The sequence below is a fragment of the Lygodium microphyllum genome, chromosome 12, assembly GCF_053477565.2.
Source record: "Lygodium microphyllum isolate KBCC chromosome 12, Lygodium_microphyllum_v1.1.10, whole genome shotgun sequence".
In the NCBI taxonomy this organism is placed as follows: Eukaryota; Viridiplantae; Streptophyta; class Polypodiopsida; order Schizaeales; family Lygodiaceae; genus Lygodium; species Lygodium microphyllum.
In genome coordinates this window covers 17,210,224-17,354,402 of record NC_141146.1, presented here as the reverse complement: position 1 = coordinate 17,354,402, position 144,179 = coordinate 17,210,224, and the positions used below count along the sequence as shown (strand labels likewise).

Genomic DNA, 144,179 nt, shown 5'->3' with positions numbered 1-144,179 from the left:
TACTTATGTACTACATTTGGATTCTACGAGTGCCATTCAATTGACCCATAATTTGTTCTTCCATGCAAAGTCTAAGCACATTGAGGTGCACTATCACTTCCTCAAAGAGGTGGTAGAGGACAAGTTTGTTGAGCTTTTCAAGATCTCAAATAAGAATAATCTTGCAAATCTACTCACTAAAAGTCTCTTAATGAAATGTTTTTCCTTCCTTAGGAGGTTGATTTGGGTGTAGGATGAGATGACGTCTTTCCTCATCCTATTGTGCCCAATGTACATGTTATACTTTTCTCTCTTTTAAAAAAAAAAACTTCTCACTAAGGCACATTCCCCTTTAAGTAGGAGGTTATTGGGGGTAAAGGCACATGTGCCTAACCGCCCACATCTACTCATTGCACACTGTACCCACATACCTATGGGTGAGTTCCCATCGTTGTCACTTTATTATTTATTCTTTTAGTGACTATTGAAAGAGAAGGCTAGTCACACATTGTGTCTAATGGAGTTTCCACATATGGTGTGTCTCTCTCTCTTGCTCTCTTGCTCTATTTGCCATAGCTCTTGCTTCCGCTTGTGTGCTTCCACTCGAGCTATAGCTTTTAACTCACCTTATAACACTAAATCCAATGCATCCACTATTAAGAAAACTCATGGAAAACTCTGCAAATATCAATTGTTCAACCTTGCGACATAGTGCACAATTCATGCTATACAAGTCAACCTTCTATGTAGAGAGAAACTTTTTTATGCTACAACGTTAAACCATGCCATTGTTACACACACTTTGGACATTGTAAGAAAACACTATGGTTAAGTAATGGAAAACAAAATAGACATATCTAGTGTGAACCTATTTATGCATGTGATATCCATGAGTAACACATCAACAATAGTAGTGTATTGAAAGCCTCCACATTCACAAAGACGGTTAACACATCAACAATAGTAGTGTATTGAAAGCCTCCACATTCACAAAGATGGTTAACACCATAAATCTCATGTTTCAAAGAGCACATACAACACACAACCAATATAACATGTTTAACCAATACTCAATGATGACACTACACATAATGGGCCATCTTTCCTAATCAAGATGCCCAATTGATGACTCAACTATGAAGAATAAGGTCGAAGAACTCTTTGTTTCTTTGATTACTCAATCAGATGTGTCCATGTGCACTGAGACACCTCACTACATGGATCCATTGGCTTTTTACCTTCGTAAATAATGATTAAAAAATGTTCTACTAGCACAATAGACATATAACCAAAAATAACAACAATACAAAGGAGAGTGGGAGATCAAGAATGGAGTAAGACACAAAGATCCATACATTTATTATATTTTATATCTTGGTTGATTTGTGTAGCAAGTGTAGCATATGGTTGAGTGATTTCAAGGTCAAATGGGTCTAGAGCATTGTCTGACTATGTCTCTATAATGAAAGCCTTGCCATACTTGGACATGACTCCTAAAAAACAACACCATGACTATATTAATTATGACTATCAACCTTAGGGGCTATTGATCTCTGCTCATTAGGTGCTAGCAAGGCCAATGGACCTCCTTTCCCAAAATTGAATTGCATGTTCCCAAGATAAAATGGCAATGGGTGGAGCTATTGATAAGGCAACCTCCTTGGAAAGTGACAATGTATTGCTTTGTGCCCATAATTGCCAAAGTTCGTGCAAGTACGGATCCTAGCGTCAAGGCATTTCAGCTAGAAGGTGGTTTCTCTTGCAATGGATACATTGCACAAGGTCGCGCAAGTCTTCAAATTAACTCTTGGAGCTTGGCTAGTTCTAGTTTTAGGTGTGCTATTTTCTATGATTGGTCAATACTCTTTCATTTACCCTAAGCATCAAGGATAGATCATTCACTACAAACATTGGTTCTCTCACCATTGCCAAAAGTAGCATTTGTTGGTTGAACAACTTTTGAGCTTCTTTCCTTCAGCAAGTCATCCACACATATTGCTTCCTCAAAGACCCTTGCTAGCATGTTCCTTTGTAGGCTTGAGTTACTCACTAGGGCTCTATAGAGCACCTCATTTTATATTCCATTGATAAACACAATGGAGGCTACCTTCTCATTCAGAGGCTCAGTCACATCATGATTCTCTTATAGAGGCTCTTAACATGGGTGACATAATTGCATCTCTCTTATTTTTTCTTTTGATTGACATTCATCAGTTTGAAAGTCAAGTTATCTGTGTACCTTGCTTCAAAAAACCTCTTGATGAAAACATCTTTCAATGATGTCAAAGTTGTTGTGCTCAACATTGTCTAGGCTAGTGAATCAAGTTTAGCCTTTTTTTCCTAGACACAATCCAAAAGCATATGTGCATTGACCAAGGTCTTGGAGGTTGTTGGCCTCGCAACCTACTCAAATTGTTTTACAAAAGTACATGGGTCATCTCCTATCGTATATTTCTCAACTTATTTTGTGACTATGAGGATTTTAGTATGGTTTTTGGTATTGGGCGCAATCCCTAGTTTGAGGTAGCTACTAGTACATCACTATTCCGCTTATTGACTAAAGTATTTAGCAATTTCTTGGTTAGAACTTCGTCTAGAGTGAGGTATGCTTCAAGTGTTCATTCTATGTCGTCATTAACCCCTAGTCCATAACCCCTAGTCCGGTGTGCCCTACAAATGCCAATATGTGTTGCATTTGGTTAAGTTTGGCCACTTTCATTTGCCTATCGACTCATTGTGATTGTGTGAATTTGCAACCTGTTGCAATAGGTCCTTCCTAAGCATGTTCTCCTCTTCAATATTCTCAGTGATGATCTCGTGCGCTAGTCTACCCACATGCTTCTCCAAGCTCGTCCCTCGCTCTGTGGACATCTCCACATTGGCCCACTTTCGTTGCTCATATCCAAGATGCTCTCTTTGTTTGTAATTCTAAACTTTTGAAACATATAAACTTTATGGCCAATGTTTGGGGTAACATGGACTCTTGTAATTCTGCATTAGAGTGAGGGCATTGTTTTAAAAACCAAATAACAAATATCTTGCACAACAAATTAAGAGACAACAAGAGCACTAATGCATTAGTCATACCAAAGGCTAGAAGGAACTTTGCCTCCTTTGATTTGTCTACCTTGATGAACTGACTATGCACAGAGACAATGTGCTCACAAGAATCAACATATATTAGACATCATTGGAAAGCATGAAGGTTATATACCTATCTTAAATAAGAAAAAATTTACATTAAATATAATAACTATGAGATAAGAGCTTACCATCCTTGATTTGCTTCATCTGTGTCTTCAAATGGTGGTTACCATCCCATATTTAAAATCCATTGCCTTTCAGGTCTTGCTAGTCCTTGACCAATAACTTTTCAAACTCTAGGCATCTTTGTCTCCATATTGGGCCCCATTCTTCCAAGTTTTGAGATGTGATAGGCATCGTATTCCCACTAGGACCTGCCACCATTGAGACCAAGAAATATCTCATGATCTCAAGGTATGCCATCATATCAAAAGTGGAAATCAACTAGGAGGTTCAAAGGAAAATCTAATGGCCTCATGAGTGACCAAGCGATACAAAGGGACTCAAGGTGGGACAATTCTCCTCTTTACATAAAACTAACTAAGTACATCTCGCATCAACTCTAAATGCGCATTCCTTTCTTGTTATTTGGATGGTACTAGAAGGATACTAGTAGGTTCACAACCTAAGGAAAGTGGTAACCAAGAATCCAAATGCCAAAGAGCTAGCGGATCAATGTAGGCTAAATACCTACATGGAAAAGTTCAAAGGAGAGTTGAATTATGAGTAGTGCACTAAATTTCCCATGACCTACGACCCTGATAAACATAGTGGGGTGGTCACAACGAATGATGACGATAGTCAACAATAGGTGGAAATCTTGCTCACACCAAAGGTGGTCCATAAATCCTCGGGCCTACCAAACAAAAAGGAGAAGAGACCAAAGAGGGACACATATGCAATGCTAGGGACTGACAAACAAAAGGCGTTCACCAATGATATTGTAAGCTTGGTGGATAGCTCAAATTCAACTATGAGGATCCAAGAAAAATTAATATACATCTTTTTTACAATATGTATAACTTTTGGATGAGTAGGTTCTAATTAGTAATGCCAGAAAGTGCATGGAGCCCCAAGAGGAACACCAAGGAAAAGGGGATTCTAATTAGTAATGCCAGAAAGTGCACGAAGCCCCAAGAGGAACATGTATAACTTTTGGATGAGTAGGTTCTAATTAGTAATGCCAAAAAGTGCATGGAGCCCCAAGAGGAACACCAAAGAAAAGGGGATTCTACTACAAGAAAATCTATCTTGTAACATCAACAAGCTTTTATTTTATTCTTTTGATGATCAAAACAAAGGAAACAGCAAATCCTCACGCAGCATCATAGTAGATATCTCCCACGGATTTGATAGAATCAACCACAATCTTCAACATCTTCGTATAATCCATAAATATAACAAGGAACACAAAAGAATACACCATTTTTGAATGGAAATCAATCACATAGTATTCATCTTCAATGTCTTCATAGTTCTGTCTCTCAATCTCTCATATACAGTTACACTGTTTTGATAGAATTGACTATCTCTGGCTCTCTCTCTCTCTCTCTCTCTATCAATAGTACATCATATCCTCACTACAATACTCTCATAATAACTTTCAATAATCCTTCTTAGGTCGTGGATGCACCTCCCAAGAGGTATGTCTGATATGAAGAGTCACCAGAGCCACTACAGTGTCTCTTCATAGCTCGCTACTGTCACTGTCACTTCAGTCTTCTCTTCAGTCTTCAACAACTACTTCTTCCATTTGTTTTAGCTCTTTTGAACTTAGATTCATCCTTTCCAAAAGTTAGAAAACTTTTCCAAAGTCACACATACATTCTACAGAACACTTACAGAAGGTCTACAGAACAGTACAGTACGGTACCAGAGCAGCTACAATACAGTTACAGTACAGAGACAGAGCAAAGACAGAGGCTCTACAGAAGGTTTACAGAGGGTTACAGAAGGTCATCAAAACCTCATAACTCGTACTCAAACCATTCCGGACTATCAAAAACTATTCAATAAGCTTTCAAAAGATCTCAATCTTCATCAATCATTAATCCATGCTTCATACAAAAGATAATCAAAACAAAATAGAAGGTATACAGAAGGTATATAGAACCAATCAAAACCTCAACAAAACCTATCAGAACATCACAGAGCTTCATATATCCACTAAGAATCATCATGAACTTTGAAAAAATAATCAATATCATCCAAAACACTCTCAAATACTTCCATTAACAACCATACATCACTGTAAATCCATCAAAAATCAATCATTCAAACCTCAAAAACAACAAAAATCAGTCAAAATTTTAGTATTTTTCCACTCTCAGCATATCCCCACACTTAGAAAGGAAGTGTCCTCGTGACCTAAGGAAAAGAAGAATATAAGTTCACTAAAGAGCTCAATTTTATCTTCCGTAGGATCTTCAACAATCTCGCCAAACCACGATCCCAACTTATCACCTGTATTTCTAGAAAAACTACTAAAGGAAAACTTCGTTATTCATTAACTCATCTGATAATCATTTGAAAATCATAACAAATTCGTAAATGATATGAGAGGTTCTCTTCAACTTTCCACCATAGGCGTTCCATCCACCATCAATAGTTTGAAAAGAGCTCTCAAACAAATTATTCTCAATCAGCACGAACTCATCACATACAATTATTACAACACACACAAACACTAACACAACCATCTGAATGACACCTCCAAAAAGAGAGGTATATATATCATTAAGAATCATCCAAAATACATTGCAAAGGTATCAATGAAGGTGATCCCTTTTGAAGGCTTGGTGGTTTCAAAAACGATCCATGGAAAAGGACTCATCTACAAATGTCTTTGGAGGATTTTGAAAGAACTGCAGGCAGCACATCCTTTCTAGCAAAACAAGGTATCTGCTAGGTAGACATAGGGTATGAAAATAGAGGACATCCAACTGGTGGGAGTCAATGTTCACATTGACATTCATACAAAGCTTTGGAATGGCCTTTTGATCATTATGGGAATGCCTATGCATGTATGCTAGATACCAAGCAAAATGAGCTGTCAATCTCACTGAAAGATCTAGATATTGTAAATATTGGTGAGAAAAATGAATGTAGTTCTGGTATGCTTGACTCCAATCCCCTGGAATTATTGGCTAGTTAATCTAGGGTCTTGTAAGAGAATCAGTCGAGCTCCATCCTCTTCTTATTGGAATCTACTGATCAAATCCTTCGTATTCACTAACCAACTGAGGGGGTTGTGAAATAAAAGTGGCAGGAGATGGAAGTGAAATAAATAAAAGAGGATGAAGATATGGGTAGGCAAAATCATAAAAGGAGGAATAAGATAAAGAAGGAGAGGCTGAAAATTTAAGGGAATCAGTTAAGAAAGGTGTCAATTGATAAACAGGAAAACTAGAAGGTATATGAATAGATGGAGAAGGGCATGGTGGAGAAGGGGAAAATACTCTATCTTCGATAAAAGAACAATAAATAAATATGGGAATTTGAGGAAAAGATTGAGGTTGGAAAAGAAGAGGTAAGATTGCTGCTGAATTGGTTTGATAAAGGGAAAGATAGGTATCATAGCGATGAGCCATTTATTGATAGTATAATAGGGTAGGAACAGAGGGACCTAAGACAGATCTTCTTTGGTAGAGGCATAAAAAAAGGTTGAATCAAATGGATGGTTTTTGGAAAGATGAGCTAGGAGATCCACCCTCAGTTGGTTAGTGCTCTGCACATAGGTAGAAGCTGTATTCTGATGTTGATTCAGGACCACAGAATCAATCATTGAGTGCCATGAATTGTCAGGGCAAGTAGCCACTTTTGAGGAATAACACTAGAACATGTCATCTATCCGCAACTCCAAATAGTTGACATACAAAACAGCTTGCAAAACCATGTCCCCTACATACCAGACCATATCTACTTCATCTAGGATCAACAGATCACCTCGTAGATACATATAAGACAGCAACATGGTATCCGTCGTCACAGAATCTTCAAACACCATACGGACCACTTCTGTCAGCAACTCAGGAGACCAAGCCCCACTCCAACCATCCTCTGGAAGAGGAAGATCCATCGTTGAAAGCTTCATATAAAAGGCCAACTTTTGCAATTGATAGTAGACAAAGAAAGAATGGTCCGGAGGAACATACTCTTGGAAGTGCTCAAATGTAGACCATAACAAATCCATCCTAGACTGCAATCTTTTCACTTTATCTTGGAACAATGGACACAATGTGGCATGTCTCTGGAGAAGTGCCAAGTCCTGTTTAGAGATAGAAGGAATCATAGAAACATTGGGGCTTGGAGGAACGGACCGTGACTGCGTTAGTTGGTCTTGCAATTGCTTGATTTGGGAAGCTTGTGATTCCACTGTGTCATGAGCAATCTGTAAGGCTGACAGTTTTACATCTAAAAGAGTCTGAAACTCTTGAGCTTCTTTGGACATCATCTCTTTCTCCTCTAAGACTCTAGTGACCTCTGACTGAGCTTCTGTTAAACTGAATCTTCAAAGAAGATATTTCTTCTCTCTGGGTCTCAATCATTTGGGTCTATTGCTCCATCTGCTTAAACAGATCTGCAAGTGTGTCTTTAACAGAGGCTAACTCTGAGGTTGCCTTATGCAACTGGTCTTTGGACTGCATCAGTTCTTCATAAAAAGAAGCATACAACTGTTGAGCACAAGCTGTCACTAAAAGTTCAATCGAACTCTGGATGTCTTTACAGAGGAATGGAATAACATCTCCTGATACTAAACTGTTCAGGGAAGGGACTGATATGTCCAAGGAACCCTCTCTATGTGCCCTTTGTAAGCAGGTAAGTACTCCAATCAATAGCCACCCCTTTTAACACCATCCTGGAAGCTGTGAAGAGCTCTTTGGACAAGTAATGGGATGGTGTTTTGGCAGGCATAAACCTGTCTTGGAGGAACTAGCAGACTAACTTCCAAAGAGGATCAGTGATTATGAAAAAAGAGACTCCTGAAGTGTTGATCACTTTCTTGACATCCAGAATCTCCTTGGTCTGCTTCTGTAACAGCTTGAAAATCTCATCATTGGAGAATAGTTGTCTAGTTGTAACAAAGGGCTCTTCTTTGTAGGGAAGAGACAAAGCCTTCTCTAACCCTCGGGGTGTCAACACCATGGAAGCACCATGAACCAAGCCCGACTTCTTGCTGTATGAGGCAAGGAACTCATCACACAGGGATGGATCATTTGGAATCAATGGGAATGAAGCAGCCACGAAAGTCACAAGTCTGGCTTTCGCTATAGGTTCAAAAACCAGTAGGGAAGAATAATCCCTACTAATCAACAGGACATATTGGATAGGAGGAGGAGCGTGAGGAGCCATTCGGATGGAAAACACACACACCACAACACAAACAATCACAAAGAATACCTGTAAAACAACCAAAGGGCTATCAAAAAGAATGACACACACATAGACGTAACTAACTAATTTACCACCCCAAACAACCCACATCCTAGAAAAAGTTCGGAATGACCTCTACACATATGCGATTGAAAACTTCATGCGATGCAACAAACAAGCACCCAAACCCCCGTATCAGGCAAGAAAGAAAGAAAAAACTACAAACCGTATTCGTAATCGTAACACATAAACAAACCATAATACCATAAAAATGTAAATGAGGACCTAACCATAACCTTGACCAACAATTTCAACTAAGAGGACTTTACGTGTGTTTATTAAAAAGGGAAAAAAAAGTGCAGTGAGGGAAAATTATTTTAATGAAGGGTTCATTTTAAGAAATTATTAACAATGGGCGACATTTTATTAGGTTATAAACCTTAATAAGAAAACGGTGGTTCCTTTTTAAAATTTTAATTACAATTTATTAGGGTGAACCAGTGCTTTATCGAAACCCAGACTATGATTCCCAAACTGGGTCTCTAAATGAAAATTCATTAATTAAAAATTAATAGTGATGTGGAGCGTTTTTTTGCCAGCGCGTGTTTTTTGTGATGACTGGTTTATTTTTATTAAAAATTAAGGTGCCTCTTAAGCGCACATAGCGCATGCAAAGTGAACGGCTGGTTGATTTTTATTTATTAAAAACTGTGTGTTTAGCGCGAATGCGCGTGGAAAAGGTGGGTGAATATAGTTCATTTTAGCAATTAAATGTGGTTAAGGGGTAATGAAAATACATGAAGCTCAAAAAATAAATACCTGGTAGAGGTGTGTATGCAATAAACTGAAGGCGCACGGAGTAGTCCCCCGAATGCAAGGAATCCAGTCAAACAAAAACAAACACCACTGATGTGACTGAAAAAAATAAAGCACCTTAGTGTTTGTGTTGATTTTTATTTTATTATTATTATTTTAATGTTATTTTTAATGGTTTTTTTTTCAATTGTATTTTAGGTGTGTTTGTTTTGTCTATATTGTTTAGTTTGGTTTATTTGTTTTGTTATTTTGTTCTTTTCTTATTTTTTTAAAATAATAATTAAATCGAGATATAGGACACATGAATATGTTATGAAGTGTAAGAGTGAAATTTCAGCCATCTCGCAAGTGTCAACAATGTGTGTTAATTCATCCATCATTTTTCAACAGAATTTTAGAATTTAAAATAAATTTTTATAAAGTGAAGTATTAAAATTAGGATTTTTGGCTTTAAATAATATTTTGGAATTTTATGGAAATGTTTTTAATTGAGAAATTATTGGCAAAAGGGGAAAGGGGGTTTGTGGAAATTTTTTGGATTTATTTTCGAATTTTAATGAATTTTACTCATTTTACATGTAATTTTGAATGAATTTTTAAATTTTAATTTTTTGCATTTTTTAAAATTTCCACTTTAAAAAATATTTTAAATAATTTTAGTAATGTTGATAAAATTTTTTTAAAAAATCTATAATTTTTCTAAATTTTAAATGATTTTTTGAAAATTTTATGTGTTTTATGTTTATTTTTATGTATTTGCGGGTTGAAAAATAAAATACGGTACCCGGGCTACGTGTGAACAACGAAGGATGACTGCATGTGAACGGCTGACTGCAATACGCCACGGCACGGACAAGTCGGAAGCACGTCCTCGCGCGTGAACACCCACTAGTACACCTATACACAGTGGGAAAACACTGGAGGAAAAAAGGCAGGAACGGGGGCTAACTGAGTAGGGTAAGTTAATTAGGTTAGCTTAGTCTGAGAAAGTCAAGTAAGTTAGTTTAGTGAGGTAAATCAATTGGGTTAGTTAGGTAAGTTTAGTTTGTTAAGTTAGGTTATGGTAAGTCATGTGAGTTTGTTTAATCTATGTAAGTCATGTTAGTGAGGGGAGTCTGGTAAGTAAGGTTAGGTAAGCTAAGCTGTGGTTAGTCTGTGTAAGTAAGGTTAGGTTAGTCTAACTAGGGTTACTTGGGTAACTAGGGCTAGTCAATCTAACTATGGTTAGGATAATGTAACTAGGGTAGGGTCATCTAACTAGGGTAGATGAGGTTAACTATGGTTAGATTAATGAACTGGGGGTAAGTTAAGTTAACTGGGGGTGAGGGTAGGCTAACTAGAGGTGAGTTAGTCTAACTAGGGGTTAGTGTAGGTAACTATGGTTAGTCAATCTAACTATGGTTAGTTACTTTCACCAAGGGTGAGTTAGTTGAATTAGGGGTTAGTTTAGACTAACTAGGGGTTAGTTAGTCTAATTAGGGTTAGGGTCATCTAACTAAGGTTAAGTTAATGGAATTGTGGTTAAGTTAAGCTAACTGTGGTTAATTAAATTAACAATGGGTTAGTCAAACTAACTAAGGTTAATTAATTGAACTAGGGTTAGTAAGGTTAACTATGGTTAGGTTAATCAACTACGGGTTAATGAAATTAACTGAGGTTAATTTAAGGTAACTAAGGTTAGTAGTAATTAGCTAACCAGTGGGGGTGGGGGAAAGGGGAGGTGGCTTGCCGCCCGGCGGAGGAGGAGGAGGATAATTTTCCTCATCCTTCTCCCTCCTCCTCCCCCGCCTTCTTCTCCCTCACCACCTCCTCCCCTCCTCGCCCTTCGGTCGCCTCCTGTTGCCCTAACGTCGCCTGCAACACCGGATCCGGGGAGGAGGAGGAGGAGGAGGAGGAGGCGGAGGAGGGGGGAGGGAGGAGGAAAAATGTGTCGGGAGAGGAGGGGAAAATGATGGAAACATGCAACATCGGATCCGGGGAAAAATCAGGGTGTTCAGATGGGAAAAACGCAAAAACAAACCCGAAAACACATACAAGTATTAATATTGGAAAATCCGTGCATTGGAACGAAGTGCAGAAAGAAGGAAAAGTGTGCAAAACAAGGCGTTCTACAACGTTATCACGACAAGACACAGTTCCAATCAAGATAGGACGCGTTCACATGGGAAAAACCCCAAAAATAGGCCTGAAAATAGACTCGAAAATTAATACGAGAAAAACTGTGCACCGGAATAGAGGACAGTAAAAAGGAAAAATGTTCGAAAGAAAGGAATTCATAGGGTTGTCAGATCAAAACTTAGTTTGGGGGAAATTAGGAGGGGTTCACATAGAAAAAACACGAAAAACACACACGAAAACACTCGAAAAAATTAAAAACTAAAAATCCGGTAGTTAGAAGAGGGGGGAGAAAAAAGGAAAAAGTGGGGGAAAGAGGACATGGCTGTCAAATTAAAATGGAATTCCGATGAAAACAGGGCAGGTTCACATGGAAAAATGTGAAAAATAGGCATGAAAATGGCCCAAAAATCTGCGAAAATTAATAACGGACGAATCATGCATCGAAAGGACATGGAATAAAAATGAAAAATGTCAAGAGGAATGGGTAGGACAGGGCTAGCACATTAGATCAGGGTTCCAAAGCAATAAAGATGCGTTCATATGGAAAATCGTCTACTTTACGGGAATTGCTTCAAAAATTAATAACTTGAGAACTGTTTATTGGAACAAGGTTTGGTAAAAAGAAAAAATAGGCAGTTCAAAGGGATAAACAGGGCTATAAGGTTGGATGTGAGTTTCAGTTAACGTAGGGCACGTTCGCATGGAAAAATCACAAAACAAAGAATAAAGGAAAATGGTCAAGCAACAGCTCCGAGGACAAGGTGAAATTGAACAAAAGAGTGGGTAAGGGACCCCATCAGGGTAAAATGAAGTCACGAAATGGATACATGATCAGAACAGGGTATATGCATGGGGGTATACAACATAGACGCGCAGGGACACGTCCCCACACTTAAGACCTTAGCAGGAAGGGTAAACCGAACATCAAGGACTGAGTACCACACATCAGACCAACCACGAACATCCCCACACTTAAGACAGAAGGTGTAGGGTTAGAAAAACTTTGTCCATATTGTCGAGGAGGAATGTCGACTATCGAGGTTGCATCTTGTATCGTTGTCGGCTACAGGAGGTACCCATGAGTCTTCACAATACACGTCCATCATCCTCCATGGTAGCAACCAAGCGACAGCATCCAGGGAGGTAGCTAGTTGAAGGAATCACAGGAAATTCGTCGATGACGAGGGATATTGCACTCAACTCGCGAGCACTCAAATGGAATGAAAGAGGAGTCACTCGCCCCATTACTAACATCACTCAAGGAAATAATGATGAAGCCCATAGCTCACACCCAGTTTAGGAATCAACAAGGGGGTGATGTAGAAAGAGTATGTCAAGGTGCACAATGAATGGTGCATTAGTGCATCCAACCCCGTCTAGGCGGCATCCACTTTGCTTTCTGCCAAGATTTTTTCTTTCTCCACCAAGACGAGGCGCCATGCCAGTGCCTTCACCCGTTTCTCGTTCTATGTGGCCCATTTCTCAACCCTTTTGCTTATTCCTTCCATGCTCTCCCCCTGCTTTTGTGCTAGGTTTAGAGCTTCTGCTCTTGAGCTCTGAGTTCTTTGCTCATATTCTCGTGTTCTTTCCTTCCGAGGTGTAGTTGATCGGTCATGGACTCGATCTCTTTTCGTTGTTGCTCCCTCTCTTGTCTTCTCTCCTCTTCTTTGGCGCTTAGTTCCTCCATCATTTGCTCAATGGTGGCGGTTTTTGCCTCCAGTTCCCCATGTTGCATCAGGAGGAGCTTGTATTCCCGCTGCATTTGCACAAGTTCTTGATTTTCGTCCTCAAGCCGTTGTTTGTAGCTTTCTTCCATGTCTTCTTTTGCTTTCAATTCTTGCTTGAGTTCAAATATTTGACGTTGTTGCATGGCTATGATGTGGGTTTTCTCCAGTTGGAAGGCCACCAATGACTCTTTCTCTGCCACCAACTCAGCCACCGCCACTCTCTTTTCCTCCTTCGCCCTCTCCAATTGGGAGAGCAGCTCGGTGATGTATTCATCGTAGCCGGCTAGTGGCGTCATTGTTGCATGGATGGGGGTGGTTGAGGCCCCCACACGTGGACGCTTCTAGTCCTGCCTCGATTCTGCATCCGTGGTTGGCCTTTTTGGCTCCATGGTCATGGTTTCCGTGCTCTTCCCTTGGGCCATTTCTTTACTGATGAAGTATTGCATCCAGGCCACAAGGTTGGAAACTTCCATGCTGGTGGAGATGCTAGGGGCGAGCATAGTGGGTTCAATGGAGGGTGCCATGAGGGCGGGGATAGGATGGAGGGGTGCTTTGCCTTTGCCTTCCAGGACTGCGGGCGGCATGGCTTTTGGTGTCTGCGCGCTAGAGCTAGACCCTTCTTCCCTCAGCTGGTTCCAAGCTTCTAGATCATCCGCCCTGCATTGTTGCTCAATGGACCGATGTGTGGCCTCGGCCAAGTCCTCCTCTTCCTTTTTTCTTAATTCCTCTTGTTCCTCCGCAACTCTTCTTTTTCTTTCCTTTTCGGCCTTTTTGTATTCTTCCTCTAGTTTCTCTTTTTCTTCCTGCTCTTCTCTTCTTCTCCTTTTAGCCTCTTGCTATGACGCCTTTTTAGCCCGCTTGACTTGCTCTGTTGTTTCTTCTTCTTCCTGCTTCCTCTTCCTTTCTCTCTTCTCGGCCTCCCTGAGGGATTGTCTTTTTGCTTTTTCCAAATCTTCCTTCTCCTTCCTATGGCGTTCATCCGGTTTCTTTTTCTTCTGCGATGCCTTCTTCTTGGTTTCCTTGACCTGCTTTTTGCTTTTCTATTCTTCCCCTTCTTCCTTGGTCTTAGTCCTGCATTGGACCTCTCCTGGTGTTGATGAGGGGGTGACCTGTCAAGCGTTTCCCCTTCCCCCTCTTCTACATCCTATGTCTCTTTCACGGCCTCCTGGATGAGCGCTGTTAAGATGCTTCCATAGGCGATGAACGAGGCTTTGGAGGAGGCCTTCTTTCTTTCTATGGCCTTAGACGCTGGGGATTCTCCTCCTGTGGGCATGCTTCCTAAAGCCAACGGTTTAGCTGCTTGGTCGATGGTTTTGCGCACATAGCCGTTCCAATGGACTTCATGCAGGGTGTGAGCCGCCACATTCTCTAGTACACCGGCACACTAATTCGGTGCATCAATGCGTTGTAGCGTTGGCTGGAAAAGAGCGCGTGTATCAGTTTTGCATGCAGCCTGGTTTCTGCGTCGGAGATATCTTGGATACTGATGCCGTCGTTTATCAACACTCCTCCTTTCTCATCCCCAGCATGGCGTACACATCTCTCTTCTGCTTCTTTTCCATTTTTGGTTCTAGTCCCAACGCCTTTTCCACCAAGGCGGGGGTTAAGCGAACCAATACTTGCTTGGCATTCTATCCCCTTCCTATTGTGATAGTGCCGCATTCGTTGTTGGGGTGGTAAGACCTGAGAAATTCCACACAGCTTGTGTGGTCGGGTTCTTGTGCGAATCTTTCCAGGTACTTGGTCAAGTTGCAGCTTTCAACAACTCTCCTGGCCCCCTCTTCCTTGGCCACTAATCCTTCTATATTATGGATAGTTCGGAATTTTAGTTGCTTGTATGCGCGACTCTCCAGGGTGATGCTGTACTGTGCTCTCTCCTCTTCCGTGAATGGAAGCCGGTGGGCACGGTCTTGTTGCAACATTTTTCGTTCCTGTCATAAACCGAAATTTTCATTAGTGCTTTCCACACGGTAATTTGCTGATTGCTGAAAAAAGAGAACCTCTATGCTTTTTGAATGAATTCATTAAGAACCACTGTAGATTTTCCTTTTCTGCCTTTGACTCTTTGCCCGTTTTTCATAATATATGTTTGTGTGTTTCACTAATTTTGATTTGGTTGGCCTGATTTGATTCACCTCACCCCCTCCCCTTCCAGCTTGAGAAGAATCCTTCCTAGGATTTAGGGTCAGAAGGACAAGGGCATTTGGCATGGTGGTGTAGGAGTTACTTGTGAAGGAGCCAATCATAGAACTGGGGGTTGTATTCTAAGTCAGCTTCGCGATCCAGATCAGAGGGTTGAATCCCCACTTGCATGATGTATGTGAGAACATTTGTTAGGAAGTCACCAAAGTTGACATAGCTAGCAATGTGTAACTCTTCCTCAGTCAATAAGCTATCGAGGTAGGGGTGTCCTTTGATGTGTTTTTCCATGGGGCAGCCCCAAAGAGTGGTTAACACTCGATATGAGGTTGGCGCGACATATGTGGGGTCGTATTCCGCTGTTTTCATAGTGTGGCACTGCTCAGCGTTGGTCATTGTGCGGCACCCTTCGACTTCCCATTGTAGCCTGATAGTGTACCAGTGCCTCAAGAACGAGGATTCAGTATCAGCGAGCTTTGATAATGTTGTGATTTCTTGATCAGTGATAGCAGAAGTGGTTCGCTGATCGTATGATGTGATGAGGATCTTGCTATTGAGCAATTCAGCAGCGGAGCGAGAAGCATTTGTGAATGTGAATTCAAAGGTCTCCCAGGAGCATGGCATGGTTTGAACTTCAATTGCAAAGGGTTCCTCCAACAGTTCTAAGTCCAAGCGGTCGTAGCTTAGTGCTAGCGACATGAAGTGGTGTCTAGTCATTTAATGCATTCCACCACGTCATCTCCGGTGCCCTCAGCGAGGTTGGCAGCCAGCGCTAAAAAGGATTTGCATTCATAGGAGGATGTAAGGCCAACGGGTGGTCGAGGTTTACTAGAATTAGAGCCGGTGACAACCAAGAGTTGCGGTTGGGTGTGTGCTTGAGTCTGTGGTTGGGTTGCTTGGATTATGGGTGGATTAGGAGCAGCACGACGAACGGGCTGCTGCATTCAGGGTGGATTTGGGGAGTCCAGTTGACTTGGTCGGGTGATGACTCATGTGACGGAGTCTGTTGTTTGGGCCGATAGGCTTGTGTGACTTTCTTGGGTTTAGGCATGGATGAGTCGAATGGCTGTGGTTTTGGAGGGCGCTACGGCGAATGGTTTGGAGGGTTTATGGGACTTTCGTTGATCAAGCTTGAGGGCAGCGTATGAGTAGTGCCTTTGGCCGTGTAGACCTTAGGGATCCACAGCTAGGTGTTGCCCATGAAGTAGCCTTGCGCATGCAAGAGGGTTTTAGGGGCCCATCTTTGCTTGATCATGCGGCGCTTGTTGTGACTACGTCGTGCCTCCTAGATTTAGCGTTTTTGGTTTTATGAGGATAGGAGCGTCAATTTCTAGGCGGCGGTTGCAGCTGCTTAGACTACCATTAAAATCTAGGCTGTTGGGCTTTAGGTTTTGCTGTTGTGGGCTGTGATTCATGAAATCTGTGAGGTGGCAATCGCACACTACCCCCCTCCTTGGAGTTGGTTACGGATATTTCTACCAGTGGCGTTGTAGACAGTGGTGAGGTTGCGCAGCCCTTGCTGAAGGCTGTGACAATGCGAACGTTGCCTATTGCGAGATGGATGCGTTGCGACTCATAATCAACATTGCAATGAGTCTGCTTTTTGAAAGTTCGCCCCAGTAGCGACTCCATGCCTGCGTGTTTAGCATTTGGCAACACGTAAAAAACCATTGGGACAGTCTCAGACTAGATAGAAACCGCGGCTTTGCACTTGCCAAGAAGTGCGTAGGAATGGGCCCCATATGGGCTTAATTTCGCATTAGTGGGTTGAAGTAGTGGTCTGCCAAGTTGAGTCCGATGATCGTGAGTTAAGACATTGAAGTCTGCTCCCTCGTCGATCAAGGCGTTGAAAGCGCATGTTTGTTTTGCAGTGACCGTGATATGGAGGTATGCGGGCTCTACGGCTTCCTCATCCTCATCGTCAATCTCTGTGATTGTGGCCACTCGTATCTTGATAGGCGGTTCTAACATCGGGGGCTCGTGCAAAGGATGGGTGGGAGGGTAGTACTTCTTGACACAACTACCATTGAAGAAGCCTATGCCTTCACCGTCTAAGGTCTCGAGCTTGGCATTGCCTGTGCGGCTGATCGCACAAACCTTGAAAGGCCCAAGACCTCTAAATTTCATTTTCTACTTATGCCCCTTAACTGAGTAGAGGAGCACCAAGTCACCCTGTTCAAAGTTGCGCTGCTTGACATGCTTGTCAAACCAACTTTTGCGTTGGGCCTTCTCACATATAAGTGCATGGGTGGCTAGAAGGCGAGTATCTAAGAGGCACTCAAGTTCGACCAGGCATTGCGTCCATGCCTCCTTCCCTTCCCATTGTTCTTGAAGTGCTATTCTCAGACTAGGAACGAAGAATTCTAATGGTAGAACCGCTTCAGTTCCATAGGTCAACCTGAAGGTGGTAGGAAAAGGAAAACAACACTACATGGCTGACCATATGTAGTGTTGTTTTCCTTTTCGTACAACCATGGAGAAGTCGAATTCCACGAGTAGAAGGAGCCAGCGAGCTATGCATCCTGTAGCGCAAGGTTTGTTTACTAGATAGAGCAGGGCTTGATGGTCCACAAAAAAGGTAAAAGGTGTGGCCAATAGATAGTGCTGAAATTTCTTCACAGCAAATACCATGGCTAACCCTTCTCTTTCTGTCGTCGAGTAGTTCATTTCCATCTCAGTGTCCGAACCGCGCCCACCAGGGGAGACCACCTCTTCTAGCGACGGCGGGGAGTACAACTCTGAGTCGGAGATTAGTTCGGATAGTGATCCAGAAATCCCTGGGCCGCCCACGGCCAGATGCACCAAGGGAGACCTACCCGTCCACCTGAGGCACAGACGATTAGGGCAGAAAAAGGCAAAACAACCCAGGGATGCACAAACGGAAGAACATCCAAAACCGCAGGACCTCCCTAAACGATTTACAAAATTCAAAAAAGGGGATAGGGTAGTAGTTCTGTTAGGTGCCAAGCATCAAGGGCAAACGAGCGAACCAATCGAGGGACCAGCCAAGGTCAAGGAGATGAACCTAGCCCAGGTAGGGGAAACACCCCAACAAGTCTTCATTGCCAATGACTTGACTGAGGAAGAAGAAATGAGTCTCGTCGCTCTCTTGCGAGAGTACATAGACATGCTCGCCTGGTCCTTAGAAGAGCTTAAGGGGATAGATCCGAATGTCATGACTCACAACATACCCATGACGCCAGACGCAATGTCAGTCAAGCAATGGCCATACCCTATGAATCCAAAACACACTCATGTTGTCAAAGAGGAGATTGATAAGCTGATGAGAGCGGGATTCATTTACGAAATTGAACACACAGACTGGGTATCACCCATAGTCATCGTGATGAAGAAGAATGGAAAAATCCAAGTGTGCGTCAATTACAAGAAGGTGAACGCTGCTACTAAGAGGGACAACTATCCATTGCCGTACACCGAGCACATGCTTGAGAGAGTGGCCGGCAAGGAAGCCTACAGTTTTTTGGACGGCTTCTCAGGGTACAACCAGGTGCAAGTGCATCCTACGGACAGGCACAAGACTGCCTTCGCCACGAGTGGGGCGTCTTTGCTTACATAGTCATGCCCTTCGGGTTGACGAATGCCCTTGTCACCTTCCAACGCCTCATGTTTACCATCTTTAAATACATGCTTCGCAAGGAGTTGGAAGTTTTTGTCGACGACCCCTGTGTTGACTCGACCTGGATCAAACACTTAGACAAACTCCACGCAGTCTTTGAGCAGTGTCGCTTATATCGTCTCTCCTTGAACCCCTTAAAGTGCCAGTTTTGGGTAAAGCATGGATGCATCTTAGGGCACGTGGTCTTGAAGAATAGCATTGCTACTGAATTTTCGAAAGTCAGGGTTATTGTCGACATTCCACCCCCAATCAACTACAAGGGAGTTGAATGCTTCCTAGGCCATACGGGGTACTATCGGCAGTTTGTATTGAACTATGCATTGATTGCCAGACCCTTGTACAAGCTGCTAATCATCTTCGAATGGACCGAGGCATGCCAACGAGAATATGAAGAGTTGAAAAAGGCTCTAACCACAGCACCAATTCTACGAGCCCCAGATTGGACCATTACTTTCCACATGCATATCGATGCTTCTAAGTCTAACCACTGATGTCGTTCCTGGCTGGGCTAGACCTGCTTGCTCAAGATCTATGGCCCCTACGTGTTCCAACCAGGCACGATCACATTCCATGCGCATGACTCCCCGCTCTATCCTGAAGATACTCTTTTTCTATAGCTTGGAGTCTGCTCGTATTTGCTCTATTTCTTGCCCTTCAGTGTCGTACTCCACGGTGTCTACCTCACCCTCACTTTCGTCACTGAAGGGTTGGCAGTCTTTGTATTCGTTGTTAGAGTCCTCTTTGTCAAACTGCTCGTCATCTCCTAGGGCTTGGTATATCTCTTGTTGTTGGTTAGGAACTAGGGCCCAGTTATACATGAGGTTTAAGAAATGCACTCTGGTCCATTACCACTTGGATTCATCTAGGAGATCCTAAAGTGGTTAGAAGTTGGCAGCTGGATTGCCAGCTAGCTTGTCCGTTAAGTATTCCGGTATCTCTTGGAGTTCCCTTTTGTTGGTTGGGACTTGGAATTTGACAGGTTTAGATTTCCCACAAAGGGTTCCTGCCATCATGCAAACTGGTGAGGAGGGTGTGTTCTTAGACTTGCCGATTGTTTTGATGGCTTGCTCATACGCCTCGTGATCAGAGAACGGCAAGTCGATCGTAGCGAGAACGTGCATCCAATCCCGCTCGTCCTCTGGGCATGGGATATACTTGGTCAAGGGCCCATAGGACTTCTTGACCTGGGCATTACCCTTGAGCATGGCAGAGATGGCATCTAAGTCGACTGGTGAGGTCTTCCAAGTGTCCATCTCTATTCTCACGGCATCCGTTCTATTGCCAAGGAAGATCAAGCCATTACCCCAATCTTCGATGACTCTAGCATTGTGCATCCAGGGTCGGCCTAATAGCATATCGTAGTCCACTCCCTTCATGACTATAAAGTCCATAGAGAATTGGACACTTGCGATCTTCACTGGCCAATTCTTAAGCACCCCGAATGGCTTGACTCTCATGCCATTTGCTAATGTGACATTAAACCTAGCAGTTTCAAGAGATGGGTTTCCCCAAGTCTGAAGCACCGCGTGGCTAAGCACACTAACCCCAGCTCCCGTGTCCACAATTCCCTTCCTCGTTGTATCACCTAGGGCTAGAACCGGTAAGACCGCATGCATCTCGGAACCTTCCCAAAAGGCATTGACGTGTAAGGATTTAGGCATAGAGTGCAGCGTCAAACTCGGTATTTGCGTCTCTGCATCATGGTCATGAGGGTCTGTAGTGACCTACTCTCGTGACCTTTCAACCCACTACTTAAGATCTTGCCATAGGGTGGGATGTTGCCTAAGCAGATCTCCCAGGCTAAGTGTTACAGGGGTAGTCACCAACGTGGTCAGGAGATCATTGGGTGCCATCTCTCTCCTAACCTGGATCGTCCTGACCAAGGGCCGGTGACTGACCTGCGGCCCTATAGCATCAAGGCTTGGCCCTAGCGGCACTGCTTGTGGTGCGGTTGCTTCCCCTGACTTTGGTTGAGGAGGTGAGATTAGAGTGCTTATGCTGGAGAGATCATCGATCTCGTCTTCTATGATGGGCTCAGCATCTTTTAGATGCTCTTGAGCCTCCATCACCCATTCCTTCACTTTTTCTATGGCCTCTAGCTGTCGCTTAGGATGCGAGTATTCCCCTACCTTAGAACTTCCCTTTTCAGCCGTCTTAGGGGCTGAAGTCTCTGCCTTTGCATCGGAGACCTTCTTTTCAGCAGGCAGAGTTGTAGCACTCTCCGTTTTTAGTGCGATTTTAGCTTCCGACCTCTTCTTCTTTCGCCTGCAACTTTTCTTCCCTATCCAAGCTGCGTCAAGGTTCCTAGGTCCTGACAGTGATATGCCGGCCTGCTTTGTCTGGGCAGGGGTCATGACCCGTAATGGAATAGGTGTCGCCTCCCCATCGAGTTCTTGACTCCAAACAGCCCCAATGGGATAGATGGTACATTGGCTGAGCTAGAAGACGGCTTTTGCTTTGGACAATCGACCGAAGAGATGAATGATTCTGCACTCAGCACACCTTTGGTCAGTCTTGTCTCTGTTTTGCTGCTCACTTTCAGGGTAGCACGATGAGACATGACCTGGGTGACCACAAGTCCAACAGGTGATTGGATACTGCATCTGCCCTCCTAGGCCTCTACCTCATCCTTTTCCTAACACCATCACTAGCACGGGGCGATAATCCATGAGGACAGCATTGCCCTCATCGTCCTACAAGACGTAAGGGCATATATGAGCTTCTTTCTCATTTGGTTATTCCACGTAAGGGACTGGAGCATCGCTTGGTGGATGGGTCACGTAAGGACCAGGTGGTCTGAGTATGCCAGTAGGGTTTATGTCCATCCTAGGAACTGTTGGCTTAATGTCATTAGGCCCAGGAAGGGCTAATGGGGCTCCCCTTCTGAAGAATGGCTGCGGCCTGTTTGCTAGGTAAGGCTAGCCATAGGGTTGCGAGTACGGAAGTCTTCTTGGTAATCTACAATGCGCGACGTCATGACCGAACCTACTGCAGTTAGCACAAGGTCTTGACCTAGGGTCTTGACACTCGGCTGGTAAGTGGTTTCCGCCACAGTACACGCATTGGACATGTGGGCGCATTGGTCATCTCAACATGTCTTGCAACCTGGCTAACTCCATCTTTACATCAGCCAAGTCTTGGTTCGTCTCGGTGGTCTTCTCCTTATCTTGGGATGATGGGACCAATTGCTCACTAGAGGCTAACGCTCTCTCTGAGCTTCGCGAGTTGGTCTCTTCTAAGTTCGCGCTCCTGGAGCTTCGCTCCTTTAGTTGATCATCGACTCTGATGGCTTCCTCAAACACTCTAGCTAGCGCATCTCGCTGCAAGCTCGAATTGCCTGCCAAAGCCTTTTATAACTCCTCATCTCGAATTTCGCTGATGAATACAGTCAAAACTACTCTTTCAGTCGGTCGCTCTCTCATAGGGATTCTCTTGAAGAGACTCCTCACGTGGGTTACGTAGTCGCGAATGTCCTCCTTCTCTTTCTGCTTGACGTTCATCAAGCATACTAGCAGATTGTCAGAGTATCCAGGCTCGGCAAATCTCTTAATGAAGAGATTCTTGAGGCCACTGAAGTTGTCTCGTTCTGCGGCATCTAGGCTTGTATACCAAGTCCTTCCCTTGTCATCTAAGCAGAGCCCGAATGCTTGAGAGCATTGAGTCAGGTCGTTGAGGCCGTTGGCTTCGCAGACTTGCTCAAAATGCTCTACAAAACTGTATGGATCGTCGTGGGGTTGGTATTTGTCGATTTGCTTGGCAATGAGAGGGATTTTAAACTAGCTCTTTAAGCCTTGGCTCGCTCCTAATCCTGTGAGCAGCGATGTTGCTAGTGCCGCAGCACTTTGCTCTGCTGCCGTGTTATCTAGCAGCTGCTTCATGAGAAGCTTGCTCAACGTCAAGTCTCCTTCTAGGGCTCTCTCGTGATCTGTTCGTCCGTTTCTTCCTGCTAAGTTCAGCACTCGTTGTACCTCCCGTAACTCTGTGCTTTGCCTTTCGCTCCTAGCCTGCTGGTCCCTATTGTATTCGACTATGCTTTGCAAAGCCTTGCGGACTAGTTTCCTCTCTTCTTCTAGGTCTGCGATGATAGCGTCTGCCGTCCTACCGCGGTGCTCGTACCAGGCGGGTGCATCATAGCTGTTGATCAACTGCTGAATAGCCTCCGGGAAGACGTTGAAGTCGAGTTCCTCATTAGACCTATGGTCTGAGCCTTTTTCTGCCATAGTCGTGTTGTCGTGCTCCACCAAGCTATCGATCAAGCTGAGTAGATTTGTCAATTCCACGTCATTGACGCCACCTGCTTGGTCCTACTTCACGCATTGATGGTTTGTCTACGTCTTGGGTCCTCTCCTACTGGTGGGTTCCTTGAGTGGTTTATCTCAATGAGTTCCTTCAGTTATTGAATACAATCCTCAATTTATGGTCACTTAGCGTGCGTGTCGCTCCTCGTGCACTTGTGCTCAACCAGGCTTTCAATTTCTTTAAGTGCATTCAAGTGCAGAAATTCAAGGTGAGTGCAGCAACAACCTCGAAGCGTCTTATGCACTCTCGCTTTGTTTTGGGCCTGATAGGCTTGTTGGTTAATTTTCTGGCCACCTTGATAGGGTTCAGGGCCTTCCTAGTATGTTGCCTCGTTTGTTCTTGGCCAATCAGGTTTTATCTGCTCAGCGCTTTGTGTCTAGGCCTCTGGGTCTTGCTGCTGCCTACTTCAAGCTGCCAAGCGGTTGCTCCCTACAATTCCGTCTATTCCATGTACCAGAATCAAGTTTTGAGTCAAGACTTTCGACAGTTTGCGCTACTGAGCTCCAGCCAGGCCGGGTCAAATTTCTGAGAATTTGATAAACCACTCGGATGAAGTTGCTCGGACGAGGTCACTCAAACGTGGTCACTTGGACGGGCCAAGGCACTTGGGCCGAGGTGCAGACTCGGACGTGGTCACTCGGACGGGCCGAGGCACTTGGGCCGAGGTGTAGACTTGAATTGGGCCGAGGTGCAGACTCGGACGTGGTCACTTGGACGGGCCGAGGCACTTGGGCCGAGGGCCGAATATGACACGTGGCCGAGGGCCGAATCCTATGGCTCGGACGGTTTGGCTCGGATGGTCGACGGCCAAATGGTCCGAATGGTTGACTCGGACGAGCCATGTAGGTCTAGGCCGAGTGGACCAAATACAAAAGGGCCGAGGGCCAATTCTTGGACTCGGCCCTGAAGTGACCGCTCGGACGGGCCGAACGTGGCACAACGTCGACAGCGAGGGTTTGATTTCGCTCGTTTCATGCGATTTACTCAATCGTAGCAAGCACAAACCTCCAGATCCTATCTAGGGGGATAAGGGAAGGGATTCATATACCTGAATAGAGCAGTAGGCTCGTCGATAGTGCAATCGGATCGAATTGTGCGATAGCTCTCTCTCTCTCTCTCTCACTAAAATAGTCACAAATGAGCTCTCCCTTAGCCTCTTGGCTCTTATGCCCCTTCCCGGGTATGGTGTTGATGCCCCCAATCACTCACTTGCCGATCTTAGGCATCACAAGCGAGCTTTTTGCCATGTTTTGCACGATTTTTACCATGCTTTGCAACAATAAACCCTACCCTTCTCCGGTGCAATTTCCTAATCCTAACCTACTCTAAATACAACAAGAATCGAAAGCAAAAAATTGAAATAATTTCTCCATGTTTCCCAATCATCAAACAAACAAAATATCCCAAAATACTTACTTGTTTTGAAGATAAAAAACACCCAAGCTTCCTACCTATCTCAAGCTCCGTTTCGAGGATGAATCCCTTACTTGGATGCTCGATATGAGGCACGCAAGTGCTCAAGCTTGAATCCATTAGTCCCGGCAAACGGAACCAAAATGTGGGAGCCTTTACTCAACCGCCAAGACCCACGGACCGCTTATTGCTTCAAGCATTTCAAGCGAGCTCTAATGGCTATCTCTCACCTAGCCGACGCGCCATCAATCCTATGAGTGTAGTGAGCTTACCTTGATGCCGATACGAGTTGCCTCCTCTCTCACACACCCCGGTAGCTTCACGATCCTAGATGCGAGCTCAAGCATCCTCAAGCCTCCTCCATCTCCAAGCTCCATCCTCCATAGCCGCGCGCGCAAGAAAAGAGAAGAGAAGAGAAGAAGAGAAGAGGAGATGGTGAAGAACTTCACTTTCTTGATCCCTCACTCTCACACACTCACTCCCTCACACTCTCATACTGCCTCTCTCAAGAGCACACACAAGCAAGAAGATGAGGAGAAGAGAAGAAGAAGAAGACTCTTGCTAGCCACACACCAAAGAATGAGCTCTCATTCACTTTTTGAACTTTATATATACAAACCCTAAAATCCCATGGGCACCCATCCCTTTTTTACATGACCGGCCCTTGTGGCAAAGTCTTTTTTCCATTTCCCTCTTCTAGCCTTGTGCCTCTAGCCTACATTCGTCTAGTATTTTGCAATTGGCACAAGAGGGAGCCTAGCGCTCTTTTACAAGAGTTTTTCGAGTTTTTTGAGGTGCCCTTCATTTAAAATAGTGCTTTTTACCCTAGCTTAGCTTTGGAGGTCGCCTGCGTGTCTTTGCTCTTTTTCCATGTTTCTTCTGCTTTTTCCTTACCGATTGAATTCGTTGTCCTAAGTTTAAGATTGGATAGCTATGAGATATAGAAAGGCTAGAAAGTTAGACTAACCACTTACTAGAGCTCAAACAATTATTTGAAACTAGATAGCAACACATGTTCTCATTTGTGAGAAAACTTGATGAAAGGCCTCGTTTGACAAGCATGTTAATCGAAGACATCTCTAAAAAGGTGACATAGCATTGCTTCATTCTATTAAGGACCATAAACAAAAACTAAACTTTAGGGGGCCTAGGTCCTTTTTGCATGCAGTCAATTAGTAAAACCATCTATGTAGAACTTGAAATGCTTGATGGTGAAGGGAAAAGTCGTGAGTGGAAAAAATAGCTATGGTGGAAGAAGCATGAGAGTAGGAGCAAGAGATATAAGGTGTGGGAACTCCAATAGACACAATGTGTGATCAGCCTCCCTTATTCTATTAGTCATTGAAAGAATGAAGAATGACATGACATTGATGGGGTGCTCACACCTGCAATGTATAGGTGTGCACGTAATATTAGTGTAGTGAATACATGGACATCATAGGCACATGTGCCTTCACCCCCAATAGGCATTTTAGCCTACACCCAAATTGGTTCTCAACAAGAGCAACAAAGTGTTGAAATGTAGCTAGAACATCCGATTTTTGCTTAATAGAATAAGCCCACACCTTACATGATTAATCATTAACAAATATCACAAAGTACTTCGAGCCACCCAATGACTAACAAGATATGGGACCACATATATCAAAATGGACAAGAGCTAGAGGCTCACCTATATTGCGACATGAAGGGTGGTTAGTGGGCTTGGCCAACAACATCTGGCATGCTCGCTAGTACATTTAGTAGCTCCTTTGAAAGCAAGATTTTCCTTTCAAATTCGCAATTACCTAGATTATTTGTGAATGAGCCAATAGGAAAACATTACGGCTAATTTTGTGTTTGAAAAACAAACCCATCGAGTTGCATACTTTGATTATTGGAGGTAAAGAAGAGAGACGATGATTGGAGTTTATACTTATTAAAGAAGTTTGTATGCCCTTGATATGGCTATATGGAATGAGGGCAAAACAAAAGTGGGTCTAGCAACATAGAATTGGTCAAGTTATGGCAACATTGTGGACATATTTTATAGCTTATAAGATTGCAATTGGCCAAACTCCATTTAAGTTAACATATAGCATTGATACAACCATGCCAATTGAATTCTTTGTCCTAAGTTTAAGAATGGCTACATATGAGATAGGGGAAGGCTAGAAAGCTTGGACTAACCATTTAGTAGAGTCAAACAATTATTTGAAACTAGATAGCAACACATGTTCTCATTTGTGAGAAAACTTGATGAAATGCCTAGTTTGATAAGCATGTCAATCAAAGACATCTCTAAAAAGGTAACATAGTATTGCTTTATTATATTAATGACCATAAACAATAACTAAATTTTAGGGGGCCTAGGTCCTTTTTGCATGCAGTCGATTAGTAGAACCATCAATGTGGAACTTGAAATGCTTGATGGTGAAGGCATATGTTTTTTCAACAACAATCAAATCAAAAGATAGTATTTGCTGGCACACCCATTGCATGAACACCCAATGGTGCTACCACCATTTGTCATATGAGCTATCAAAATCATTGAGCTAAATCTCGAAGATGAAGAGCCAATACCCACTACTTATCTTAGGGCCCAAATGGTAGGCAAGAAATTGCACACAATCAATGCCCTAATCGACGAAGGTGTTGCCTGTAACATCATGTCATATAATGATTGGATGAGCATTGGCAACCTTCACAAATTTTGATAATTGTAAGGGGAGTCCATATGGAGGCACTTCTTATCCATTGTTGGGAAATCATGGCTTTTGTTGCGGCTTTTTCCCTCTTTGCTTCTTTGCTTGGGTGGATATGGGTCTTTTTTTTAAAGAGTCCAGTGCACTAGACCCAAGCATCTTGGCTACATCATTGACGGTCTTTGTAGCAAGTGTATTGAGGTTCTTTTTGTCCATTGTCTATGCAACTGCACTGTTGAGAGTGGAAAAAGACTGAATTTTTGACTGATTCTTGTTGTTTTTGAGGTCTGAATGATTGATGATTTTTTATGGATTTAGAGTGGTGTATGGTTGTTAATGGAAGTATTTGAGAGTGTTTTGGATGATATTGATTATGTTTTGGAGGTTCAAGATGATTCTTAGTGGAGATATGAAGCTCTATGATATTCTGATAGGTTTGGTTGAGGTTTTGATTGGTTCTGTATACCTTCTGTATAACTTTTGTTTTGTTCTGATTGTCTTTTGTATGAAGCATGGATTAATTATTGATGAAGATTGAGATCTTTTGAAAGCTTATTGAATAGTTTTTGATAGTCTGGAATGGTTTGAGTATGAGTTATGAGGTTCTGATGACCTTCTGTAACCCTCTGTAAACCTTCTGTAGAGCCTCTGTCTCTGCTCTGTCTCTGTATTGTAACTGTACTGTAGCTGCTCTAGTATTGTACTGTATTATTCTGGAGACCTTTTGTAAGTGTTCTGTAAATGTATGTGTGACTTTGGGAAAGTTTTCTAACTTTTGGAAAGGATGAATCTAAGTTCAAAAGAGCTAAAAAAAATGGAAGAAGCAGCTGCTGAAGATTGAAGAGAAAACTGAAGTGATAGTGACAGTAGTGAGCTGTGAAGAGACACTGTAGTGGCTTTGGTGACTCTTCATATCAGACATACCTCTTGGGAGGTGCATCCACGACCTAAGAAGGATTATTGAGAGTTATTATGAGAGTATTGTAGTGAGGAGATGATGTATTATTGATATATATATATATATAGAGAGAGAGAGAGAGAGAGAGCCAGAGATAGTCAATCTATTAAAACAGTGTAACTGTATATGAGAGATTGAGAGAGAGAACTATGAAGACATTGAAGATGAATACTATGTGATTGATTTCCATTCAAAAATGGTGTATTCTTTTGTGTTCCTTGTTATATTGATGGATTATATGAAGATGTTGAAGATTATGGTTGATTCTATCAAATCCGTGGGACATATCTACTATGATGCTACGTGAAGATTTGTTGTTTCCTTTGTTTTGATCATCAAAAGAATGAAATAAAAGCTTGTTGATGTTATAAGATAGATTTTCTTGCAGTAGAATCCCCTTTTCCTTGGTGTTGCTCTTGGGGCTCCATGTTTTTGGTGCACAACCGGGGAAACTTGCCATCAACAAGCACTAGAAGAGGCTGAAAATGAAGGAAACAACATTGTCAGGAAGAGGAGAATTCAATGGATGTTTGCAAAGTTCCTTCTTCCACTGAAGAGTTTGAGATTCTCATTATCAAAGCCACTTTCCACAAGAAGTTCATCCCACAATGGCAGAAACATATCACCATCATGATGCATGCTCTATGTGGTGGACTATTTTCTCTTCCTGTTGAAGCAACAGAAACTTGCATCTTAGTTGCAAACTGTTTGGGAACAAACTGAATAGCAAAAACAGAGAGAATGACCACCATGTAAGGTTTGGCACTCATTGAGAAGTTTCCAGACATCATCAAGTGGGAAATTGTGAAGAAGCTTCAGGAGTCGTGGTCTGTGGAGGTTCACGAAAACAATAAGGAAAAGAGTTGGAATTTGTTCGTGGATACTCAACAGTAAGATACGTGGGATGCTTGGTGCACTGACAATCTTCTGTTTTTCCAATTAGCAACCCATTGGAAGTTGGTAGACAGAGTGTTTTTCACAACATACACTATTGAAACCCTCAGAAGCTGGCATTATTATAATGGCACAACAATGATCCTAAGAAGAATGAGTTTTGATACTTTCAAAATGGAATATCTCCCCCTCTGTAGTGGTTTGAAGGCTGAATTTAGAGATATTGAAAAGAGGGAAGTAGAAGAGATGTTGGCCAGAGAATCCCTCAGAGATTGAAGCCCCTCTCCGATTCTATCCTGTTGAGTACAAATGAACTGGTTGGAGCCAACCCCCTAATGAATGACGCAATAAAGAGGCAAGCGTTAGAACGTGTACAGAAGTACGTAAGAAGAGAGAAGGCAAAAATCAAAGCTGAGAATGAGCTCGCAGCAGCAGAAGCCTCCTTTGACGCCCTAAAAGCACTCTTTACAGAAATCCCCATGGCGAATCAAGGTCCCCTTCCTAGTCAGATTCGTCTTGGAAATATTGGTGACAGGCCAACAAATGTAGTCCCATTTGCCAGTTTTTAAGGGAAAGTACAATGAAGACCTTGATCTTCATGTAGCAGAATTTATGGTAGCATGTGTGGCTAACAATGCCAAAACCCCTGAGCATTGGTTAGCAATATTCCTCGCTACTTTTAAGGGCGCGGCATTTCAATGGTATAAGAGACAAGCAGCAGGAACTTTTGGCACATGGGACGACTTGAAGTTGGCCTTCCTCACTAAATTCAAGTATGAAGGTTTTGAAGAGCGGATGCAAGAGGAGTTTATGAATCTAAGTCAGTCCTTTGGAGAAAGAGTAGAAGCTTATGTCTCGCGTATGTAATCCATCCTAAAGAGATGGACTAACTGTCATTTGGATGAAGGCATTCAAAAATGAGTGTTTCTTAGAGGCCTACAACTAGAAGTTCACAAGTTCGTGGAATTGAGAAGACCAGTCAATCTGCAAGCTGCGGTGGAAGGTGCAAGATTGTATGATGAAGTTGAAGCAAGGCTGTCAATGACTCCAGGAAGAGGAGCCTTACCTCCTCCCATGCCAGGAATGGTATACCCACCAAATGCAGTCCCAGGGACATTTCCCTACCCCTATCCTCAGATGCAAACAGTGTCATAGTTTAATGCACCTAATCCATTGTGGTCACCACAGATAACAGTGCCTCAAATGATGGTTCAACCACAACAACCGTGGCCTCAAATAGTTTCTCCAATGGCGACTCAACAACAGTGGAACCCTGCCAACTGGAATCAACAACCTCAAGTCTCAACAGGAGCTCTGAATCAGAGCCAGAACAGAGGACCTTTTGGATCGACCCAACAAGTGTATGCAGTAATTACCGAAGCTCCCCAAAACCATACTACAAGCACTTTAGGAGGTGAAAATCTGAAGGACTACTTATCCAACTCAGTTGCAAGTATCAAGAAAGAGCTTCTGGATGTGATTACAGAGCAGCTACAGATGTTGAAGGTGAATACCGCCAATATATCCACTCCTACAGGAGTTGGAAGAGATGTGATGCGCTCTAATACATGGTGTGGAAAGTGTCATCAAGTGGGACATTTATCCATTGAATGTAGCCGAAAACCAACCATTCCTGAAGCCTTATATCCCTACTGTTTGCGGAAGAACCATACATAGGATATTTGCTCTCTGAAAGAGATGCATGAACGAAGACAGAAGGATGAAAATGCAAGATTCAACTTGCTGGAATCCAAAATGACAACACAGGATATTGGACCTAAGCCTAGGGATATTGGTCCTAATTTTGGTCCAAGGAGGTTCCCCTCTCAAAGTTACAGAGGATGACAATCTGGCGGTGGTTAGCGATCAAAGGTGGAATGTTACAGGTGTAAGGAAAGATGAAAATGGGTGTAGCCCCATTCCCCAGCCGGCTGGAGAAGCCTGTGGATCCTATCAAAGATTATGACTTGGTTAAAGACCTAGACACTTTTAAACCAAACTTAACATTCCGGTAGTTACTTATGATATTTCTAGCTATCGAAAGAAATTCAAAAGCATCTTGACAAGAAAATTCGGACTAAGGATCGCTCCTTCAACAGCGAGACCAAGACCAATAAGGCCCCGAAGCCTGTAAAGGAAGTAGATGTGGCTAATGCCTTCCTAAATCCTGGAACCCCGGAGATTAGTGTATGGATAGAAGGATGCTTCATTTTAGATGCATTGATTGATGGAGGCTCATCAGTAAACATAATGATGGATGTGACAATGAAGGACTTAGGGTTGCAAGGAATTCAACCTACACGGTGGCTTATCAGATTGGCAGACCAAAGCAGAATATTGGCTGACATATCTGGTGGTCAAACCAAATTGTTATGGGACCTCATACCCTCAGTTGTTGGGAAGACCTTGGCTTTTTGAAGCAAGAGCCAAGACAGACTGGTTCAAAGGAACCCTAACCCTAGGCAGAGGACTCAACAAAGTGGTGTTAAAGCTGTATGGATCGCAAAAAGGCAATGGATCCACATCTATCGAAGTCATAACTGACTCCTCCAACGAGATAACAGATGGTACATCACGAGACGAAGAGGCTATTAAGCAAATATTTCCTAAGAAAACAGAGGCACAATCCCTAACAGTGGGCACTGTAAGCCAACTGCCAAGGGAAGTAAAATCCTTGTCCATGGGGAAATATCTCCTGCCTCAGCTAGAATTAACTTCTGAAATCACCTCTAACAGTGAAATAGAAGCATGGATGTACTGTTCTCCCTGTTACATGATAGTCGCAGAGACAGAGCAGAGGCAGTACAGTTACAGAGCAAAGACAGTACAGTTACAAAGCAGAGATAGAACAGAGACAAAGCGGATACAAAGACAGTCAGAGAAAGTAATAGACACAGAGCCTGAGCCTGAGCCTGAGCCTGAGGCTGAAGTAGAGTCAAAAAGCTGTGACAGAAGCAAAAGTAGATGTATAGGCAGAAGATCTGTTCTTATCTTACAGAGCCTCTACAGAAGCAGAGATAGAGCCTCAAGAAGAGGAAGAGGATGAAAATGATGAGGAAGAAAATGAAGCAAGTTATGAGACTGCAGATGAAGAATTTCCTTTGATAGCGGATGATCTTGTTGATGTCCCTATAGAGACCTCAGAGGCCGAAGATCTCAGGGTGCTGGATAGAATGACCATGGTTCCATTTGGAGTGACCAATGGACCACAAAATATGCAGAATCTGTATAAGAAATGGATTAAAAGCATAAAAATTAAGTTTACCAGTGGTTCTATCGCCCTAACTGTTCAGTCCAGAGAAAAGATGATGATAATGCCCCTTGTCAACAGAAGCCAAAGCCCTCAGAGCCACGGCCCATAGAAGGTCCATGCTATGTGACATTCCTGGATATATCCTCTGAAGATGAATCCCTAAGTCCAAAGGAAATTACCACTCACACAAAAGCAAACAAAGCTCTGATACCCTTCCAGAAACCTGAACAGACGAATGAGTCATCTGTTCAGAAGGAGGACACTTGTTCTAGTGGAACATTAGACAAGGATACTACTCTCTTGAAAGAGTTAGATCTCTATCTAGAAGTAATCCGTGGTACATTTATCTGCGAAGTGGAAGGTGAAAGACAAGTAACGTTCTTGGATATTGAAGGTACCGAACATCACCTCAAAGTGGGTCTCAATCTTCCAGAAGAAGAATTAGTGGTCCTGGGAGACCTACTCAAGGAGAACTGAGATGTGTTTGCTTGGTCATACAAAGACCTAAAGGGGATTGATCCCACAATATGTCAACATCACATTGATCTAGAGCCTGATGCCAAACCTGTAAGGCAAAGACAAATGTGTATGAATCCTAATTATTTTGCTCTGGTGAAGGCTGAATTATTGAAACTTCTTGAAGCAGAGTTCATTTATCATGTGGCTAACAGTGAATGGGTTTCGCCCATTGTGGTAGTACCCAAGAAGAACGGGAAACTTTGAATATGTGTGGAATTTCGGAAGCTCAATTCGAAGACAAAAAAGGATCATTTCCCTATCCCTTTTACAGATCAACTGTTGAACACAGTGGTAGGTCATGAGCTCTATTCCCTTTTGGATGGATTCAGCGGATATAACCAATTCCAAATTGTAGAAGAGGACCAATCCAAAACAACCTTCACCACAGAATGGGGGACCTATGCCTATAGAGTGATGCCATTTGGGCTCTGTAATACTCATGCCACCTTCCAACAAGTAATGATGGTTGCCTTACAGAATCATCTTCATGATTTCATCGAGGTGTATCTTGATAACTTCTATATCTATAGTTTGATCCGAGAGCACTGGGGACACCTAGAGCAATGTTTTGACAGATGCCGAGAGTATGGGATTTCTCTCAACCCCAACAAATGTGTCTTTGGCATCTCCTCACGAGTTATTTTTGGCCATATTGTCTCAGCACAAGGGATTGCAACAGACTCGGCGAAGATTGAGAAGATTGCCACCTTGACAGCACCAACAAACCTCAAGCAATTGAGAGGATTTCTTGGCCATGTGGGCTACTACAGAAGATTTATTGCACATTTTGCAACCAAGGCAGCCCCTCTGCACAAGCTCCTAAGGAAAGATGCGGATTTCCTTTGGACGGATGACTATGAAGAGGCCTTTAATACCCTAAAATAATGTCTTATCCAAGGACCTATCTTGCAGCCTCCTGATTGGACGAAGGAGTTCCATGTGCACACAGATGCATCAATTGAAGGGCTAGGTGCTGTCCTATATCAAAAGGGCCCCTCTAAATTAGATCAACCAATATATTATGCAAGCCGAAAGTTCACTGATACGGAACGGAACTACACAGTGACAGAGCTTGAATGCTTAGCAATGGTGTTTGCACTAGAGAAGTTTCGACACTATCTACTGTCAGCGCATTTCAAGTTCTATGTGGATCATAAAGCCTTGTCCTTCTTGATGAACAAAGCAGATGTTAAAGGATGACTGATGAGATGGTTGCTACTATTCCAAGTGTTTGACTTCGAAGTAGTCACTAAGCCTGGCCGTTCCCATGTCCTAGCCGATCATCTATCACGGATCCCTCAGATAGAAGAAGAGGAACATGATGATCCACACCTTCCTGATGCTTCCTTGTTTCTAGTTGAAACAGTTACTCCCTGGTATGCAGACATAGCCAACTTCCTGGCAACTCAACAGTATCCTCTTAGCATCTCAAGCCGTGAGAAGAAGAAGCTTCTGTTAGAATCAGCCCCCTACACTTTGCTAGGCGGTGCACAATGCTATATGTCAACTTAAATGGAGTTTGGCCAATTGCAATCTTATAACCTATATGATATGCCCACAATGCTGCCACCATAAGTCTCTTATCCTAGTTTATCCAAGAAGCTGAGACTATCTTGGGCTATAAGACTTATAGGCCCATCAAAATCTATTTCCCATTTATAAAAATATTGTTGCACAATTACAAACATTAGTTTCATTCTATCTTTTTTACTTGCTGGCACCATCTTTTAGTCAATATACCAACATGAGTTTTATTATATATCTTCTTTACTGGCACCTTCCTTTTGTCAAAATGACCACTTACACTTCCTACATGAGCTTCAACTAAAACATCATGTACCTCATGCTCACAAATGCACCACCTCAACAAGCTATGTTGGCCTAACTGGTACAATTGTCCAATAATAAGTTGCTAGGGTGCATTTTGATTATGAGATGATGAAGCTAATCCTTTTCAATTGGGTAGTGTGACATCCCTTTTTCTAATATCTTCATAACATCGTCAGCCCAATAAGGAGTAAGGTTTTCTTTGAAGAGATCCTCTTCTCTAGAAATTCTACATAGGTGTGCATCTAGGAGATCGTCTCCAATGCCTTTCCTTGGTAGGGTCCTCATTAGGTACTCCACACAAATGATTGGCCATGTAGTGTTGTTCTCATTTCCTTACAAACACTAAGAAATCAAATTTGAGTAGGAGTACAACCACTTGGCGCTACGCTATTGTAGCACATGGCTTATTTACAAGGTATAGTAGCGCCAGTGGTTCACATAGAAAGTGAACGGTGTTGCTAATAAGTAATGATGAAATACCTTTATGGAAAACACCATTACCAATTCTCCCCTCTAAGTGGTAGATTAATTTCTTTCAGTATAGTGACTTGTCTGCTATAGCTATAGCAAGGCACATTGATGGCTAGGGTCTTTATCATTTGTAGTGTTTCCAATAATTGGCTTCATGTTTTCCCTTTCTCACTACAAGCTATTTGCTGGGTCAAAACAATCTTCTAGCATCATGTTTTTGGTTTTCCCTTATATGGCCTCTCTCTTGTGGTCTAAATTTCATCTTTTGGTTCTTTTCCATATTCCTTTTAGCAACAAACAATCTCATTACCACTTGAATGTTTATACCATCTTCAAGTAAACCTTTTTACTTATTTCAACATAATGCATTGACAAGCATTAACCCTTATAAGCATAATAAAATCAAACACATGACATCAATTTTAATGGTTTACCCACTTGAGCTACTTGCGTGGTTGAAACTTATCACTCTCTCTTAGATTGAGGTAATGAGATCTACTTGTTGGGTGGTACTTCCTTAATTTGTTGTGTGTGCATTTACAATTTCTATCCTTCTAATTTCCAACTTGGATATCTCTTGAATTTGGGTCTATTGATCAAAAACATGCCCTTATGCAGTTTCTCAAGTCCCTCGACAAGCTCAACCTTTTAGGTCTTTCTCGTTATGCAAGAGGGCACATCTCTCTCTCACTATCTGTTTAAATTTGCTTTGATTTGCAAGGGTTTCAAGCACTAAGGCTTCCAATCCTACTCTTTGTCACTAAGAGTGGTGATACGTCCCAAGTCAAGCAAGATTTCCCAATTCATAGAATTTACTAACCTTGTCTAGCACTATCTTAACTTTGCGGTTGGAGATATAACCTTGTGCTATCTTCAAGGATATGATGGACCAAGTGAGGTACACTCCTTGGTATCATGATAAGGGAAGTTTCCTCAAGGTCTATTAGAGTGAACCCTTTTAAGTTCCATAACAAGGTTTAGCTCAAGGCCAAAGCACTCAACCAATTCCCATTGCTAGGTCATTCAGACTCAAGATTCAAATATCTATATCTCAAGTTATGCCTAACAAAGTGATATAAATCTGAGTCCCCATACAATGCAATTAACTTTGTCAAGGTGTGAGTGCTTGTCTTCTTCCTCCTTAGGGGTTGGGGTTTATCCACAATGCACAAGGTCCTAGGGGCTTTTCTCGACCTATTGGTGGGGCTCGTTCCTAAGTTTAAAAGTGGCTCTAGCTACTTCCAAGGAATCTTCCATGTTGGGTCAATGCATCCCCTATTCTAGGCTTACCTATTAGAAACTGTGCCATACACTAAGTCCCTTGCCACATAGACATTTTATTGAAGCATGATCCTATGTTATGTTGGTGGTGCAGTTCAAGCCTAGGGTCTTGTATTGTTTATTGCTATGCAAGTAGCTATTGTGTGCCTATTAGAGTTTTCCCAAGAATTCTAGATTTGAGTGTGGCTCTCTCAGAAGTCATGGAATTCACTTGATGTGTTCAAATCCCACTTGGCAATGTCACTTGCACGATGGCCTCCACATCAATAGTGCGATTCTAATGAGCTTCCTTACTCACAAGTCCTCCATAAGACACAAGACAATTAGAATAGTCCCCAAGCTGTTGATGCTTCTAGTAGCTTACACTCGAGTAATTGTGCATGAAGTTCACAGGGAGCTTATTACTCACAAGGTTTATGGCCTAGGCGACAAGATATTAGGTTGCAAACAATCATGGTCCCCCCACTAAGGATTCTTCCCCACCAATAGGAATCATGCACCTCGAACCTAAGATCGGATGGTCTGTGGCTCAAATAGACAAAACCACTAAAAGACCAAGCTTAGTGAGTGTCCTTGTCTGGAGATTACTTAGTGCATGGCCATGGGTTCGAGCAATAAAAAAGGCCTTAAAATTGGCCTTAATTGGCTAATAATGAAGTAAATAAAATAAAGGCCTCTAAATGGCCTTAATCATGCCCTAAATGGGCCTTGGCCCTAGTATTCGGCCATTCTGGCCTAAGTAAGGCCTATGGGTGGTGCTATTGGTCAAATTGAGGCCTTTATTGCCTTAATTCACGTGTTGTTTTTGGTAAGGCCTTAAATTGGCCACACCTATAATAAGCCAATTGATTTCAAAAATGCCCAAATGGCCAATGACAATGCCAAATTGGGCGGGCCCATTGATCAGTAAGGCCTAGTGTCCTTATTAAAACTTAAACGACAGCCCCTTTCCAACCTCTTTTTTTCCCTTTAGGCCCTATAACGCCTAGTGTCCTTATGGATGGTCTAGACAGCCCATCAAGACCAAAATTTGTATTTTACTTAAGGCCTCATCAAGGCTAAGGGTACAATCAATATTTTATTTTATTATTGTTACTATTGTTATTATTACCTTTTTAAAATGTTAATTAAGGCCTTGAAAAAGACTAAATGTCCTTAGTTGGTAATTACTTTAATTTTAGCCTGGGCCTTTCTACTAGCTAAACGAGCTTGGATTATTAGCTAATGGCATTCCTTGTGTGCTTCATGTATGCCCAGAACACTATCCTGCTTCATAACGTGGTGTTGTGAGGGAAGCAAAGCAACTTCACTTCCCTATCACACAACAACACTTTTCTCTCTCCCTCTTTTCTTCTTCTTCTTCTTCTTCTTCTTCTTCTTCTCTCTCTCTCTCTCTCTCTCTCTCTCTCTCTCTCTCTCTCTCTCTCTCTCTCTCTCTCTCTCTCTCTCCCTTTTTCTTTTTTTTCCTCTTCTCTCTTTGTTGTTTTCTCCATCTCTCTCTCTCTCCTCTTTTTTGTTTTCTTCTCTCTCTATTTCTTGTTTTCTCTCTCCTCTTCTTTCTTTTTCTTTTCTCTCTTATTCTCTACTTTTTTCTTTTCTTTCTTCCCTTTTTTCTTTTATTTTCTCTCATCTTTTTTCCTCTCTCTCTCTCTCTCTCTCTCTCTCTCTCTCTCTCTCTCTCTCTCTCTCTCTCTCTCTCTCTCTCTCTCTCTATCTATCTTTCCTCTTTTTATTTTTCTCTCTCCCGCTTCTTTTTTCTTTTTTCCTTTTATCTCTCTTCTTTTTTCCTTCCCTCTTTTTTCTTTCTCTCTCTCTCTCTATTTATTTTATTTTCTATTTCCTCTTTCCCCCTCTCTCTCTTTTTCCTCTCTTTGATTTTTTAATTTTCTCTCTCCTCTCATCTTTCATCATTGCTTTTCTCTCTCTTCTATTTTCCTTCTCTCTCCCTCTCCTCTTTTTTCTTTTTTCTTCTCTCTCTCTCTCTCTCTCCTCTTTCCTCCCTCTCTCTTTTTTAAAATTATTTTTCCCCTCTCTCTATTTCTTGTTTACTCTCTCCTCCTTTTTCTTTTTTGTTTACTCTTTCTTTGTGTTTTCTCTCTCTTCTTTCCCCCCTCTCCCCTCCTTTTTTATTTTCTCTCTCTTGTTTTTTCCTTCTCTCTTTTATTCCTCTCTCTCTATTTCTTTTCTTTTTCACTTTCTCTTTTTCCCCTCTCTCTCCCTCTTTTTCCTCCCTCTCTCCATTTTCTTCTCCCCCATCTCTCCTTGATTTTTCATTTTCTCTTCTCTCCTCTTTGGTCATTGCTCTTCTCTCTCTCTCTCTCTCTCTCTCTCTCTCTCTCTCTCTCTCTCTAAAACTATATCAAAAAAACATTTATTTGTGGGGGGAAGAGAGAGAGAGAGAGACACACACACACACACACACACATTTATAGAACTTTAGATTTAAAATGTTTTTAAAAATATTTACTTAAAGAAAGGGGGAGAAGAGAAGAGAAACATTTAAATTTTAAAAAGAGAGGGAAGAGAATTTTTAAAAACTTTAAATTAAAAATGTTTTGGCAAATATTTAATTAAAAGCGGAGAGAAGATAGAGAGAAACCTTTGATTAAAAAAGGGGGAGAAAGAGACATTTAAAAAAATATTTAATTAAAATGGGAAGGGGGGGCATGTCAACCACACATGGGAGAACAGAGAAGGTTAATTTAAAAACTTTTAATTACCTAAAAAGGGGAAGGAAAAAACAAGAGAGAGAGGGGGGTGGGGGCAAGTTTGGTATATTAGGTAGTTCAGGAAGCCCTCTAGAGGTTCAGGGCCTCCCAAACCTACAATCAAAATAATATTATAATATAGAAGTAGAGATGTTTGTGATTGATTATGGCCTTTATAAAATGCCAAGTTGCCTTGAATTCTTAGCCACATTCACCATATTCAACCGTTTATGTTGATTAAGCCATTTACAAGGCCAATAGCCTTATTTTGCCATTATGTGGGCCTTAGGCCTTATTAGACCTTTAATTAAAATGGCCTTACTAGGCCTAACTAAAGCATACTCAATGGCTCTTAAAAGTCCTTCGTCGGTCAATTCATGTGGCCTTAAATAGCCCGCCCCTTTCTTTTTAAATAAATAAAAGTAATAACAATGAAACAAATAATAAACCAAACAGCTGTATTATGTTGTATTCATCCTTCACGGCCTTGTTAAGCTTTAAATGGCCTTATTAGGCCATATTCGACAATGACGTCCTTTGTCATACACTCAAAGGGGGCGGCCAATATGATTTGGGGAGAATTAAAGCCTAGTTGGCCTTTGAAAGCTTTGTGATCGATGACACTTGGTTTAGTTAAGGCCTAGATAGCCGTATGGCTTAGCAATCAACCGTTTAGGTTGCATTAAGGTCTATAAGGCCTCAATACTTGTGATAGGCCGAGTTAAAGCCTACATGGCCTTCATGGCTTCAATAAAAAACCAAAGCCTTATTGACATTGAAATACAAGATATGAGATACAAGTGGGAAGAAGGCACACCTAAAAACTCATAACACGAAGGAATCAATTACACACTCTTCATACCTATGTGCTCCAGTCAAAGATGTAGCTAAGATTTCCCTTCATCACAATTGAACATTGTTTCATCTCTTTTGCTCCCCTTCGCAACTCGGAATCATGGTTTTGTTCTCTTGCCTCACTTTCCTCTTATAACTTCTACAATACGAGTAACTTTTTGCAAAAAGCACAAATGCAAAGACTACAAAGACCCAATGCAAAAGCAAAAAGCAAACACACATGGCTTGCCTTTGAGAGATCTACAAATTTGTCTCAAGCCCCTTGCTTCACAAACCCCTTGCCTTTGATTTTCTCTATCTATGGGTGTACAAAATCTCAAACATCTATATTTTTGTGATTTTTTAAACCTAATATCCTATGCTTTTGCCTTCCTATACAAAAATCAAGCTATGTACAATTTCTAACTCACTAATAAAAATCTATTGGCTCTATACTCACCTATCCTAAGCTAATTCGTACGACATTTTGCAAGGCAAGCTCATATTCCATTGCTCAACGTAGAGATTATGCACCTAGTTGCTCAATTATGTTGGGTCCAAGGGAACCAAAATGTTGTCACTTTCACAAGCTACACATGTCACACTTAACAAAATGCTTATTGTTTCAAGAATTTCAAGCAATGTGACTATTGGCTACCTCTCATCTAACTATTGCACACTCTCAAAACAAACACATTGAACTCATAGATTTACCTTCACGTTGTCATCTATTTGCAAAGGGTCGTTGATGTCTCCATGATTCAAGCAATACACCTAAAGCAAGATCCATCTCCATAGCCCTGATCCCTATGCAAGCTTTACCTTCTCCATGGCCCCGATCATAGATTTACATTCTCGTTGTAGTCTATTTGCAAAGGGTAATTGTTGATCGCTCCGTGATTCAAGCAATACACCTAAAGCAAGATCCACCATGATTTACCTTCTGGTTGTAGTCTCTTTGCAAAGGGTCGTTGATGGCTCCATGATTCAAGCAATACACCTAAAGCAAGATCCACCTCCATAGCCCCAATCCCTATGCAATCTTTCCAAAGAAGAAGAGCAGGAGGAAGCAAGAGTTTCTTCCACATCGGTCTCTCTCTCTCTCTCTCTCTCTCTCTCTCTCTCTCTCTCTCTCTCTCTCTCTCTCTCTCTCTCTCTCTCTCTCTCTCTCTCTCTCTCTCTCTCTCTCTCTCTCTCTCTCTCTCTCTCTCTCTCTCTCTCTCTCTCTCTCTCTCTCTCTCTCTCTCTCTCTCTCTCTCTCTCTCTCTCTCTCTCTCTCAAAATATGCAGGCAAGAAGTGAGAAGTGAGCTCCACAAGATCGCACACCACAAGAATGATCTTATCCTTTCATTTTTTTGCTTTTATACATGGCATTGGTTTTTTTGTGGGAACCCTCCCATCTCATTCTCTTATCTTGCAAACATCCTTGGTTTTTAACAACTCTTTTCCAATTTTTTGGGCCAAGACTTTTATGCTCATGTCTCACCTAGGATGTCATTACAATTCGCCAACTCTCTGTACAAAATATTTTTTTGCCAAAAATTTAAAGTTCTTGATAGACATTGTGGTTTCTACTTCTCTCTTCATCCTAAATTTTTTTCCTTTCTTTTTACACATCTCTCCTTGTTGTGCCTTCCTATAAGGTGTTAACATTACCACTCTTTAGAAGTGGATCAAAATACGAGGAGTAAAAATATGAAAATTGTAGATGAAGCCTCAAATAATGAACTAGAGACAATAGATCACAACATGAATTATGAAGCTAGAGCATATCATAGCCAAGCCCACTCCTAAAGATGATACTACAATACTAGTTCATGGTAAAGTGATCAAGGTCAATACTAAATGGAAATGCCTAAAATGTCTAGATGTCATGGACTCTAAAAAAGCTAGACTAGAGTTAATTGAGCTAGCCACCATTTACGATTTCAAAGCATACAAGCAAAATGCCACTCTTGAAACACCAATGACTCATTGAATTCTAGCTTAGGGTCAAATTTTAGCATTGAAAACAATCCTAAAGTTCCTCAATTTACAAATGAAAAGTGCACCAAAATATACTTACTTTGTTACTTACCACAAAGAAAGCTACAATAATCAAGGAGAGAAAAAGACTCTCAATATCTCCCTATGCACATTGTGATATCCAAAAATGAGATTGAGTTGTAACAATTTTATAGCAACAAAATGAGGAGACCACACGACTAAACCCATTGAAGAACAAAATCAATAATTGTTTCCTTAAATCTATCTTGATCCCAATTGGATGGTACCCAAGAATTCTTTCCTTAAATTTGTCTTGATCCCAATTGGATGGTACCCAAGAAGGTCTCCAAGGACAATGAATATATCCTAAAACAAGGTACAGTATTTGCATATGCACAAACCAAGCTTTCATGACAACACTCCAAGTTAGATAATCCAAACCTTTGAGCTTCTAATTGGTGTTAGTACAAGGAGGAGATATTAAATGATGAAATGATGATAGAGTTCAAGTAAGGGTATAAGAGAGTACTTGGGGCTTGATGCTCAATACACCCAAACACAATCAAAGGTTCAATATTCAAGCACACAATTCACACACATAATAGAATAGATCAACCATTGAAGTTAAAGTAGGTAGAAGCATGACAATCAAGACACTTGAACTCTCTATTAATGCTAAAATGTAAAGCTAATTAGGCTCTTCACACAAGAGTAGGTCAACCACCATATCAATGTGGTCAAAATCAGGTCAGCAAGGATAACATGTACTAAAGGAAGGCTTTACCAACACAAACAAGGCTAGCAATAGAAAACATAGAGTGATCATCATGCAAGGAGGTGGGTAAATAAGTCACCTAACCTCCAAATGAGGTCACATAGTTTGGGAATTGTTTGCTCATATTCAACAAAGTGTTGTAGTGGTAAAATGCCTTGGAGTAGTAAACATAGCATGTAACAAATTTGGATCAATAGTATAGTAGCACCAAAATACACTTGGACTAAGGAGCTTAGTACTTTGATACAATGTGAAAATGAGAAAACGGCAATGGAAGCAATAGAACACAACTATTGAATACTAAATGAAATGAACAATGAGAACCAAGAACGTAAGAACTCACAGAATTAAAAAACTTGCGATGTTATTCATATACCAAAGTAAGAGAATAATGAGTACAAACCATAGGATTATTCTTGTTGAGGAATGAGATGGCACAAATGAAGAATCATTAAAGCTTGGCATATGATAAGGGTTGCTACAATCAACCATATTTGGCTCTATAGGAATGTACCATTATTTATGGGAACTTTGGCATATAATACTCGTAGGGAATCTATTGGAATAAGTAAGATGGCTATTGGAAGTACCTTTCGAGAGGGGCTAAGGATAAAGCCAAGGAGTCATTCAAGTTGACCTCAAAGAATCGAAGATTAGTTTTGAGATCACTTTGTGGTTTTTGTTAAAACCAAAACTTGGTCATATCAATAGGTTTCTAAATACCATATTCTCTAATACCATCTCATTTCTTAATATGCATTTTGTTCACAAGAAAATATATTCATTTTGCCAAATCTATTATATGTTCAATATCAATGCGCCTCTTTTCAATAGATTTTGTGGTCCAAATTGAGAACCATTTTCTACTTGAAAACTAGGAACTACATTATATTGTGGATTCTTCTCAATTTTCTATGACAAAACGTGGGAAACAAAACCCAAAGACACGCTAACATGAATAGCTCCAAAGTTTTCTCTTTTACTTTACGCACGCACGCACGTGCGCGCGCACACACACACACACACACATAGAGAAAGCTATCCATAGGAACCAAACTCAATTGGAACTTATGCACACTTTGTTGGCACTAACCAACTCACTGTTCATGTCATTGGCATTGTTAATTTCAAAAAGTTGAAGAAAAAATTGCATTATGAATTTCTTTTTATAAATTGAGAAAGTATTAAGATAATGTGTTTAAATATCAACAAAGTATGTACATCAAGGAAGGGAGAATACCCAAAAACTAGCTTTGAGGATTAGCCAGCAAGTAAAGAAAGACTTTGACGCGAGGTTTGTTGATTTGCATCCAAATATAGGGCAACACTTAAACATAGCACAAGAATATATTTGCTTAAAGCAGTTTAAGGAAAAGTAGGGCTAAATACAAGGTTGAAGGATTCTATGGGTAGAATTGAGAGGCACCATAGGCTTGATAATTATATGACTATAAGTAGATTAGATAGTCCAATAGCTAAATTGATAAGGACAAAAGAGAAGTCATGGTCAAGCATCCAACTCTTAATCAGATTGATATTTGCTTACTGTAAAGAAGCTATGTTCTAACTAGATTAAACTAACATTTAATTCTAGAAAGCATGAAAATGGAACAAGTAATGATGATCTTCCATTAATCAAGAGCTCCATGAAACCATGGTTGGCTGCAAGGTACAAGAAAGAAATAACTAATGCTAATGCTAAATCGGTTCTTGGTAATTTGTCAAATGAGCAAAAAGTGTTTGCAATGGCACCAAGGCCCCTTTTATACTTCTAGGAGAATACTCTTCTTCACTCCTCCAACAATTCTCTTCTTTTCCATTTAATAATAGACTCCTAAAATAATATTGGGTAGAGCAGTTTCCTTCATTACAAACCATCCCCTCCTGAAGGAGGTTTGTTCTCAAAGCTTGGATGATGGAAAAGATAGAATCAAGGAAATCCCATAAAGAACAAAATCATAAGGAAGTCTCTTGAGTGGTCATAATGTAGCAAAGTATCTCCCATGAAAAGAAAGAATTAGTGTGTCAAAACTAAAAAAATTTAAGGGCTATTCAAAACAGAGCTGCAATAGAAAAATGGCCATAACTTTTGATACACTCCACTAAATAAGGCAAATGAGGTCCCCAAATGTAGAAGGCACTCCATAATACCCATCAAAGACATAAAAATCCAACCTTGATGCAGTTAGGCCAATTAATTTTAATGTAGAAATTTAATGTAGAATGTTGTTTTTCATGTCCTGATGGTCAAGAATCTTCATGAAGAAGCCATGGAAAATTATCCAAATAGGTAAATAGCTACCAAGTAGACATCTAATGGTAGGCCTTTCCATTTGATGAGGCATTCTACAATAGAGCAGTTTCTAAGAACCTTCTCACACTAACAATGATCTTTTCAGGTTCATAAATTATCAATCCATCCGCATCAATGGATGACGACTCCTCAAGCACTTAAATTTCAAGTTCAATATATTGCTTTAGTTGAGAAACATGAATCATGTATACGAGTAGTAGAGGGTAGTTGAAGTCTATATGCAAGATCTCAAACCCTTTGAAGCACTTGGTAAGGACCATAAAAGTAATGTGCCAGCTTTTTGTGACCTCCTTTGAGCGATGCATAGCAAGATTTTGAGACTTTTAAAAATGCCCAACCTTCTGCTTGAAACTCCACATACTTTCACTTGTCATCTAGGTAAGACTTCATTATGCCTTGAGCCTTGCAAATATTTTCTTGACATTGCTTCATAAGGGCTTTCATATGCTCTCAAGTTTGTCTTTAGCTTGAGGATTGACATCATCATGAAATAATGATGATGGTACTTGAACCTTATATTCGTAGAGAGCCTCAAAAGAAGACATCCCGATGCTCATCCAATAGGTATTATTGTAGCAAAATTTAGTGAGGAGAAGCCAATGGTCCCAATACAATTGTGTGCCATGACAATAATATCTCAAATAAATTTCAAGCCATTTACTCACTCTCTCTATTTGACCTTTGTTTTGAGGATGATAGGTGGTATTAGGAGTTAGGACACTGCCCATAGAGCTAAACAAGCTCTTCCAAAGTTTCCCATACATTTTGAATCATGATCAGAGACAATCTACATAGGCATACCATGCAATCCAAAAACACCATCCATAAACTGATCCCACTTGTTTGGCTAAATATTAGGCCTTAATGGGAAGAAAGTGAGTTGATTTAGTAAGGCAATCAACAATAACAAAGATTGCATCCCAACCATGCTTTGCAATTGGAAGTTCCATGATAAAATCCATTGATATGTCCATCCATGTGCCATAGAGAATAGGCAATGGCTACAACAATCCATCAAGCAAAAGAGAAGAATCTTTGTTTTGTGAAACAAAATCTTTCACATCTTTCCATAGCCCTTTCCAATAAAAGCTCATGTGAATGTTGTGTAAAGTCTTGAAAAGACCCAAATGACTACTATTGGAGAAAAATGCATCTCTTGAAGAATTTTTTGCTTGAAATTAGATAAAGGTGTCAAGTAAAATCAACCTTTGAACCATAAGAGACTATTATACCACTTATAATTTGGAAGTTTTCTATCATGGTCTTGTTGTAATTTTTGCAGAATCATAGTGGCATGTCGGTCCAACAAGTACCCTTCTTGGTTGTCATTGATCTAATCCTTATACATAGTGGAGATGATTGATACTGTACAATCTATGCTACCTCAAGAGCTCAAACACTCCTTTGACATGCTGCAAATGGTCCTCTTTATTCTTACTATAGATCAAGATGTCATCAAAAAATACTAGGATTGTTTTGCAGAGGAAAGGCTAAATATGTGATATATTAAAGCTTGGAGAGTGGCAAGAGCATTGGATAACCCAAAGGGCATCACTAAGAAAAGATAGAGACGTCTTTTCATGCAAAAGGTTGTTTTGTATTCATCCCCTTCTTTTATTCAAATTTGATGATACCCTAAAGGAAAAAATATATTGATAAATTCTTTGGCATATATAAGTTCATCCAAAAGGTTATCTTTGTAAGGGATGGAATATCACTCCTTGATCTTGCACTTATTGGTTCTCTATAATCAATGCATATATAAAAGAATCCATCTTTCTTCTTGACTAGAAGAATTGGTGAATTGAAAGGGGACTGACTTGGCTAAATAAATTGCATTTCTAGCTCTTGCACTATTGATAGGCTTAGTATCAAGAGCCAAGTCAATTGGGTGATCCACTTCATGCTTTGGTGGTAGGGAAGGAGGAGGCTGAAAAACATCTCTATATTCTTCCAATAGTTTACAAAGACAAGGGTCCTTTGGAGGAGCTAGAATGCTATTTTTCATCCACTTTTAGCAATACAAGTGTGAAAATACATGATTTAGGATTAATCTCCTTCTAAATCTTCTTTGGGCTAATTAACTCCATGCTTTTCTTCTCAATACCATGCAATACTACTTGTTGTCCTCTCCACATAAATTTCATTTGCAAGGTGTTTATGCTAATCATAGCCAAGCACTATAAATTTCATTTGCAAAGTCCATTAAATACTTTCCAAGGTGTTTATGCTAATCATAGCCAAGCACTATATCAATAAGCCCCATTTGCAAAGCAATAAGGTTGACTTGAGTGGTACATGTTGACGATGACACAATGGGAATATTTGGACAAAAAACTTGTTTGTTGATTTCATGAGCCCCATTAGTTACTTGGACACACAGGAAGACTCCATTTCATGAGGAAACAACTTTATCCCTTCAAGAGATTTATAATTCACAAAGCTATGAGTGCTCCTCATATCTATGAGAATGTGGGCAACTCTTCCATTAATTAATCCCTTGAGTTGAAGTGTTTTGTCCCCTTTAGATCATGTCCATAAATTGTGGAAAATTGAGCACAACCTTGGAGAATAGTGATCAACCTAAAGATCATCATCAAAAAGTAATCCATCCATGGAATCATAATACTCATCATGACTATCTACTTCATTGCATCCCCTTCTTTACAAATTGTGCTATCCTCAATTTGAGTTGCATTGTCATGTGTCTCTTCTTCCCATTCCTCTTCAATGATCATGCTTACTCTAGTGTTCTTTGCCTTGTATTTTGATTTATGATTGGAAGTCCACTTCTCTCCAAATTTGAAGCACACCCATTTACAAAACATTTTCTTCAACTTGTCATTTATAACATGCTTTCCTTGGGCATTGTTTGCTAAAACTTTGGCGCCAAAATCTGTCAATTTTTGTTCTACTTTTCCATCAACATTAGGTTTGAAATGTGGACCCTATTTTGATGCATATGCTGTAGGGAATGTGGGTATTCTACCATATGTGTTTGGTGGCCTTCCATCATGCCTAACTTCATATTTTGGCTGTCCAAATGATGATACACTCCTTGTAAACTAATTAGGCTAATTTATACCCCCTATTTTGGGTTGAAAACTCATGTATGTCTGGCTATACCTCTCTGCATATTGAATTGCAACATTCACTGAAGTGGGTTGCATAGCTCCAACTTTCAATGAGAGGGAAGGATCAAGTCTGAATATATATTTGTTGAGTTTCACCATATGTGAAATACCATCAACATATATGGATTAAGAAATTGGTTGGAGTAGTCTCTAAGTAATAGTTCTCTTCATTGAAGAGAGTACCAGTGTCTTTCCAATTTCTCTTTGTCCAATGATGAAATGAAAACTTCAATTCTAGCTTTCTTCAATGCCTCCCAATTCAAGAAAACTTGTCCTATCTTTGCCATATAATGCCACCAAATATACGCATACCCCTCCAAATGAAGGGCTACATAACAAACTTTTGCCTCCTCTTCATGTGGATACAAAGTAAAGTACATCTCCAACTTGTCAAACCACTCCTTTAAATCAATTGGTGAGGGATCATTACCCTTAAAATTAAGGATACTGATCTTTTCTTTGTATTCCTTGTCATAATGATATGGCTACCCATGCATGACTATTTGTGTATTGTTGTACATCCCCATACACAATTGTCTATGTGCTTCATTACTCCATCATGCATGTGTAATTGATGGCTATCCAAATGAATTATTCATGCCACTATAAGCTTGAGATTGTCCAAAATAAGAAGGTGGCATTGGTAATTGTCCAAAATGGTTATAGATGTTTCCTTGCACTTGAGGTTGACCATATAAGAATGATTATTAACACGAGCCAACCAATGTCCATAAGAGTTATGACCTCCATTTGCATGATTATTGCCAAGAGAGTGTTGCTACCGAATAGAATTATAAACTCCATTAGAATGACCATGGAAAAATCTAATCTCTTCATATCTCTTCTCATATATATGTTGATTATTAGTCTCCAACTCTCCTAGGGACATTGGATTGTGGTCCATAAAAGGACTTGTAACAAAAGGCCACACCTATGATAATCTTCTTCTTGCCTTTGGCTCCCTTATATCCCTTCAAAATGATCATTGACCCTAGAGTTGATGAGACCTTTTTGCTTATACTTGGACTAATAAGGCTGATTGAATTCATTGGCCTTTGAAGGCTCCCCAAATTCAAAGTTCACCCCATTTTGCTGAATATTAGTCCTAAGCGTTGGACTTTCATCAATAGAAGCTTGTGTGTTAGGCATGTTATAGTAATCATCTTTTCTCCAAGTAAAGTAATGATTTTATCAAGCTTGGTATCTAGACTCATGCTAAGATATGTAATGCCCTTCTTCATCCCCTTAATACCATTAGGCAGCTACCGCTAGTCGTTGCTAGAATCATGATAGGCATGAGTAACATAAAGTTCTTTAGCTTGATGACTTCATGAACCTTTTGAACATTTTTAGCACTCATTTTCACTTCTTTAAGATTGTGATTGGGAGGTGTTACGTTCACTCCTATATGCCCTTAATTCTTCTTGGATTGTATCCAAAATCGAACCTTTCTTAATATTTTTGGCCATGGTACCTATGTTGTTTTAGTGACATGTAGTCACAAATTTGGCAATAAATTTTGATTACAATGTTCAAATAAAGTAGTTTTTGGCTTGAGTCCTTTAAATAAAGTATTTTATCCACCTATGTCTTTGTTACTCATTAGAATCGCATTTTTCCATTCTAGAACCAAATTCTCAAATATGTCTAGAATTTTCTATAACCTTGTCTTGACCCTATTTTCACATGTAAATCATCCTATAAGTGTTCTTTTCTTTGCCAAACCTTGTAGGGTCCTCAAATAGATTGTAAAAGCTATATATAACAAGATGACCCATGTCAAGGTAGAAACTACAGAACTTGTAAAGATTTATAAGACTCGCTATGGAAAGAACTACTTGATAATCTTAATTGGATTATTCACTCAAAAAAGTCAATAATGGGGGTGGATTATCATAAGTTTACGCTTATGATCCTATAACAAAGAGGTTTTAAACTCTAGGAAGATAGCACCAAATTTAGGTATTCTTAAGGAAATAAAGAGGATTCTTAAGAGCTTAGTGTTTCTTCATAACCCCATGTCTTCAATGCCAAGTCTTTTTTGAACCTCTAAGAACTCTTCTTTTGTGGGAAGCCCCTTCTTTCCATGCTCCACGATCTAATCAGTACATGAATGCAAGGCTATAGAGCTAACTTGGAAATTCTCGCCCTCACCACCATTAAGAGTTGCTAGTAGGTATGGCTCATCATAACTTATGACATCCTTGTCAATTTGGCCCCATCTTGCAAGGACAGCTAAGTAGTGTGCTTCTCAAAGAGGACCTTATTCAATCTCTGTACTCAATTCTCTCTCCTTTTCTTCTACCTTTGTGATATTCTCACTCTTAAACACAACAAGATTAAAACCTTGTACCAGCCAGTTCTCAACATCCTCTTGAGAATCTTTGCTTTCTCTTCAACCTCTTCATGTATGCATACAACATATTCTCCCTTCTTCTCTTACACTTTACTTAAAGAAGAAGCTTTTGTAAATTGAAGATACATAAGAAATCCTATGTCTTTTAGAATCAAAAAGACACTGTTTTTTATCCCTATGATAAGAATAGTTTGTTTCACACTTTCTAAATTCATCATCAATAAGATTCCACCCAATAAGTAAAGTTGTCATGGGAGCATTGATTTTCTGAATCACATCATTAAAATGAACATAATTGTCAATTGTAAGACTCTCTTCATGTCTAGCATAATATTCCATGTACACTTGAAGTTTCTCTTCAAGATCTCCCAAGAGCTCTTGCAAATCAAAAGGAACATTTTGCATATCCCTAATGTACATAAAATTGGATGAGTTTCTTGTCTTATGAAGAAACTCAAAGAGTCTATCATCGCTTATATCCTCCAAATTTTCATGTTTCATTTCTTCTAGAGAAAGCTTACTATTTGACATTCTAACCCTCCAACTACTTGCAACTACAAATAGAAAACTCAAATATGAAGTAAGAATACCATCAAATCTTGTGAAATGCGAAAAATACATGGTGTAAAACTTTTGACTTAAACTATAAATCGTGCTTCATAAGATATCTAGCAAAAAAATAGAGATCGAAATAGTTTGTCCTATGAATTGTGAGATATAGCACAAGGAGAAGAAAAGCACATAACTATACTTACATTTCATAAGACAAACACAAAAAAGTTGTTTACTTTGTCCCCTTTTTATGAAACAAAAAGTCAAGCAACAAACTTGAATTTCACAAGTAAACAAGTACAGAAATAGAGTTGAAAATGGTTTCTTACATGTTTTCATTTGTTGGTGTTGTGCAGGACTAGGTGTTGTGATGTTGTACATTCTATTGTAATGATATCGAGATGTAGAAGATGTATCACAAAATGAGACGACTTTGTTGAAGCTTGGTGGAAATACGTGAATATTGGGTGTGACAATAGAAAGCTAATGTGAGATTTTGCTTTGAATAAACTTTTAAAAAACATTCAATAGTAGTGCTATTATTTTTAGAAATTGTGCCCAAAAGTTCATTTACTGACCCAAATGCAGATCTTATTTTCCTTAATTTTTGAAAAACCATCCCCTCACACGTGGGGCTATTTTCAAGGCATAAAGAGGGGGTTGTATGATTACACATAAAATTAAATGCCACTTTAATAAATCTTCTCAACTTTCTTTTCCTTAATCTTTTCACAAGGTGTGAGATGTCTGAGAGAGATTAGAATGGCAATTAAGGCTCTTAACAATACAATTCCAAAACTACCATTCTAAAGACTTGATAGGGAGATTTGTAATAAGCATAGTCTCAACGGTTTCAGGTGGACAAGGAGTGCTTTCAATTGCATCCAAGAGGCTACAAATGACTTCTCAATTGAAGTTTTCCAAGATGCATACATCTGTGTTGCCTATGCACATAGATTGACACTCATGGATAAGGACATGATCATCCTAAGAAGGTTAAATATAGATTCTCCAAGATTCTAAACCCAATTCCTTTATTGATGGAAAAACATAAAATATTCCAAATGTGCCACCATATAGGAGAAAAAAGGCAGACATTTATGTCCTAAAATTGACGATATCATATATGAGAGAGGTAACAAGATTGCACAAGGAGGAAAAGACTACAAAAGAACAATCAGAGAAATAGAGGGAAAGTAGAAAAAAAAGAAGCAAAGCAACTACAAGTATTAGAAGACAAGCTCTCTAATATGCTTGAAAGGGTTAATCCAAAATGCTTCAATGTGTATTGCATTTTACATTGTGACATAAGCAAGAGAATTGATATTGTTGCTTTAGACTTGGAATGTATTCAGATCCTCAAAAATAAAAGGAGAGAAGTAAACGACTCTATTCTTCTTTTTGGATTGAGGTATAACATACCCAAATTTATTTATTCTTAAGAATGATATATTTCTAGCAACAATTTTTATTGTATATACTTTAGAGCTTCTTTTAATCCCATACTGAGAAAAGTAAGTAGTTTGGTATATTGTGTAGTTTTGAGAGAGTTTATCTTACTAAATCATTGGCCTATGATTGCTTGTAATTCTCATTTGGAGCTTGATTGCAATAGCTTGCATTGGTAAGCAATGTTTTTTCATCTCTTTGAAAGAAATCCATGAAAATGTTAAGATTAAGTTAGAGGTGTAAAAAGATTGACTGAAGAGCCACAAAAAATGTTTATTATAATATTGAGCATATTTGGTATGTATAAGCAAAGCTTTTCAAAAACATGATTGCCAATTGCAGACAAGACAACCACAAAGATAAGCAAGCCACAAAGAGTGTGGAAGTGGAGGTAGACAAGGAAGGAGAGATGCCCATAACTCTTACAAGTGAATGCATGCCCTCAACACCTAAGGCAACCAAAGTATCAAAGAAAAAAAAAAGAACCCCTAAAAATGATGTTCCTTCTCGGAAGAAAAGTCCTCGCAAAAAGAGATAGTTGTTCTATATTTTCCTTGCAAAACCTCATATACATAAATTATGAAAAAAATATACAATTTTTTTGTAGTGTCCAAATGTGTATACATATTGAAAGTAAAAAGATTTGTATTTTCTTTTTTCATAATCTACTTTCAATATTGAAAGAAAATATATTTCTTCTCTAAAATATCCTTGCACTATATATTTTTCTATATCCTCTTTAATCTATGTATACAAAATATAGATGTTTGACATTCAGGAAGGAGAATCAAATATACACCTAGTATATATAATATGATGTAGAAACTTATCCATTTGTTGTTAAGTTGGAATACATATGAACATGACATTTCAATTTCTTTATTCTGTAAATCCATCCTCACTTGATATGTGTAAGTGATCATCTCACCTTTAGGATCATAATAATGTCCTTATTGAACCAAATGTCAAGATCCACTATAGAATCTTTGCTAAAATCCTCAAGATTTTGTTCCAAAGCAACTAGGGTGCCACCAACATAATGCTATCTTTAAAGGCATTAGCCACACCAAACTCCAAAGAAAGCTTGTAGAGAATACTCCCCACAAGATATGCTTATAAAAATGTAGATTGCATATGTCAAAGCTAATCCTGTATTTGTGTCACCCAACAAGGAATGATTGAAACATAGCAACCAAAAACATTAGAAACGTTTAGAAACAAAACGTCAGAAACGTGTTTCGTAAGTTTCTTTCAAGAGGGGGTAAAATAAGAAACGCGGGTTTTTTTATATAGGGATTTTTAATAGATTTGATTGGGAAAAGAGATTCTAAACCTCTATGGAACTCTCTCTTAAACAAAGAATGGCTAATTGAGCTTGAGTGGGAGAAAAAATATGAGAAGAACAAAAGAAAGGAGGGAAAAAAGATGAATACTAAGCTTTTTGGTAATTTGAATTTATATTTAATTATCATTATCATACAATCCTAGACATGTTATTAATGTAAAGTAGCCAGTACTCTCCTATGTTATTCATGTAAAGGATGTCATAATCACAATTACGAGATGTTGAAAATAGATATTCATAGGAAAAATTCATAACAATATTGTATTTGTCGTTTTATAAAATTATTTTTCTTTTCAAAAATAAAACTTCCATTATGGAGACTTTGCTCCCATTGGTCTATAGTAGATTCACACACACACACACACACACACACACTCTCTCTCTCTCTCTCTCTCTCTCTCTCTCTCTCTCTCTCTCTCTCTCTCTCTCTCTCTCTCTCTCTCTCTCTCTCTCTCTCTCTCTCTCTCTCTCTCTCTCTCTCCTAAAATACATTTTTCAGACCTAAAAGCTTCCCTAACGCATGGAATACGAAGGGAGAGAGCATGAGGTAGAAAGCAAGATTCAAAAGTATGGAATTGTTTTGTGATAGATGGTAGGTATTGAGAGAGTACACAAAACCCTTGAATCAATGATTTCATTATCAAGCACACATGGCTTGACACAATAGACCCCCATATCCATTATTCACTTAGGCTTTGTAATAGAGTTCCCCTTTATTGTATATCTTTTTATTTTGGAATACCCTTATATGGATTTTTGTGTTTACTTTGTCCTAGAGAGATTTATTCATAGAACTATTATTTCACCTCAAAAAACAAATATTGTCATCCTAAAGAGTCTAGAGATTTCAAAATATGATCAATAGACCTTATATGCCCACCAACGTTTCAAATCTTTTTAACATTAGCAATTTTTTCTTATAAGTTTAGGTTTAATAATATTAATTGCTTCAAACTACATCATTTGTATTTTCTACTTATGTTTTCTCTTAGAGTTTCCTAAACATACAATGATCCCTATTTTTGGTTATAGGCTTAATTATAGTAAATGGTTACATTGATATTCTATTGTATTCTCTTAGGTTCTCCTAAACAATGGTGCTCCCAATTTGTGCTTTAAGTAGAGATCATGCTTTACAAGCACATTCTTATACAAGATAGATATATGTCAAATCAAGAACACAATTTTAATGAATATACATGGTTGATTCTTGAGTACATAACTTACATGTCTTTCCCTCTCCAAGAGATAAAACATAAATACAATGTAATGCTTATGACCAAGGCCATTCTACATTTTCATTACTTTTGAAAGTGCACACATATGTGCCTAATGATTGACCCGATGTACACGAACGAGGGCTTTTAATATGCAAGTTGCAATTGGACTTATAAATCAAACTATCACTATGGTACAAGTTGTTATGCAATGCCAATAATCAATGGGGTGATGTAATTGTAAATAGTGTTGAAACTAAGAAAATGAGCCATCTAGGGATGACCTTTGAGTATTTCTCACTAAAAATGGTAGGTTTGATCTATTACCCCCTTGGAAGTGCACTCCATTGTCAATGAAAACAATGCACTTAGTGTTAATCAATAAGGTGATATAAATGCATTAACATTGAGATAGTTGGTAAATCATAAGATGATGAATTTGTAAGTTCATCTACTCTCAACAATTATTGTTCTCTATTAAGATCCAATTGTACATATAGTTGGAACACTTGTGAGTGAGCATTGTATGGCTAAGTTATGGCAAACTAAAAAGATGATTTTGCATTCCAGATTTGTTTGACATCATTACACAATTAAAAAAGTTATATTACCATCTTTACAATATCCACGACAAGTCTATGTGATTTGCTGAATGGCTTACACCTACAAAGCAAAGAATTCAAAAAGGATATACATGCTCACAATAGTTTTGATATTTGTATCAATGGATATAAATGTTGATCAACTTTTGCCCAAGATCAGAGTGCTTATGAGGTCATGGATCAATATACCATTATATAGAACCTTTCTTATGAAATGTGAATGATACCAACGACCAAACTTTGCACAACTTTATGTTTAATCAAAAATGAGTTAGCAAATTGTATGGGGGCTATGCCAAGACTTCTACCTAACTTATTTGAGGTGCTTGATGCATAATCACTACATTTATACACAAGCATTTAGATCTATGGGTACACCCTTCTAAAACAATCCATCGATAGAATTAAGGATGACTATTTTTTACTCCAATTCACTTCTAAACAATACGATGTTTTGGTAGTAAGTGAGATTGCTACAATTATGCCTAGGCAATGTGATGAGGATGTTATTCATTATCATGATGCTCATGTTTCGGTGAAGTTTTTTGTATTATTATGCCTAACTTGCATAATTCATATGTACCCATATTATACCTCTCTTTTCTCAAAGAGAGGAGGAAGTCATATAACAATTCCTGATGGGGATTTGGGTTCCAATGTAAATCTCAACAAGCTTCCAAATAGTATGGTGTTACCTATTTATAGTTCTATACTTTTTAGCTTCATGTTCATGATGACATTGACATATGCCTCTTACACAATGATCACTTGTTATAACAATACATTGTGGATGCTTATTTATAGCATTGAGAAATTTAGCGTAGCTAGGTGCCATCTTAATCAATCAATTTTGCAAGAACTAAACTATATAAAGGATTGTCAAGCACAATCAATGCATTGAATGAAGCCTCATGAGACTTTTATAAGCAAGGCTATTATAACTATATAACAATGTTATATTACATGGGAACCAAGATTTATGTGGCGACTATATTTAAGATAGTTTGGTAATTGTGCAAAGCAAGGGAAAACCCAATCTCCTCATAGTCATAACTTATTCCTAAGTGGGAAAATTTTGTTCATACTTTATTGCTTGGTAATACTTTCTATAATCAAACTACATGGTCAAACTATTTTTCGATGATCCCCCTAAAGAAGAGACCCACCTAGGTCTGATAAGTATCAATATATAAACATAAATCTGATGAAACTCCCTCTATCATAGCCACAATCATAGTCTTAGCTCCCCATTAGTGCTAATAGGGCATCTACATTTTTGTTGTGTCAAACATGTATCCATCTCCAATCATTGCCATCTATTGATAAGAGCCTTTCCATGCCATTTGTACTATCTCTATGAGCCTATCTATTATTATATCCAAAAATTCAATATTTAATTCCAACTAACTCTGTGTTGCATTTGCTTAATGAGAAAGAGATCATACTAAATATTGACATGAATGTTTTGCACAAATAAATTCTTATAAGAGCAATATAACCTCTCACTCACTACTTTGACAAATTTTTCATTCTTTGATACATGCTTGTTTCATATAGGAAAATGCTCTAAATTATTTTGTAATCTCATTCCCTATTTCAAGAGTCTTATTGTCTACTTCAAGAATCCTTTAATACCTTGATTTCTTTTATCTTCATGACATGACTTTAGTTAGCCCATTAGTAAAAATTCATTAACCTTTAGTAACTATATTTATCAATAATAGTTATTCATTGTCCTTTTACAGATTACAAACAACTACTAATTATCAATAACATTTTTTTGTAAATAGTTGATTTATTGCATGTTTTTATTACACTTATAAAAATCATATTCGCAATATTTTTTTTGGGAATTTAGTTTTTCTAAGTGGTGGTTATTCCTACTTTCCAATATAATCATTCTTTATATTACCAATTGAAAAGTGACATGATTTGAACTCTCTCCCTCCCTCCCTCCCTCCCTCCCTCCCTCCCTCCCTCCCTCCCTCTCTCTCTCTCTCTCTCTCTCTCTCTCTCTTCGTGAAGATAATTAATTTAAGTAGCAATATTTACATATCAGACCATCATGTTAGCTAAGAAAAATAGAACAAACACAAATCAAGGCAAAAGGCTACCAAGACCCTAACACACAAATATCACTAGAAAGGACAGCTTGTGTAGAGCAAACAATATCTAGTCATGGAGCAACAATGTTAGCAAAAATCAGATCAATTAAAACCATAGAGATCTGCCATAACACTAAACCACGAACACAGGCCACATGATCACGAATACTTGAGGTCGAATAAAAAATAAGGGCATTCCAAGTATGCCAGATATGCCACAGAGCTGTCCATCTAAGGAAATGGAAAAGGCAAGAATAATCTAATTACAAAGCAAACTTAGAAATCATCCTTCCCTTAATCCACAAACAAAGTCATATCCACTGCTAAGTCGCCGAGGACTACACATGGGAAACAAAACTCCAAATCTATCAAGCAACAGGCCAAGAGACAAAGAGATAAAGCAATCTCTTATCACATGCAGTGCAAAATACATAGTAACCACGGCAGATCTTGTGAGCACGCAACACAACCCGAATTGGAAGACCCCCAATAAGCAATGCATTCGCATTCAATTGGCCTAAATCTACCTTTTCAAGATTATTCTAGTCACTGTGGTTAGATATAATGCTACACATGAATCTCATTCGACAAGGTTTTATACGAAACCTCAATCTTCGCGTAACACGTAGGTGTGAATGATAAAAGTGCTTATCATTCTGCTTTGCGCTTTGATATGCGTAGGAGGATTTTGCCTCCTCGATATATTTTCCATTCTCAACAACAATTTCCTTCTCGTGCTTCAATTGCTAGTTTACAAAGAGTGGATCCTGTAGATGTGATCCGTAGTGAGATGGAGAGATTTCAAGCTACTAAAGCTATGGATGTTAAAGGTAAATAGAAAGTGGTGATTCAATAGTTTTCTCTTGTGATTTATCATGAGACTTGCTTTATAAAATGTTAAAGGCATTTCTTCGAGCAATAAGCAATATCGGTTGTCGAAAATTATATTAGTTGGTAATTGAGATGCTTTTGGTACTATGGAGCACAAACAACATACTTTGGTAGAATGTTCTTATGTATATAAGGACATTACAATGTTTCTTTAGTGATCGAGTTCCACATAAATCTAGAGTTATGTTGATTGTTATATCTTCCTTGCAACAATCCTTGTTTTCTCAGGGCCCTCGCTACATATTTCTCATGTTCAAAATCGTATATGAGAGGAAGATTCTGTCGTGGTTGGTTGGTGTATATGCTCCTATTGCTTGAAAACGCTGTCAGCTTTGGAATGACTTGCATTGCCTTTCCATAGCTCATCGAGAATTTATTATGGGTGATTTTAAAGTATATGTATCTATGGATCAAGCAACTTCAATACACTCAATCATGGATGGTCCTTAGCAACAAGCTTGGGATACAATGACAACTGTCTTTGAAGCAAGACATGTGATCTTGGATGCATCCTTCACGATCTTAATATATTTATTATTCTCTTCAATATCCAAATACCTAGGCCAGACTTCATAGGATCCATATTTGTCTCAGTGATTGTTTTCTTCTTGCAATCATTGATATGTGGATAAAGCGATAACATGTATTATTAGATCATTATCCTTTAGTTTTGGATTTAACTCACAAGTATATTCATGTCCTTAAGACTCTGCTTGCTTATTTACCACTACATTTCAACCAATCTTTTAAGTTGCAAAATCAATTTTTTTAATGTATCTAGCAATTGATTGCTTCTTTTAGCTTGAGGATCATATTTAGAGGAATGGAAGCATGGGTTATCTTTAGAGACAATGCACATACAATGTACCAACAATATGATATTCAACATGTTTCTTTTCGAGCTGAATTGCAACATTCACAAACTTTATTGGCTCACTCGTCTCTGTATCAATCAAAGGATACTACTTATAATGCTCACATGCATTGAATGATTGAAATGTAGAGTTCAATCTCTTCAAGAGAAAGAATATAGTAAATACAAATTGTTGATCAAGGTGAAATTTTTTCATGATAATAACTCTCAATCTCATCAATTTTTTACTCGTTTACGCCAAAAATACACTCAAAAAAACAATGCATTGGATGAGCAAGGTGTTATGATTATTGATCATGCTTCCATCATTCAAATGTGCATTGACTATTATAAATCTTTGTTGGGTCCACAAGAGATTCTTTTTTATATTGCTCTCTACCCGTTGATACATTTGTGATTTGGTTAGTAATCAAGTTAAGCCTAAATGGATTGATTTGATAAAGACTGAAGTGGAGGATGTGATGTCCCATTTACCACGAAGAAAAAGCCCCGGCTAGGATGGGCTTCCTAATGAGCTATTTTTAAGGCATGTTGAGCAACTTAAGTACTCACACACACACACTCTCTCTCTCTCTCTCTCTCTCTCTCTCTCTCTCTCTCTCATATTTCAATGCCAAAAGTCATCACATGAGACCTTGTCCTTAGCCCATCACCCTAGTGCAACATTAATGAAACAAATGAGGCAAAGAGAGTTATTGGTATCATTTTCAACATTTTTTTCTAGGAGAGAGAGAGAGAGAGAGAGAGAGAACATGTGCAACCACCCTTCTTCATGTCCTTGCTTGGCTGACATACTTTCTTCCCAATTATAATTGGGTTGATCACCACACTACCAAAGCTTCATCTTCAAAGGGGAGCCTAATATGGCTACCTAGCTTTTACTACAAGACAACTAAAATACCACAAAATCCCTTGTTTTTACTTTCTGAATTCATATATTAACAGGCTATTCTTATTTAGCATAAAACAAAGCTTGAATAATATATCATGTGACCTTGGAAAAAGCTTTATAATGAGCATCCAAAACAAACCTGAGAGCTTAAATGAGTAACTCATCAACAAAATTTGATAGACTCCTCTTTCCAATCTATTTGCTCCACCAATATACCCTCAACCACAATTAAGCTACTAACGTCACTTTGACCCCCCAATATAGTTAGGAAATCCTAAATTTATGGTAATCTAATTGTTCATTGCGTGGTCTCTACGGTGCCTTAAACTAGTTTTTCATACTTTTGGCATCACCTATTCAGCAGGCCAACTGTCTCATTTATTGAAACTAGTATATATTTGTTTATAGAATGAACTTGGTAGAAGCTCAAAAAGGAATGACTCATTAAAAACTTTCAACCCCCACAAGGGTGTAAAAATAAAGACTGTTGACATCTCCAAGATGGATTCTGCAAGTCTGTAGGTTTTAAATCTTCAAAATGGTGTTTGTTCATAGCCACTTCATCTCCCAAACACTAGCAAAAATTAACATTATCAATGAACCATAATCTCATTTTGAGTTGATACTTAATCAAGACGAAAATGCATTCATTTGGAGTCGATTCCTCCCCTTAAAATTCAGAACAAGAAAATTTCACTGCACAAGTCTAATTGCAGTTCGCTACATGTACATGAATATTGTGTTCGAAGGCATTACAATTTAGCAATAATCGTGCCACATCTAGAAGACAGCCATCATAAACCCAAAAATTGAGCTTGCAACAGTAGCTTTTAGCTTTAGCACCTTTTGATAGAGTTTTGGTTGGCTATAATCTTTACCATGGACCTGGCTATGGTCCTTTCCATTTTAGCATGGCCTCTAATATTGAGAAGTTTTAAATATTTCCTGGTTTTAAAATCTCCGTGTAAGATACGAGAAAGTCAAAATGATATTAAGCTAACCAAAACAGTGCTTTAAAATTACAATAAAGTCAATTACGATAACAGCTCGCACAAAATGGAAGGAGTCCTGTGAGTCCATGAATTTTCTCATGTAATGTTAGCTTTATAAGCAGCTTTGCAGAAAATCTCCCTTAAAATGAACAAATTATGCATAACCAACTGGTGTGAATCTTTCAAGGACAAACACTGATGACTGAATATCACAAGCACAAACATTTATGTACAATTCACTCAGCAAACTTACTTTTCACTTCTAACCAGTATCGCTGCTCTCTGCAATACCCTCTGCAGAGGTGTCCACTTCAGTGTCAACATCTCCCCCGTCATCTGTCTGCATTATCTCAGGGAAGAATACCTCCCCCGGATAGATCCCTTCAAATACCTGTTTGCATATATCATAAGAAATACATCAAATAAGTACTCATGACCACCTCAAGTTAGGCTTGTGCATCATGCATTTTCCTTTTATGCCTTCACCAAAAGCAGGACTTGAGTTAAAGACAGAAGCTTATGGGACCTCTTTAGCACAGGCCACTGTACTTTGATAATCCAGAGTCTCATCAGGCATGCAGCAGACTCCAACATCACCTGCCCACTGCATGAAATGCCAAGACACATTAAATGTACCACTGATTTCGGCCTTTCAAACAAGTTCCTCATGCAGCTGCAGTAGCTTCTGAAAAGTACAAATATGACCAACCAACCTTCATGGCATCTGAAACCCGTTTGTGTTGTGTGTAAATAACTCCCCACAATAAAGTAGGTTTATCGCCCAGAACTGCCTTCTCACTTGGCTCAATATTACAACCCTCCACTGCTTCATTTGAATTACAGCAGTTAAAAAGAATATTTGTAGCTGCCCTCAAAGCCTCCACACCAGCTGTCGCATCTGAGCAAGCCATAGAAAGTTGTACAAGAAATCTTGCAAAAAAACAGGGAACCATTAGGCCTCATTTACTAATAACAGATTAATTTTAAAAGACTCACCACAGCTTACCGCCCTTCAGGACAGACAGAACAGGTATTCCCTAGCTGCAGAACTCGAATAACACCCTTTTCTTTTGCAATAACAGCTGAATAAAAGTTCACATTAAATGAGCAGATATCAAGCTGCTATTATATGAAGGAAAGAACAAATGAACAAATCCTCTTACATCGGGGAGGGAAAGTCACCATAAGTGTGGACAATTCTGGATCTATCGACTTATCTGTGATGCAAATACTGCGAACAACTTTATGGCCTGCCAGGGTCTCATTCCCTTCTGACATACTGCAATCCTCTTGACATGCAAAAATTTTGTGAATTGTGGGGTAGAATGATGGTCCAGCCACAAGCTTCTCAGAATATATCAGTTGACCTGATGAAGTCTTCACCCCTTTATACCTATGGCTTGTCTGGAGGTAATAGGTATTAATAAACATACTAAAGAAAGTTTGTTCTCACACAAATGCAGGAGTGTAGTAGGATTTGAGTGTTCACGTTACCTTATCCCTAAGAATTTTTTCCACTGGCATTCGCAATACCTGAAACATCGGAGCAAACATCATGTAAGCAAAGGACAAAATAACAAGCAACACGCATTTGTATGTCCCTGTGCTAACTCTTCGCACTTTGATGGCCTCTTTTACTAGACAATTTGTCCATTACTGCATTGTGGATGACACAGAGAGCTCCTATAGAGATTGAGCAAATAGTACATATTGAACAGTGCTCAATTTGCACGTATCATCATGGTACGCAATACATGATCATCACGGTCCACAATATACATATCATCATGGTACAAAATACCCATGTACAAGAAGGTATGCGCACACTTGTAAAACAGTTTGGCCTTCCTACCATAGCCTCTACATTTTTTCGGTCCATTATCAGCAACCTATTACAGCCCCGTACACTTTTGGCTAGATAATTCTAGCTCCATGGGTGTAAGCTTTAAAGCCGAGCCCTAGCAGATCACTTTGTGGATGGGATCTATGAGGTTGGGTATGGTGGAGGGTCTGGGTGATATCAATTTTAAATATGATGTTTTAGGAATATATATGAATTCACTATGCTAGGATTCAAAATGCATGGGAACGAATTCCTACTCTGTGCACATGTCATGCAACTTGCAAGTAAGGGGGGAAACCTGTTTCACCCAACATTGGTAACAAAAATGCTTTGATTGGCTCTGACATTTTTGTTACATGATTTGATTCTTTTTGCCAAATTAGGTCAAGTTGGCACTTGTGGATGATTGCACTGCCATTTAGGAACTTCATGATGCCATCCAAGTTTTTTGAAAGGATTGCAAAGCCCCTCCAAATGCACTTTGACCTTCAACAAAAATGGACTTTGCATAGATATTAGAAACCTCTTAGCATCATCATCTCCTCTCATCGTCATGTTGCCACAACATATGTGCGAATTAGATCCCCATCAAGACTACCCCTCAACACAAGGAGGATGTCTGTTGACTTCTTTGGATCCAAAACACACACATGGGCATGGTCCAAAAGGATCTTCTCTTCTATCCAATGGGAATCCCTCTCTTGGCGTCTCTCCGGATCAACTCAATGATACGCAATGGCAACATACCGAGTTTCACACCCCTCACTTTCCAATTCTACTTGTAGCCATGGACACACTACCACTTTAATTTCCATCCAGACCCTTTCAAAGGTAAAAAGACGGAATGTGGCAAGTGAAACCAGCCTTCCCTTTTACAAAAGGGTGGTGGAACCCTAAAGTACACTGATTTAGAGCAAGCAATAAAAGCATGAAATAAATAATAAATTCAAAATGTAACACTTCACCACTTTGGGCTAGAATGCCCCTTGAAATTGAGACGAAGCCAACACTCGATTGGCCCTAAAACGTTAGCACCCCTTGAAATATTTCTTTTTCCATTGATTCCAAACACATGTTGAACTAAGATTTGAATCAAATCCTTGAGAAGAGTCAAGCCGTGCCTTGGATTCAAGAGGTACACAGTCCAAGAATCCCCTCTTCCTCTATTGACCAAGCCAATTCTCCAACAACATTTGGAATACTTTGTCATCCTTTGTAAGCAACATTCACAAAATCCAATTTGCCCCTTGATCCCACAATCAAGGAGGTCCACATTGGTTCCATTCTTATTCAATGCAAATCAACCCTCCTGTAGACCTCTAGAATTTAACCATTCTATTGTCCACTCACTCAATTTATATCAGCTATCTGTCAGAGTGCAGCGATGCCGAAGCATAGGACAAAGACTGAGAGAGAGTGAACACAGAGAGAAGAGAGAGAGAGAAAAGGAGACAGTGTAAACGCAGAAAATCTGCAGTGTAGTATGCTGTATAAGAGTGCAGAAATACACAAGGGGGCAAAGGAAATATCTGCGTATGTATTCGACTTGATGACCTTGATCTCCGTCAACCCGAGCACAGTCTATCTCAGCCAACAGATCTCAAGATCAGAATCTGAAAATACTGAATAATAATGACCAAGTGTGCACCAAGGGCTGGCTATTTATAGCCAGGAAAAATAGCAATCACAGCAGAAGGTCTGCAGCCGATTGCACATAAAATACTGCAGAATCTGTCCGATTGCCCATAAAAGTGGCGCCTGTAACTACTGTGCCACGTGGCACCTGTACCTGCATGCTGTCCGACTGCTGACGTGTCCTCTGCTGACTGACTGTCTAGGAAATGACATTGTCTAACACTATCTTCCTCAATCACTAAGGCACACATGTATGCATTCCAATGCTGCCATGCAAACCCTAGTTCTTGCTCGAACCACACACAACAGCAAATCAGCAATCCAACACATCAACTAAAATCTGGGGCTCAAGACTTCAATTTTATTCACCGGATGGGGCATACTTTCAACGTAGACGAGAGCGGTGTGAGAAAATTTGGCAATTCAGCCCTCAAACATACCACATCTTGCCCAAAACACATCAGAATCAGGTTTGTTGCTACACCTCTCAAATGGTAACTTTGATGACGATTCTAATTGCCAATAGCTTCAAAAGGGGGGTACAATCCAAGCATGGCTGAGCGCACCTCATAAGCCCTGCTCTTTTGCCATCACCTCTCACTGAGGCAAAGAAGAAAAATGTTGCCCCTATCCTAAAGCATGCAAGCACCAACTAACCTAAGGGCTCCACATGTTGTAGCCTCTTATTGGGGATCACTTGGCCAGATTCGCCTACTGTTCTAGCCCTACTCATGCAAAAAATCAGGTCGCCTAACGCTACCAAGAACTAATAAGATCTCTACCCTTAGATCTGCCCCAAACAGCTTTACACGACCTTGCATGGTACCCAAACTTAGCCGACTTACTAAGTGTCAAATCTACCTATGCAAACTCAACCTCTAGATTTAATTTCCAGCTAATAACAATTAATTAAACTAGAAAAATACACGTCCATGCCCAAACTTTGGCCATGTGCAACCTCAATTTTGAATTCCTAAACTTTTTGAGCCTAAAAGTGTTGAAACTTTTCACGGAGCTTAGTCTAGAACATTAAAGCATTTAAATCCCCAAACCCCATGACGCCAAAAGTCATTTCCAAGGCTATTTTAAATGTCCCTGACCAAGATTTGCACTAGGTACCCCTCTAGCACTTATCTGTTGAGCTAAAACACGCTTTACAATTAATTAGCATTTTTAAACAGCCCCAAAACATGCTTAATTAATGAAAAATGCAAATTCAATGCACGGTTCGAGAGAGTTTCAATGGTCCCCCCAAAACCCTAATTCTTTGGGGCACCCTTCAACATCTATAAATAGACACGCTGCCCGCCATTCAACCTCATCCCTTTATGCAGGTTTCTCACCATACTATGCAAATTTCAGTCATCAGTCACCTACCATCTGTTATCCAACCATCATCCACTACAGCCCATCACTATCAACCTATTTTAGCCATCTCCCTACTGCTTGGAGGTCTCCATTTGTTGTGTCATCATAGTGCATCTAGTGCTAGGCGACAGGATGCTACCATCTCTCCCACTAGGCAACTACTACAATACCTAGGTTTTTGCTATCCAATAGGCCGTCTACATCAGCAAACACTTCTCCTATTGTCGCCTAATAGTTCTCTGCCTCGGATGATCAATTTGCAGCCTTCCTCTAGTGGCACATTGCTGCATTTACTAGATTTCAGCCTCCGACAATTGTGTTTTGGTGACCAATCTACTCCCTTCTTTATTCAGCACTCTCTCATCTCTGATTGGTGGTTATTGCACTTGGGATCCATCTCTAATGGCCATCACTCTATCAAAGTGCAGCAATGCGGAAGTGTGGGACCAAGACTAAGAGCTTAGAGTAAACACGGAGAAGAGAGTGAGAGAGAGAGAGAGAGAGAGAGAGAGAGAAAGAGACAGAAGAACATGAAGATCTACTATATAAAGTATACTGAATACAAAGGAATGCAAATATGTACACAGGCACAATCCGTATGTCTGCGTATCTCAACCTCGACAATGTCTCCTTGCTTGACACCTCGAAGTCTACTGCAATCTGCCGATCTCTACCCTAAAATATGCAACTGCAAGAATAAGAAAGTGTGTTGGTGGCAAGCTATTTATAGCTTGACGAAAAAGCAAAAAAAACTGTCATGTCGGCTGCATTAAATGCAGCCAACTGTGCTGAAATCTAGTTGTTGACGTGGCACTGACAAATGTAAACACAGCTTCGCACACCGAACCACTCTCGAATGACTACCTAGCTAGAAACGGCATATGTACACGGCCTAACTAAGAAAAACGCATGTCCAAGGGATGACAATCTCTAACACCCTCTTAGATCCTAGATGAGGCATAAGGTTGAGGGATCTTGAATGTTGACGAAGTAGAGTTTGGGAAAGCGCCTTCGTAAACAGATCTTCAAGATTGTCCTCGATCTTACAATACTGCACATCGATGGTCTCATCCAAAAGCTTCTCCCTGATGAAGTGGTATTGGATCTCTATGTGCTTCATCCGGGTATGGAATACAGGATTTTGTGCCAAGGCAATGCGACTCTCATTGTCACACCGTAGAATAGTAGGATGAGTCTAGGGGTAGCCAAGCTCCTCCAACAATCTCTGAAGCCACACAATCTCACATGTGGTAGAAGACAAGGCTCGATACTCCGCCTCAGTCAAAGATAGGACTACCGTGGGCTGCTTCTTGCTACTCCAAGAGATGACACCTGCACCCAAGGTAAAACAATAGCTTGTAGTAGACCGCCTATGGTCCACATCCTCAACCCAATCCGAATCACTCCAACCTGCAAGAACAAGATTGGAAGCACCTGTACCTACTAGATAGTAAATCCCTAGGTCGAAGGTCCCCCTCAGAAAACGTAGTATCCTCTGGGCAGCGTGCCAATGCACCTAAGGTGCAGTCATGAACCCATCCAAAAGACCTACAGCAAAACATAGATAAACCCATGTATTGAGAAGCCCAATCAAAGATCCAATCAGCTGATGGCACTGAGTAGCATCCGCCAAAGGAGAATCTGAGTGTAAAGTGGCCTTCCAGTTCAAATACATAGAAGTAGAAATGGACCGACACTCCTCCATCTCAAAAGTCACCAAGAGCTCTTGTACATATCTCTACTGAGAGATGAAGATTCCTCTTTGAGTCTGATAAATCTTGTGGCCCAAAAAGAATGGAGAAGTCCTAAATCCATCATCTCAAACTTCTGATTTTTGTTTTTGTTTTTGTTTTTTGAGCCGGGTGCCTAAACAGACTCAAAGGCAGAACCCTGTGCCACTAGCTTATGATTTCGCTACTTCCTTCAAAACCAAGGTCCTTGGAGCTTATGATTTTGCTACTTCCTTCAGAACCAAGGTCCTTGGAAGACTCCTTCAAACTTCTGATGTAAGGCTACCTTCGTCTTTGTGACCTTTTGGGCATGCTCACCTGTAACAATCAAGTCATCAACATACAAAACAAACAACACACGACCACCTTCGAAAGTGTGCACATAAAGCTCTGGATCAACCCTAGAGCGCCGATATCCCAAATTTGCCTTGAGAAATGAGTCAATCTTCTAGTTCCAAGCACACGGACAGGGCCTTCTTCAACCTGTAAACCTTTTCATCTGAGGAACCAAAGCCAAGAGGTTACTCTACATAGATCTCCTCCTTCAAATCACTTTTCAAGAAGCCCGGCTTCATATCCAACTGAAAGATGGGCCATCTCCTATGACCAACCAAGGCAAGAACAACACGGATCGTCGCCATACAAACAATGGGAGCAAAGGTATCATGGAAATCAATACCTGGGCGCTGAACAAAACCTTTAGCAACAAGGCGGGCCTTGTGCTTGTCCAAAGAGCTATCAATATGGTACTTGGTCTTGAAGACCCATTTGACACCAATCACCTTCTTATAAGAGGGACAAGGCACAAGGTACCAAGTGCCATTCCGCTCAATAACCTCCAACTCGGCTTCCATTGCATTCCGCCAATGATCAGACTGTAAAGCCTCCTTCACGGAGATAGGTTCTTTATCCTACATAACACAGGACATCAAACAATAGTTAGAGCAAACAAGCTCCATAGAATGTGCTTGGCGCCTCCATGACCTCTGCGGTCCATCCTGCGGTTGCCACTCCTCAAGGACCCCCTCGATCCCTAAATCTCGGAGCGTGTCACAGGCCCAACGAGGAGGCCGGATCTCACCTCAGCGCTCTCCATCTGCTAGAGTTTCTGGAAGATCCACTGACAGTGGAGGAGCAATCGGTGAATCCAATGGCTGGGAACTAGGGTCCTTATCCGAAAAAGAGTCCTCAAGAGAGACAGGCACGAGAGGAATAGTCGTTGGGGCCCAACTATCACTAGGATCTCCAAGAACAAGGTGGTCCTCACCTCCCTATGGGCTTGGAATGTCCACGAACCGAACGTCAAAGCTCGTGACAACATCTCGCTTAACAGGATCATACAGTCGGTAGCCTTGAAATTGCACGCTATAGCCCACAAACACATGTATATTGGAAGCCGCTTCAAATTTGTCACGCTGTGTCTTCGGGATGTGAACATAGGCATCACACCCAAAAACCCTGAAATAGGAAACATCTGGCTTGGACCCAAAGTACGCCTCATATGGAGTCGTATCAACAACAGCGGAACTAGGCAAATGATTAAGGATGTGAACTGCAATAGCCATAGCCTCAACCCATAGACACTGAGGTGTTTGATGATGCTCCATCATAATATGGGCCATCTCAATCACACTACGATTATTCCGCTCCAAGATGTCATTCTCCTGAGGGGTGTTTGAATTGGCAAACTCCTGGTGAATACCACGATCTGCACAAAAACGAGTAAACTCATTAGAAACAAACTCTCCGCCCTTATTCGATCGTAAGATTTTCAGCTTCTGCCCCAATCGGTTCTCCTCAAAGAGTAACCAATCCTTAAAGTTGGAGAAAGCCTCCGACTTCAGCTTCAAGAAATAGGCCTATGTCGTCTTGCTATAGCATCCACAATTAGCACGAAATACAAACTCCCTCTAAGGGACTCTGTCCTCATCGGTCCACAAAGATTGGTAGAAACAAGCTCCAAGGGTGTTGACGACCCCCTCGAAGCCTTGAGGTGGCAAAACCGAGCATGCCAAAGCTCGGATTGAGTTTGAGCATAAGAGGAAGAGAAGTCAAGGCAAAAGAAAACCGCAACTTGTAGACTCCATTCTCCTCATAACTTGAAGATAAAACCTATCTCGATCCTCGATCAAGAATTCGAAAAGAATCCACATTGAATTTAAAAAAAAGGCTGCGGGCACAAATCTTGTGCACCGAGCGAAGATGATACCTCAAAGCCGGCACATAAAGTACCTCAGATGCATGGGCACCACCATGTCCATCTAGACTAAGATGTATATTGCCCCGTCCCTGAATAGGAATAGACGAACTATCACCAATGAGAATCTAGCCATGAGAAGGCCGCAAATAAGCAACACCTGCAGAAGGAGTCATGTGCCAAGAGGCACCACTGTCAACAATCCATTCCGAAGTGTATGGGGCCGTCAACATAGCATCAGAAGCTCTCACGGGCGAGTCCTCAACCACCTTCAAATGGAGAAAAGCAATTGATGAGGGACCAGCCACCGCTCCGGAATCCTTTGAAGATTTCACCTTCTCTTTGTTCTCCTTGTTGGGGCAATCCTTCTTCCAGTAACCTGTTTTGCCACAAATATGACAAGTAGATTCCTTATCTTTGTCCTTCTTCTTCTTCTTTTGGTCCTTCCCCTTCTTCTGAGAGGATCGACCAACTAAGGCCTCAGATTTTGAACCATTGGTTCTTTTCAGTTGCTCCTCTTGGTCCAAGACCATAGGAACCAACTCTTCCCACCGAAGAGTCTCAAACTGCCCTAAAGCAATCAAAGCATAATAAAAACCACAAAAGCAGGGTAGTAACTATGAAAGGAGAGTTATCGCCATGTCTTCTCAAGTGATCACCATGCCTACCTCTAGAACATGCATCTAGAGCTACTTCAGCTTGTTGATATACTCTCGCATGGATGATGACTTGTTGACGCTCACGATCTGCATCTGCACTTTCAAAGAAACTCGCTTCTGTTGGGAATAAAGGCCCTCGTGCCTTTTAATGTACTCGGGTGTGAACACACCCTTAGCACTTGTACTTACACATATATATCTATCTAAAAACCTAAAGTGGTACACTCATCATTGTACCCACAAATCGTGCACACTCTCTACTATGCTCTCTCTCACTCTCTATCTCGCTGCTGCTAACAAACACTAACTGTCTCAATCTTCGTGTCTCTTGATCACTACAAAACTGGTATCAGAGCTACGATTAAGGTGTTCATGCTTCTCGGAGTCCGTGCAGGTCAACAAGTCATCTTTCCGCCAGGCAACAGTTCCAGGTTGCAAGAGCAGGTTAAAAACATCACCTCCTGGTTAGGCTCAGTTATGTGGCTGCAGGTGCACGTCAAACAACATCATATCTGGTCAAATGCAAGTCACACGATCAAGTGATGAGTTGGTGACGAGCTAGTGACGGGGGCAAGCGACAAACATAGGCGACGACCTGTAACAGCTATAGCTACACGATACAAAGGCTAGAGGCGACCCGTTTCTTTGAGCAACGGGACCCGAGAGCTTCCGCGTGATAGGCGATAGGTTTCGTTCGAGAAGGTCAACGGCCCATTTTTTATATTCATTTATTGCTTCTTATTTTCACCTCTCTACCGGGTGGTTCACACATAGAAGCACAAAGTGCAAATCTATCTCTTAAAATTTGAGGCGTTTCCCAAATTTGGTGCCTCACACACATTGCAGTGATCTCTGGACCAAAATTTGCAGACATTGAATGCACAGGCCTCAAAATTTTTGGGGATTCTCAAATGTAAGTATAATTTTTGCTCGGATGAATCAATTTCACTGAAACTTGGGCAATCTTGGCCTGAAAATTTGAGGCTTTTCCCGGATTTGGGAATTGTGATGCACGACAAGACAATTTGTCTCAGAAATTATAGGAATTTGTGACATTTTGTCTCCGAAATTTGAGGCTTTTCATGTATATGCAAAATTAGGCTGAAACTTACCCAATTTCTCGACATTGATGCACATTGGACTCCATGCAATTTGGGGCTTTTGCAATTTGGGAAAAATTTGTGCGCCATTTGGTCATTTTATGTACATGCGGGTTTAATTCCATGCAATTTGGACATCTAGCACTTGAAAATTTTGGGGGTTTTGCTGAAATTGCTCTATTTTGGCCAAATTGGCATGTTCTATACATGTCAGAGACAATGCAAATGTGTAGTTGATGCTTTGAGCACAAAAATTTTGGGGCTTTTGACCATGCATGTCAAATTTTATGCCCGTGGGTACATGTACAACAGAAATTGCAGCTCACATTTCGGAATTCTCATGTAATGTGATGTATATGCCCTTGGAACAGCTGGTAATCAGTTGTGGAATGCTGTAGCACATGGTTTGGTGCTTCTGAAAATTCAATTACAGATCTGAAATCTCTACTTCTACATGGTCATTTATTGCTGGTTGGTACTTGTTTGTACCTTGGTCGCTTGAGTAACAGTTTGGGCTTGCATTTGCTGAATTTTTTGGTCACATTTGGGTTGAGAGAAGCTTGAAGGAGCACGTAACTTTGCAGTCTGGCAAAAACAGTGCTATAATATCCTGTTGCAGAAGAAGCAGGCAAGGACGATTAAGACCAAAGGGGCAAAGCCCGCAGATATGGAACAAGAAAACTGGGATGTGTTAAATGAGCTTGCACGCTCAACCATCGAGCTATCAATTTCTGATACCTTGCTGTTTAACATTGAAGGTTTGGATTCTGCCTATGCTATTTGGACTTGACTAGAAGAACTGTATGCCTAGAACAGTGCCGCAAGCAAAGTTTACTGGCTGAAAAAGCTTATGGATTTGCGTATGAAAGAGGATACAGCAATGTCTACTCACTTGAGTGAGTTCAACTCCATTTTCAGCCACCTGGTTGCCTTGAAGTTCCTGATTGATGAAGAATTTAAGGCTACGTTCTTGCTTTGCACTCTTCCAAAGAGTTGGGATACATTCAGGACTTCCATAAACAATTCTAATGCGATGCTTTTGTATGCTAATGTAGAGAATGCTCTACTCATGGAAGAAATGAATCGGCAGAACAATGCATCCAGTAAGTCTTCCAATGCTTTGCATACTAGGGGCAGATCACAGCAGAAAGGCAAATCTCATAGCAAGGGACACAGGGATGTTGAATGCGATCATTGTAGCAAGAAGGGTCACTTTAAACGTGACTGCTACAAGTGGAAGAAAGAGAAAGGAAAGGGCAAGAAGACAAATGATAGTAAGGAAGAGAAGAAAGAGAGTCAGCCTAAGAAGAGCAGTGTCAAAATTGAAGAGGTGAATGTAGTCACTCATGACAGTGACAGTGGGAATGACGTACTCTTGGTCTCTTCACACTTTGGTGCACATGCTTTACTTGCAGATACAAATGATGACATACATACCTAGATTCTCGATTCAAGTGCTTCCTTTCATGTTACCCCTCATCATGAGTGTTCGTTGCCTATATTGTTGATAAACACGGGATCTAGAGCATGGCAATGGCTATGGTGGATCGAAGAGGAAGATTAACCTCATGATGACATAGACACGACTTGACCTATTACACAAGTAAATTAGGTTCCAAGATTGAAGCTTGGACTCATAAACACAATCTTGTGTATAAGACTGACAATGACCAAAACACTAACTGAAATGGGAAAGCATCATGATATTGCATTCATCATATATCAAAAAAGTGGTAGTCAAGTACATTGTTTTATAGTTGTTGGATGGATAGCAGTTTCCCTTTCTGTGCATATGGGATTCAGTTTGCCTGCATGTCCTAAGCCCAGAACTGCCTCATAGAAAGAAACCATAGTGGGTGTGATTGCAAATATCTCAACACCCCTCCTCAATCACAACCAGAAAGTACAAAGTGTGTAGAGGCTTTAGTGAAAGTAACACCTGCAAAGTGTAGACACACCATAAGCATGGCAAAACACTAGAGGCTGTAACAAAAAAGGCTAAGTGTGGGTACCACAAACATGATGGACATCCAGAGGCTATAGTACAAGGCTACATGAGGAGTTTACAAGCTTATGATAAAGACCTTTGGGCTAGGCAATACAAGGCTAAAAAGGTCAGTAAGAAATAGGATCAAGGACCATGAGGTCCTTGCAGTTTTGAACATTTCTCTTGACATAGATATTCAATTTATTGCAAATGTTGATGTAGTCCAGCTTTCTCTTTTTTATCTTCTACTTGTTCTTCACTTTGCTTGCAGCTTCAGTATCCACCGCTTTGCTTACATGGTTCTTTTGGTCATTTTCTTCATGGTCTTCTTTGCTTGCACTAGTTTTCATGTACCCCTCAAGCAAAGATATCATTATCTTTAAGGCAACGGAAATGACTGCAAACTTTTGCACTTTCATGTCTTCAAGGTCTTCAAATGGGTACATTGATGGCATTTGGATATAGGCAGCTCCATGTCTTCCTGTAGGTAGAGTAACATCTTCTATGTAGTATAAATGGGCCATAAGATACATGTTACTGAGAAGCACCACCTTAAAAATCTTCATGTTTAGCATTGAAACTCAACTTCAAATCCTTGACTTTTTGACCAACAAAAAAAAAAGTTGAAACCTAATGTGTCAAAGAACACAAGAAGGTAGTGTGAAAGACACACTATGCTTAGTGCTAACAAGCACTATCTTGATGGTTATGCTTCTTGTGTGTCGGCTTGCAACTGCCTTTTAATCTTCCTTGAACTCATCCACATCTTCAGCAACCTCCAAGGAATGTAACTTAGTGATTAAAATTACTTCTGATAACTCCAATGAGAAGAAATAGTGAGAAGATGAAGTACAAGAGGAGCTTGAGTTTTGATGTTGGTGCTTGAGGTCTTCCAATTTTCACAAAGAAAAACTTCAAAGAACTCCAAGAAGTTCACCTTCTTGATGTGAGGATTTGCTAGAAACTTCAGTGTTAGGATTATTATGGTTTGGCTTGGTTGGCAGGAGAGAGAAATTGACAGAAGAATGAACTTGAAGCTTGAGTGACTATGGAGTCCAAAATAGGGTTTCAGACAGGGATTTGAATTTTCTGATGTAGCAACTCACAAAAGCTATCATTTCAAGAGATCTTTGAGTTGAAGAAGGCTTACATATAGACCTTCCAAAGCCCCATAACCAGCACACGGATCATGGACTGCAGACGCGGCAATAGCAGTACGACCTCTCACAGGCACAATTTTGGCAGCGATGACGAAATCACGCAATGCTGGCTTAAATGATCACCAATGTCTAACTGTGATATACCAGGGAGCTTTGCCAAGAGTAGTAGAACGTTTCTCCAGAAGGAATCGTGAGCTAAAATGGCCTCTATGAAGAGATCCAAGGGCTCAAAGGAGGCAGGGTGCAAACTGGCTATGGTTGCCACAAGGTGCACTGAAGATGAAGTTGAAAAAATAAAGTCATACACTGATCTTGAGCTGGGCAAAGATTGAGAGGAACCAAGAGAGGCTCAAGAGACAGTGCCATGCCCGATTGGGCTCTGATACCATATTGATAAACACGGGATCTAGAGCATGGCAGTGGCTATGGTGGATCGAAGAGGAAGATTAAGCTCATGATGACATAGACACGACTTGACCTGTTACACAAGTGAATTAGGTTCCAAGATTGAAGCTTGGACTCATAAACACAATCTTGTGTATAAGACTGACAATGACCAAGACACTAACTGAAATGGAAAACCATCATGATATTGCATTTATCATATATCAAAAAAGTGGTAGTCAAGTACAATGCTTTATAGTTGTTGGATGCGTAGCAGTTTCCCTTTCTGTGCATATGGGATTTAGTCTGCCTGCATGTCCTAAGTCTAGAATTGCCTCATACAAAGAGGCCACAACGGGCATGATTGCAAATATCTCAACACATACAGGGGGTCGACATGGTGTTGTCCATCTTGGGGACAACTATGCATGTGACATTGCAGGTATTAGCAATGTGCAGTTGTAGTTTCAGCATGGTTCTGTCTTCACACTTCAGCATGTAAGGCATGTACGTCAGTTCAAGAAGAGTTTGATTAGCACAGAGCAGCTAGATGATGATGGATTTCATACCACCTCTAATGATGGGAAATGGAAGATCTGTAAGGGATCTAGAGTGATTGTCAGAGGTTGTAAAAGTGATACCTTCTATCCTCTCCGTGTATCTAGTGCGAGTGATCACATTGTTGCCGTGAGCGAGCAGCCAAGTGTTTCTTTGTGGCATGGCCGGTTGGGACACATGAGTCAAACTGGAATGAAAGTGCTTTCTCCTTTGGGTTACTTGCCTTGTCTTCGTTATGCTAATTTTGAGCATTGTGATCATTGTGTTTATGATAAACACGCACAAACCTCTCACAAGAAGTCTCTTTCCCTGAAATCTTCTCCTCTAGAGTTAGTACATTCAGATGTATGTCAAATGCCAGGATTATCTTTAGGGAAAAAGAAATATTTTGTCACCTTTGTCAATGATGCTACACGGAAGGTATGGGTTTACCCTATTCGTAGCAAGGATGAAGTGCTTGACAAGTTTAAAAAATCCTTGGCATTGGCTGAAAATCAGATAGGTAAGACACTTAAGTGTCTTTGCTCTGACAATGGTGGGAAATATGTGTCCAAGGCCTTTCAGGCATTTTGTGACAGCAAAGGGATAAAGAGAGAGCTCACTGCCCCTCATAATCCACCCCAAAAAGGAGTTCGAGAGCGTATGAATCGGACCATACAGGATAAGGTCTGTACGATGTTGTCTCATGCTGCATTACCCCATGGTTCTTGGACAGAGATTGTTATGACAACCGTACACTTGATTAATCGATCACCAAACAGGTCTTTTTTTTTGGGGGGGAGGGGAGGGGAAAGGGAGTTCCCCAAGAAGCGTGGTCGAGCAAGCCACCTTCATATGCTCACTTGAAAGTGTTTGGCTACGAGGCTTTTATGCACATTCGTAAAGAAATACACAGCAAACTTAAGCCAAAGTCCTGTAAATGCATTTTCCTAGAATATGGTGATGAGGGTGAAATGGGATATAGATTATAAGATCCTGAGAAAAGGAAAGTAGTACATAGCAATGATGTTATCTTCCGGGAAGATTGCATGCATAAACAGCCCGAAAAGACTGAGAAGGTCCGTAGGGTTGTATTCTCGAAAGAAATACCTTTTGGATAGCAAAATGTGCCCGTTGTACAGCAACAAATACTTGCTGTAAATGAACCTCTAAATGCAGAAAATGATGCTAGAAATGATCAGCCAGCTATTGCCCATGATAATGAGCAGCTACATGTGCAGCAACAGCCAGGACAGAAAACTCTTCATGCTGATTTGCAGGCTGAAATGCCAAGACAGCATGCTGAAAATGCTCAACAGCCAGCAAACAATGATCAATGGGTTAGGAGATCATCTAGGGCTACAAGACAACCTTATACATTTGTTCCTAGTGCAAAAAATGTGGCTGATTATGTCATGTTGACAGACTGTGGTGAACCGTCTTGCTTCAAGGAAGCAATGGACAGACAGGACAGCAAGAAATGGTATAAAGCCATGTTGTCAAAAATGAAATCTCTTGAAAAAAATGGCACTTGGGACTTGGTGCAGTTGCCTAAAGGGATGAAAACACTTCCATGCAAATGGGTTTACAAAATGAAGGTCACTTCTCGTTCCTCACCAAAGTACAAAGCAAGATTGGTTGCAAAGGGATACAAGCAGAAACATGGAATTGACTTTGATGACATCTTCTCTCTTATAGTCAAGATACTACCTTGAGAACCATTTTGGGTTTACTTGCAGCTGCAGATATAAAGCTCATACAGAGGGATGTAAAGACTGCATTCTTACATGGTGATCTACATGAAGACATATATATGCAGCAGCTTGAAGGTTTTGTTGGAAAAGGGAAAGAGAAGATGATATGTAAACTCAAAAGGGTTTGTATGGGCTGAAACAAGCACCAAGAGAATGGTATCATAAATTTGATACCATTCATACAGTCTCAAGGTTTCCATAGAAGTCAAGTGAATCACTGCTTGTACACTAAGAAGGTAGCAGATGGCAGCCCAATTATCTTGGTTTTGTATGTTGATGACATATTGATTGCTGGCAGGGATACTCTTGCCTTGAACTCACAAGGTTTCCATAGAAGTTAAGTGGATCACTGCTTGTAACCTAAGAAGGCAGCAGATGGCAGCCTGATTATCTTGGTTTTGAATGTTAATGACATGTTGATTGCTGGCAGAGATACTCATGCCTTGAACTCACTGAAGCAAAGTCTTCATGATAGCTTTGACATGAAGGATCTTGATGATGCAAATCACATTCTTGGCATGCGAATGATCGAGATAGGTTGACACGATTACTCTATCTATCTCAGCAGGAGTATACCTCCAAGGTTTTGCAGCATTTCAATATGGAAGGGGAGAAAACAATTGGCGTTCCATTGCCTCCGTATGTGAAACTTGATGCAGAGGACAGCCCTACATCTGATGATGAGAAGGCTGAAATGGCCAAGATACCATATGCTTTAGCTGTTGGCAATTTGATGTATGCTATGGTTGCTACATGTCCTGACATTGCCTCTGCAATGGCAATGGTTAGCAGATACCTAGCAAATCCTAGTAAAAAGTATTGGAAAGCAGTGAAAGGTATTATGAGATACCTGAAAGGCACAAAGAAGTTGTGCATCTGCTTTGGAAAGCAGTGTAGTGACCGGTTAGGCACGGAGATCGAGACAGAATGTCGTTGTGCGCAGTGAGAGACAAAGAGTGAGAGAGAGTAGAGTAGAGAGTAAGCACGTTTTAAGGTACAATGACGAGTGTATACCTTTAGGTTTTTAGATAGATATATATGTGTAAGTACAAGTGCTAAGGACGTGTTCACACCCGAGCACATTTTAAGGCACAAGGCCTTTATTCCCAATAACCTCCCACCTAAAGGCAATGTGCCTTAAGAGGAGAAAAGAATCAGCTAAGTCTAGGTATGTACAAAGCTGAAATACGTATATCTATCCAACTCCCATCATCTATCGGCAATGAGCAAACCGCTCTACTGGAAGACCCTTCATGAGAAGGTCTGCAAGGTTATCATCTGTATACACTTTGACAAGCTTAATGCTTTTGCTGTCAAGTACTTCTCTAATGAAGTGGTATTTCACCTATATGTGCTTTGTCTTTGCATGAAAGATAGGATTTCGTGCTAGCATGATAGCACTCTGACTATCACAATGAAGAACAGTTAATTCTGAGATGCCAAGCTCTCCCATCAAACGTGAAAGCCATAAAGCCTCCTTGCATGCCTCATTGGCAGCCACATACTCTGCCTCTGTAGTAGACAATAGAATAACTCTTTTATAGCCTGGGGATCCAAGAGACTGCTCAACCTGTGAAAGTAAACTCATACCCAGAAGTAGACTTCCTGTAGTCCGCATGACCAGCATAGTCTGCATCTGTAAAGCCAGCAACAGATGCCTTCTACTTTCCAAAGCAGATGCACAACTCCTTTGTGCCTTTGAGGTATCTCATAATACCTTTCACCACATCCCAATGCTTTTTGCCAGGGATTGCCATGTATGTGCTAACCACTCCCACTGCAAAGGCAATGTCAGGACATGTAGCAACCATAGCACACATGAAACTGCCTTCTTGCCTTTTCCTTTCTCTTTCTTCCATTTGTAGCAGAGACGTTTAAAGTGACCCTTCTTGCCACAATGATGGCATTCAACATCTTTGCCACGTGATTTGCTGCGTCCCTTGCCATCATATTTGCCCTTTTGCTGTGATCTGCCCCTAGTATGCAAAGCACTGGAAGACTTACTGGATGCATTGTTCTGCCGATTCATCTCTTCCATAAGTAGAGCACTCTCTACATCAGCATACAAAAGGCTTACATTAGAATTTCTCATACCAGTCCTGAATGTATCCCAACTCTCTAGTAGAGTGCAAAGCAAGAAAGTAGCCTTAAATTCCTCATCAATCATGAACTTCAAGGCAACCAGCTGGCTGAAAATGGAGTTAAACTCACTCAAGTGAGTAGACATTGTTGTATCCTCTTTCATACGCAAATCGATAAGCTCTTTCAGCCAATACACTTTCCTTGCAGCACTCTTTTGTGAATACAATTCTTTTGTTCTAGTCCATAAAGCATAGGCAAAATCCAAACCTTCAATGTTGAACAGCAGGGCATCAAAAATCGATAGCTCTATCATTAAATTAATTTTTCAGAATTAATTAATTCTGAAAATTAATTTCAGCCCTTTTGACCCTGCCCAAAATTAAGCATGTCCATCTGTAATGAAATTGGCTAGGCCATTTGCAACTTGGAGTGATTCCCAACCTCTATTGACCCTTAGACTAGCATTAATTAATTAATTAATGCTAGTCCCTAGTGCCACCACTGACACTTAATGGCCAAACAATTGTCCTAGGGTCCAACCTGGCACCAACTGACCACCAAAACCTAGTTGGAATAACTTAACACAACTTTTGCCTTTAACACCCACTGCATCCTCAGGGTCCTTGGCCCGTTCCCATGAAATAACTCCCATGTGCATCACATGTGCTAAACAACCTTGCACATTTGATTAACAACTTAATCAAATGTTACTAGCAAGATTAAAGCATCTCAAAATTTCACATCCCCGTGATAGACCTTCCCCTTGAAAACCTTGCAATCGTCCTCGATTGCACTGCATTGGGCCAAAGCAAAAGTATATAGCACTGGAATTTCAATTTGGCGTGACAGTCACCACAACATTGGCCACTCTTGTCGAACCATTCCATATACGCAAAACTTATTGAAAATTTCCAGACAGCAAAACATAATAGAAAACTGAAAAACAGTCCAAAACTGTTGCTAGAAACCATTGGATGTATCCATAACTCGTGTTTCTCAACCGTTCTCACTTCAAAACCACAGTAAAGCATTTTCTCAATATAAACCATGGCTGAAACTGTCAATGACATTCGTTTACATGCGTCTATCCATGGAATCAGCTGTAAACCATTAAAAACTGAGCATGACCTAATCATAAACAGATCATGGACTTATATGAGAACTAATCACAAATGGCTGCAAATATGACTCCAAACTGATCACAAGCGGATGGTAAAAAGAAAATGATCAGAAACTGACGCAAAAACTGATGCAAAACTGATCCCAAAGTTATCATAAACGGTTCTCAAACTGATCAAAAACTGAGCTAAAACTAATCAGAAATTGATCTCAAAATTGGGCCCAACGAGGAGGAGGCCAGATCTCTCCTCGGTGCTCTCCATCTGGTGAAGACTCGGGTACATCCACCGGCAAAAGCTCCACTGGGGTGGCCACTGGAAGAGAAGACTCTGTATCTGAAGCAGAATCATCATCAAGAGGCTCAGGCTCCAAAGGAACTATCTCGGGAGCCCAACTATCCACTAGATTTCCAAGTACGGGGTGCTCTTCACCCCCTTCTATGGCTGGAACTTCCACGAATAGACATCCTACTTGACGGGATCAAACAAGCAATAACCTTAGGACTGGGAGCTATAGCCAACAAAATCCTGTCTTCGGGAAGCCGCCTCAAACTTATCATGCTACATCTTTGGGATATGCACATAGGCGTCACACCCAGAGATCCAAAAATAAGAGACCTCACTGCCTCAGCCCACAAAGACTAAGGTGTCTATCAGTGCTCCATCATGGTGTGCGCCATCTTGATCACACTTCGGTTCTTCCACTCCAAAATGCCATTCTCTTGAGGAGTGTTGATATTAGTAAACTCTAGGTGAATGCCCCTATCTACACAAAAATGAGTAAACTCATTAGAAACAAATTCACCACCCTTGTCTGATCACAAGGTCTTTAATCTTCGGCCTGATCGGTTCTCCTCAAAGAGAAGCCAATCCTTGAAGTGGGAGAAAGCCTCCAACTTCAAGGTCAAGAAGTAGGCCCATGTCATCCTACTGTAGTCATCTACGATCAACATGAAGTACAAGCTTCCTTTCACGGACTCGATCCTCATCGGGCCACGAAGATCCGTAGATGCAAGCTCCATAGGTGAAGTAGACCGCCTCGAAGCTTTGTTGGGAATCACATCCTGATGTTGTTTCCCACAAATGCAAGAGACACATGGCTGCTGGCTCACCACTATGTCCGGCAAACCTCAAACAAGCGACCCTTGCGACGCCTTCCGAAGGTACTCATAGTTCAAGTGACCAAACCGAGCATGCCATAGCTTGGATTGTGTCTGAGAGGTAATAAGAAAAGAGATAAGAGCGGAAGAAGACTTCAATTTGTAGATGCCATTCTCCTCATGTCCTAAAGAGAGTCCCTTCCTCGATCCACGATCAAGAACTCGAACAACATCACTGTCAAACTCCACTAAGAGACCAAGAGAGCAAATCTTATGGATTGAAAGTAAATGATACCCTAAACCTGGCACATCCAACACCTCGGAAGTATGGGTATCACCACATCCATCTAGAACTAGCTGCATCTTACCCCGTGCAGCAATAGACACAGAAGAGCTGTCTCCTATGAGAATCTGCCCACGCGAAGGTCACAAATGGGCAACACCAACGAGAGGAGTCATGTCCCGTGAGGCACCACTATCCACGATCCACTCTCGAACCTAGGGAGCTGTCATCGTAACATCAAAAGTCTTCAGTGTAGGATCCTCAATGACCGCTAAGTATAGAAAAGCAACTGATGAGGATGCAACCACCCCTCCAGAATCCTTCGAGTCCTTCTTGGTATCTTTTTTGTCCTTGTCGGGGCAATCCTTCTTCCAATGACCGGTCTTACCACAGTTATGACATGTCAATTCTTTCTCTTTGTCCTTCTTGGATTTGTTGTCATTCTTCTTCTTTTGGTCCTTCCCCTTCTTCTGAGAGGCTTGACCAACCAATGCCTCCAATTTGGAAGCATTTTGTCCCTTCAACTGTTCTCTTGGTCCAAGACCATAGGAACCAACTCTTCCCATTGAAGAGTCGACTCTCGCCCTGATGCAATAAGAGCGAAATAAAAGATACCGAATAGTGGCGACAACTAGGAAAATAAAGCGATCGCAATCAATGTCTTTGGAGAAAATGGGCTTCCCCGCATTTTGAACTTGCATCTGTAGTTGCCGAAACTTGTTGATGTATTCTTGAAGTGAAGACTTATTCATGGACAAGGTCCGCATCTGCACCTCCAAAGAAACCCTCTTCATAAGGGTTATCCGGTTGTATATCTAGTCAAGCTCTAGCCATATCTCTCAAGCCACCGTCAAGTGCTCGATATGGGCTATCACGGCTGTTGTAAAAGACAGAAAAAGAAAAGAACAAATCCTAGCATTCAGCTTGTCTCAATGAGACTGGGCTTTGACTCCGTACAAGCACTTAATAGAGTTTGGACTCATCTCTCACCGAGGGCGGGTTGATCTCCTCCATCACAAGCTTCGCCAAATCATAAGACTCCAATATGGCCAACATCATCACTTGCCAAACACGGTAATTGTTACCATCAAGCTTTTGATCTCATGGAAGAGCCCATAGGACACGTACCTTCCGATCCATGATCACCTAGAACTCCACATCAACCTCTGTAGACATCTTCACCTGCAATGCCTGCACAAACCCAAAAGAAGTCCCCTCTGACTGTGAAAACGCAGCCTGCTAGGGCTCTTGTCTCCGATTCCTGAACCTTCTTTAGTCGTGCCGGAGAGGATAAAAAGGTAAAATTTGCACTTGAAGGCCAAACACAGCCTTCTTCCTTCTCTAACAGAAGAAAAACAGCAGTAGCTTAAGCAAATCTTCTCTTTTCTCACATGCCCACGCTCGAGTCAACCTTGTTCTAATGCACGGCCCACCTGCTCGCACTTTAATGCTGAAAATGCAGCCTTGTGTCGCGCTGGAAACTCCTCTTGAGATAGATCTACCCTAGGTGTCCTTCAATGCTATGATACCATGTCAAAGTAAAGCAATGCGGAAGCAAATGATCATGACAAAGAGTGAACGGAGAGAGAAGAGACAGGGAGAGAAAGAGACAATGAAAGACATAAAATCTACAGTGAAGAATGTTGTATAAAAATGCAAAAATTATACACAAGTGCAGAGAGAATATCTGCATATGTCTTCCCCTTGAGGACCTCGATCTCCGTCAGCCCGAGTGTTGTCTCTGCCACCAACAGGCTGTAATCTATCAAATACAAGTGACAATGTGCAAGAGGGCTACTATAAATAGCAGAAAAGAAAAGGCCAAAAATGACCAGGTCGGCTGCATTAAATACAACCGACTGGTGCACAACTATCCGTCTGCCCTTGCCTGGTCGACTGCAGACTGCCACGTGGCATCTGCACTGGCTGCTGACGTGGCTACTAACATGACTGCTGCGTTGTCTTGCTCTACACACGCTAACACTCCTTGTTGTCCAAGGAATAACAATCTCTAACAATGTGAAAGGCAAAAGTTGCTATAATTTATGTTGCACAAGTACTTGGTGGTATTTGGTGTCAATTGTTAGCCTAGGTCGTTCATTTGGCCATAAGTGTCAATTGGTGACACTAGAGATGTGGCATTTAATGGTACCTAACACCGATCTAATGGTCAAAGATGGCACAAAGAGACTCGGGAGTGCAAGATGAATGCAGCAAACTATGTTGAAATCTGGTCAACAGGACCACACAGTCCGACTGGACTGCCACATGGCAGTCTGACTGCAACCTGCGCGTCTGGCTGCTGATATGGCACTGACAGATCGAAACACTGCTTCACACACGGAACCACTCGAATGACTGCCTGGCTGGAAAACAGCATATGTACACAACCTAACTCAGAAAAATGCATGTCCAAGGGATGACAATCTCTAACAGACTCTCCGACACTGCACTACTCTGCCCTTGGGCATTCTATACACTCTTACATTCATTTACAACATTCATTCACTTCAAAGTTTCTTCTCTCTATGTTTGTCTCTGTGTTAAAGTTTTGAGTTTTTGCGTTTTGGGTTTGGCATTTTGCATTTTGCATTTAGGGTTTGAGTTTGGCGTATCTCTATCTAAGTTTTTGTTTTTCAATCTTGGTCATATATGTTGTTTTTCCTCGGTGCAAACCCTGGCATGTCTTCACATGGTATCAAAGTCGGTGCTCTTCTAAAGAGTATCCTGCAATGATCATGGAAGCTAGTTTTTGTGCAAGACTCACACACGACTCGATTCTAACTCATAATGTCTCCGGCACCTTCTTCTAACGATCCTATGACACCTTGTCAACCTTCTCCATCATTGGAGGCTCTAAGAACTTAGAAGACATTATGATCTTGAGGAGGAGATAGACACACCTTTACCATTACCATGTTCTTCTTCTTGTTTTGGTCACCTTACAGATGAAGAGTTTGAACTTTGAAGAGTACTTGTGCATCACATACAGTTCGGATTACACTCCAACGAGTGCTACTATTCCGTTTGGACCGATTAGTGAGACTGGCCACCTCCCTGATCTTGGAAGTACCACGACATTCGACACATCTAGCAATTCATCTTTTTCATCATAGCCACACCTTGTGTTAGGTCCATATAACCCTTTTGACTCGTATGAGCCAAAACCCTCTCCTATTTCTTCTTTTGGTGTGCAGGATCTAAATGGTTTCCGGTATGTTAACTTTAATAGAGAAGGCTCTCGAAGCAAATACCCTTCATCACGTATATCTCTACCATCTGTTTCATTTGAGCAAGTAAACCATACTTCTCAACTCGCTCCCACCTCACCACTTTAGGGGTTGGATCTTCCATCTCTGCTCCTAGCACTTTCTCTTTCTCCATCCCACTATCTACCTACCCTCCATTCATTGCACCTCTCGGTGCATCATTAGGGGGAATGACACTCTTTAACATTGTACCTTCCACCTACCTCCACTTTACCACATCCTTTCACTCTAGGACAATGTTACTGGGCGTCCCCCTTACTACCCCTCGACACTCGCAAAACCCCCCACACAACCTTTCAGACACAAGGATATCCATCCTCTGCTTATGAACTGACATTCCACATCCCTTGGGTTACTCCTACACAGGGATTTCTGTCCTCTACTCCCCATGTCCCTATCCCTCCACCATGGGCTCCTCAAGCGGTTACCATGCCCATCCCAGTCCATGCCTATGCCCACATTTGAATCTACTATGCACACTTCTCGCATGGTGGACACTCTAGGATTCCTTCCCAAGTGCACTCCACTCCACATCTCTATCCACCCTACCTCCATTACACACTTCCATCTCCTAGCACTACCGCTCCTCTTGCCATAGCCAAGAATGCCTTCATGAATAAGACTCCTTTTGACATGTCAAATTTCACTACTTGGTCGAACTTCATGTAATAAGTGCTTGAATCTCAAGGACTTTGAGACCTCATCATTGGTATTGAGTCTATGCCACTAAACCCTCCATTAGCTCACCTTGATCACATTCGTTAATAGGGAGCCCACAATGCCACAACCAATGTTGAGTTAATGCAAGGGTTGCTTCTTGAGTTCCACTCTCAATTACAACATTTTACCCTCACATCTGAGCGTTGGAGTCATCTCATTGATCTCTACGCATCGCATTGACATGTCAATCTCAATTTTGAGCTTCAAGAGTTTTCCATTGAGAAAGGGGATGATCTAAAAGTCAAGTTGCCCGAGTATCGGCATTCACTAGCTGAGTTTGCCACTACTAGCTCCCCAAAGTCACATGAGGATTAGGAACCCTTCTTATACAAGTTACCCAACAAATACTTCCATTTTATCCAACACATTATTTCACTACCTAGATTGCCAACCTTCTACGAGTTTGAGTATCAGTTCTTGCATTATGCAAGGTTGCACGATCAAGTTCACAAAAAGCCCTCCACACACATCTATTTAGAGGTGTGAGGATTGGTTGCCTCTTCTTTGCAAGGGAAAACCAATTGTGGTAGGAACTTGCAAGATGCGAAGGCCAAAACAAGGGTGACACAACTTCCTCCAATGGAACTAAAGAAACATGATCCCTTTGACAACAAATTCCTAAGAAAAATAGGCTTTGCATACACTACCAAAGGTTGAGCCATGTGGACAAGGAGTGTTGTACCAAGGCCTAGGGTCTTCCTCCTAGAAAACCACTACAGACTCCTACGACTACCTCCACTCTAACTAGCCAATCTAGTGGAACTACGCCTCCTACTGCTACATCATCTGTTTCATATGCCCCAATGGCTACTAGATATGTGGCACACAGAGAGCCTTATTTCCTTCACGACTCCTAAAGAATTAGTTGATTGGTCTACTAGTGACTCACCTATTGCACTTTACACATTCATTCCTAGGACATCCACTACACCTTCTTAGACCACTTTTCCACCTCGCCATACACAACGATGGCCACACACTTAGCCTTACCCTTTTTAGGCTTCCATTGCATACCTACATACTCATTGCATTACACTTAGCTTTGCCTTCTTTTATTTTTGTTTTGTTTTTTGGAGCATCTCACTACTCACCTCTATCCTTGTAGAATTTTTCTCTCTTTTACAAGGTTTTGTAGTTCAATGTAGAGCTAAAATAGAGACTTGCACTAGTCCTTCCTGAGCAAGAGATAAAAGATGTGTGCCGTTCCTTTCATGGTTTCATCTACTTGGAGCTTTGCTCTTCTATCAACATGAAAGCTTCTCCTCCTATGGCAAATCATGCAACATCTCTCTTAATGCTATCATGGCAATGTTTTCTATCCTTGCTCTTCCAATAGGGATAATTGATCATTTTCATCCACATGATTCTCGACACCACACAAAGGCCGACATCCTCAAGCTCCTCTTAGTTCTTCAGCATCGATATCCAAGTTGAGAGGGGATTCCTATCATTCTTGCTATTCTACAAGTTTCGCCACTTGTCTTTGACATCAGCCTAACCCCCCTCTTATACCTTTCCCTATGCATCGCAACGATTCTATCATCTTTGTACTAGGGCACTTGGACAAGTGAACAATTTTCCCATGAAGAACATTGTCCAAGTGGCACCTGCTACATGTGCATTATTTAGTATGAAGCATACTTTGCATCCCATGGGCCATTGTAAAGAGCACCACTAGACAAATCCTAAGCTGTTTCCATCGGCAGATTACACTACCATCCTTCTTCACATGATACTTCATCACCTTTCTCTCGTCATCGATATTCTCAAGTAGTTGGATCAACTTGTATTATTTTGTGATGTTTTGGGTGTACCATCTCTACTCCGGTCTTCTAGATCATTGTTTCTTAATCGACTACCACCCCCTAAACTTAGCTTTTCACCCAAAAAACCAAAAAAAAAAAAAAAAACACAAGTTTCATGTGGTTCCATCTGTCTTTGAAGGGCTTTGTAGACTACTAGGCAACCGACGAGCATACTTTGTCTCATGCCCTATCCTCTCTGGGGTGACTACTTGGACTCCCTTGGTAAAATAACCATCATCTATGTAGTCTTGGTAGGCCACTGCGCAGCCGACATACACCCTTTGTCTGATGCCCTAGCAGCTTTGGGGTGGGGCACCTCGGAATAAACATTGTTGGTCTTCCCTTTTAGACTCAGTTTTGGGCCTGAGAGGGAGGTGTTAAGCTAAAACACACTTTAAGGTTGATTAGCATTTTTAATCAGCCCCAAAATACACTTAATTAACGAAAAAGACAAATTTGGTATGTGGTTCGAGAGAGTTTCAATGGTCTCCCAAATCCCTCATTTTTGGAACACCCTTCAACATCTATAAATAGACAAGCTGCCCACCATTTAGCCTCATCTTTTTGTGTAGGTTTCTCACTCTACCATACAAATTTCGGCCATCAGACACCTATCATCTACTGTCCAACCATCATTGAGTGCAACTCATCACTATCCAACCCTAGGCCACCTATTTTCAACCACCACTCTACTATTTGGAGATCTCCATCTGATGTGTCATCATAGCACCTGATCAACCTACATTTTCAGCGTCTGATACTAGGTGACATGCTATTGTCATCTCTTCTATCAGGTGACTACTGCAATACCTCCATTTTTGCTGTCTAGCAAGCTGTCTATATCAACAAGCACCTCTCCTATTTTCACTTAATAGTTCTCCACCTTGGGTAATCAATTTTCAGTCTTCCTTTGGTGGTACACTACTGCATTTACTAGATTTCAAACTTTGAATGTTGTGTTTTGGTGATCAATCTGCTACCTTTCATTATTTAATACTCCCTCATCCCTGACTAGTAGTTATTGCACATGGGATCCATCTTTGATAGACATCACTCTCCGATATTGCACTGATTTATTCTTGGGCATTCTATACACTCTTACATTCATTTACAACATTCATTCACTTCAGAGTTTCTTCTCTCTATGTTTGTCTTGTGTTTGAGTTTTTAAGTTTTTGTGTTTTGCATTAAGGGCTTGATTTTTGCTTGTCTCTGTCTAAGTCTTTGTGTTTCAATCTTAGTCGTGCATGCTATGTTTTCTCAGTGTAAACCCTAGCATATTTTCACATCCGCAACTACTCCTCCCAATGTTCTCCACTATCAAGCCTAGGTATATCTATCACCGTGACACACATTTCTAGTTAGTATAAGGAGACATTGAATGATGAAGAGAGAAACAAAGTAAGGGTATAAGAGAATACCCAAGGCACTTATGATCACTACACCCAACAATCAAAGGTTCAACAATTCAAGCATACAGTTATACACACAAAGAAAAAAAGAGAATGGATTAAATAGTGGAAAGAATGTAGTGAATCAACTACAACCACTAACACACATAAAACCACTCTTAAGGCTGAAATGTACTTATGATCAATTGTACCACAAGCATGAGTAGGCCAGCCAACAAATGCTCGGTAGACAAGAGGTCAAACAAGTAGATGACTGCAATTGGATGACGAACGAAGTCGCAGCAGCACAAATGAAGTTGTATGAGCTGAAAATGTAAGGTTACCAATGTGCAAAAGGTGGAAAATTACATCATCTAGCCCCTGCTTGAGGTCAGCCGGCAAGGGAGAAGGTCACTAGCTCACACAATCACTTGTAGCAATAAAATGCAATTATGCAACCCCTGAAGCAAGAAATGCAACTTGTAGAAAAGCTGAACTAAAAATCACAACACCACAAAATGCACCAAGACCAAGGTACTTCGTCATCTAATACCATGTGAAAATGAGATAAGCAATGGAAGCAATATTAAAAACTATTGACTATTAAATAAAATGAACAAGAGAAACAAGAGCACAAGAACTTAGACAATGAAGAAACGGGCCATGGAATCCATATAACAAAGCAAGTGAACAATGAGTACAAACCACATACATAACAGTTAACCACCAGAGTACCTCCTGTTCCCTTCTCTCCACAGGATGTAAGCATGCAATGATGAGATGATGAAGAGTGGAGAGGAGGCTTGTATATATAGAGAACAAAAGGAGCCAAACCCTAATTAGGTCGGCCAGCTGTAGGGCAGCCCAAATAAAAGAGCAGTCAACCATAAACAGGACACCCACATGCGAAAATATCCCTCCTTGCTGCCATAAATGGCACCCACTAAAATGCCCAAAAAGCCCACAAAATCCATGAAGCACCTAAAGCTAACAATTAGTGGGCATCTTTTCAAGCGAAAATCCATGAATTGTATAGCATGCTTTCCTTTTGTATCATCAAGCAAAGATTTATGGACACATCACCAATAATGGATCCTAGATGGGCTAGTGGTTACTATGCAACATTCACTCGTTGCCATCAATCCACTTCCCCAACACCCTTGGGAAGGTGGTCTTACATTATGGTTCCCTTTGTTACATATGTATATACAAGCAACTCTCAGCTAGAAAAAAAAAACAAACAAACAAACATAAACAAAAATAAGACCCATACAAGTATTCCATCGGCTTTGCCATCATGACAAGGCAATCTAAAACCAACCTTCCTCCTTGGAGAGGGTGGTAAATAACTTGATTTAACACTAATTACAACACGTAATTAATTCCCGTAAATTGAAATGCACACTTTATCTCGTTAATCTTGGACAATAAACAACCTATTGGCCTCAAAACCTGTGCCCCTTGCGGTATTTCTTTAGATTTTATTGCAAATAAATGGAGTACAAATGAGATTCTCTGATCTCCTCCACTAACCTAAGTACCTCTTGCTGTCAAGATTGACTAACAAGCCTTCAAACCAATTTATCCCTTGGTTTGGTTAGGGATTGGCGTTCTCCCTACTCCTTGCTAGACAAATTTAGCTCCAAATTTGACATTGGTTGGCTGGCCGCTTGAATCTCCTTGAAATTCCTCAGTTTCAGCTACTAGAATTCAAGTCCTAGGCCCTCAATTCTAAGCATACATCCCAAGGTAGCTATCAAACCCTAATTTCTGCTGTAAATTAGGGTTTACAGCAAAGATTTTCCAATATCTCTATCTCTCAAGACTCAAATGGCTGGATTTTTCTAAACTAACTTGAGAAATGGCTAAAAAATAAGAGAGAATGTTGTACATAGAGAAACTTTAGAGTTTCATCATGAGAAAGACTGCAAACTTTTGCTCCCCTACTCAAACAGCCATGGAAGCTATGCAACCTTCTACTACCTCGGCGACCTGCTGTTGCAGCTGCTGACATTATCATCCAGCTATGGCAGCATCATTCCCGGCTGTCATTATCACCCTGCTGCTGTCTGCAGGTCCCAGCCCTGCACTTACTGATTCAGCTGCTGTGTTTTACCCTGCTGCCTGCTGCAGCATCATCTAGAGTGATCATGACACCCGACAGCCTGTGTTTTACCCTGCTGCCCTGGTGACCTGTTGCTGCTGTTGATGTCATCACCCTATTGTGGCGATGTCATTCTCTGCGATCATCAATATTGTTGCTGCTGTCTGGAGTGGATTCAACTGCTGCATTTTACCCTGCTGCAACAACATGTGGAGTGATCACATCACCCTACAGCTTGTGTTTCACCCTGCTGCCCTGCTACAATTGCATCTGGAGTCATCATGACACCTTTTGGATCTTCATTTTGCTTCTTGGACCTTTCCCACTGCTACCCTCTACTCTGTGACTGCTGCTTTTGAGAGTTTCCTCTGTCATCCAGCTGCCAAGGCTTCCTTCATCGATCCAACATCAAGTTTTGGTGGTTTACTGCGTTCAGGAACCATTTGAAATGCCTAGACTCTCCTTCCGCTTCCCTCGACCCACTCCCACAAGAGACACTGACTATTGGAAAGCTTCTGCTCCTTGAGCATCCATTGTATCACACCTAGCATACTCCGTTTCGTCAATTGAGTTTTCATCCCATGATAAATTCTCTCCTTTTAATTAGTGTTCTTCTGAGTTCATGGGTTCGTCATGTTTGTAGGCTCTAGGTTTTCTCCACAATAGTGCATCCTCACACCTCCTCCTTCTACCACTGCTTCTACTTTCTTCACCTCTTCCTCTTCGCAACAGATAAATGTACAAAAGTTTATACAGAAGCTTTATACTAGAACAATTATTTGTTTCCTTAGTACAAATCCCTTCACAATAAGCTTACTAGCACAACTTTGGTGACAATACAATCTGAGACTATAAATTTGTGCTTAGCAAAACACTCACATAGAGAGCTCCTCTAACTGCAGCAGTACGACTAAAAGCCTGTGGCAGCTCCCCTTGGCCATATAATGGATACAGAAAAGCTCCTGATGCATTTGGAAACCTGCAGAAATAGTAGTAGAATACTTACAAGGAAGTCATCCACATAAGGACTTTCTCAGATGACAGGTAGCCATCAAACCTTTTAACAGAGGTAAGATAAAGAGACAATCTACGCAGGCCCTCACGTGTGGTAAGGACATTCTTATGAAACTCCGGACTTTCACCTTGCTCATCATCTGCCAAGGAAATAGCATACAGAATTATCCTGCAAAGACAAAGATGTTATGTTAAGGATCAACCAGAATAAGAAGAGCCAGTGATGTTCACAATAAGCAACAAACTTAGTTATCTATTTACAACAAAGACATCACACGTGCCATGCACCTAGGGCTCTTGAACACAGAGGTGACATTGCTCACTTTTTTGTTTAAGCTCATCATATTAGAACCAAAATTAACCAATTCTAGCCTGACCAAGTTACTATGGCTCTATTCCCAGAACACTTATCGTAAACAACAAACACAAGTATTAAGCCTTCAGACATGTGCATGAAAATTGAACCCAGTTGGAATTACATTAGTAAGTCTAAAGTGGGCAAAGGAACCTAAGAGTCAAAGCTACTCCAATAACTCCACGAGAAAAGATGCACATGAGACTCTCACCCACTACTCAAGAAGGCTCCCATGGTACATGCATACACAAGCCACACATGCCATGAAACTATTAATCTATTATTTGACTATATGAAGAGCCAAAGGAGTGTTTAATTTGCAACCAGAATCAATTAAAGAACATGTATTGCAATTGATGAAGGACAAACTTGGACAATGGGAAGAAGCAACATGTGTGAAGGATTCACATGCAACCACCAGCAACCAAACCCCACCAAGTTAGGCATTGCACTCTGTTGAAGAATCACTGTAAAGGTATTAATTGGCTTTAGGGAGGTTAGAGATGGTGGTATGGTCACAATGGAGCAACATGTCTACACTGCACTTGTATAGAGCAATCAGGAACAAATTTGAGACTCTCACAACAATTCGACATGTACAAGTATGCAATGTTAATGACTGAGTGCCAATTGAGCTTTTAACACTCTTGTGGCATTTTATTGTAATAGTCCTTGTTTCACAAAGCAAGTCAAATACTGTAGAGGCTTAATCAACAATCAAGAGAGTAGCATCTTCAAGCAGAATCTTTGAAGCAATGTAGCAACAATCAGCAATCCATTCGGGCTGATTGCCCCTTCATTTTTTACCCAAGACTTGCACAAATGGAACCACCGACTAGCCGAATGCTGCCCCAAATTGCAATGAATGGGCTGGCATCTAAATTCCCTAACAATTATGTGAAAGATGCGTGATCTAGAGCATGGCAAAGGCGGAAGCTATGGAGGATGGAAGATGAAGATACAACTCATGTTGACATTGACAATGTAGACAACTGTTACACAAGTGAATTAGGTTTCAAGATTGAGACTTGAACTCATAAACACAATCTTGTGTAGGACTGACAATGACACAGACACTTGGCAGAAAGAGACAAGTACTATTGCATTATCATCATATGAAAGTGATAGTCAAGTAAATCATTATATAGGATTGCTTGGTAGCACACTGCATCCATTGTGCCTATGGGATCTGTCCCTCTTCCTAGAATGGACTGCATCTCCCTAGCCTAGCTGTTTCATACAAAGGGGCATACATAGGGTGTGATTGGCAGATTCTCAACACCCCTCCTCAATCACAACCTGAAAGTACAAAGTGTGTAGAGGCTTTAGTGAGAGCAACACCTGCAAAGTGTGGGCATACCACAAACATGGCAAAACACCAGAGGCTCTAACAGGGGCCTCACAAAGTGTACAGAGGCTGTAATACAAGGCTACATGAGGAGTTTTTACAAGCTTATGAAAGGAACATTAAGGCAGGTACAATGCTTTTAAAACAGAAAATGAGAGACAAGGACCGATAGGCCCTTGTGGTCTTTTTCAGCATATGCTTTCTCTTTGTCAACATGGAAAATCTTCTTGTCTTTCATCTATGGTTCTTCAGCTTTGAATGATGTGGTCTTTTGGGCTTCATGGCAGATCTTCCTCTTGTCCTTCTTCTCTTCTTCATGGTCTTTTTGGTCTACTTCTTCTTTGACTTTGCTTGCAGCTTTAGTCTTCATGTCCATGTCCCCCTCAAGCAAAGGTATCATCTTTGAGGTAGTGGAAATGTCTTCAAAATCTTCTCATGGATTCATTGATTGAACTTTGATATAGATAGCTCCATGTCTTTCTGCAAGTAAGATAGCCAAGTCTTGCATGCAATGTAAATGGAAAACAATAGTAATGTTACTCTTTATGACAGGTAACCATCCAAGAGACTTCATGCTTTGCATTTCCATGATGGAATCAGCTTAAAATTTCTGAAACTTTCCAGCACAGAGTTGAAATCTAATGTGTCAAAAGACACAACCAATGGCAGTGTGAAAACACACTATGTAGTATCAAAAGATACTATGGTTGAACTTGATGATGATTCTTGATGCTTTGATTTTGTTGATGCTTATCTTCTTGAATCTTTTTCTTGCTGGGAACTTCAATAACATAGTGGATCAGAGTGGCAGAGACTCGGGTTGAGTGTTAGGAGAGAGAAAATGAAAGAAAAATGAGCTTGGGAGATTTTGGCTATGGTGGAATTAGGGTTTTTGAGACAGGGGCCTGGTTTTTTTCAGATTGCAGGAGCTGTACTTGATGATTTTCAAAACTTTTTTTATAGAAAGATAGCTCACTTCATGGGCTATCAAGTCAGGGCGCAACAATGTGATCGATTGATGTGCCAAGGTGGAGCGCATTGAGCAGGAGAACAATCCCCTAGAAGGAAGCAGGAGCTGAAGTGGCCTGGTTGAGGAGTTATGGAAGCTCCAAGTGAGGCAGGTCCTGTCTGGCTATGGCAGACACAGGGCAGAGATTGAGAATTTTCACAATGCTGAAGCTATGCTTGCCCAAAGTCAGTGATTGATGTGTCAAGAAGAAGCTCTGGAAGCAGGGGAACACTTTTCCAGAAGGAAGCTCCAGGGGGTTTGACCTGTGGAGTGAGATATAAGAGCTTCAAGCTGACAGGGTGACGCTGGCTATGGCTGCCATGGAAGCTCAAGTGAAGGTAGAGTTGAGAGATGAAGTCATGGGCTGGAACTGTAGTGACCAGAGTTGAAAAGGAACTGAGAGAGAGCAGAGAAGAGCTAAGCCATGCTCAGCTGAGCTTTGATACCATGTGAAAGATGCGTGATCTAGAGCATGGCAGAGGCGGAAGCTATGGAGGATGGAAGATGAAGATACAACTCATGTTGACATTGACAATGTAGACAACTGTTACACAAGTGAATTAGGTTTCAAGATTGAGACTTGAACTCATAAACACAATCTTATGTAGGACTAACAATGACACAGACACTTGACAAAAAGAGACAAGTACTATTGCATTATCATCATATGAAAGTGATAGTCAAGTACATCATTATATAGGATTGCTTGGTAGCACACTGCATCCACTGTGCCTATGGGATCTGTCCCTCTTCCTAGAATGGACTGCATCTCCCTAGCCTAACTGTTCCATACAAAGGGGCATACATAGGGTGTGATTGGCAAATTCTCAACAAATTACACAAATTTCAAGTACTGAATTCAATGTACGATGCCTTCACCAATTGGAATGGGTCCCGAGGTGGTTGTCAAACCCTAATTTTTGCAAAAATTCAGGGTTTACAGCAGAGATCTCTCTGTTGTCCACCAAATTTGGCGAAGATCTGCTCAAAATGGCTGAGAAATGCTGAGATCTCCTGAGAATGAGTTGGAGAAGATGAGAAAGCCAAGATGAGAGAGAAATCTGATTTTCTTCACGAGAAAACCCTAATTCTACTTGTTGTCTTCTTCAACCTGCATTTAACGCAGTTACTGCCAGACACCTCCAAAATGTTGTCATCTAATCAGCAATGCTGTTGCCAGCACCTAGAAGGTGACTCCTTGCTGTCCCCCACCTAATGAGGCCCCCAGATGGCTGTCTTTTGCAGCAAATTGTTAATCTCTAATCACAAAATGGACCAACAGCTAGCTCTCTCTCTCTCTCTCTCTCTCTCTCTCTCTCTCTCTCTCAAGTTGTAAACTGACAAAATGGCTGAGACCCAACCCCCAAAAAACGTTTTCTCAGTTTGCATGGACATTTTTGCCAAGTGACAACCTTCTAAACCCATTTTTCAGCATTATCCAGCCATTTAATTCATTTTCAAAATTAAATAATCCTGAAAATTAATTTCGGCCATTTTGATCCTACCCAAAATTAAATGTGCCCATCCACAATTAAATTGGTTGGGCCATTTGCAACCTAGAGTGACCCCCAACCCCTGTTGACCCTTAAACTGGTATTAATTAATTAATTAATGCTAGTCCCTAGTGTCACCAACAACACTTATTGGCCAAACAATTACCCTAAGGTCCAAAAGGTTTTGACACCAACTGACCCCCAAAGCCTAGCTTACATAACTTATCACAACTTTTGCCTTTGACACCCATTGCATTCTCAAGGTCATTGGCCTATTATCATGAAACAACTGCCATGTGCATCACATGTGCTTAAACAACCTTGCACATTTGATTAATAACTTAAGCACACGTTATTAGCAAGATTAAAGCATCTCAAAATTTCACGTCCTCATCACAATGACAATGTGCCCAACCTTGACAAGCATGCACAGACTCACACATGAACTAACAATCTTGTTAACATACATCAAGTACTTGCGTTTTTGTGTTTTCTTCACTCTTGAGGATTGTGTTTCGCTCCCTACACTACGATCCTTCATCTTTCAGCATCTACTTTAATATTATACTACCAGAAGTACTGTGTTTCACTCCCTTCACTGTGCAAATTCCCTTCAAATGCTACTACTTGATAAATTGGACAATGAAGTCATCTCACAGCATTGCTCCATTGCATTGCAACAATTGGAGGTGTCAGATAGCATTGGCAATATCATCGCTTCGCTCATGGTTAGCCCGTTCAAATCGAGGAGCTAATGCTTGCAAGTGTTGTTTGACAATTTATCAAGTAACCCCAATGTACAACCAATGTGCATAATGGCAAGTCATGATATAGATGGATACTAGCGCGTAGCTTTGCCTCACATTCACGATGTGTCTATAAACCTCTTGCAAAATACTAGCCTAATAGGGACAAAACATGTTCATATGCTACGTGTTCTAGGATAAGTGATCCTTACCTGTTTGTTTAGGTGTTGTCAAGAAAAGTGATGGGATGGTATTGTGAAGAAATACCCTAACGCAAAAACATAAACTAAAGCATACGACAAAGCATAAACTTAGAAGAACATAGTTCGGGTTAGGGTAATTCAAAGACAATTAACATAGTTAATTTGAATGAATGACTAAATATTGAATATACAATACTCATGGAGCAAACAAACCGTGTAGAAATGAAAATTGTACCCCAAACTCTCGTGTCTCGAAGATTAAGGCAAAAGTGTGTGAAGAAGAGTGTGGAGGCACTGCTAGGGTTTGAACTTTGCACTGAGGAGACACAGAGTGTACGACCACAACAGAAGCACAACGAGACAAACACAGACACAGAACGCAAAACTCAAACCCTAAACGCAAAACTCAAAACTTAAACACAAAAACTCAAACACAAACAGAAAAAGGGATAGAAAGAGCGTAAGTCTGAAGTGAATGAATGATGTAAATGAATGTAAGAGTATGCAACTGAGATCTGCACACAAGGGTGAGAAACCTGCACAGAAGAGATAACACTGAATGGGGACAGCCTGTCTATTTAAAGAGGAGGATGGATCCTCCTAAGTTAGGGGTTTCACTGAACTCTCTCGAACGGCTCCCTGTTTTAGGCTTTTCATTAAATTAAGCTTGTTTTGGGACTGTTCAAGTGGCTAATTAATATGCAATGCATTTCTTAGCTCAACAAGGTGCTGAGCGGAAGAGTGTGTCATACTCCTGACGGATCCTGAAACGCAACAAGGATAGCCTTCAAAAGTCGAACATTAGCAAACGCAACCGAGGTGGCTAGATCTAATGCAAACAAGCAATGAGGAGAGAGAATATGCAACAAATGCAAATACTTGGAGGTGTGACCAGCTTGGGTGGCAATAGAAGGGTGTGAATACATGCTCCAGGATTTTGACAAATGACATTAGAATAGGGTCGCCTTGATCAAGAAGAGCCTCAAGGGTGTCAAATACAGTAATAGAGATGTTGCTAGACAGATAGAGATGGTCGCCAGGTGGCGAATAATGTCGCCAAGCTAGGGAAGATGTCGCCAATCAGCAAACGCAGCCTTGGAGATAGTCTGGATCGATTGGCTACCACACAGCAAGATGAAGGCAGCAAAACAAGCACGAGTGGATGGGCACAAGGTTGGGGCAGCTTCATCCAGGATGTCCTCAGCGAACGGGTTGTGAACAACAAAGCTCTAGCACCTGCAAATTGCAAAAACGAGATTGCGGCTGAATGGAGGGCAATTGGCCTATTTATAGAAAGTTTCGGGACCTTGTATCATGCATTGTTTAAAATTCCTTTGAATTGCGCTTCATTATAGGGATTTAATTAATTAAGCATTTTTAGGGCTATGTAAGTAGCTAATTCAGCTTGTAATGCCTATGTTAGATCAATAGGTATGCACTCATACCATACCATATCAAAGAGACTACAGGCTTTGCGGGGAGAAATAGTGTACGGCAAACACTGAGAAAAGAAAACTCAGAAAGTTAGAAGTAGAAGAAGATGAATGATTAATCACTGAATCATGCTGAATGAAATATAGAGTGTGGTGTCTCTGTTAGCCTGTCACTTTTAGTGTTGTCAATTTGTCATCTCTCGGTTGTGAGCTCCTCTCAGAGTTTGAGAAAGGCACGGGATCTCTAGCATTTTAGTATGCATTTCTCCTACTTTACGCTCAGTTCTTATGACTATCAATCAATTTTCAACTCCTGTTAGTCACACGCTGTCTGGACTACCATGACATTATTTATGGCATTTTTTTCAATAGTTGAGCTGCATATATTACAGTCCTATTATTGTTTTAGCAGATCGGCCATATTTTGACCCCCTATTTTCAAGTTAGCAACTTTCGCACCAATAGCTCCACTGTCCACTATTCGAGCTATTTTGGCTTTGACCGCCCATCATCATTGGCCCATTCATCGGATAAATGTGAAGTCGGCCTTTTTGAATGGTGTCTTAGAGAAGGAGATCTATGTCTTGTTGGAAATAAAGGCCTCGTGCCTTTAAATGTGCTCGGGTGTGAACACACCCTTAGCACTTGTACTTACACATATATATCTATCTAAAAACCTAAAGGTACACGCTCGTCATTGTACCTAAAAACGTGCTCACTCTTGACTTTGCTCTATCTCACTCTCTCTGTCTCTAATTGCATGTAACGACTGTCTATCTCGATCTCCGTGCCTAACCCGTCACTAAAAACGGATATCAGAGCTGGCAAGAGACAATTGCAAGCATCGTAGGTAGTCGTAGGCAATGAGGACAGTCGACCGACAGGCCACGACAGGCAACGGACAGGTCACGACGGACAGGCCACGACAAGCAACGGACAGGACACGACAAGCAGTAGTTGACGGGAGCAATAGTCGCCAAGCCACGCTACAGTTGACGTGGACCAGTGGGTGTGACGGACAGCAGTTGACGTGGACTAGTGGACGTGACCGACAATAGCTGACGTGCAACCAACTGACGTGCGGCAACAGACCGGCAAGCCCGCTGACGAAGCGACGCATGACAGGCGATACGCAAGGGACAACCGCCAACAGGTTGTCAATCACGCGACACACCAAGTGGGTCAATGAACCCGTCATAATTTTCTAACAAAATCAATTTCTTCTTGAAATTTCTTTTGTCCACTGACAGGCGTTCACATATGGAGGCACAGCTTCCAATTTTCGTGCAATCTTGGCCCAAAAATTTGAGGCTTTTCCCAGATTTGGGGAATTTGATGCAAGATAAGCAAATACGTCTCAAAAATTGCAAGAATTTGTGACATTTTGTCCTCGACATTTAGGGCTTTCCATGTACATACACAAATTGGGCTGAAATTTACCCAATTTCTCAACATTGATGCACATTGGACCCCGTGCAATTTGGGGTTTTGCAGTTTGGGCAAAATCTATGCAGCATTTGGTCATTTTATGTACATGCAAGTTGAATTCCACGCAATTTGGACATCAACACTTGGTAAAATTTGGAGGTTTTACTGAAATTTCTCTATTTTGGCAAAATTGGCATGTTCTATGCATGATAAAGAAAATTCAAATGTGTGTTTGATTCTTTGAGCACAAAATTTTGGGGCTTTTGACCGTTCGTGTCAAATTTTATGCTCGTGGCTACATGTACAACAGAAATTGCAGCTAAAATTTGGGGATTCTCATGTAATGTGATGCATATGCCCTTGGAACAGTTGTAATCATGCTCTAGCACATGTTTTGGTGCTTCTATGTGGTCATTTATTGCCGGTTGGTACTTGTTTGTACCTTGGTCACTTGGGTCACAGTTTTGGGCCTGCATTTGCTGTTTTTGGTCACATTTCGGCTGGAAATCATGGCTGGCAGCAATGATAACAATAATCTGATGTACATAAAGAAGGTTGAAGGTACACATAACTTTGCAATTTGGCAAAAGCAATGCTACAATATCCTATTTCAAAATAAGCAGGCAAAGCCGATCAAAACCAAAGGGGCAAAGCCCGCCGACATCGAACAGGACAATTGGGATGAGTTAAATGAGCTTACATGCTCAACCATAGAGCTATCAATTTTTTATGCCCTGTTGTTCAACATTGAAGGTTTGGATTCTGCCTATGCTATATGGACTAGACTAGAAGAACTGTATGCACAAAAGAGTGCTGCAAGCAAAGTGTATTGGCTGAAAGAGCTTATCGATTTGCGTATGAAAGAGGGTACAGCAATGTCTACTCACTTGAGTGAGTTTAACTCCATTCTCAGCCAGCTGGTTGCCTTGAAGTTCATGATTGATGAGGAATTTAAGGCTACTTTCTTGCTTTGCACTCTACCAGAGAGTTAGGATACATTCAGGACTGCTATGAGCAATTCTAATGTAATCCTTTTTTATGCTGATGTAGAGAGTGCTCTACTTATGGAAGAGATGAATCGGCAGAACAATGCATCCAGTAAATCTTCCAGTGCTTTGCATACTAGGGGCAGATCACAGCAAAAGGGCAAATATGATAGCAAGGGACACAGTAAATCACGTGGCAAAGATGTTGAATGCCATCATTGTGGCAAGAAGGGTCACTTTAAACGTGACTGCTACAAATGGAAGAAAGAGAAAGGAAAATGCAAGAAGGTAGGTGATAGCAAGGAAGAGAAGAAGGACAATCAACCTAAGAAGAGCAGTGAAAAACTTTAAGAGGTGAATGTAGTCACTCATGACAGTGACAGTAGGAGTGATGTACTCTTTGTCTCTTCACACTTTGGTGCACATGCTTTACTTGCAGATACAGATGATGACATGCATACCTGGATTCTTGATTCACGTGCTTCCTTTCATGTCACCCCTCGTCGTGAGTGGTTTTCCGACTATACATGGGGTCGACATGATGTTGTCCATCTTGGGGACAACTATGCATGTGAGATTGTAGGTATTGGCAATGTCTAGTTAATCTTTCAGCATGGCTCTGTCTTTACACTTCAGCATGTACGGCATGTACCTGAGCTCAAGAAGAGCTTGATTAGCACAGGGCAGCCAGATGTATGGCAACATCGGTATGATGCCTGGAGTGCAAAATCGCACATATGGGCAAGCATCGGTACCCCGTCGTGCTTTTCGAACTCAAGGAATGAGTGTTGGTCATGCAAATGCTCTGTTTAATGCTAGCTATCATGGAAATTGCCTCTACACTAGCGAATACACTATGCCTTTCATGTGAGCTTGTTGAGGCCTTTTTATGCTGATGTGCCTAAGGATGCATCTGCTGAAATTCAATCCAATGTAGAGGAGCTGAATAAGATATTGGTATCTGAGCAGATTTTGGCACATAAAGAGAAAAGGTCAAAGGTAAAGCTTCCATAAGCTATTAGGTGAAGTTTCACAACTGTTCACCTATGGATGCTAAATGGATGGAAGAGGATGACTTGGCAGACCATCCTCAGTTGTTGCAGCTTTACCTTGATGCCTTTCCGTTAGAGCCGACTTTGGATCGGGCTCTTTCAGGTTCAGTAGGGCAAGGGTCCGAAGTACCACCTAATACTCAAGGGGAGAGGTAGCACTTTCACTCCTCCAGGAATGGACTGCTCTTGTGTATAGTGGATCTCAGATGTATTCAGCATGCAACCAAGGTACTATGCTGACACTATGTCTGCCATGAGGTCACTATTCAGTGTACTAGTCACTGTGGTATGTATGCAGATGGGCATGGTTTTCACTGCAGCTCTGAAACTATACATTTGCATCAAGTTATGATCATGAGAGACTGATTATCAAGTGCCGGTTTTCAGTGTATGATCATTAGTTTCAGTGGTATTCAACTGGTTCTATGGACAGCAGCATGTGTACTGAATGCCATTGACAATTCAGCCACGGTTTTGGCTCGGTTTATGCTTTACTATGGTTGTGTAGTCAGCATTGTTGAGAAACAAGATTGGGATGCATCCGATGAGTTTCTAGCAACATTTTTGAACTATTGTTGAGCTTTATGCTATGTTTATGCTGGCTGGAAATTTTCAGCAAACGGTGGGCATATGAGATAGTTAGCCAGCAGTGGCCAATGTTGTGTTGACTATGATGCCTTGTGAAAATTCGAGTGCAATATTGTTTGCTTTGACACGTTACAGTGCAATCGAGAACGATTGCAAGGATTTCAAGGGGGTGGTCTGTCACGAGGAGGTGAAAATTTGATGCTTTGCTTATGTTTAATTGACATTTGATTAAAGGGTTAATCAAATGTGCAATTAAAAGATGCACATGTGAGGTGCAAGCTACTTTTTTTATAGTTGAAGGCCGAAGGACCCTGTGAAAAAGATGGGTGTCAAAAGCAAAAGTTGTAACAAGTTACATTTGTTAGATTCTAGGTGAATTTTGGTGTCAGTTTGCCCCTAGGACCATTAATTGGCCATTAAGTGTCAGCAGTGACACTAGGGACTAGGCATTAATTAACGGATTAATGCTTGTCCAAGGGTCAATTAATGCATGGGACCACTTTGGGTTGCAAATGGCCTAGCCAATTAATTATTGGATGGGCAATGTCAATTTTCTGGGCATGGATTAAGGGCTGAATTAATGTTCAAAATTAATTAATTTTGAAAATTAATTAAATGGCTGGAAATTGCTGAAAATGGATTAAGAAAGCTGCCACTTGGCAAAACTTTCCCATGCAACTGGGGAAAAGGTTAAATAGGGCTGAAGGGAGAGGGAAATCTCGTTTTTTCATTTTGGAGCTATTGGGAAGAGGTGTTGGACTGTTGCTACCAGCTTTTGGGGCCATTTCCCAGCCATTGGAGACCATTTTGGTGATGGAGATTGGATATTCTTGACCTTGGGAAGCTGGCAATTACTACTGATGCACTTTCTCCTGAAGATCATAGTCTCTAATACTCCTATTGTTGTTGGTGCATCCGTTTGGGATTGGTACAGCAGGGCAGCAGCTGATTTTGATCAGTTCTTCGCGACAAATCTCAGAATTTTCTCTCTCTACAGCATTCTCTCATCTCCTTCAGCCTATGCTCAACCATTCTCAGCCATTTGGAGGAGATTTCAGCCATTTTTGGTGGGCTGATCTGTAATTTCTGCAGTAAATCCTAATTTACAGCAGAAATTAGGGTTTAGCAGCCACCTTGGGATCCGTGGCAAAGATTGAAGGCTCAAGGGACTGAAATCAGCAATTGATAATTGAAGATCATCAAGGGATTTCAAGAGCCAGCCCATCCCAAATTGATTTGGGGCAACATTTGGCCAGCCAAGGGTCAAATTGGAGAAGAAGTCCTGGGTGAATCAAGGGGAAAATGACCAAAAGGCTTGCTGGTCATTTATGACAGCAAGAGCAATTGGTTAGCAGGAGGAAATCGAAGAATCTCAAGTTGTACTCCTTCCAATTGAATGAAAGCTAAAGAAATACCGCAAGGGGCGCCAATTTTGGGGTCAACAAGGTGTCTATTGTCCAAGAATGTTATGGTAAAGTGTGTATTTCATTTTATGTGCATTTATTTATTGTTGTAATTAAGGGCTTAACCAGGTTATCACCACCCATTCCAAGAAGGAAGGCTGGTTTCAAATTCCCCAAGAAGCGTGGTCGGGCAAGCCACCTTCATATGCTCATCTAAAAGTGTTTGGCTACGAGGCTTTTATGCACATTCGTAAAGAAATACATTGCAAACTTGAGCCAAAGTCCTATAAATGCATTTTCCTAGGATACGGTGACGAGGGTGAAATGGGGTAAAAATTGTGGAATCCTGAGAAAAGAAAATTGGTACACATCAATGACGTTATCTTGCGGGAAGATCGCATGCACAAACAGCCCGAAAAGACTGAGAAAGTCCGTAGGATTGTATTCCCGGAAGAAATACCATTGGGACAGCAAAATGTGCCCGTTGTACAGCAACAAATACCTGCTGTAAATGAACATGTAAATGCAGAAAATGATGCTGGAAATGGTCAGCCAGCTATTGCCTATGAAAATGAACCACTACATGTGCAGGAACAGCCAGGACAGCAAGCTGTTAATGCTGATTTGAAGGCTAAAATGCTAGAACAGCATGCTGAAAATGGAAATTTGCAAGAGCAGCGCGCAAACAATAACCATTGGGTTAGGAGATCGTCTAGGGCTACTAGACAACCTGACAGATATGTTCCTGGTGCAAACAATGTGGCTGATTATGTCATGTTGACAGACTGTGATGAATAGTCTTGCTTCAAGGAAGCAATGGACAGACAGGACAGCAAGAAATGGTATAAATCCATGTTGTCACAATTGGAATCTCTTGAAAAAAATGGCACTTGGGACTTGGTGCAGTTGCCTGAAGGGCAGAAAACCCTTCCATGCAAATGGGTTTACAAGATAAAGGTCACTTCTAGTTCCTCACCAAAGTACAAAGCAAGATTGGTTGCAAAGGGATACAAGCAGGAGCATGGAATTGACTTTGATGAGATTTTCTCTTATGTAATCAAGATGACTACATTGAGAACCATTTTGGGCTTGGTTGCAGTTGAGGATATGCAGCTCATACAGATGGATGTCAAGACTACGTTTTTACATGGTGATCTACATGAAGACATCTATATGCAACAGCCTGAAGGGTTTGTTGAACAAGGGAAGGAAAAAAGGATATGTAAACTCAAAATGAGTTTGTATGGGCTGAAACAAGCACCAAGAGAATGGTATCATGAGTTTCATACATCCATGCAATCCCAAGGCTTTCATAGAAGTCAAGTGGATCACTACTTGTACACCAAGAAGGCAGCAGATGGCAGCCTGATTATCTTGGTTTTGTATGTTGATGACATGCTGATTGCTGGCAGGGATACTCATGCCTTAGATTCATTGAAGCAAAGTCTTCATGGCAGCTTTGACATGAAGAATCTTGGTGATGCAAATCACATTCTTGGCATGCGAATACTCAAAGATAGATCAAAGGGCTTGCTCTATTTATCTCAACAAGAGTATATCTCCAAAGTTTTGCAACATTTCAATATGGAGGGGGAGAAAACAATTGGGGTTCCATTGCCTCCATATGTGAAACTTAGTGCAAAGGACAGTCCTACATCTGATGATGAGAAGGCTGAAATGGCCAAGATACCATATGCTTCAGCTGTTGGCAGTTTGATGTATGCTATGGTTACTACACGTCTTGACATTGCCTTTGCAGTGCGAGTGGTTAGCAGATACATAGCAACCCCTAGCAAGAAGCATTGGGATGCAATGAAAGGTATTATGAGATACCTCAAAGGCACAAAGGAGTTGTGCATCTGCTTTGGAAAGCAGAAGGCATCTGTTGGTGGCTTTACGTATATAGACTATGCTGGTCATGCAAACTGCAGGAAGTTCACTTCTAGGTATATGTTTACTTTCACAGGAGAAGCAGTCTCTTGGATCTCCAAGCTACAAAAGTGTGTTGCATTGTCTACTACAAAGGCAGAGTATGTGGCTGCCACTGAGGCATGCAAGGAGGCTTTATGGCTTTCACGTCTGGTGGGAGAGCTTGGCATCTCAGAGTTACGTATTCTCCATTGTGATAGTCAGAGTGCTATCATGCTAGCACGGAATCCTGTCTTTCATGCAAAGATAAAGCACATACAGGTGAAGTACCACTTCATTCGAGATGTACTTGACAGCAAGAGCATTGAGCTTGTCAAAGTGCATATAGATGATAACCTTACAGACCTTGTCACGAAGGGTCTTCCAGCAAAGCAGTTTGCTCATTGCCAACAGATGATGGGAGTTGGATAGATATATGTATTTCAGCTTTGTACATACCTAGACTTAGCTAATTCTTTTCTCCTCTTAAGGCACATTGCCTTTAGGTGGGAGGTTGTTGGGAATAAAGGTTTCGTGTATTTTAAATGTGCTCGAGTGTGAACACACCCTTAGCACTTGTACTAACACATATATATCTATCTAAAAACCTAAAGATACACGCTCATCATTGTACCTAAAAATGTGCTCACTCTCGACTCTGCTCTATCTTACTCTCTCTGTCTCTCACTGCGTGTAACGACTGTCTGTCTCGATCTCCGTGCCTAACACGTCACTACATGTCTCACAACCTCTTGGTATTCTTATACGAGGGAAGGAGAACAATGTTTACAAGTTGTAGAAGGCTCTTTATGGCCTGAAGCAAGCTCCTAAGGCTTGGTATCACTAAATTAATCTATTCTTCTTGAATAGTAACTTCCATCGATCAAATCATAATCACAACCTTTATTACAACATTGCAGAGGACACATACGCCTTAGTCATCTTGTATGTTGGTGACCTCATCATTACAAGGAGCTACACAAGGGAGGTTGATTGTACTCGAGATATTCAGCCAACACTTTCACATGATAAATCTTGGGATCCTACACTTCTTCCTTCGATTGGAGATCTATCAAATGGCACAAGGCATTTTTATCTCCCGGCATAGGTACATCTTCAAGCTTCTTTCAGAGTTTGGTATGGCTGAGTGTTAATCTATTTCATGTCCTATGGACCTAGAGTCCAAGCTTTTAGCAACAAGAGATCCCCTTAGTGAACCACCCCTTACACATGCTTCATTGGCTCTTTGATCAGGCCGATCCATACTCAACTAGACATCTCTTTTGTGGTGGCTTTGTTGTCTTCTTTCATGAAGACTCCTACTCAAGCTCACTGACGTGCCACCTTACACATTCTCTGCCACCTGTAGAGGTCTCGATCCTAAAGCATCATGTATGGAGAGGGGGCTACTCTTTCAAGATGGAGTGACTCGGATTGGGCTAGTGATGTGGACTCACGGTGTCATAAGTTATGCCGCACAAGTACTTGGTGGGTATCTGGTGCCAATTGTTGGCCGAGGTCATTCATTTGGCCATAAGTGTCAGTTGGTGACACTAGAGAAGTAGAGTTTAATGGTACCTAATGCCAATCTAATGGTCAAAGATGGCACAAAGACACTCAGGAATGAAAGTTGCCTAGCCAATTTAATTATTGGCCAATCAGATTATTTTTCAAGGCACCAAAATTATTATTAGATTAATTTTTCAGTATTTAAAGACTGAAAATTAATATTTAATTATGGCTAATGCTGAAAAAACCATTTGGAAAGGTTGCCACTTGTCAAAAATACTCATGCAAGACTAAAAAACGTCTTTAAAAGAGGCATTTTTAGTGTATTCAGCCTGCAAGAGAGAGGGAGGAGATGTTGCTGGTCTGATTTGCACCTATTACAAAACCTTCTAAGGCAGCCAGGGGCTGGAAAAGACCTATCAACAGCAGATGACAGCATCTACAAGCTATTGAGACAGGGCAGCAATAGTAAATGACTAATTTTCTTCAATTCTTTGCATCTACAAGCTGTTGTGGCAGGGAGCAGCTGCATTTGACTGATTTTCAATCATTCTTCGCGACAAAACTCTGAATTTTCTCTCTCTACAACTTTTTCTCTTATCTCCTAGATATTTCACAACCTTGCTCCGAAGATCTCAGCATTTGGACCCTTGGAGGCTGAGAAATTGCAAATTTATCTACTCTAAACCCTAATTTACAGCAGAAATTAGGGTCTAGCAGCAGCCTCGGGAAGCGTGCTAGAAATTGAAAGCTCCAAGACTTGGATTTTCAAGGCTGAAGGTGAATTTCAGCTAAATTCAAGTGGACAACTAGCCAGCCATTGAATTTGGGACATTTCCATCGTCTATGAAGTGGGTGAAGGACAATCAAGTGCCCGAATCAAGGGGCAAAATAAATTGAAGACTTGCTGGTCACTTTGGACAGCAAGGGGAGTTTGGATTGCGAAGGGGATCGGAAGAACCCCATTGTAAATCAACTTCTTCTTCAATAAATCTAAAGAAATACCGAAAGAGGCACCAATTTTAAGGCCAATCAGGTGTATATTTTCCAAGATCAGTAGTAGATAAATTTGTATTTTCAAATTTGCATTAATTGTTTACTGCTGTAATTAAGTTGTAATCAGGGATTTACCACCCATCCACGGAAGCAAGGCTGGTTACAATGGTCCACTACCGGTTATGCCTTCTCCCTTGGATTACGAGCTATCTGTTGAACCAGTAAGAAGCAGCCTATTATGGCTCTTTCATCTACGGAGGCTAAAAACTATGTCCTTTGTTCTACAACTATGAAGGTAGTTTAGCTCCATCTTTCGTTGACCGAGATTGGCTTTCCACAAACAAGACCTACGGAGTTGCACGTGGACAACCAAAGTACCCTCACTCTGGCAAAGAACCCCGTGTTTGATGCTCACACAAAGCACATCAACTCTCGAGTTTCAGTACTACTATGTTTAAGAGCAAATCATGGATTCCAAGTTACATGTGGCCTACTGTCCTACTAAGGACAATGCAATGAATCTCTTCACGAAGCCGTTGCCCAAAACTTTTATGCTTCACCACATAAGATTGTTGGGTCTCTAGACGCTCCCAAGATCTAAAAGGAGGTCTTAGCCTATCACTTTTAGTGCTGTCAATCTATCATCTCCCGTTTGTGAGTTCTTGCCAGAGTTTGATGGAGACATGGGAGCTCTGACATTTTAGTGTCTATTTCTCTTGTTTCAAGCCAGGTTCTTGTGCCTGTCAATCGGTTTTCATCCATTGTTAGTCATACATTGTCTAGACTGCCATTACATTATTTATGGCATTTTTTTCAGCACTCGTATAGCATTTATTGCAATCCTATTATTGCTTTCATCAAGTCAACCATATTTTGGCCCCTATTTCAGGTCAGCCAAATCTGGGGATTTCCAGCTATTTGTAGCTGCCCCCTCCCACACTTTGGCCATCATCTTTTACAAGCTACGAGTGTATACCTCCTTTTCCGGTGCTGCTGTTTCCTTCATCATTTCAGGCCAAATCTAGTGCCCTCACTAATGCCTTAAGTTGTGTACAGGGATTGATCAGTCCATCTGTTTGTATTCAGCATTCATTTCAGTCAAAGCAGATTTCTTTCTTCCTTCATCTTGTTAGAGATTCTAATTCCCTGGACATGCATTTTTCTTAGTTAGGCTATGTACATATGCAGTTTTCCAACTGCGCAGTCATTTGAGAGAATTTTGGGGTGTGGAGCAAGTTTGTTTCTGTCAGTGCCACCTCAGCAGCAGCCACGTAGGATGCAATCGGACTGCCACGTGGCAGTCCAGTCGGACTGTTGTACAGTCGGCCAGATTTACAGCACAGTCAGCTGCATTTAATGCAACTGACCTGATTTTTCTTAGCATTTTCAGTAGCCTATAAATAGCCTGACACCAGCACACTCGCATTCTTGCAGTTGCAGATTTCAAGGTAGAGATCGGGAAAATTGCAGCAAACTTCAAGGTGTCTAGTAGGGAGACATTGTTGAGGTCGAGATGCGCAAACATGCGGACTTCGCCCGTGTACATCTACATTCCTTTGTATTCAGCATACTTTATATAGCAGATCTTCATCTTCTTCTGTCTCTTTCTCTCCCTCTCCTCTCCGTGTTCACCCTACTCTCTCAGTCTTGGTCCCACACTTCCGCACCGCTGCACCCTGACACATCTTCCTATTGTCTTCTTTCTTTGTGTTCGAGTTCCTTCTTTTGTTGCACACTCTCACAGTCCCACCACTCTTGCAACCATCACTTCATGTGACCTTTGACCAAATCCTTCAAGAAGCGTCACCCTTTTAGAACATAGCATAAATTCCTTTACCCATTCACGATTCTATCTAAGTTCTCTATTCTCTTCATTTACTATTCAATTTTGTCATGTTTCATGCTCATGATTTCGTGCACTCACACAAAAAGTGCACATGCTTTCACTGTGAGCACGCAATTGGATCCATCTTGGGCATATCTTTAGAGGTGGCTTCTCCTGAGTGAGCAGCCTCATTGGTGTCAATTGGAAAATTCATCTACTTGTGAGTGGCCTTGAGGTGAAGGGACCCTTTAGGCCCATAAGAAGCGTCATCCTTTTAGAACATAGCATAAATTGCTTTGCGCATTCACGATTCTATCTAGGTTCTCTATTCTCTTCATTTACTATTCAATTTTGTCATGTTTCATGCTCATGATTTCGTGCACTCACACAGAAAGTGCACATGCTTTCAATATGAGCACGCAGTTGGATCCATCTTGATCATATCTTTAGAGGGGGCTTCTCATGAGTGAGCGGCCTCACTGGTGTCAATTGGAAATTTCATCTACTTGTGAGTGGCCTTGAGGTGAAGGGACCCTTCAAGTTTCATTCAACAATGTGGACTTCTTCTAGCCTCATGGTGATAGCTTCCCAGTCCACTCGATCAAAGGAGGGATAGGGATGTAGTGTTTGAGGAGGGGCATAAAATCAAACTTCCTTCTCAAATAGGGTGGTATATGACCTGATTTAAAACAATTTACAGTAAACATAAAATTCACTAATCTGAAATAAATACATTGCCACATTAATCTTGAATACCACTTGATGGGCCCCAAAACTAGCACCCCTTGTAGTATTTCTTTAACTTGTATTGCTTGAATTCATAGTGCAATGAGATATAGAGAGATCTCTCTACAAATCCCGATACATTAGGCTTTCATCAATGACAAACTGCATCAAGATCCAGTTTGCCCCTTGATTCTAATACAATTTGAGAACAATTTGAATCTAGTATAATTCCATGCAGGTCAACTTCAATGTGCATGTCCAAAAATCACCAAATCTGCAGTAGATATTACATTTCCAGCAGCTGCTCTGATCTTTGGGCTTTTGTTTAATAGGCATGCACTTTGAGGTGGCTAAGAAACCATAATTTCTGCTGTAGATTAGGGTTTTGACAGCACTAACACTACTGTCAACCTTCAAACAACTGAGCAAAACTAAGAATGGCTGGAATTCCATGGCACACTTTTTGAGACAGCTGATAAACCCTAATTACAGTAGTATTTAGATCTGAATTCAGAAAAGCAGTGCTGAATATCTTCAGATTTGCTGAGATGACAGAGAAGGCAATACAAGAGAGAGAAACCTTCAATCTGATGCCAAAAATGTGCTGTAACAGCAATCTCCTCCTGTTTTAGAGAGAGAAAATCAGGTCCCCTGCTGGTTTTTAGGCTTTTACTGCTTTCTGAAACCTAATTTCAGCCCCAGCAACTGTCAATGACCTCATTTCTATGGTTTCATGCAGTTCACAACCCCAGAATCTGATCCAGATCAGGTTGGCCCAATATCGTCAAGCTTTACAGCTGTCTCCCTACTTGCAATTGAGTTCTCCACCCTCAGATCTATCACAAACAACCCAAAATGTGAGAAAAACAGCCCACCATGGAAGACACACTTACATGCAGCCCCAAAATGATCCAAACTTGACGTTTGGCAAATTTTCATTTTCACTAGGGCCTCCACTTGCAAAAACGAGCTGCCTAGCCTTTTGGCTCAGCCCTCATTTTTAATAACATTTTAATGTTGCCCAACCTCAATTTTAAATTCCTAACCTCTTTGAACTTAAAAGTGTTGAAACTTTCCACAAACCTTAGTCTAGGACATTAGATCATTTGAATCTCAAACCCCCCATGACACAAAAGTCATTTCCAAGGACAAATTCAACATCCTTGACCAAGATCTAGCACCATACATCCATTGGCACCTATCAACAACTTCTACCAATGTCCCCAAGATTGTCCATCACCATGACACAAATTTAACTTAGTCTCCCATGTGCACCTCTTAAGTGTCCAAAGAGCATCAAGTTAAAAATCCATGTCCTTCTGACAAGGTGACCAATGCCCTCTATAAAAACGTCTAACATTCACCTTAAGGAGTCCTTTGTGATTGGTGTCACTTGCGTGTACTTCAGTATCAAGAGGGAGTGTTACAAATATGTATGCTATGCTACGAAGTGTTGTTAGAGTTTTTGTAAGGAGCTCATAGCGAGGCCTCTCAACTCTCATCCATGTGACTCTCGAATCTCTTCCACTTGTGGCCAATACAAAAGCAACCCTATTTGGCACTCCACAGATTGTATGCTACACTCCTTTTTCACACACTCTTCTTTGATGATTCACTCTTTACTTCAACTTGTTGTGAGTATTCTTGGTGACTTGCTTTGAGATCAAGTGTGTGATCTTGTTATTGAGTTCATAGCAGCTAGAAACATTAGAAACGTTTAGAAACGAAATGTCAGAAATGTGTTTCATAAATTTCTTTCAAGAGGGGAGAAAATAGGAAACACGGATGTTTTTATATAGGGATATTTAATAGTTTTGACTAGGGAAAGAGATTCTAAACCTTTATGGAACTCTCTCTTAAACAAAGAATGGCCAATTGATCTTGAGTGATAATAGAGTCCATTGAGAATAATATGTTACATATCCATGATCCATTATTGACTTGTCACTCATGTTAAAGTTAGTCTTTGGACAAGCTATACTATGGTTTAGAACTCAAACATTATGATTTATATATATCGTACAAAGAAATTCAAATAAACATGTAAATAGTCTATCTATAATATGAACTGGGTTAATTAGCAACATCATGATTCTCATTTCAAAACAAACTGATAAAATGTCAAAATCGAGAATGAATCATAATATATCATGGATAACTCATAAATGAGACTAAAGTCATATAATAATCAACTCTTAAGACAAGAGTAGATACTAGACTGACAATGTCCAATAACTAAACAAAATTACAAAAAAAATCAATCTCTCATCCTAAATCTTGAGCCCTCATGAGTCATTACACATCATCATCATTAACCAATAGGTTTTTGTCAAAAAACCATGTTTTGGGTTTCAACTCACCCAAAAAAAAAACACCCATGTTTTTAACTCTTAGAAACATTTCGTACTTTAGGAAACATTTTGTAAGTTTCAAATTGAAAGAAACGCATTTCTTAGCTCATGTGATTAAGTTGTTTTCTGTTTTGTCCTCGTTGCTCTTACGTCTTACATTGTCTTGTTAATAACTAGGTGCATGACCTTGTGATATAAAACGCACATGCTATGTGTGTCACAAGGAGCTTTGCATAGCATTTGATTGAAAGTTCATCAAATGTGCAAATCTGACTTGCACATGTGAAGTATGGGTCAGTTACTTCACAATGTGGAACCTAGGACCCCAAGATTTCAATTGATGCTAAAGCCAAAGGCTAAAACAAGTTATACTCAACGTATACTAGGTAGTACATGGTGTCAAAGTTTAGCCTAGAATATTTAATTAGCCATAAGTGTCAATGGTCACACTAGAAAATTAACATTAACTAATTAATTAATGCCAATTCCGAGGCTAATGAGTGCTTAGGATCACTTGGGTGATAAATTGACCTAACCAATTTAATTTGTTGACTGATTAAATCATTTTTCTAAGTATGAAATAAATATTAAATTAATTTTCAGAATTGCTATTCTACTATTCTGAAAATTAAAGTAATAATGCAAAAAATGCTGTAAATTGGATTTGGAAGGTGCTACTTCGCAAAACTTGCCCGTGCAAGTGGGAAGAAGGCTGTTGGAGACTCTGAGAGAGTCATTTCTAGCTTGAGAGAGACTAAAGGAAGAGAGAGTAAGACTATCCAACTCTAGCTGACTGCTGTGGAAACTGCTACAACCACTGGAGAGGGCAGTTGCAGCAGCCAACAGCTGAACAAGAGTCCCTAGAGGTTGGCAATAGCAATGGGGATTAGGCGCCAGCAGTTTTGGCACTGCTTGGAATAGACCGGCATTTTGGAGTCCTTGTTGGGACTGGTGGGCTGCAGTGGATCAGCCACACATAACAGGGCAGCAACAGATTTCAGCCTTTTTTCTCCCAATGAAAGTCTGAAATTTCTCTCTTTAGTACTCTCTCTCATCCTCCAACCATTTCTCATCCTTCCTCAGCAATTTACAACAGATTTAGCTAATGGCAGTGGAAATTTTGGTGAATATCTATTGTAAACCCTAATTTACAACAAAAATTAAGGCTTGACAACCACCTTGGAAAGTGTGCTCAAAAATCGACAACCTACAGACTTCAATTTCAGTGATTGAAATCGGGGCAATTTCAAGAGATTCAAGTGGCCATTCAGCCAACAAATAATTGGACTGAATTTCTCACCCAAGGAGAACGATTGAAGGCCAATCCCCAAGCAAACCAAGGGGAAATTTGGTTTGAAGGCTTGCTGGTCATTTATGACAGCAAGAGTCACTTGGATCAGCGGAGGAGATTGAAGAATCTCAATGTACTTCATCCATTTGCAATAAAAGGTAAAGAAAAACCGCTAGAAGCGCCAATTTTTGGGCCCAACAAGCTGTCCATTGTCCAAGATTATGCGGTAAAGTGTGCAATTCAGTTTATACGCTTTATTTGCTTCTTGTAATTAATGATTGATCAAGTTATTGCCACCCTCTCTTAGGAGGAAGGTTATAGTTTCACTCCCTCACCCAGCTTGTATGGCAAATGAAGAGAGCATTCTTAGCCCAACTAGAGAGAGACTTATATCAATTGTTCTTGAACTAGGACTTTAGAGAGGCCTAGTGGCTTTTCAAAGAGCATTGTCCAACCACACCCATGTCACCTCATACATGGAAGCAGTACGCAACTAGTCTCTACATAGTAGCAAGTCAACCTCCTTTCCCTAACCCACCAGAGCCCTGCACCAAGACCATCACCTTCTTTACAAAGAGCAGAGTTGGTGAGGCTATTGACAAACTTAGCAAAGGTAAGGCACACGACCATGATGGATTAGTAGCCAAATGTTCGATTCATGCAAGAGACTTGGTGGCAAAGTTTCTAGCTTACATGTTTAATAGAGCAATGTGTGAGGGCCTCCGAGAGAGTTAGAGCACAAACACCATTGTACCTATCCTCTAGTCAAGATCCCACTTTACCTAGTACCTATCAAACTATTATGCTTGGACACACATTGGCTAAACTATATGCCTCCATCCTTGAGCAAGACAATAAATGGACAAAGGTGGGGGCTCAGAGCACAAGGGCATGCTAGTTTTAAAAGAGGCTACTGTACATTGGATTACATCCTCGCACTTAGAGCCATCATTGAGGAGGGTAAGGCTCATGGCCAGCGGTTCTATTGTTGTTTTGTGGATTTCTGCAACGCCTTTAACACAATATCGAGAGACAAATTGATACACAAACTATATACTACCGAGAGCCAAATTGATACACAAACTACGTGCCATGGGGATACCCAAGGAACTTAGTTGGGGGATCTTTGCACTATATGAGAGGGTTGTTGACATAGTATCAATACTCAAGGGCCTTTCATCTCCTATTCACTCCACCATTGGGGTGAAGCAAGGATGCCCCCTTTCTCCAATACTATTTGGTCTTTACATTGATGGGATTGTTGACTACATATCCCAAGGGGGAGATAGAGGAGCTCCACTAGCTGGCACTTGGATGCCTCTCCTCTTATACGCAGATGACATTGTATTGATAACCGATTCCCCAAAGGGACTACAGAGACACCTAGATACACTACACTCTTATGCATTAGATAGTGAGCTCTTAGTGAACCTTGGTAAAACCAAGGTGATGGAATTTAACACTACACCACAATGGATTAGGAGATCAACACTCAAACTCACATATAGGCAAGAAGAGTTGGAGTACGTGGATTCATATGCATACCTTGAAGTACTAGTCATAGGTCCCACTTTCTCTAGCAAAGAGGCAACAAATACTAGACTAACTCAAGGACATACAGCATTGGGTGACTTGGAGAGGATGTATGTCATAAGGACATGTATTTTTTAAACCTCACTTACCATGTGGATTAACTTTTAATCACATGGTTAAGTAAATGTTGCACATGTGAGGTGTAAGCGGGGTTAGAGTACATTTATGAGTCCAGGACCCGAGGAAATCACAAGATGTCAAAGGCAAAAGTTGTTATAAGTTATGCCGCACATGTACTTGATGGTATCTAGTGCAAGTTGTTTGCCGAGGTCATTCATTTGTCTAGAAGTATTAGTTGTGGTGACAATAGAGAAGTGGTGTTTAATGATACCTAACGCCAATCTGATGATCAAAGATAACACAGAGACACTCGGAAATGGAAGTTGCTTAGCCAATTATTAGATTAATTTTCAATCTTTAAAGACTGAAAATTAATATTTAATTATAGATAATGCTGAAAAAACCATTTGGGAAGACTGCCACTTGTCAAAAATGCCCATGCAAGACTGAAAAACGTCTTTAGAGATTGGAGAGGGGCATTTTAGTGTAATGAGCCTGCGAGAGAGAGGAAGGAGATGCTGCTAGTCTAATCTACAACCATTGGAGGACCTTTTAAGGCAGCCAGGGATAGAAGAAGACCAATCAATAGCAGGTGACAACATCTACAAGCTGTTGAGACAAGGCAACAGTAGTAAATGACTGATTTTTTTTAATTCTTTGCATCTACAAGCTGTTGAGACAGGGCAGCAGCAATAAATGACTAATTTTCTTCAGTTCTTCGAAAGAAAGTCTGAATTTTCTCTCCCCTCAGCATTCTCTCTCATATCCCAACCTTTCTACACCTTGCTCTAAAGATTATAGCATTGAGATCACCAAAGGCTAAGAAATTTTAGATTTCTCTATTGTAAACCCTAATCTAAAGCAAAAACTAAGATTTAGCAGCAGCCTTGAGAAGCATGCTAGAAATTGAAAGCTCCTTGACTTGGATTCAACAAGGCTGAAGCTATTTTCAGTCAAATTCAAGTGAAGAAGCCAACAAATCAATGAATTTGGGGCATTTTCCATCTCCATCAAAGTGGATGAACGCCAATTGACTGCCTAAATCAAGGCACAAATCAGATTGAAGACTTGCTAGTTATTTTGATAGCAAGGGGAGTTGGAATACCGAAAGGAATTGGGAGAATCCCATTATTTATCAATTTCTTCTTCAATTAAGTTAAAGAAATACCGAAAGAGGCACCAGTTTTGAGGCCAACAAGGTGTCTATTGTCCAAGATTGTAAGTTAATTTGCATTTCTCAATTTTGTAATAAATATTATTGTTGTAACTAAGTTGTAATCAAGAAATTACCATCTATCCAAGGAAGAAAGGCTGGTTACAATGTGCTCAGAGGTACAATTTCAATAACCCCGTATCAAGATGTGGCTCTTTGAGACACTAGTCACATCCACATTACTCTATGGAGTACAAGTATGGGACCCCAATCTGGATCATCGCAACAGATCAAGTTGCACATATGATAGTTGAAGGTCGATGGAGAGACCCCTTGTATCCACGATATCCAAGATGATTAGATGTAAGGCCTCAGTACCACTTAAAATCATCATAGGTGAGCCAGCAAGTGCACTAGTTCTAGTGGAGGCCTTCACACGATCAATCATATATGTACACATACTATGAAATCTACCTAGACATAGATATGCACGGCTAGCTCGAGTCCTCTCGACAGCTTGCTAGGGAGGGTGACACTTCACGTTGGTATGCACACATGTCCGTCTCTTTAGAGATAGATTTGAACCATTATCTAGAGTCATTGATTACATGGACCAACTGTGCCTTGGTCTCTTCCTCTTGGAAACACGTTAGCTTCAAGACTTGCTCCTCGAGTTCAACAGCTTCATGACAATGAGGCCCCACTTAGAGGCAACTTACAAATTTCTTCACAAGAGAGACCTAGGAGGTTTTAGCATAGCTACAACCCTAGTCTTCTATGCACACACAAGGGGTATTGATTGATCCAGCCATCCATCTTGGCAAATCCAAGCATCCGAGACCCCGATACAAGCCCCGACAACACTTCCACAAACACACACAGGAGATTATTGCCCATGCCAAAGCCACATCTTCTACATCCCCATGAGATCATATCAACTAGAACTCTTTACTTATCAGCTAGAGCTCTCTACTTACAACCCTTAGTCTATTTGTATTGTTCATTACATTCTTATTTATTGTTCTTTTTTCAAACAATTGTACCATCACACAAATGATTGTAACTCAAGGTCTCATAGGTCATTGTGGCCTTTTGCAAAATATATCTCTCTCTCTCTCTCTCTCTCTCTCTCTCTCTCTCTCTCTCTCTCTCTCTAAGAAGTTTGAATTAATAAATTGAAGTATTTACAAACAACCTTTTGGCCAACCAAGCACACCCAAAGACATGTAGAAAAGAACACACGAAGCCAAAACGCTACCAAAAACACCAATGCTGTAAGAATAGAAGGGGATCACAAAATGGCCAAAACCAAGGTGGTGTGCTCTTTGAGAATCACACTAGCCAATACCGTAGAAGTATTAACAATGCGCAAACACAGCCCACATGATCATGGATACTTGAGGTCTTTTTTTTTCACGCATATCGTATCCACCAGATGTACCAAAGACCAATCAAACATAGAAAGTGAAAAAGGAAAGGATGATGTGGCTATAAAGTGGCCACCGACACCATCTTGCCCAAAACCCCAACGTGACACTAAAGTCCATACTAAAACCCCAAACTTGACTCGATCCAAACTACTAGAGCAAAGCTTTGTTGATCAAATTGTCGCATGTATTATTCCAAGCAAGGAGCCATGGAAAAAGCTACTACTATGGAAGTTGGAGGAGATTAGACCAAAGTTGAGTGGACCTTGGCAACCGACCATGATCCATCAAATAGATCTTTTACCAAATTAGAGCTAGTGATATATCATGTAAGGAGGGAGCCTTTGAATCAAGATTGTAGGTGCTATCAAGGGCTTGGTGATCAATTTCATCATGCTTATTCCAGAGAGGTCGAGTGACCACCACTAACTACTAAAGACAAGTCAAGAAAGCCCCTTTGGTTTACCAGTCAGGCCACTTCACGCATTGGGTACACATTAGGTCTCAAACGTACTTTCTAGGGGTAAGTTTTTTCAAAGATTCTTAGCATTGTAAAACTGGTTCCCCAAGATGTACTGAGGCAAATATTACAAGATTTGGGAGGAGGTTGGTTGATGATGTAGTCTATTCAAGAGGGAGTCCTTGAAAAGTGGAGGATAGATTTGCCTACTTTAAAGACTTAAAATTGGTCTATTCTCAAGAGGGATGTGTTATTGGTATTAGCCTAGGTAGACAAGACCTTCCATTTCACACTTGAGGATAATGGCAAAGACACACAGAAGGAAATCAACTTGATAGAATACTCTAGATGCACTAGACATAGGATCAAGGTAGTAGCTTTTAGCGACCAAAAGTGGTAAATAGCCCTAATCCCAGCTATTGTTTGTTATAGGTGTGAGATTTTGGGCATATGAGAAGAAACCCCTGCAAAGACTCAAAGTAGAACCTAGGAGAGTGGGTTTGGAGAAAGTCACTTGAACATAAAAGTCCTATCATCAATGCCTAATCATGTCAACCAAATAAAAAGTCCCTAGTAGACCTCTGATGCTGCAGACTAAAAAGATCCCATCAAACTAGAGTTAGGACCATTCAAAAGACATCATCCCCACACAAAATGCACAACCCCTAGACAAACTTTCACACAAAAGTATTTGCATTTGTTGTTTGTTCTCTAGTCTATTTGTGCATTATTTCCAAGAGATCAATCATCAGATTCATGTGAAAAGAGCTCTCAGAACACATTTTGCAGTTAGTTGAGCAAGATCTTATGACCTCTTATACAATTTTACTGTGACCTGTGCAATGTGCTCACAAATTATTCTTATTTGTTGCTTAATTGCAATCAATTCTCACAAACTGATGACAAATAATTATAGCTCGCCACCATTTTACTGTGTGACCAATGCAATGTGTTCACACATTATTCTTATTTGTTGCTTGATTGCAATCAATTCCCACAAACTGATGACAAATAATTATAGCTCAATGCACTTGCATTCAGTTTGATAATTCTGTTTGCCAATCAAAATCCACTAAGACAAATGGAATAGACCAAAAAAGGAATATGAGAAATATAGTACTGTTTTGTACGCTTGGACAGATGATGGAAGCTGTTGGTGACATAGGAAGTCTGCAAATGGTGAAGTCAAAACCACTTCACTGAACTTTGACTCACTCTCTGATGAAGTATGAGCAACCACAAGTTTGAAGAAGCGCATCAAGTATCGTTTTTCAATCAAACTCAACGTCTGATTTGTAAATACATCTTCCCGAGAAGATGGCACAGGCGAGAAACCCTCAGGCGTCCACAAGAAGTTCGCTTCCAAACCCTTAAATTCAAGATAGTTACCAGCTCCTGATCTCAACAATAAATCAACTAAAGGACCCCCACAAAAAGCTAGCTTGGGCCCTGCCAGATCAATATAATAGCTCCGTGATGCCCCTAGATCATCTTGAAAGCTACCTAACAACTGAAAGTCAGAGTATAAGGACACATCAGCCTCAACAGGCACAATCTCTGTTTCTGATTCTTCCATGCTCTCATGTTCTAAGCTTGAGGGATCCACTGACTTTGGCTGTGAAGATGTTCCATCCCCTGAGAAGCCACCGATCTCATCACCCGCCAGATTCTCTGGTGGTACTGTGACATCAACACGTGACATTGAGCTTTCTTTACAATCTCTTTGAGACCCAGACTCCACCAAATGGACATCTGAAGAGCCCTCAGTCTCCTCCTGTGATCTGGAATCCGCATTCAGGAGGCTGTCCGAAGGTTCATTCCTTTCTGTTATCTGAGCCTCCTCCTGTGATATAGAATCCGCATTCGGGAAACTGTCCGAAGCTTCATTCCCTTCCGCACAACCCTTGGAATCCTGTAAAGCAGTATCGGATCTGAGATAGGAATCTGTCTCAACATTCAGACGCTCGATATCCTTGATTAGTGTCTCGACAGGAACCTTGTCAGACTGAGAAGGGGATGCGTGTGCCTGAGCCGGGGAAGAGAAAGGGAGAAGGCCCGAGGAATCTATCCAGCTTGAGAAATCGTGGAGAGGCAGGGAAGTCCAGTGAGATCCATAGAAGTCGCACGAGTCGATGTGAAGGACCTTATGGCCACCGGACGCGGCCGCTGCTGCGACGATGCACTGAGGGAGACCCGTGCCCAGAACGATGAGGTCGAAGGTGGAAGGTTCAATAAGGCTCGCCATAGCCAATTCCGTGCTCGCTTCAGGAAATGATCCCCCCTCGAGGAGCAGGAGGCGAAGAAGAAAGAGGAAGGGTATTTTCTTTCGAATTTTTGAAATTTAATAATGCGGAGTAATATTAACGAGTTCTCTTTCAATGTTTTTTTTTTTTAATAATGTGTTGGAGAAATATATTAAGATATAGAAGAATATATATACAAGGGAGGAGGCCTAAGGCCCGTGACCCATGAAAAGGTCCGCACTACTACAACCGATACAAAAAGGTGCTCTTGTAGGAAATGGACAAGCACTGAGCAGGGACCATTGGAGAGGGATGTGTTGCAACACTAAGCACCTAATAAAGCAAGCAAATCGTTACCTGACACTTGGCAGCTACACATGTGGCATCTCTTCCTGAGCAAGAGGCATGTAGAAGGTGGCGACGATGCACCCTTAGTAGGAAGGCCATGAGGAATGAGGACACTATGGAAATGGATTTTGTAGCTATTGGTGCAAGGCAAGCTAATGTGGACATAGGGGAAGTGGAGAAGCAGGTGTGACAAAACATCAAAGAGTTCTCTAACAATAAGCATAAAGTAGTCTCACTGAATTAAGGAAAGGTCGTCAGAGCCCCAATCACCTTATCTCTACAAAGAATCAAATAGAAGTATGATGACTTTGTTGTTTGCGGTTTGTATCTGCATTTTATGGGGCGTCTACTACGGGAAGAAGAATTCCCCAACTGGCTCATGCAAACTTGCCATGGTAGGGCCATGCTTAACCAATACAAACTTGTTGGCAGGGGCTTTTACTTTATACTGGTCAACACTCAGCAAGAGAGAGGCTGGATTCTTGCATCGACCGTTGGATTCATGGTAAATTTTGTTTATACCCTTCCATGGATGACACACTTCAATCGGGAAGAGTCCTTACAACAAGAATGCCCTCCTTGGATTACCTACCCATGTTTATCAAATGGGCTCGACGATGAGATTGATGCCTTGTCAGAAGCATTGGGGAGGGTGCTATATATACCCAATGCATCTAATAGTGTCATCAAGTCTGACAAAAAGGCATGCACACTCTAGAACAGGCAAAGGGAAACCCCGGAGTTTTTGGATCTCATTGACCCAAGCAATATCAAGGTATGCATTGAAGTAAGATTTAGTCGATTCCCCAATGCATGTTACTTGTGTCATCAAACTAACCACTGTGCCAAAGACTACGAATAGAAGAATTGAGCACGAGCAAAAGAGGCACCCAAAGAGATTGAAAAGAAGAATCAACCCACACCACAAAAGCCTTTTCAAACCCAAACAAAAGCAAGCATGAGCAATACCAAGGAGGGGGTTAAGAAGCAAGGCAATGGTAACAGGGGCAATTCCAAAATTGGTCCAAATGGGGGAACAATGAGCTAGCTAAGGCTTCTTCCCATGAGAAAAAGGAAAACCAAGGACCCAGCTAAGGCTTCTTCCTATGAGAACAAGGAAAACCAAGCCCGTACCAAAGGAACTAGCTAAACCAAAGAATGGAAAGAAGGGAGGCTTAGTCAAGAAGCAAGCATAGAAGCCTTTAGTTGACAAGAATGTATATGCCCCACTTGTAGAGGCAAATGAGGAGTTCCAATACCTATATGGTGAATCTTAACATGTTCAATACACATGGAAGATTAAACTACATATCATGAAATGCAAGAGGATTATGCTCAAGCTCTAGAATCAACGCATGCAAAAGGCTAGTATTTAGAAGGAGGCCAAACGTAGTGGCACTTCAAGAAATCAAATTGAGCACACAAGACATAGACCAAATTGATATCCCTAGATATCGCCTCTTCATTGATGTTGAATAATAGGGCCTAGAAGGTACTTTAATGGTAATCAAGGAGGAGCTAAAGCCCATAGAGCTTTAGTGCAGTATTTGCTACTCAGATATTTGGGATGTATTATCATGCATTTCTATTCAATCTATACCCCTCATGCCTCCATGAAGAGGGAACACTTGTGGGAGAAGCTAGGCACAAAGTTGCAACGGGAGTGCTCCATCGTGTTAGGGGATTGGAATATGTCTGCCCCACAAGCTGACCAATCGCACGAGTATAACACTATGATGAGTAAAGAATCTAAAGCTTGGGGAGGACTTTGTTGCCATCACGACTTGGTAGACATAGCACACATAATAGACAATTATGGAGCAAAGGCTTACATGTGACACAACAAACACAATGATAAATCTTGGAGAGTGGGGAGATTAGACAGGGCTTACCTCAATCAAGGGAGTGGTAGGTTGAACTACAACCTAAGTTCATGCTCCTATCAAACATAACAAAATATAATCAAGGGAGTGGTAGGTTGAACTACAACCTAAGTTCATGCTCCTATCAATCAAGGGAGTGGTAGGTTGAACTACAACCTAAGTTCATGCTCCTATCAAACATAACAAAATATGATCACATACCCATACAAATCGTACTTAGGATTACCCCATTGCAAAATAATTATAGCGGTCTGCCCCCGTTTATATTCAACAATAGCTTCCTAAAGGATAAGGACTTTGTCCATGAAGTTGGCAAAAGTGTGGAACTACAAAGTGTGCAACATAAATGAACCTTTGGGAAGGGTAGAGAGAGCCATTAGTGCCATAGTAGAAGAGGCTAAGAAATATGGCAGAAATAGAGCTAGAGATAGGAGGAAATATGTTAAATCTTTTGCAAGATGTTGGGCCCATGTTATGGCTACCCTTGCTATTGATTTTAATGACCAACAAATGGTTTGGGTTTTGGAGAGAATTGAGCATTTCCTTAAGGCAAAAGAGGAGAGGAAGAATACAACTAAAAGGCAACTATCTAGTTGAGTATGATGCCCCTACCATGGCCTTCTTTAGAGCCCTCCAGCAAACAAATAGAAGGGAAGCTATAGTTTACATTGAAGATGAAGAGGGGAAATGCCACATTAATGAGGTATATTTAGCAAAAATATTTGTTAACCACCTTTCCAACATAATGGGGAAGGCACCTTCATTAGGAATCGAGTACTACAAAAAGCTGCAATGCATGTTGGACCCAATGGAAAGGGTTTTTGACCAAGAAATGACTCTAATGATTGCTAGACAGTTTTCTAAGGAAGAACTGATGTGTGTACTAAAGAACATAAAGAAAGGGAGATTCCATGGCCATATGGATTAACAACCAAGGTATTTAAAGCCCCATGGCTAACTTGTGGGAAAGATATTGCCAAATTTGCCAATGAGTGCATGAGAAGAAAAAGGATCTCTATCTCTACTAACCAGAGCATGATAAAGTTGACCACAAGGGGATTCTAAGAAATAAGGCATCGTAGAGGAGACCATTAACCATTCTAAACGTGATTATGTCAAAAGCCATTGCATAGAGAGTAAAATTCATTCTACCAAAAGTCTTACACAAAGGTTGGTATGGCTTCATGTATGGTAGGAAAATCTAAGATGTTATCTTTAATCTCATGCTAGCCATTGAGCATGCTATCCATATAAGGGAGGGGATTCCTCCTCATCAACATGGATATGTATAAGGCCTATGATGGGCTCAAATAGGACTTCTTGTGCTTGTTGTCTGTGACAAGCTAGGGCTAGGTAATGGCTTTTGCAATATGGTTAGAACCTTATTCTCTAATGTAGATTTGAATGTAAGGATAAATAGCTATATATCTCATGCATTCCAACTACACTGGTCGATAAGGCAAGGATCCCCCCTCACCCCCTTGCTCTTTCCCATTGCTATTGACCCACTATTCAAAGCTTCTGCTAGATGGATCTACCATCTCTCCCCAGATATTCTATGATGACAACTACAGCATAGTCATGGTAGAAAAAAATAATGCTAAGGAATTGATACAGATCAACAATAATTACGTAGAGGTGTTAGGGGTTCTAATAAGTAAACATAAGACTAAATTTATATACTTAGGTTATGATGACCTCCTAGATTAGAACTTGAAGCTGGGATTCAAAGTGATCAAAGTGGACAAAACTTTCAGATATTTGAGGGCACCATCGGGACTAGGATCACAATGAAGCAGAAGATGGTTTGGCTTTTAGAGAGAATAGAATAGAAGCTACTCAAGTACTCTCAATAACCACTTTCCTTTGTTGGTCGCCTAATTGTGCTAGATAAACCATAATGCCAACAGTAATGTTCGTTGTGGCTGTAACACCATTTCAAAACAAACAATTAGAAAGGGTCAAGAATATCTTCGAGTCCTACCTATGGACATTTGGAGATAAGGAAAAGTGGCATGCCATCCCTTGGAACGTGATAATGAAGGCTACTTGGAATGGGATGATTGGATTGGAGAGGATCGAAGACATGTCTTCAAGATAAGCATTCAAACTTTTGTTAAGGATGGAGACTTAGAAGCCATGGACCATAATTGCCAAGGCCACACTATAAAATGCATCACACTTGGGTTGAAAATGGGAGAAACTCACTTGGGTTGACAAGATTTCAACAAGATTCTAGCAGTCCACACAAAGCAATCAATCAAAGATTATGAAGCTATGGTAAGTTTGGTCAAGAAGTGGAAAGGTGTGGCAAAAAGACATGATTGGTCAAAAGAGGGCCAAAGAGGAGGAGATGCCTCCTTGCTCCAATGCATATGGACCTTCCCGCGTGCAATGAGCAATGAAACCTCTCCTATTAATGAAAATCCTTGCCTTGCCAAGAAGATTACAACAAAGGGGCTACTAAGATGAGCTGATGTATGGAACCATAGAGATGCAAAATTATACATTGTTGTAGTGCTCATTGAGATGTTTGGACTGAAAAGGAGGAGGAAGAATGGTGAGCAATGTTTATTCCAGCAAAAAAAAGGATTCCAAGTGGTCTACCTATCAAAGACAACATTATAGTAGACATGCTTAGAGAGTGACAAAATGATTGTAGATTTGCATAACTCATCCAATTCAGCCGAATCCTCTACATCAATGCATTTAGGCTTGACACCTTCATGTCTCAATGGCTTAATTTGTAGTTTTTACATAAGGACCTGCCAAATTTATGCCTTCCAATATTTGTAGTTGGTGCCATCCGACTTATCAATGTTGAAGATAGCACTATCATTTGATCCACCAGTCATAATGGAGTAAATAAAACCAGAGTCCAAGACAATCATCTCACAGACAAATCAAGGGGTAGGCAAGAGAATTTGCCAAAATGGCGAGCTATTCACAAATTGTAATCGAATGGCTATCAAATCCAAGTGACTGCCCTCAGCAGATAGAATGCATAAAATAAAATTGAAATAATAGGCTGCTATAATAAACCATACTAGTATGACAACAACCAACTATGAGAAACCAGGAAAGAAAGACCATGAACAACTAGCACTAAAAGCTATCACAATTACAGTGTGTCAATAACCATATATGCAGTAGGCATGGAGATCATGCACATAGGAGATCTTAGGATAAAGAGAAGAGAACTGCCAAATGCATAACCCACTAAGCAAAGCTCAATATACAATCCAAAAGCATATAAATATCACTAACAATACATTAAACATAAGTGCTAGACCCAAAGTAAGTAATCAAATCACCCACTATAGCATAACTACATCCAATACATATCAAGAGACATGTACATGAAGTATTTATTTCATAGTCTCAATGAAATTAAGCTCAAGCTTGCTACAAATGTCCAAAGCTCTATGTAATATCCAAAATGTTGGGAAATCTCCCGCTCGGACAAAGAGTGAATGCTAGATGAGTAGAAGAAGCTCAATACATCAGAGGTGTAGCATCCAAGCATCCAAGATACATGTGACATACATCCAAAAGTAAGATAGATAGCTAACCCTCAAGCTTGGAAGTTGAATCACTGAAGCAACTAGAGCATGTAACCAAAGCTTCAAGATATCAAATGTCACTCAAAGGTGAAGCTCAAAGGTCCCCATGAACATAGCATCAATGCTAGGCATCAAGACATTGAAGTAGTGTACTTGTGTAGCATCAAGTGACAATGAGCATTGAGTGTCCCTGAAAAATGGTTGGTTGCCTTATTTAGTACAGTAGTATAATCTCTCTGCATCCAAAGGTATTTTAGCTCAAATGAAGGGTAAACCCTAGGTGGAAGGATATGAGCAAAAGTAAGAGCTATGGTGAAGTCTGGCAGATCGAAGAGAGAACGGAGCTTCAATGGTGGATGCTATACAATAGTGTACCTCTTTTGGTTTTCTGGATAAGTATATAGTACCTAGAGTACAATATGGACCGAGAAGGCCCAATGGTCAGGTACATTGCCCTTTATTCCCAACAACCTCCCCCCTAAAGGCAATGTGCCCAAAGGTAGAGGAAAAAGAATCACCTAAGTTTAAGTATGTACAAAGCTGAAGAGACTATACCTATCCAATCCCCATCATCTGTTTTGGAAATGGGCAAACCCCTCTACTACAAGACCCTTCATGAGAAGGTCTGTAGGGTTATCATCAGTGTGTACCTTGACCAACTCAATGCTCTTGCTGTCAAGTACCTCCCTGATGAAATGATACTTCACCTGTATGTGCTTTGTCTTTGCATGAAAGAGAGGGTTCCGTGCTAACATGATAGCACTCTAACTATCATAGTCGAGGATAGGAACCTCGGTAATACCAAGCTCATCAATCAAACATGACAGCCATAAGGCCTCTTTGCATGCCTCAGTGGCAACCACATATTATGCCTCTATAGTGATCCACTTGACTTCTGCTGCCTTCTTGGTAAAAAAGTAGTGATCCACTTGACTTCTGTAAAAGCCCTGAGACTACATGAATGTATCCAACTTGTGATACCATTCTCGAGGTGCCTATTTCAACCCATACAAACTCCTCTTGAGTTTATATACCACCTTCTCTTTGCCCTTTGCTAGAAAACCCTCAGGCTGCCACATATATATGTCCTCATGCAAATCACCATATGTAAGAATGCAGTCATTACATCCACATTTGGATGAGTTTCATATCCTCGGCTACAACCACCAAGATGGTTCTCAAATTAGTCATCTTGACTGCTGGAGAGAAGATTTCATCAAGACAATCCCATGTTTCTACTTGTACCCCTTTGCAACCATCCATGCTTTGTACTTTGGCAAGGAACCAGAAGTGACTTTCATCTTATAAACACACTTGTATGGAAGAATATTCAGGCCTTTAGGCAAATGCACCAAATCCCAAGTACCATTCTTATCAAGAGATTCCATCTCTGACAACATAGCTTTGAACCACTTCTTGTTGTCCTGTCTAGTCATTGCTTCCTTGAAGCATGATGGCTCACCACAGTCAATTACCATGACATAATTAGCAACATACTGAGCACAATAACAAATCTACCAGGTGGTCTTGAAGATCGGGTAGACCTGCGAAGCGAAGGTTCAACATTTGTGGGCTATGGGGCCTACAAATCTGCATTTATAGCTTATTGTCTTGAAATTTCAACGTGTTGTCCTGCCACATCTAGTTCTCCAAACTACATGTTTTCATGTTGACACTATGGGGCATCATGGGCAATACCTTGCCAACCATTTTCAGCATCATTCCTTGCATTTTAAGGGTCATTTACAATAGGTATTCGTTGACATCTACTAGGCACAATCTGGTATTGTCCAATAGGCATATCTTCCCTGAAAACAACCCTTCTGCCCTCTATGTCTTTTTGGGCTGCTTATGCATGCGATCTTCATGGAAGATTACATCATTGATGCGTACTATTTTCATTTTCTCGAGATCCCATAACCTGTACCCCATTTCACCCTCATCACCATATCCTAGGAAAATGCATTTACAAGACTTTGAAGTTTGATGTGTTCCTCCTTACGGACATGCACAAAGGCCTCGAGCCAAATACTCTTAGATGAGAATATGAAGGTGGCTTGCTTGACCACTCTTCCTGAGAGACTCCCCCCCCAAAGACTTGTCCTGTTGACCAATTAATCAAGTGAAGGTGGCTTGCTTGACCACTCTTCCTGAGAGACTCTCCCCCCAAAGACTTGTTCGGTTGACCAATTAATCAAGTGAATGGCTATCATAACAGTCTTTGCCCAAAAACAATGGGGTAATGCAGCATGAGATAGCATAGTATGGACCTTATCCTGAATGGTCCGATTCATACGTTCTGCAACTCAATTATGGGGTGGATTATGAGGGGTAGTGAGCTCCCTCTTTATCCCTTTGCGATCACAAAAGTCTTGAAAGGCTTTGGACACGTATTCCCCACCATTGTCAGTGAAGACACTTAAGTGTCTTACTGGCCATGTTCTCAACCAATGCCAATAATTTCTTAAATTTGTAAAGAACCTTAGTCTTACTACCAATAGGGTACACCCAGACTTTTCATGTAGTATCATCGACAAAGGTGACAAAGTATTTTTTCCCCCTAGAGATAACCCTAGCATCTGACATACATTTGAATGTACTAACTCTAAAGGCAAAGATTTCAATGAAAGAGACTTTTTATGTGAAGTCTGTCCATGTTTTTCATAAACACAATTATCACAGTGCTCAAAATTAGCATGTTAAAGACAAGGCAAATAACCCAAACGAGTAAGTGCTTTCATTCTAGTCTAACTCATGTGTCCCAGCTGGCCATGCCACAAGGAAACACTTGGCTGCTCGATCACAGCAACAACATAGTCACGCACACTAGATACATGTAGTGGATACAAAGTATCACTCTTTGAGTCTCTGACAATAACCTTAGATCCCTTACAAATCTTCTATTTCCCATCACCAAAGGTGGTATGCAAACCATCATCATCTAGTTGCCCAGTACTAATCCAGTTGTTCTTGAGCTTGGATACATGCCATACATTCTGAAGAGTAAAGAGAGATCCATGCTGAAACTATGGTTGCACACTACCAATGCATGCAATTCACTATGTCTACCCCCAATGTAGTATGAGAAACACTCATGATGAGGAGTGGTATGAAATGAGGCACTTGAATCCAAGATCTAGGTATGCATGTCATCATCTGTATTTGCTAGCAAGGCATGTGCTGTGAAGCAAGAAGAGATAAGGAGTACATCATGACTGCTCTCATGGTTGATTACATTCACTTCTTCAATCTTGACACTGCTCTTCTTAGTTGCTTGACTATCCTTCTTCTCATCCTTGCTATCATCAGTCTTCTTACTCTTTCCTTTCTCTTTCTTCCACTTAAAGCATTTATGCTTAAAGTGTATGTGGGAGCTTTCGCTCAACAGCCAAGACCCACGGATCGCTTATTGTTTCAAGCGTTCCAAGTGAGCTCTAATGGCTATCTCTCACCTAGCCGACGCGCCGTCGATCCTATGAGTGTAGTGAGCTTACCTTAATGCCGATACGAGTTGCCTCCTCTCTTCTACACACCGGTAGCTCCACGATCTTAGATACTAGCTCAAGCATCCTCAAGCCTCCTCCACCTCCAAGCTCCATCCTCCATAGCCGCGCGCGCAAGAAGAGAGAAGGGAAGAGAAGAAGAAGAAGAGGAGATGGTGAAGAGCTTCACCCTCTTGATCCCTCACTCTCACACACACTCACTCCCTCACACTCTCACACTCCCTCTCTTAAGAGCACACACAAGCAAGAAGGTGAGAAGGAGAGAAGAAGAAGAAGACTCCTTTTGCCACACACTAAAGAATCATCTCTTATTCACTTTTTGAACTTTATATATACAAACCCTAAAATCCCATGGGCATCCATCCCTTTTTTACATGACCAGCCATTGTGGCAAGGTCCTTTTTCCATTTTCCTCTTTTAGCCCTGTGCCTCTAGCCTACACCCGTCTAATATTTTACGATGGGCACAGGAGAGAGCCTGGCGCTCTTTTACAAAGATTTTTCAAGTTTTTTGAGGCGCCTTTTCTTTTATGGTTGCTCTTTTTGCCCCGGTTCATCTTTAGGGGCCGCTTGCGTGCCTTCGCTCTTTTTCTTCATCTTCCATTGCTTTTTCTCCATTTTTCACCAGCCCCGTGCCTCTAGCCTACACCCGTCTAATATTTTGCAATGGGCACAAGAGGGAGCTTGGCGCTCTTTTACAAAGATTTTTTGAGTTTTTTGAGGCGCCTTTTCTTTTATGGTTGCTCTTTTTGCCCCGGTCCATCTTTAGGGGCCGCTTGCGTGTCTTCGCTCTTTTTCTTCATCTTCCTTTGCTTTTTCTCCATTTTTCGCCATCTTGGCTTCGCCATCTTGACTTGGGGTTAACATTACCCCCCTCCTAGATGGGTGTGAGTCCCATGGTACTTTTGGAGTGGGTGTAAGGTTAAGGGTAGCATGGAGACTTAGGGGTTTGTGGCAACTCAAGAACGATGGTCGTCGGAGCAGCGCAATGGATTGCATGGGTGAACGAGGGCCTCCAAAGTTGGTGGTTGGGCGGAAGTGGTGTACTTCAAGAAGAAGGTGCAGTGCTCTACCTAGGGGGGCAGCTGTCATCAGTGTGTTGGTGCAGTGTGCTCGTGCTAGTGAAATGGGAAAGTGGGTCTAATCGGAGGTGGACCCGGGTGATGTCCCACACTTGAGGACCCCATTTGTGCCAAGGTGGAGTGGTGCTAGTTGCTTAAGGTGACAGGTTGAACCATAGGGAAGTGCTACTTCCCTAGGTGTGTCCTGCCATTGATGTGCCCTAAGTGTGACGTGGGGGGATAAAAAAGGGCTAGGGGGTTAGGAGTGGAGCCAGCCGACCGAGGTCATTAGACACACCTAACTTAAGGACCCCTAAGTGCAATGAGTTTTTTTTTTTGGCCCCATTGCGGGATAGTATTACATGAGGAGTAGGACAGCCAAGGCTAGCTCTCGTTGTCAGAATGAGGGGGGAGGGCAGGCGGATGGATTTGCGTAAAAATTGATGGCTCTGCATGTACCCTTTCAGGTTCATGCGGACATGGAGAGAGGTGGTGGATAGGAAGGGGTGGCTACACCTAATGAATTGGCTGTCGCTCATATCCTATAGGAGCGCTAGGCAAAATGAAGGTAAAGGCTAGCCCGCATCATTAAGTGGGTCATGGCGCAACTATCGATAGCGTTAGGATCAAAAAAGAGGGGAGGCAAGCCGCTTTCTTGCGGTGCCGGGTCTTGCTTAAGTAGGAGTTTAAGGAGCCTAAGGTAATTACAAGTGGTTATGAATGCCAGATCTGGGCAGGAGGAGAACTCCGCAAGAAAACGTGTCATGGAGGTAGGCAGGCTTCCTAGGTCAAAAAGTAGAGCGTTTCCAAAGGAAGTGGCGTTGGCATTGTAGATAACGGGGAAGTCGTGCCTCCCATGGAGGGTGGCGACAAAATCCACACCTACCCTACGGGGATACGCCATAAACGTGGGGTCATTCTGCTCGTGGCGTAGGGTGTTACAAAAAGCCATCCAGGTGAACATGTTGATATTACATATTCGCCTCCTCGAGAGGGGTTGGCAGTCGTAGCCCCTCATCGTGTGTGGCACCTCCTATATCTTATCTTGCCAGAACTCGGCCTCTTCCGTGCCCCACAAGGTGGGGGTTTTTGCTCTGTCCTCCAACCATCTTTGGCCTAGTCGGCTGCCAGCCGCTATCACCTCCTCCATGGCCTTGATCGGCAGGACCCTTCTCAGACTATTAGGCATAAGAAAACTGAAGGAGAAAGGGTCCTTTTCCAGTTCTTGCCGTTCCCAAACCATCAGTTCGGCATGGAATTGCATAGGTAGGTCTTCGGGGCATGGTGGGAGGGGAGCAGATGGCTGCATGACGGGCTTGACCTTCAGCTGTTTTCTGGCCTCTTCCACCAGCTTTTTTCGCCGCTTCTTAAGGATGGCCTGTCTGTCCAGGGGCGGGTCGGGTTGTTGCTGATCTTGTTCGTGCAGCAAGGGGGGCTGCGGGATTTCATCTTCTCTAAACTTGTTCATGTCAATTCTGAATTTGACTTCCTCTCCTTGCCGATTTTCTGGTAGTGTTCTTTCCTCAAAGCCGAGGGCATCTGCCTCTTGGGGGGTTAGGCCGGCCAGTAGTAGATACTTCCGCTGCTCCTCTAGGCCCAGCCTTACCTCCGCAGGTTGGGGTGGCATCTGCAGCCCCGCATGCAGAGCTCTGTGTGCGATGCTTAATTTCTTCTTTACCACCTCCAACGGCTCCGCTCCCTCTCGTTGAGTTGTATTCAACAGCATATTGAGGAAGACTTGTTGTTGGGCGGTGAAGGCTGTCTAGAGGGTGCCCGCTTTGCTTTCTACCAAGATTTTTTCCTTCTCCACCAAGGCGAGGCGCCGCGCCAGAGCCTTCACCCGTGCCTCGTTCTGCGTATCCCATTCCTCGGCCCTTTTGCTCATGCCTTCCATGCTCTCCCCCTGATTTTGAGCTAGGGTTACGAGCTTCTACTCCTGGGCCTTGAGCTCTCTGCTCATATTGCTTGTTCTGTCTTCTCGAGACGTAGCTGATCGGAGATAGACTCGATCTTCTTTTGTTGTTGCTCCCTCTCTTGGCTCCTCTCCTCTTCCTTGACGTTCAGCTCCCCCATCATCTACTCAATGGTAGCGGTCTTTGACTCGAGTTCCTTATACTTCGACTCCAGTTCCTTATATTGCTACTTGTAACTCTCTTCCTGATGCAATATAAGGAACTCTCCGTGGTCATCATCTTCGTGCTTTTCCCTTGGGCCATTTCCTTGCTGATGAAGAAGTGCATCCCGGCCACCAGGTTGGATACTTCCAAGTTGGTGGGGATGCTAGGGGTGGGCGTAGTGGTTTCAGCGGGGGGCGCCATGAGGGTGGGGATGGGATGCAGGGGTGCTTTGTCTTTTCCTTCTGGAGCTGTGGGGGGGTGTGGGTTCTGGGGCCTACATGTTGGAGCTAGGCCTCTCTTCCCTGGGTTGATTCCAGGCTTCTAGGTCATCTGCCTTGCACTGCTGCTTGATTGACCGGCGGGTAGCTTCTCCCAGGTCCTCGTCCTCCTTTCTTCGTAACTCCTCATCCTCCTCCGCAACTCTTCTTTTTCTTTCCTTCTCGGCCTTTTTGCATTCTTCCTCTAGTTTTTCTTTTTCCTACTGCTCTTCTTTTCTTTTCCTTTCGGCTTCCCACTTAGACGCCTTTTTAGCCTGCCTTACTTGTTCCGTTGTCTCTTCTTCTTCTTGCTTCTTCTTCCTTTCTCTCTCCTCAGCCTCCTTGAGGGATTGTCGTTTTTCTTTCTCCAAGTCCTCCCTCTCCTTTCTACGACCTTCATCCTGTTTCTTCTTCTTCTGCGCTGCTTTTTTCTTAGTCTCCTTAACCAGCTTTTTGCTCTTTTGTTCTTCCCCTTCTTCCTCTGTCTCCGTCCTCCTCTTCTGCTTCCTTTACGGATTCCTAGATAAGTGCCGTTAAAATGCCCCCATATGCAATGAATGAGGCTTTGGAGGAAGCCCTTTTTCTTTATGCGGCCTCGCTAGAGCTCGGGCTGCCTGATCGATAGTCTTGTGCACATAGCCGTTCCAGTCGACTTCGTGCAGGGTCTAGGCCGCTACATTTTCCAGGATTGGTACGCTGATCCTGTGCATTAGCGAGTTATAGCGCTGGCTAGAGAAGAGCGCATGTACGAGCTTTGCTTGTAGTCTGGCCTCTACGCTGGGGATGTCCTGGATACTGATGCCATCGTTTGTCAACACCTCCTCCTTCCTCATCCCCAGCATGGCCTACACGTCCCTCTTTTGCTTCTTCTCCATCTTTGGTTCCAGCCCAAGTGCCTTGTCCACCAAGGCCGGGGTTAGATGGACCAGCACTGCCCTCTCCCCACTGTGATAGTGCCGCACTCTCCATCGGGATTGTAGGTCCTGAGGAATTCCACACAGCTCGTGTGCTTAGGTTCTCGTGAGAAACTTTCCAGGTACTTTTTAAGGTTGCAACTTTCCACGATGCTCCTGGCCGCCTCTTCTTTGGCCACTAATTTTTCCAAATTGTGGATAGTCCGAAATTTCAATTGATTATAGGCGCGGTTCTCCAGGTTGATGTTGTACCGCGTTCTCTCTTCCTTTGTGAAGGGGAGTCGGTGGGCTCGGTCCTACTGTGACATCTTTTGTTCCTGTCATAACCATAATTTTCATTAGTGCTTACGACATATTAATAGCTAAAACCTCAAAAACTTTATGCTTCTGAATGAACTCATTAAAGTCTAGTGCAGGTTCGCTTTTCAGACTTTGACTTTTGTCTTTTGATTCAAAGTTTTTGTGTCCTTTCCTACCCCATCTGTTTTTCCCAATGCATGTCTACATACTTTATGGCTTTGATTTGCTTTATTACTTCTGATATGATTCACCTTATCCCTTCCCCTTTTAGTCTGAGAAGAATCCTTCCTAGGATGAGGGTTAGAAGGTGTAGGTATTTTGGTATGGTCGGCTACTTGTGAAGGAGCCAGGTATAGAAATTGGGGTTGTACTCGAGATGGGCTTCCCGGTCCAGGTCGGAGGGTTTAATCCCCATTTGAGTGATGTATGTGAGAACATCAGTTAGGAAGTCACCCGAGCTGACTCGGCTAGTGATGTGTAACTCTTCTTTAGTCAACAGGCGGTCGATGTAGGGGTGTCCCTTGATGTGGTCTTCTATAGGACGGCCTCGCAACATGGTTAACACTCAATATGATGTCGGTGCGACATATGTGGGGTCGTAATCTGCCGTTTTGATAGCGCGTCGCTGCTCGGCATTGGTCATTACTCGACATCCTTCGACTTCCCATTGCAGTCTAAGATGGTACCAATGCCTTAAGAACTGGGATTTCGTCTCAGCTAGTTTCAACAACTCTACCACTTCTTGGTCAGTGATGGCGGAGGTGGTTCGCTGATCATACGACGTGATGAGGCGCTGTTTGATTGCCTGCTCTTTTGAGATCTCACTGCTGAGCAACTTAGCAGCGGAGGTAGGGGCTTTTGCAAATGCAAATTCAAACGTTTCCCAAGAAAAAGGTATCGTTTGAACTTCGACTGCGAAGGATTCATCCAATAGGCCTAAGTTGAGGCGATCGTAGCTTAGAGCTAGCGACACAAAAGTAGCGTCCAGTCATTTAATGCAATCCACCACATCATCCCCTGTTTCCTCAGCTAAATCAGCTGCTAGTAAGAGAAAGGATTTCCGCTTGTAAGAGGGCCTAAGGCTTGCGGGCGGTTGGGATTTGGTAGGACTTGAGCCTTTGACTACGGAGAGTTGCTGTGGTAGGACTTCGAGAGCTTGCGATTGGGTCGCTGGGATAGAAGCTAGGTTAGCAGCAGCCTCGCGTGATGGCCTATTGCTTTTAGGATGGAGTTGGAAACCCGGATCGTTTCCTGCTTGTAATGATACCCCAGTTGGCGGTTGTTGATTGGTCTAACAAGCTTGGGTGATTCGCGTTGGTTCACGCGTGGATGGACTCGTTGGTTGCGGATCAGGGAAGCTCTGCGGCTCATGGTTTCGAGATCTTACGATTTTCGGGATGGTCGAGCTTGAGGTCTGAGGTCGGCGTGCGAGTGGTGGCTCTGGCCACGTGGACCTTAGGTATACATAGCCAAGCATTGCCCTCATAGTAGCCTTATGCGTGCAAGAGAGCCTTGGGGACCCATCTCTGACTGATTACACATCTATTCCTGTGGCTGCGTTTGGGCCTTCTAGGTTTAGAGTTTCTGGTCTTTTGAGGGTAGGAGCGTCGACTCCTAGGTGGATGTTGCGGTTGTTTAGGCACCCATTGGAGGCAGGATTGTGGGGCCTTAGCTTGGGCTGGTATGGGTTGCGGGTGATGAGACTCGGGGAGTGGCGGCCGCATTCCACCCCCCTCCTTAGAATTGCCTACCGGTGTGGCTGGATGGCCCGGGATGAGGTCGCGCAACCCTTGCTGAAAGCTGTAATAAGCGAACATTGCCTATTGCTAGGTGGATGCGTTGTGATGCATAGTCGACATTGCAATGGGTCTGCTTTTTGAAGGTGCGCCCCAGCAATGACTCTGTGCCTGTGTTTTTAGCATTTGGTAGCACGTAGAAAAGCATTGGAACAGTCTCAGACTCGATAGAAACGGTTGCCTTGCACTTGCCGAGTAGTGAGTAGGAATGGGCCCCATATGGGCTTAATTTTGTAGTGGTAGGTTGAAGTTGTGGCTGGCCAAGTTGAGTCCAGTGATCGTAGGTCAGGACGCAGTCTGCTCCCTCGTCGATCAAGGCAGTGAAAGCGCACGTGTGTTTGGCTGTGACGATGATACGAAGGTATGCGGGTTCCACGGCTTCCTCGTCCTCGTCGTCGATTTCAGTGATTGTGGCTACTCGGACCCTCACAGGCAGTTCTAACATCAGCGGTTCATGCAAAGGATGTGTAGGAGGGTAGTACTTCTTGACACGACTGCCATTGAAGAAGCAAATTCCTTCACTGTTTAGGGTCTCGAGTTCGACATTGCCTGTTCGGCTGATTGCATGAACCTTGAATGGTCCAAGACCTCTAAATTTCATATTTTGCTTATGCCCTTTAACTGAGTAGAGGAGCACTAAGTCACCTTGTTCAAACTCGTGCTGCTTGGTGACGTGCTTGTCAAACCAACTCTTGCGTCAGGCTTTTTCACAGATCAGTGCATGGGTGGCAAGAAGACGAGTCTCTGAGAGATGTTCGAGCTCGACTAGTCGCTGCGTCCATGCCTCCTTTCCTTCCCATCGCTCTTGAAGTGCTATTCTCAGGCTAGGGACAAAGAACTCTACCAGTAGAATCGCTTCTGTCCCATATGTCAGCCTAAAGGGGGTTTGACCGATAGCCGTTTTTTAGGCGGTTCGGTAAGCCCACAGAGCTGTCATCAACTTGTTGTTCCAGTCGCTGCGTGAAGCAGAAACGACCTTGGTTAGGACATTGATGAGAACCTTATTTGTTGATTCGGCCTGGCCATTTGCCTGAGGGTAGTATGGCAAGGATTTGTGATGGATGATGAGGAAGGTGGACAGGAGGTGTGTGATCACTTCATTGATGAAGTGCATGCCTTGGTCACTGACCAGTTCGATGGGGCAACCGAATCGTTAGATTACTTGCTCCCATAAGACATTCACCGTCGTTCTAGCATCATTTTTTCGTGTGGCTCATGCTTTTGCCCACTTAGTGAGGTAGTCCATGGCCACAATGATGTACTTGGCCTGCGAATACTGTGCTGCAGGACTGATGGACCCAATGAAATCAATTCCCCATTTTTCAAAGGATTGTCGGAGCAATAACTGGGGTTAATTCCATTCGATCCTTGCGAATTGGGACCTTCGTCTACTGACACTCGTCACAATGCTTGACAAATCATGTTGCGTTGCGAAAAGGCGTGGGCCACCACAATTGAGACTGCAACACTTTTCGTGCTGTCGTGTCTCCGCTAAAATGCCCTCCAGCAATACCGCCTTGCACTTTTGAGAGCACGTCGTGCACCTCATATTCGCACACGCACCTGCACAACAATCCATCTTGCCCCAACCTATAGAGTTGGCCTGCAAATCAGCTGATAAGGCTGGATCTTGAGAATTAATCTCCTAAGTCGAGCTTTTTCTATTGGTCGGTCAGGCAGTCCGTGCTCAAGCACTTGGACTATGTCATCTACCCAATATGGTGTCAAATCAGCCTTAAACAGGTCTCTCTCACGGGAGAGGTTAAACAGATGGGTGTTGGGGAGTTCATCAATAACACCTTGCCCAGCCGCTTCCTTGGTGGGAATTCGTGACATGTGATCAGCCATGTAATGCTACTTTCCCTTCCATACCATTACGGAAAAGTCGAACTCCAAAAGCAAAAGGAGCCATCGAGCTATGCATCCCGTAGCACAAGGTTTGTTTACTAGATATAGCAAGGCTTGATGGTCCACAAAAAAGGTGAAGGGCGTGGCCAAGAGGTAATGCCGGAATTTCTTCACTGCGAATACCATGGCTAGTCCTTCTCTTTCCATCGTTGAGTAATTTATTTCTGTTTCAGTGAGTTGTCTGCTAGCAAAGCTTAGTGGATAGTCTAAATTGTGTTCGCCAGGCTGGCACAACACTGCCCCCACGGCAAACTTAGAAGCGTTGATATGCACGTGGAAGGTGATGGTCCAATCTGGGGCTCATAGGATTGGTGCTGTGGTTAGAGCCTTCTTCAACTCTTCATATGCCCTTTGGCATGCTTCAGTCCATTCGAAGACTATAAGCAGTTTGTACAATGGTCTGGCGATCAACGCATAATTGAGTACAAACCGCTGATAGTACCCGGTATGGCCTAGGAAGCATTGAACTCCTTTGTAGTTGCTTGGGGGTGGAAGGTCAACAATGACCCTGACCTTCAAGAAGTTAGTGGCAATGCCGTTCTTTGACACCACGTGCCTTAGAATGCATCCATGCTTCACCCAAAACTGGCACTTTAAGGGGTTCAAGGAGAGACGGTATAAACGACACCGCTTAAAAACTGCTTGGAGTTTGTCTAAGTGTTCGACCCATGTCAAGTGGACACAGAGGTCGTCTACAAAGACTTCTAACTCCTTGCGAAGTATGTCCTTAAAGATGGTGCACATGAGGTGTTGGAAAGTGGCAGGGGCATTAGTCAACCCAAAGGGCATGACTATGTATGCAAAGACACCCCACTCAGTGGCGAAGGCAGTCTTATGCCTGTCAGCAGGATGCACTTGCACTTGGTTGTATCCTGAGAAGCCGTCCAGGAAACTGTAGGCTTCCTTGCCTGCCACTCTCTCCAGCATGTGCTCGGTGTACGGCAATGGATAATTGTCCCTCTTGGTGGCAGCGTTCACCTTCTTGTAATTGACGCACACTTAGATTTTTCCATTTTTCTTCATCACGATGACTATGGGCGATACCCAGTTCGTGTGCTCAATTTCATAAATGAATCGTGCTCTCATTAGCTTATCAATCTCCTCCTTGATGGCATGAGCATATTTAGGATTCATAGGGTATGGTCACTGCTTGACAGGTGTTGCGTCCGGTGTCATGGGTATGTTGTGGGTCACGACACTTGGGGTCCACCCCCTTAAGCTCTGCTAAGGACCAGGAGAACACGTCTACGTACTCTCGCAAGAGAGCGACAAGACTCATTTCTTCTTCACTAGTCAAATCATCAGCAATGAAGATTGGTCGGGGTGGTTCCCCCTCTTGAGCTAGGTCCACCTCCTTGACCTTGGCTAGTCCCTCGATTGGTTCACTTGTTTGTGCTTGACGTTTGGCACCTAACAGCACTACCACCCTATCCCCCTTTTTGAATTTCATGAATCGTTTAGGGAGGTCCTATGGCTTCTGTTGTTCTTCCATTCGATCCTCCCTAGGTTGTTTTGCCTTCTCCTGTCTCAATCGCCTGCGCCTCAGGTGGACCGGTAGGTCCCCCTTAGTGCGTTTGGTTGTGGGCGGCCTAGGGATCTCTGGATCACTCTCCGAGCTAACCTCTGATTCAAAGTCGAATTCCCCCCCTTCGCTAGAAGATGTGGTTTCTCTTGGTGGGCGTAGTTCAGATGGTGATTCAGTTCTCAATACCGACGTCATTCCCGGCTGGGCTAGTCCCGCTTGCTCGAGGTCTACGGCTCCTACGTGTTCCAACCAGGAGCGGTCACATTCCACGCTCATGACTCCTCGTTCCCTCCGGAATATACTCCTTCTCTGTGGCTTGGAGTCTGCTCGTATTTGCTCTATTTCTTGTCCTTCAATGTCATATTCCACAGTATCTACCTCACCCTCACTTTCATCACTAAAGGACTGGCAGTCTTCGTATTCGTCGTTCGAATTTCCTTCATCATATTGCTCGTCATCTCCTAGGACTTGGTCTATCCTTGGTCATTGGTCAAGCACCAGGGCCCAGTTATACATGAGGTTTAAGTCATGCACTTTGGTCCATTGCCACTTGGGTTCATCTAGGAGATCCTGGAGTGGCTTGAGATTCGTAGCTGGATTGCCAGCTAGCTTGTCCAATAGATATTCCAGTATCTCCTAGAGTTCCCTTTTGTCGGTTGGAACGTTGGAGTTGACGGCCTTTGGCTTCCCTTGAAGGCTTCCTGCCATCATGCAGACTGGCATGGAGGGTGTGTCGTCAGCCTTACCAATTGAAAGGTGAGAAGGATCGAAGCTTGCACGCGAGCTATGGCCGGAGAGCAAGAGCAAGAAAGAGAGAGACAAGAAATGGGAACTCCAACAGTCACAATGTGTGACCGGGCCTTCCTTTATTCAAACTGTCACTAAAAGAATAAAGAATAAAGTGACGTGACGGGCGCCCGCCACCTGCAGTGTGCAGTGGTGGGTACTGTCAGTGTAGTAATACACGGGTCGGCACGGCGGAGGCGCCTTTACCCCCAACAACCTCCCACTTAAAGGCGAATCTGCCCTAGTGAGAGAGAAAAGAAAAAAGAAAAGACAGTACAAATGTACATAGGTACAAGGGATGAGGAAAGGCGACATCTCATCCAACTCCCATCAACCTCCTGAGGAAGGCAAAGCGCTCAGTAGTGAGGCTCTTCGTGAGTAGATCTGCAGGATTCTCGTCAGTGGAGATCTTGACAAGGTCAACAGACTTGTCCTCCACGACACCACGTATGAAGTGATACCTTTAGCCAACTGAATGGCACTCATAGAATCTGAATGTAGTGTAGGTGTAGCATCAATCCCAAGGTCAGCAACTAGACGGCCTAACCATATGGCCTCCTTGCAAGCCTCAGTGGCTGCAACATACTCGGCCTCAGTGGTAGACAAAGCCGTACACTTCTGAACCCTGGACATCCAAGAGACAACCCCTCCAGCATAGGTGAATACATAGCCAGAAGTGGACTTCCTACTATCTGCATGTCCTGCATAATCGGAGTCAGTATACCCCACGACCCCTGCATCCTGGCTGCCATAGCAAATACACATATCTGCTGTGCCCTTCAGGTACCTCATGATACCCTTCACGGCATCCCAATGTTTGCTGCCAGGTGTAGCCATATAGGGTGCCACAACACCAACTGCATGTGCAATATCTGGACGAGTGGCTATCATGGCATACATCAAACTGCCCATGGCTGAAGCATAAGGGATCTTGGCCATCTCGGCCCTCTGCTCATCTGTCTGCGGACAATTGGCCTGTGATACCTTCACATAAGAAGGTAATGGACAGTCAATAGGCTTTATGTCCTGCATGCGGAAGCGCTCAAGGACTTTATGAATGTACTCCCGCTGTGAGAGATACAAAAGCCCCGGATGCCTATCGCGCTTAATGCGCATCCCAAGTATATGTGAGGCCTGTCCCAAATCCTTCATCTCAAAGCTCTTCTTCAGCTGAGATTTAAGAGCATCTAGCTCATCATGAGCTTTCCCTGCTATCGGCATATCATCAACATAGAGTAGCAAGATAAGCAAACTGCCATCACGGGCTTTCTTCTGTAAAGACACGGATCCATAACACTCCTGCTATAGCCCTGTGACTGCATAAAGGCATCAAACTTATGATACCATTCCCTAGGTGCCTGCTTCAAGCCATACAAGCTCTTCTTCAACTTGCACACTAGGTGCTCCCTGCCAGGTTCTGCAAAGCCCTTAGGCTGATCCATATAGATCTCATCATGCAAGTCCCCATGTAGAAAAGCCGTCTTGACATCCATCTAATACAGATCTAAGTCAAGCTGTGCAAACAAAGCCAAGACTAAGCGCAGGGTGGTCATCTTAATCACAGGAGAGAAGACCTCATCAAAGTCCACACCATATTCCTGCTTAAAACCCTTTGCTACCAATCTAGCCTTGTATGCCGGCTTGGGGTGTCCAGGGGTACTTTTCAGCTTGTACACCCACTTGCATGGCAAAGCCTTCTTGCCCTTAGGCAAGGCAACCAAATCCCAAGTCTCATTCTTATGCAAGGAGTCTATCTCAGACTGCATAGCCCTCTCCCAGGAGTGACTATCACCCCTGCGCATAGGCTCATCATAAGCGAAAGGCTCTCCTGCATCTGTAACCAAAACATAATGCATAGAGGGCTGAAATCTGTCAGGTGGACGTCTGTCTC

General features: G+C 41.5%; 1 protein-coding gene across 4 annotated transcripts; it reads right to left on the bottom strand.

The window, feature by feature from the left end:
* Nucleotides 1-60,705: 60,705 nt before the first annotated feature.
* Nucleotides 60,706-122,390, bottom strand: REP (Rab escort protein). Of its 4 annotated transcripts, XM_087689217.1 has the most exons (11): nucleotides 121,620-122,390; nucleotides 121,206-121,255; nucleotides 92,786-92,911; nucleotides 92,608-92,707; nucleotides 62,997-63,035; nucleotides 62,666-62,906; nucleotides 62,509-62,584; nucleotides 62,216-62,432; nucleotides 62,029-62,106; nucleotides 61,756-61,893; nucleotides 61,136-61,455 (listed from the first exon to the last, which is right to left on the bottom strand). In XM_087689217.1, the coding sequence occupies exons 1-10, from the start codon at nucleotides 122,328-122,330 to the stop codon at nucleotides 61,765-61,767; spliced, it is 1,767 nt and encodes a 588-aa protein (XP_087545343.1). In that variant the 5' UTR covers nucleotides 122,331-122,390; the 3' UTR covers nucleotides 61,136-61,455; nucleotides 61,756-61,764. The 4 variants fall into 4 exon arrangements, with proteins under 4 accessions (XP_087545342.1, XP_087545343.1, XP_087545340.1 ...); XM_087689216.1 differs by lacking the exon at nucleotides 61,136-61,455 and adding an exon at nucleotides 60,706-61,084 and having other exon boundaries at nucleotides 121,216-122,390; XM_087689214.1 differs by having other exon boundaries at nucleotides 121,216-122,390.
* Nucleotides 122,391-144,179: the final 21,789 nt, after the last annotated feature.

What these genes read in the sequence shown, in the direction of transcription:
- REP (XM_087689216.1), bottom strand. Translation starts at nt 122,330, where the DNA reads ATGGCGAGCCTTATTGAACCTTCCACCTTCGACCTCATCGTTCTGGGC. An exon ending in AAAAAATTCTTAGGGATAAG is followed by an intron (nt 62,907 to 62,996) that starts GTAACGTGAACA and finishes TATTACCTCCAG; the next exon opens with ACAAGCCATAGGTATAAAGG. An exon ending in GGGTTTCAGATGCCATGAAG is followed by an intron (nt 62,107 to 62,215) that starts GTTGGTTGGTCA and finishes CATTTCATGCAG; the next exon opens with TGGGCAGGTGATGTTGGAGT.